At 47.1% G+C, this 113518-nt stretch overlaps 1 protein-coding gene across 4 annotated transcripts; it reads right to left on the minus strand.

Annotated features, from left to right (window-relative positions):
* Positions 1 to 205: 205 nt before the first annotated feature.
* Positions 206 to 104727, minus strand: PRICKLE2 (prickle planar cell polarity protein 2). Of its 4 annotated transcripts, XM_034065983.1 has the most exons (9): positions 104608 to 104727; positions 104245 to 104330; positions 30181 to 30364; positions 18631 to 18744; positions 16606 to 16743; positions 15533 to 15736; positions 13898 to 14084; positions 10538 to 11401; positions 206 to 1308 (listed from the first exon to the last, which is right to left on the minus strand). In XM_034065983.1, exons 1-9 carry the CDS (start codon positions 104647 to 104649, stop codon positions 440 to 442), a joined length of 2688 nt encoding a protein of 895 aa, XP_033921874.1. In that variant the 5' UTR covers positions 104650 to 104727; the 3' UTR covers positions 206 to 439. The 4 variants fall into 4 exon arrangements, with proteins under 4 accessions (XP_033921874.1, XP_033921877.1, XP_033921876.1 ...); XM_034065985.1 differs by lacking the exons at positions 104245 to 104330; positions 104608 to 104727 and adding an exon at positions 55678 to 55782 and having other exon boundaries at positions 440 to 1308; XM_034065984.1 differs by lacking the exons at positions 104245 to 104330; positions 104608 to 104727 and adding an exon at positions 40280 to 40710 and having other exon boundaries at positions 440 to 1308.
* Between the last annotated feature and the right edge of the window lie 8791 nt (positions 104728 to 113518).

The raw sequence follows: 113518 nt of genomic DNA on the forward strand, positions 1-113518 counted from the left end.
CATGGAAATAACTTAGGCTCCCACACTGTCCGAGAGACAAATCACCTACCAACATGGCTAATGGAAAACAAAATCGTGGTGGAAAGCAAAACCTACTGACAAACTGATGCTGAGAGTCAACAGTGGTAACCAAACACGTATGGACAAACAGAACTCAAACGGGTGGCAGTATCTGGGAGAAAGAGGAAAAACTACTGGGTAAGTATTACAGGCTAAAGTGAACTTTTCTGTGTTCTTTTATTTCTCCAAAGTAAGATGTGCAAAATATATTCACCGTGCCCAGGATTATGACTATTTCTAGAAGCCAGTCTACAACCTTCTCACAAATCCCTACTCTTTCAGTTCTTTTTTCATTACAATAAAAGCACTTACATGATCTAAGCCAGTGCAAGTTTGTGGGTTAATTTACATTCTCCCAAGGTGCCTGGCAAGGATGCCATTAGGATATAATACAGTTTTTGCTTTTCTGTCTTTTCCGGCTGTGTAACTGTCCCCTGCCACCCAGTGTGGAAGACTTGGGCATGCTGTATGAGCCATACTTGTGCAGGAGCTCATCACTGGTCACATACCGGAGGCGAGTGGGTTGGGGAATTGGCTCCCCAAGGAAATAGCCCTCGTTGTCAGACTCCGAAGAGGAGGAGCAGGTCGAGCACCAGTCGTATTCGGCAAAGTAGGGCCCCCACCTCTCACCCAAGTGGTTCTGCAAAGCGAGATCCGACACTGTCCGGGGACAGTGGCCATAGACGTCCCTACGGGGACCCTGCTCCACTGTCTCTCTGCAACTCCTCTGGTGCATGAACTGGTCATAGTCTTCCCTGGCTCGAAGCGAGGGTCTCTCCTTCAGCCGGTAGCTCTGCTCGCTGGCCAGGTGCAGGGCGTTATCCGAGCGGGAACGCCGTGACCGCCGGGGCCGGTGTGGACGGTAATGCCGGTCATCATCCTGCAGGTTAGTTCGGCGGCGCGTGCGCTCGCTCATGGGGGCATGCCTCAAACCTTCCTGTGCCCCCAGCTTGCCCCCGGCCACCCCACTGCCATAGTCAAAGCTCTGGTGCATCCGCCCGTGCGTCGCCCGCTCTCGGTACCCGAGGGGGCTGGCGAGGTTGTGCAGGTTGGGCTCCATGTCCTGGTACTGCGGCACCGAGAGCAGGCTGCGGACGGACTCGGCACTGCGAAACTGCATGGAGGAGTTCAGGGTGCCCATGTTGCTCATCTTCTCCGAGACGTTCATGCCCGAGTCTTTGCTTAGGTCAGGCATTGAGAACCTGGAGAGATGCTCCTGGCGCTTGGCTCCACCATCTGCTGAGAGGCCTTTCCAGGGAACAGGCAAAGGAAGGAGAAAAAAAGAGTTAAGAAGGAGATATTTCTATCAGTAGAGATGGGGGGCAGGAGGCTGGTTTTGGTCTAATACTTTTGCTTTAAATAATAACTCAATGGTTTAGATGCTGTCCTGAAGAGCCCTTTTAAGAGGATGATTTTATTTTTTCCTAAAGAGCAGGCAGTTCCTCCTTTGGAGAAATCACACCAATTTAAGGTGTTTTGAGTTGGACTCCGAGTTGCTTTTCACGACTTCCCTTCCCCATATGTCTACGCTGCCTGCAACTTGATAGGAATAACTAGCAATGGCAGTGAGAAATTCTGCATCAGAGGTAACCTGAGGCCTCCTGCATGCTGAGATAACTAGGGTGCCATGATCCAGCACCCACACCCTGTGCCACAATATGTTTTGGAGGACTGAATAACAACAGGAGCAGCTTAAAATGGGGCCGCTAATTCAGGCTTGTTACTATGCTGCACAGGTCCCCTTGAATGTGTTGCCCAGAGCTGTGGCTGCCCCATCCCTGGCAGTGTTCAGGGCCAGGCTGGACAGGGCTTGGAGCAAGCTGCTCTAGTGCAAGGTGTCCCTGCCCGTGGCAGGGGTTGGAACTGGATGAGCTTTAAGGTCTCTACAACCCAAACTATTCTCTGATTCTAAGACACCACTGGTTCTTTCCCATGTGCCAGCCATCTCTGAGCTCCTGCAAGATGCTTTCCTCCCACCAAGAAAGCCTTCACCCAACAGCAGAGAAGTGGGGCGTCTGCTCAGCAACCTGCCCATCAATGAGAAACTCAACACACCCCACACTGCCCTAGTCCTTGGCCTGTTTTAAGGGTGTTTCCTGCCTATTTTGTGACTATCCTCATGTTAGCTTGACAACTGGCAACAGTCAGCGCTTGCACTGCAAGCTCAGGACAACACGTTTCGCAAGCTATTTCAGAAGAGATCCATTTCACCCCAAATCAAATGCAGAGTGTTTGCTTTGGCACTCTTCTCCCCGTCCCTTTCCGACAGCCTCCCTATGCAGACCAAACACAGAGAGCTGTGCACCATCAGCAGGATCTTCCCCATGACGCACAGCCCTTATGCAATCACCAGGAATTTATGACTTTGTAAATTAATTAAATAAAACAACAACCCAGCCCACAATTCAAGAATAAACTTCTTTTTTCCCCCTCCACAAAAGCTGCTTACATTTCAGCAACAGCTCTGCTCCTTTGGCATTTGCTGCTCTTGCCAAACCTGAACAAGAACAAAGGCTGCTGTCACTAACCCCGCTCATGAGCTGCTTTAGGGTTTCTTTGGATTCAGCATTAAAAAGATCAACGGATCCTGCAAGGATGGGCAGAATGTTTCCAAATTCTCCCCTCAGTGGCACCAGGGAAAGCTTTAGCACTTGAGCCCAAGCCGCTGCTGGGTCTCACACGATTTGGCTTTGCTTCCTGAGTCCCAGCTGCCATGGCCATTTCTCTCTGCTCCTCCGCTTTTCTGCTGCTAATGGGGATGTTTCTGGAGTTTATGGAAGGTAAAGCAAAGGTGATCCCTGAAAGCTACAGGAAAAGGAGGAGGCTAGGTTAAAAACAAAACCAAGAAAAAGCCGTGTTTTGCTTCGAAAAGGGCACACTTTCCAAGCCAGCTTGACACCTTTTATCTTTTCCTAAGTCACACTGATTTTCAGTGACCCAACCCAACCCAACCTGCCTACTGCCCTTTGGAAACAGTCCTGCACAGGTTCTGTGCAGGTTCCCATCCCTGCTTTCCCTGTTCCCATTATGGGAGTGAGTGATTCCTGGCACTCCTCCCTGCCGGACCCCCAGTCTTCTGCCTCTGATTCCAGTGATGCTGTTCATCACATCAGGCACTGCTTCCCATGTCCTTCCTGTGCCACCATGGAGGAGCCCAGTAGCACCTCCAGGAGGGAAAAGCAACTCTGTAACATGCACAAAGACCTCCCTAAAAAGCTAGAATAACAGTGGGATTGATGGTGGAGCTAACCCGAATGTGAATCATGGCTGCTGACAGCCGAGTGTGGCCTTAATTGGATCTGTCAGACAATAGCTGACGCCAAGGAAAATGAGCCCTTGGTGACATTTATGCAACCCTTCGTTAAGAGAACTGCAATAAGAATGAGCAACAAGAGCACTGTGCAGGAATACAGCTCTAAACACCACAGGATGCTTCTGTGGTGTCAGCAGATGGATTTTGGCAGCACCATTTGAAAGCGACCAATCTTGTCCTGCCTCACAGGGGCACAGGTAAGCCAGTGCTTCACCCTGGTGCACAGCATCTGCACTGGATGGTACCTGCAGGTTTTGGCTCTCCCACCATGGCCATCTCTATCCAGCTCCTGGAAAGCCAGAGCCAAGGCTTCCACGGTTTTAATTTACACAGGATGAGGGTCTCCAGCCCCTTGCACACACTGTGAGTGCTTTTGTCTCTCTCCATTCGAAGTGCTGGTCAGCACAAGGGGCGGCAATTTCATATGAGGAGCCTGTAATATATTTACAGCTCGTGCTTGGAGAGCAAGGTTTAATCAGAGATTATTAAGTCCAGGGGATGTTTCTGGCTGTTCAACCAGGCAGCCTAATTATAATTAAGCACACGTATTTTAAGGTCTAGAATTGCTGGGGAAATGTTGATTATAAGAGGAATGGCAGCACAGAGCACACACAGCTCAGGGTGGGATGAAGCCCATGCTCCTGAGGCTGTACCCAAAGCCCGCTTCACTTCTCAAGGGTGCAACTTCTAACCCTTGTGAAACACAAGCCTTAACTTTACATTAACATCAATGCAATGTGTAAAGCATCACAACCGTGTGTTAGGCTCAGATTAATATTTCAAAGCTCTCTAAATGATCCTGCCCATCTCTGTGGGGCCACAGAGCCTCAGCAAGGCATGGTGGGAGCAAGCCAGGAGCCCTCCAGTCTGACTGCAGTGAGTTCAGAGGACAGCAATAACCATTTGTCTAAAAAGTTTCATCTAGAAAATATAACCTAGGAATAAAGTTTGAAAGAGCAGGGGTTGTTTAGTCTAGAGAAGAGAAGGCTGAAGGGGATATAATAACAGCCTTCAAACGCAGAAAAAAACGCTTGCAAAGAGGAGAGGAACACGTTATTCTCCAGGTCTGCTGAACTCCTGCAAGGAAAATTTCAGCTTGGAAAAGCATAAAACTTTCTGTGCAATCACAGCAGACAGCTGGGGCAGGCTCCAGCACCTGAGGGTCTCCTGGGCACCCAAAGGCAGCAGATGCCTGGGCACGTGTAGGGTGGCTCCAGGTCTCCCTGGACAGGGTGAAGGTGGCACTGACCCTCCTCTTATGCAGTCACTTGCCATTTCAGAGCTGCACCAGTGCACTGAGGTCTGATCTTCCTGAATTACCAGTTCTTATTTACAGGTGCTGCAGCTCCCTCTTAATGAGCTGTTTCATCTGGGAACACAGCTCATACCCCTACCCAAACTGGAAGAAAAGGCATGTGAGGGAGCCACCACACAGTGGTGACTATTTGCTAACAAAGAAACTTGAGAATCTTCTTTCAAAGGCCATCCAGGAGAGCAGGAGCCCTGATCTGGATGGTTCTTACCCCATCACCAAGCCCTTTCCATGGGTGCAAACCTTGGGGTGATGTGTTGACTCCACCAGAACTCCCTTGTGTAGAATGATGCTCTGAGTGCACCCACTGGCGGCTGCCCCAGAAGCTCTTGCACTGGAAGAGGAGAGATGGCACCTGCAGCACATCAGCTGGGAGCTGCCCCATGGCCAGATTGGAGCCAGCACCGTGGCACATGTGGACACAGCAGGTTATTTTGCTGCTGTTCTCCGCTGCGTGGGGCTGCCAGGCTCAATATTTCACTCCAGAGCCATGGAAACACACGCCTTTTGGATGAACACAAGCCAAAGCTGTAGCTTGTCTGCAGGCATTCAATATAAAACTGGTACAGAACCAGGAACGCAAACCAGGTTTCTGCTTAACATCAAGGTTTGATAAGAACACGCTGTATGATCCCCTCTGAAGTCTTTCCCCACCCCTATTAGAACTATGTTTATCCCATCTACACTGCCAAGGGAAATAACAAACAAATAAGGCACAGAGATAATCCTCGTAAGCATTACCTCTACAACTTTGCCACAACAAAGCACTCAAAGGCGCTGAAATCTCACTGGGTGCTTTGCTAAACCGGGGCTGCAAGTTGCAGTAATTATGAATTATTAAACCACTTGGCAAATGACAGCAGAGGGGCTGCAGGAAGCACGTACACTGGGTGGGAGGCTGGGAATGAAGCCCCCTGTGAGGGAAAGCAGCTTCCAGCCCTCATTATGTTCAACTCCCAGCGAAGCTGTGCTAACACAGGGTGAGGCTGTGCTGCAGCCAGACATCCACTGCACAGATAGCATCGTCTGCTTCACCCTGCCTGGGGAATGCAAAATGCCCTGACTTACAATATTGCAAACAAACCAGGCTATGCTGACGCTTGCTTCTTGCCTTTACATTTATCATCTTGTACACATACACCTGTGCATCGCAGCCCTCACCACCTGAGCCCCAGATGGGTGCCTGCCTGCACCAAAACACTGCACCCAACCCAGTGTTTAAATGCAGCTATAAAGATACAAGAGGGAACAGGATGGGATCTCTCTTGTCTAGCCACCCATGTCAGAGCCCTCTCTCTCTCATAGCACCAGGCAGGCCCATTCTCACCATCCCTGAAACAGGGTTTATTTCAAGTTCAACCCCAAGAACTAAAAAAAGGAACTGAAGGAGAAACAGCCTGCCCAAGGCTTTGTTTATAGCTCAGCCTTGTCTCACTTCTGAGTGACCTCAGGGCATGCAGAAATAAAGCAGAACCCTTATGAAACTGGAAATGAGGGAAACTAAACAATTCCAGGGAAAGCAGAGCACTCACCAAGTGGGTTGTGGTGCTGAGAGCCTCTATGGTGTGCCCCCATGTGCCATCCCGTGTGCATCCATGTGCCAAATGGGGTGAAGGCATTCTTATGGCTGGCTCGCACAGTAAGCATGCCAAACCTCCCACTGCTGAGTGGCAAAAGGTGGGTGAAGGGAAGAAGAAACATTCCTGGCGGCTTTATAATGTTTTGGCATTGGTCATTTGGGATGGAAGACCTCTGTCTTCATGTCTGGTTTCAAAATGACTCAGCTTGGATTAGGGAATGTTATACCTAGGTCTCAAAATCACAAGAAATCCCTGCAGGGATCCCATCTCCTGACTTGGAAGCAGTTTTACGCTGCCTGTGTCTAGAGAAAAGAGGATGGTGGGAGCGTGCTGGAGAACTGGGAGCCTCCTTTTTCTCAGAAAAAGTCAGGAACAGCCAATGTGTCATTTTCTGTCTTGCATAACTCGGCTGAAGTGCCTGGGGCAGCTCCCCTCTCCAGCCCAAGGGGAACAGCAGCACTGGTGGGATGCAGTGCCATGAGGGCACAGGGATGGGGACCAGCCACTGGATCCCTCACCTTGAGCCTCTTACTACCACCCGTGAGGGTGTCCCAAACCCTCAGTGCAGGATAGGCTGTGCCCTTGTTTCTTTGGAAAACACAGCCGTGGCCCTGAGAAATGGGACTTTTTCTTCCTCCCACACCAAACCTTTCAGCTCTTCCTCAAGCAAGAGGAAGCGGGAACTGGAGCCAGACGATGTTTTCAGGTCATTCTGCAATTCAGATGTACAGGGATCAGCACTAACTCGTGCATATAGATAGGGTTTTTTTGTCTGCTTTCTGGGTATATCCCAGTGGTTGTCTAGCCCTGGAAAAACAAGCTTTTGGGGCCTTTGGGCACCTCACAACACAAATGACTGGAGAAACATGCACCACACACGTGAAATCAGATTCCACCCTGTAATGGCACCAGTTTAACATGGCACCACTTTAACACCTTTTTTCCCCCTGGATTATGCCTGTGACAGATGAGACTGTTACCCTCACCCAGACTCATTTTCCCCAAGGAATGCACAAACTCTGTTTCTCCTTTCGCCGTTCCAGGTGTCACTGTTCCATGTGACTTCTTCCAAAGTACTCCTCCTCTCTCTGCAAGCTGCACACAGAGACTGTTCCCAGAGAGTAACATTTAGCATTACTGGGCTGTTTGACCAGCTGGGATTTTGTGGATTTGACTGTCTGGAATCAACAGAGATCTGGTCTGGGTTTCTAATTCAGCTGCCAGGCACATAAAGCATCTGCAAAACCTGTTTAGAGGGCAGTGCAAGCACAGGCGGAGCAAGGCAGAGCACAAGCACTGGGAGCACGGCTGTGATGGACCAAGTATCTTCTGGGAAGTGATTAACCTCTGGTAGGGTCCTCCTCATGAGAAAAGCTTCCTGGACAGACTCCATCTCAACATCGTCCTGATTGCTTCATGAAGGGAGCTATGGGGTAAACATTGCTACAGCATCCACTGTTTTGTATTGTTGCTAATGCCATAAAAAAAGCCCCAAAGCAGCCAAAGGAAATACAATATAAAAGGAAATATAAAATCAGCAAAAAAATGATCTCTCTCTTGGAGAATGTGCTGGGAAATAGTTTTTGCTCTTTGTCTCTCCAGCTAATGGCCATGCTGGGCAGGAGGACCACCCAATCTGAAAGAAGCTGTAGCAGATAAGTCTGCCACAACCTTCAGCTATGACAGAAAAGGGACTTTCAAACAGAAACATGGAAGGAAAGGAGAGATGCCCTCCACCAGCAAGAAACTGCCCTTTTTCACTGGATGTGTTTAAAACACATCAGCATTTGTGGCAATTACACAAGCAAAAACCTAGAGGATGGTAGAGATGCTACCATCTAATTTGAACCCTGAAACAGAGCACAAGGAGGGTCAAAGCTACCCCTGCAACTCCAGTGTCTGGTGAGACAGCAGAGCACAGTCCAGTGCTTTAAGGGCAATGTCCAGGATTAACACGGTGTCACACAGCTTTACTAATCCACAAGGAACTGGCTTTCAAATGATTAAGTAGAGCTTGGTTGATAAAGAGAAAAACTGGGGTCTTGCAGGTCACTTGGGATCACAAAGATCTTGACCTATCCAATGAGCGACCCAGAGTCTATCACTGAATGCATTAAAAATATTATAGGGACAACATCTGCTTGCAGGAGGCAGCCTTCTGGCAAGGGACACAGGGACTGATGCTGCATACCCTATGAGTTATCTGCTCTTACTGATATCTCTGGCTAGTTAGTTGTAATAGAAACATCTCAGCAAAATTTGCTGCCAGGGAGGGTCCAGCTTCTAACATGTGCTCTGCAGCTCAGAGACTGATTGCCCTTTAGCTCCCTATAAAGAAAAAAGGGGTTTCAGTGATGCCATAAAATGTTAGATGGATGCAGCGTTACTTCACTTTATAAGGTGGAGCAGCTGTAATGGAGGCATGAGCAGCTCAAAGGGACCTTGTGTGGAGTTTACGGGGGTAGCTTCATGGGGTGCTTGCTGGACTGCTTGCTCAGTGGCAGTGCGGATGGAAAAAGCATTGGGGTGCTGCACCCTGACATCCCCACCGTCAAAACACTGCCATTTAAATGGGATGATAATTGTGTCCTCCATAATTGCACACACAGCCCTGGTGGAGCTGCCTGTCAGTGCCCAGCGCCTCCCAGCTTGAGCTGAGCCAGGTCCCAGAGGAAGGCAAGTTATTAGAATCCTACACATCAATAAAAATGTTATCACCTCACTCTGCAGAGGAACTGCTTCAATTCACTGCAAGCCCCATCATGCTGAGCCTCTGCTCCAGAAAGCAGGAAAAAAGACAGTCATTACAACAGGCACTGCCTATAAAGAAAGTCATGCTTTGGGAACGTACAGGACAGGTCCCTGTGGAGGGTTCCTCCCAGCATTTTAAAAAGGGGTTTCTAAAATGAAAGACAATGATTTTCACTCTAATACCAAGGCTTTGCCATGTTTCCCATCTCTTGACCTGTATCCTCAAAAACTTGTTAACACTTTACCTCCAAAGCATGCAACAACCCATCTAATAGTCAGGGATTACTCATCTGAACTTGGTGTTGCTCAAGACTCTTTGTACTGATGGGGTTTACACAATAGGAGTTTTCAGGAACACAAGCAGCTTTGGAAATGTGGAGCTTTGCTAATGGAAACCTTGTTTTGGAGAGCAATTCCCAACTCCCTCACCATTTCACAACTCTTTTTCCGCTGTGCCTATCTGAGGCTGTTTGAGTAAAACCCTCTGCAGCTCATTAGCTTCTCCTCTTCCCCTCCACTTCTTTGCCACTTGCCAGTTAGGGAGATCCTGGCTGAACACAGGAATCATTTCACATCTTGGCACAGGGCTGGCAACTTCCCTAAACAAACACACCAAGGAGCAGGGTGAGGAGGAAGCACAGATGTAGCAGAGCAAACCTGTCTGTCCAGGCAGGGCAGAGCACGGAGCTCAGATTCAGCTCTCTGGGGACCCACTGCCAGCATCCCCATCTCTCTTTCCCAGGAAGTTTTCTGCTGAGGGACATGGAAGCAAGCAATAGCTCTACCAGATGAGCTCAGCCATCTGATAATGCAAATTACCTGCATGAAGGATGGAGCTTGCAGGGGACTGAGATTCCCCAGTGCTGAGCTGTGGACCAGAGCCTGCTGCAGACACGTCCGTGCACGCACAGCCAGCCCCGCGGCCGCAGAATGAAACCCAAACATGTTTGGGGTGAGAGGACTGAGAAATATTACCCTGGGATGTGCTCATGAGAAATGGGTTCAGCCTGATGGGACAAGCATCTCGCCTGGCTTTCCCCTGCAGTTTCTACCTGGGGACTGGGGAAGAGGAGAAACAGAGCCATGCGTATGGCAGGAGGAATTTCTTTTAACTAGTCATATGCTTGAGGACTGTGCAACATGCAAAAGGGGCTTATTTCAAAGCACTCTGAAATAGTTTTAGCCTGCAAGGGCAGCTGACAGCAGTCCTTCAAAGTGCTGAAGGCTGGAATCTGCCTCTGCGTTAGCAGCTGGCCTTGATTTCCCCTCCCTCTTCATAAAAGGGAGAATTAAAGAGCTTGGAAACATTTGTTTTGAGCTAACATGGAAAATCCAGAAGTCCATAAAGCCCTGTAAACCAGCAAGCAAACCAAGAGGGGGAGTACCAGGCACTGAGCAAGCAGTCCCCAAGCTGCCAGTCACCCCTGTAATGGGAAGACACCAGCCATGACACTGACCCCATCACATGGAGGAGATCTGGGATGGTCGCAGGGTGGTACCCTGGGAGCAGGGGTGATGTACCTGTTGCATTGGAGAGTGCAAGGGACTCCATGGAGCCACGGGGAGTCTGCTCAGTGGGTGTCAGGTCCTCTGTGAACTTGAGGGCATTGATGGGGTGCCGGGTGCGGCACTGAGGTGTTGGCATCTCACCTTCCTCTTCTTCTTCGTACTTAGGGACTTTGATGTTTCCTCTGGTCTCAGGGAAGCTCTGGCTGGACATGTCGCTGTAGCTCTCCTGTGAACGAAGCCTCCCCGAGTAGTAGTCCTCTCTGCACTCCTGGATGAAGCTGCCACTGTGGCTCTTCATGGCCAGCGAGGAGCTCCTCTTTTGATTGCTGAAATGTTTCGCCCATAAATCCTGCTGCGAGCCTGGGACCTGGCTGGGGTTATAGGATGTCCTTATGTTGCACTGGCTGAGAAGCTGCAAAGGGCTTTGAGACTGACTTTGCTCCATTTTGCTCCCATAGTGATAGAGCTCGTCCCTGCTCCTCCACAAGTGCTCTCTGTTGAGGCTCGGTGTCTGGCTGGCCAGGCTCAGCAAATCCATCTGCAGAGACAGCGGGTCCACGTCGGTGGAGAGGCGGTTGGAGGTGACCTGCAGCTGGTTGCAAGGGCTGCGTGCTCCCTCCTCACCTTTCCCCTTGTTCTTGCCAATCTTGGCGCTGCGGCGAGACTCCTTGGCTCGTGCGTTCTGGAAAGCTGAGTCGGAGGAGTCAGAGCCATTGGGGTCATCACCGACACTGCAGGCCCTGGAGCAGAAGATCTGCCCCTGCTTGGGCAAGAAGGGCCGTCCTAGCAGTGACTTCTTGCACTGTGCGCAGCAGAAGCAGGTCTCAGTGGCGTGCCAGTGCTGGCCGTCGTATGTCATCTGGCCCTGGTCGATACCTTGAAGGGGAAGAGTCACAGCATCAGTCAGCCTGTGCACATCACCTCACACTGCACTTAACATGTGCATCCCTATGAATACAGGCTGGGAGAGCTGGGTCTGTTCAGCCTGGAGAAGAGAAGGCTCTGGGAGGCCTTAGAGCAGCTTCAATGCCTAAAGGGGCTGACAAGAAACCTGGAGAGGGACTTTTGACAAGTGCCTGTAGGGACAGGACAAGGGAAATGGCTTTAACCTGCCAGAGAGGACATTTAGATTAGATATTGGGAAGAAATTCTTCAATATGAGAGTGCTGAGGCACTGGCACAGATTGCCAGAGAAGCTGTGGCTGCCACATTCCTGACAGTGTTTAAGGCCAGGCTGGATGGGGCTTGGAGCAACCTGCTCTAGTCAAAGGTGTCCCTGACCATGGCAGGGGATATGGCATTATATGACCTTTAGGTCCCTTCCAACCCAAGCCATTCCATGATTCTGTGCTCAACTACAAGCAACATGCAGCCTGGCTCACTATTGAAAGCCTTCAGCAGGGTTTCTCTGATGTGTGAAGTTAAGCCCGTTTCTAATTCCTTGCAGGCTGCAGGCCTTTGCTTGGGATTTACTCAGCTCTGGGAAAGGCAGCAGAACTGAGCCTCAAGCTATTTTGTATTAAATGGGGATATTTCCGTTCATAAAGCAAAGGAATGCAAGAAGTTCTCCATAAAGTCCTTGAAGTCAAAGCAATAATATGCTGCCTATTTAAAAAAAAAACAACAAAAAGCCTTCAACCGAACTGTAATGAGGAATTCCTGCTGCCCTGGTTAAGTATGTAACAAAGCAGATGACATCCCCATCCCTCGCTGCTACCACGACCCCATCCTAACTTTATTTTGCCTACTGGGGCCCCTTCTCTAAAAGGGAAAAGAAAGACCCAGCCCCACAGATTTGGGTGCACATCCCTGCCTTCCCCCTTTGGCTTAACTAAAGAAACTGATGCAGCAAGCTCGTTCCCCACCAGCCAAACCCTGGGGAGCACATGGCTGCTGCACGCACATCATTCTTGGTGAGAGCTGTGAGCAAAAGCTCCTGAGGTTTCAACTATAACGTTCTTTCACTGGTTTAAGCTGCTGTTCCTGGCAACAGCCCCTGTTACCTGAGAAACTGCCTCACACAGGGTGGGCTGGCCGGCACGGTGGGGTGCTGCACCACACGTGTGCAGCTCATGGGCTTGCACAGTTTGCAAATGAACACTACATTAACAGCCTGTTTTATTCCAAACTAGGTTTGGTTTGGTGCAATTGGGTTTTTTCTTTCCCATATAAAGAATAAAATGCTTTTATACAAACTGGAGTGCTACACTTGTGGACGGTGGGTGGGATTTTATCAGCTCCTTTTCCAGTGCGCCCAAGCCACCTTGCAGAGGAAGGACCTTACATCCTCAGCTACCCAACCCCAAGCTTTACAAGTCTTATCTCTGATTTATGTAGCTCTTAAGCACAACGCTCAGTGACTACTACAAGCAACTCGCAGCAAGATGGCTGCAGTCCTTCCTTTGCTAGAAATGTGCAGATATACACCAAAACAGGCATTTTGCCCCCAAAACCTGAGAGTCAGCAGGCTCCAGCTGGCTGGATGGAGGGGAGAATAGCAGATGGGGGAAGCAGGAGAGAAGGGAGCATGTGAGAAGCGTTAACAGCTGCTTCCTCACCGCTCCGCAGCTGAGCTTTGGGGAAGGATGTGCTGCAGGTCACAGCAAACGCGTCCTCCAAGTGCCTTGCTGAGCACTGAGTTCCCCCCACTATGCCATCTGGCTGCTGCACAGGAGCAAAATGGTTGTTTGGGGCTTTTTTCTTTCCCTTCAGCCTATGAAATACTGAACACGTGAGCTCACCTCTATGGACAAAGAAAGAGCTCCCCATGCACCCGCGAGCAAATGCTCAGCCAAGTGGCAAACAGGGCTAGGAGAGCAGCAAGGCAGCTTCCCAGTCTGCCCAGTTTACCACCCCTGAGTGCTGGGGTTCAACTAGCCCCCAGAATAAAGCATATTTCAAATTACTGTTTTAGAAACCAAAACTGACTCTGGTGCATTATTTCTTTCTGCGTGAGAACAACTATTTTTGGGTTGACTAGAAAAGGCTAACAGAAACAGTAACGATGCCTAATGAACAAGCATCTTTCCTGTCAGTAGCTTGTTAATTCATGTGATCCTTTGGCAAGCTTGGCTGGGAAATATCTGTGAGTTGAAGAGCCAGGCTCTTCACAGGAAAATGGGATTTAAAGGAAGCGAAGCATGCATTATATTAGATCAGAGAAAGCTTTCGGTGGCTGCAATAGCTCCTGAGGTTACTCTCTGATAGAGAAGAAACAAGAAGGGATAAGCAGTGGTTTAACCAAATAGATTACTGTGCTAACTCCCTGGTGGCATGCAGTCCTGCCTGCAGCCCCCGGTTGCTGTCAATACTTACTGCAACAGCTCTTCTTGCTAGAAACCACATCACAGGCTGCAGGACAGTGGCACTTACCAATGTGCTGGGCGCAGGTATCACAGTACTCGGCATAAAGGGACTCGAAGCAGCTGCAGCAGTAGGGCCTGCCGTCCTTCATGATATACCTCTGCCCCCCCAGCACCGTCTCGCATTCAAAGCAGCAGAAGTGCTTCATGTGCCAGTGCCGCCCTTCAGCCTCAGTGCATTCATCAGCAAAAATGATCTGGGGAGGGAAACACAAATATGGAGCAGAGTTGGTTAGAAATGGGATTTGGGATGTGGGCAGCAACCTTCCTGTCTCCTGCCTGTGCACAGCAGATGTGCCCTTTGCTCATACAGCCTCCCATTTTTACAGCTAACCCCCTCATGATGCATGGCAAACTCCTGTTCTTGCAGGGGCACCCCATCACTTCTTCAGGAAATCCATTAAAATGCAAATACCTCAGGACCACGTTAGTGCAGGGACTATGAAGTGTTAAGGCAGAGCTCACAGTAATGTGCTCCTAAGCACATCCATCAGCAGGAGGGGTCGATCAGGGTAATAAACACGCTTATATACAACCGATCGATCTGGTGGGCTTTTGAAGAACAGAGCAGCCACTTACTAAAACACATTTACCCATCTCTGAAACAGGGACTCGAGTACAAATGATGAACAAAACCACAAGAAGTAGCAGCTTTCTGGAGGAGAGACAAGACAGAGCTAAAAGGCTCCTCACTGTTGTCTCTTCCCTCAGCCTGTGTGCTAATAAAGATGATCACAGCCATTATACAAGCAGGAAAACTGAGGCACAGAGTGCTGTTAAGTGTGGGCTGGTGAAGCAGCCATCTCAGATGTTTTCAGCAGATGCTTTCTTGCTGTCTCTGCTTTACATCCCCACTCTCAAAGCCAAGCCAGGGGAGTAAGGAGTGGCCCAGCTCTGCTCCCTGGCTCTCTGCCCCAGCACAGGTCACACCAAAAGCTTTTCCTCTGCAGTTCCTCTTACTTCTGAGTTATTCTTTCTCACAGTTAGCACCAAGTGTTTCAGGGGAAGAAATGTGCATTAAAGAAGGAGCTGAATGAAAGACTTATATGAGAATTTGCAGGGATAAAAAATACACGAAAAAAATTACCAGCCTAAGCCACAGAGAACTAGGGCCAATTGAATGGTTAGGAGTTGTTTTTTTACTGGTAATGCTACAAATTTAATTGGATACATACGTCAATGCTCTTTATATTTGAAGTGCCTATAGCCTTGGATATTTACTATTACATGCTTGCATAGATGGGGACATGGTATTTTATAGTACATATGGTTTTCCACACTATGGCTTTCATAACTTTAAAAGCCAGAACAATTTCCTTCACCAGCTTTTTAAACAGAGATTGACACTTGAGAAATGCTTAGAGGCAACTCTGTACGGTTCTCTCTATTAGTTTTTTATTCCATTTGTTCAGCTTCCTTTAGCCCATTAATCACCTCACTCAAAGCCTACTTCAGCTCAGCGCTCACTCAGTCACTACCATCTTGTAGGAAACACAGCACTCATCCCACCAGAAGCTTCCTCTGGGAACAGAGGGGAGAGGGAGGACCACCACACACAGCTGGCTAGAATCAGCGGCACGAAGGCTCTGCAGTTACTGGAAGTACTCACGGCATGTGGCAGAAGCCAGGGTGAGCTGGCTCTTACCTCGTCGCATGCAGCGCAGCGGGGCTTTAGGCACTCGGCATGGTGCCTGCCACAGTAGATCTTCCCATCTTGGTAAAAGTAGATCAGGTCAACCAGCAGCTCATTGCAGATGCTGCAGATGAAGCAGGGAGGGTGCCAGCAAACACCATGTCCCGCTCGAGAGGCAAAGACAGCCATGTCCCCTCCATTGATCTGGCCACCACACTGTCAGAAAACCACAGAATCGTAGAATGGTTTCAGTTAGAAGGGACCTAAAGGTCATATAGTGCCATATCCCTTGCCATGGACAGGGACACCTTCGACTAGAGCAGGTTGCTCCAAGCCCCATCCAACCTGGCCTTGAACACTGCCAGGGATGGGGCAGCGACAGCTTCTCTGGGCACCCTGTGCAGTGCCTCACCACCCTCATAGGGAAGAACTTCTGCCTGTTATCTAATCTAAATCCACCCTCTTTCAGTTTAAAACCATTCCCCTTGTCCTGTCCCTTGCCAAAAGCCCCATCCAGCTTTCTTGTCAGCCCCTTTAAGCACTCGAATCTGCTCTAAGGTCTCTCCTGAGCCTTCTTCAGGCTGAACCAGCCCACTTCTCTCAGCCTGTCTCCATAGCAGAGCTGCTCCAGCTCTCGCAGCATCTTTGTGGCCTCCTCTGGACTCACCCTAACAGGTCCGTATCCTTCTTATGTTTGGGGCCCCAGAGCTGGATGCAGTACTCCAGGTGGGGTCTCAAAAACCTAGCGTTTACAAAGGAGCAGTTGAGCTCACTGCTGTCCATCACCAACAAGCCCCTTTCAACAACCACAGCAGCAGAAGGTGCTAATTCACAGCTCCTTTCTGGTATCTCTCAATCTCTTTCCACCCTCATGTTGTGGCCAGAATACAAACAGCTGCACAAGGCCAGGAGCTGAAATTACTCCTCCACGTGAAATATTGTGCGGTGCTCTTGGCATGCACGCCAGTGGAGCCCACTGCTCATAGCTGACGACGAGCATGGGATGGGTGCTACTCCTGAGAGCTTCACCTAAGTGATGATACAAAAGCTGCCCCACTTGCACCAGTTCATTAGTTACTACCCACCTGCTCACAGATGGCTCCCGTCATGGTTACAGGGAACGGCCGGACATTGCCTCTCCCTAAATTTTCTCTCTTCCTTTGGTTGCTGAAAAGTTTGAGCTCCCTCTTCTCCTCCTCATCCAATGAATTGCAATAGCGGACCTGAAAAAGACCAGTGATGCTCAGTGTTACGGGTGTCCCTGGCCAGTGATCCACAGGTCAGGGGCTCTGCAAACCTCTGCATGGGGGATACAGAAACAAACTCTGCCCTTGGCTTGGGGAAAGGCTGAAGTAACTCAGCTATCTGGGCTTCAGTCATTGCAGGGTTTGGTAAAACATATCAAGAGGCAGAGGTGAGAACAGGGGGCAGGAGGAAGGTTGCTCTTCAGGTGCTCAGCTTGTCGGAAAGTTGGGTTCTCAGCATCCCACCCAGATCAGCAATCAGACAGATGGCTTCCATGCTTTCTCCACCAGCCTCCTTATAACAAAGGTCTTACAGCTTCAAAATACTGAATTAGCATTTTAAGAGCACAGGCCCTTTTCCCAGTGCAAATGATGGAGCTATTTAGGAACTCCAGCTATTCTTCCAGCATAGGGTAAAGTCTGCACATTTGCCAAACCTCTACACTGGAAGGTAACAAGGAAATAAGTAAAATAAAATAATACAAACAATGAATGATGCAACGTTTCCAAAGCTTATAAAACTCTGAGCTGTTCCTGACTATTTTAATTCTGCTTAGCTCTTGGCTGGTTGCATCTCAACAGAGAATCACAGAATGGTTTGGGTTGGAAGGTACCTTAACATCATCCAGTTCCAACCCCCCTGCCATGGGCAGGGACACCTCACACTAGACCATGTCAGTGTGAGACAGATCTTAAGGCTCCATGCAACCTGGCCTTGAACACTGCCAGGGATGGAGCATTTACCACTCCCTTGGACAACCTATTCCAGTGTCTCATCACCCTCACAGTAAAGAACTTCTTCCTTATATCCAACCTGAACTTCCCCGTTTAAGTCTGAACCCATCACCCCTTGTCCTATCACACCTTGAATTTTCAAAGGAGCAAAACTGAGCATGAGGCGAAACTGGAAGCAAACCCTGCCGATGTGCACTAAACACATGGAGACTCGTGCCTCCAATGAGTCTCTGCTGCAGCAGCAGCGTTCATGTGTATCTGCTCTTACAATTTTCACCTGTTGGAGGCTATGGGTTCTCAGTGGCTGCCAAGGAAGGTGGGCAGGCAGGTTGGGGCTCGAGGCTGTGCAGGAAGAAGCCCCTGCCCAGTGCCTGGAGTTCCCCTGGTGCTAGCAGCGCCGCGCTGTGCCTGTGGCACCCAGCCACGCACAGGCAAACTCGTTAAAATCGGACCTAGATCAAACACGTTACCTCATGTACTTTCCAGAGCGGTTTCTTCAGAAAGCAGCATGAAAATAGGTTTTTTCTGTTGTTTACACAGGGAAATTTCATGGGCTACCAGAGGCCAACGTTATCACTGGTGAGAATGGGATGTCAAAGACTGGACCTTTTCTGCTGCCACACATCTGTCTTGTGAGATGTGTGAAGGTTTCTTTACTTTGGTCTTGGCTCAACACCCAGCTTGCCAGGGTCTCCCAGCTCATAAGGCTCAGCCCAAGTGAAACCCTTCCTCAGCACATATACTCCAATTCCCAAGGTGAATCGGAAGCAGCATTTGTGAGAAAGGCTTTGGCAGCTTTGGATCTGGCTCTAGCTGATCTCAACAGCATTTCAAGCCACTCACAGCACAGCTCTGGCCTCTGCAGGCTGAGAAAATGCTTTCAATTCAGAGAACTGAAGAAAGATGATTTAAAAAAAGCTAACTTTGGAAACAAACTACTCCCTCCCCACCTCCAACTCATTGAAGCAGGGAGTAAATACAGCATTTACATTGCAACATGACCAAACTCCAAGTAAATGTACCCAAAAAGCAGAAAGGGCTGAGAAGAGACAAATACTACAAACAACCCCAGGAGGTGCCTGTCCACCTGCAGCCCTGAGGGATGTCCAAGGACCCTTTCTGGCTACTAACCTCATTGTCGTGCGGTGGCAGCTGGTGCAAGAGCTGCTTTATGCGAGACTTTTCTCCTGGGCTGTTGACATAGGGCACCTTGTCCTCAGGCAGGCAGCTGTAGTACTGGTGCACCTATGGAGCAAGAGAAAGGACTGCAGTGGGGCTCCCTGGCCAAGCCTGAGCCCAGCCACCAGCCACCCCCGAAGCCAGCAGGCAGCAGGTCTTCCCCATGAAGAGCAGGAAAAACACATCCATGCTTTCCTTTGGTTCTATTGCCTTTTCCCCATGGAGAAAAGAAGCAGCAGAGCTTGTTACCGTTTGCTCGGTCAGCCTCCATAGCGTTAGCATGTTTTGCCGGCTGCGGGGATGTGTCGGCACCTGCCTCAGCAGGGGAGGTTAAAAAGGCTGTGCCCCAGCAGCCTCCGTGTTGCTGGCTATCTCAGCCTCCACCTCCATCAAAACCCTCCGGGCTTTCTTCTGTAGCAATTTGTGGAAATAAACAGCAGATAAAATCTGTTGGGAGGCTTCATTTTTTTTTCTCTTTTGTCTCGAAGGGTGTAATTAAATCCTGCTATTATAAAGGCAGTGTGGTGGGGCACGGCACTGGAGGAGCCTGGTGGCAGCACAGAGAGGAAGCACACCCCGAACCCCAGCGCGTTCTCTCCTCTGACTGCCACACCTGGGATGTGCACCCGAAGGCCGGACCAGGCACCAGGATGGGACTCACTGGCCAAGGATAAGTTCTGAAATGGCAATGGTGATGTTGATGGCTTGGGAAGAACCAGGAGAAGGTAAGGGACAGCTTGGCAGACCTGGATGCCTCTCGATGCTCAGGCAGCAGCAGAGGGCTGGATGACTTCCTTAAATCTGCACTTGGCTAAAGAGATGCAAACTGTTTTCCTGGTGCACACAGCTTTCTGCCTTTGCTGTGGTGAGATTAACCCCCCGAGATGCTCCCTTGGTTCTGAGACACTGCAGCAATTCATCTCAGACCGGCTGCACTGCCTGCAGCTTTCGCAGGTCTTCTCCCAAATGATGTTTTGCAGTGGCTTCTGATCAGCTTTTCCTCCCCCTGTGTAGAAAGCAGCACTTGAGCTGGCTTTCCCTAGAGAAGCTCTCTGTCCACACAACCCTAGCAGCATCTGCAGGATGACAGGCCACCACAGGTGCCTGTAAGGGTAGGAGATATGGGGACACAGGGGCAGGGCTGGCAGGCAGGGGAGCTCAGCCATGGGCTTGCAGGCTGCTGTAACCTTCAACGAGACATTATTTTTTATTCCAGAATAAATATCCAAACTTGGCACTATTCAGGAATAGTTTCTCTGCATTCAGCTCACTCCCTGGTCTCACTCAGAGCTGTTCCACTGCTTGCAGTTGCTTTTCTCAATTCCCAGTTACCCCAAACTAACTAACATTCACCTTTCCCCATCATTAGGTTTTGCAGAAAGGGTGATTTTTAGCATATTTCTGCCAGTAACTCTGGAGGGTTGAGGACAAAGGAACTGCTCGTGTCACGAAGCTGAGGAACACGCTGAACATACACCACTTCAAACCCCTAAGTTTGTTTTGCTAAGGCACAGCAGAAACAGACCCACCAGCTATTGAAACTGCCAAAGAAAGGCTGCTAAGTACTTTGTTATGTTAAAAAAAAACCCAACAAGCTACGTACATTAGACTACTTACTTTGCATTTATAGAGCATCCTTCATCCAAGGACATCAAAGTACAATAAATACACTTAAATTCTTATGACACACTACATGAGGTAGCAAATATAGATGCTGGAAAGGACTATTTGCAGCATAATGGTGTTAAATCAGCTCCATGAGTTCATGCAGCTAGTCCATAACAGAGCTTGAAGCTGATAGTCTCTTGGTGATGCCCTGGCTGCCGTACCTCTTACCACGCTGCCATGCTGAGCCTTCCAAGCTGGTATGGACACCTCCTGACTTCTCCTGCCAAATTCCTCACAGGCTGCTCACCTTCCCCTGCACTCAGGTTGGTTAGTTTGTGTTTTTATTCCTTTCAATGGCATTTTTTTGCCCACTGAGTCCTTGAAGTTGGCGAAGACCAGAAATGACTTTTCTTTGTTTTGAAGAGCTGCCAAATTCCATCACGCTGCTCTGGTCCCTAAAGCAACGAGCTGCAAGACGCTCAACCCTGGGCGAAAAGCAGGGATGTGAGTTCTTCCCCAGAGCCCAACGCAGCGGGATGTACGTGCCTAGCTCTGCTCTCCTGCTTCCGCTGGGAAGTTTTCCATTTAGTCTCAGCAGGTCCGCGGGCACTGGCTTCCATCACACCAGCAACGTGGCTCAGCAGGGATTGGCAATTTGGTTTGAAAAGCAAAACAAAATAAATATTACAGGCTCCGACCTGTGTTCTGTTGCCTGAAATAACCTGAAAGGGTTTGCTTTGGATCTGCATCAGCCAAAGGGAACTTCTGCAGGGGTGCTCATGGAGGGGATGGAGTGGAGGCTGCTGCCAGTCCTCAACCAGCATCCACAGGAGAGATTATGGGGAGAAAACCCTTTTGTCATGCCTCTCAATGGCTTCCTCTGCTGTTGCCTCTACATATGTGTCCTACCTGGGGACAAACCTGAACCAGGGGGATGCACCAGGAGAATCACTCCTGTCCTGAGAGGTCCAGCCACAGTGCAGATAAAGAGCAGAAAGACACCACTTCCCTGGGCTGACATTAATCCAGACTTGTGCAGATATGCTCTCTCATCCATCACCTATTCCTGATGCAATGCACCCAAGTCTGTGGATGGGAGAACCAAGCCTTTGAGGGTTGGGGTCTTAGGCTGCCATAGTCCCTTGCCTCTGTGCTCAGCCAGCTGCTGACAGCATTCCCAACTCCACGGGTAAGCAGCTGGCAGCTGGGTTGGCACAGCCCAGTTGGGATGCTCAAGAACTAGTTAACATAACGAAGGAAAGGGGGATTCTCAGATCAATCTGGCTTTGCAGGGAAAAGGCCTACAGAAAATTTTAATTTCCTGGAAAACTAAAACTGCTCAGTCTGCACTTTGCTTTTGTACAAAAGGTCAGTGTTTTCTGCTAAAACAACTCTTCCTCCATCCAGCTCTGGTCCAGAGCACGCACAAGCCTTTGTAACTAGCGAGCCATGCAGGGCCAAAGGGCCTGATCCAGACCCCCCAAGCACCAGCAGATGGCTCCTCACTGACCTTACAGGCTATGCAACATGAGCTGCACGCAGATAAGGCAAACAGTGCGGGGCAATGACCCAGGATGGATAACATTTCCCTTCTAAATTGTGCAGTATCTTTAACTGTTTTATTATTAAATAGTTCTGTCTTACACCACAGCAGCTCCACATCCTGCTGCTTCCCCTCACAACAGATCTGCTCCGCCCATGCTTATCCTAGCAAGCATCATTAACACACAGGAGACACTTGTGAGGCCAGGCTTTCATCCTCAACTTCCCTGCATTGCCCCTCTTCTCTCTGACCTCTGCTAACATCTGGATGGGAGAAACCCCGGAGGAATCTGGAAAACATCAGGCTGGGTTAAAATAAGGCTTCAAACAACATCATGAGGCCCCAGATGCCATGGGGACGGGCTGGCTGTGGGTGCTGTGGACAGCCAGGCAAGCCCCATCCTGCCCTGGGGAGATCTCCCAGGCACTCGGACAGGCTCTGCACCACGAGAACTGACAAAGCAGATATCCATCTTCCCAGGGTGTTATTCTCACCTTCAAAAGGAAAGTGTCCAAACACCAAGTTTTGCTAACAAAAACCAATACACATTTTGGAAGTTAACAGCTGCTTGGAGCTAAACGGGGAGGGCAGAGGGAGGGGAAAGGCAGAAATTAAAGAAAGAAAGAAACCAGGAGAAAGGAAAGAACGTAATGTAAAATGAGGGTAGGAAAAAGTCTTTAAAGTGGAGCCAACTTTATTCAAAGGCACTGCGGAAAGTAATTACATTAAGTTTACAAATGCCTTTATGTTCTGCAGTCTTCCTAGGTTTGGGGTGTGTTTTCAGTTTAACTTTGACAGTTAACAAACCTACCCCTGCTCCATAAAGGTAGGACTGCAGCTTCTGCTGGCAGCCCCACGGGTGACAAAGACAAAACCCACCTGAGCATATTTGTGAGTGAAGTCTTACACCCTGTCCCAGAAGGAAAAGTTTGCAACCAACCTTTGAGTTTAAGCCATTGATGAAGGATCTCTTTGATCAATGAATTAAAGGAGATGGGAGAAATATGTTTCTCATGCCACAAATTACTGTTGGGATGTAGCATTCGGCTGTACTCACCCCTAGTACAACACTGACCAAAAGCACCCACCAAACCTGGCTGTTTGGGATGACTGTACCACTGGGATGGGCTACAAAGGAGCACATGGTGTCCTGGCGTGGCTCAGCTGATGGGTGCTGACTTGCTCAGCTATAACATCTCCAGCACATCCAGCTGGGCAATCCCATCTGGCTTTCATGAAAACAAACTGCAAAACCAGCTCTAAAATGCCCACTGAGAGCAGTATGTGCTGACCTGTGTGCAGCAGAGTGCCTGAACACGGGCGTCACCAGAAAGGGGACCATGGTGGGTCAGCCGCTGCTTAGGCACAGCAAACTATCACACCCAGTGGAGTTGGTTCACAACCCACGCATGCCAGCATTCCCCAATGCCCAGGACAGCATTGCTTCTCCTGGGACCATGCGCAGCAGCCCAGCGCATCCCATCCCACCCAGGGATGTACCACAGTGGTACAGCACCATGAGCTTGTGCTCACTCATGGCTCCATCCCTGTCTCGCTGCTTGTGAGCTCCCATGAGCTTTGTCTGCAGGAGGAGGAAGGCGGCCAGCGGCTTGACAAGCCTGTGCTGGCCCGGGTGAGCAAGGCTTCTCCTGCAGCTCGCCTGCTCCTCCCCAGTGTTGGCTTTTGAATGACACATCAGGCATTAAATGATCTTTTACACCAAGTGCTTAGAATTGACAGAGAAACAGTGTGTTTGGTATGTCTCTCACTCCTGCTGGCCGCCCTTGGAAAAGCAGACAGGAAAATACCTGAATGAGCCACATGCAAATAACCCTCTCTATGCTGCACGTGGTTGTACACGTAGGCTCATACATGAGCTCCACAGATGACAGCACATGTAAAATTGGAAAATGGGTTTAGTGTGCTTTGGCCCCAGTCTGGCACGTCTTCCTTGTCTGTGGCTATTGGCATACAAAGCCCTTACTTATTTCTTGAAGCAAAACAATCCTTGCAGCAAGGCCAGATGGTCTGAAACAGAGAAGAGAATGGGAACTGCTGGCTGGGGTTGCTAAGCGCAGGGTCACAGCCAGGCATGCATCCTGAGAGGGACCAGGGTCCCCTCCAGACCCCGCAGCCCTGGTTGGGAGCAGACTCTTAGCACCCCCAGATCCATGAACATTCCCATGTGCCAGCATGCAGCAGTGGGAGGTGGATGCACCCCCGGTGCTAGGCGGTCCAGTGCCCCACAGTGCTGGGTTTGTTCTTGGAAACCCGCTCCTGAGTTGCAGGGACAAAGGCAGGGAACAAATGAAAAACCATTTTCCTAAGCGCTATTTGTTCTGGCATGCTCTTGCAGCTCTCCTCGCACTTCTCTCCCACGGCTAATGGCAGCTGCGTTGTTTGAGCGTTGCTGCTCACCAGTTGACATCCATTTGTGCCAAGCCTTTGGAGCAGTTCTGGGTCTGTAAGAGATCCCACAGAAACACTGCTTCCTGCTGGCATCAAAGAACAGTATTTGAATGAAGGCCGTACATCCACAAGTTTTAGACTTGTCAAAGCGCACGCCATCATTTTTCTTTTTTAGGCAGAAATTGAATTTGGATTAAAAGGAGCCAGAAACAAGTGTCTTCAAAAGCATCTGAGAGTGGCCTTTGTGCTGTGAGGTACTGATTGGCAGTCGCACCCCTCACAGTCCCCTGGAGAATGAGCAATTATAATGATCATCTGCTGTATTGACCAGAGCTGATAATTCCCCTGGGTTTGCCACTTGAACTGTTCTTGCGCTGGTAAGGCCAGGGGTAGCATACTAGAATAACAGCACAACCAGGAAAAGCTGTATCTATACACTGGAATAAAGCTCCAGGACAAGTTCACCTGCATCACAGACTGGTTTGGGTTGTAAATGGCCTTAAAGCTCATTCAGTTCCAGCTCCCTGCCATGGGCAGGGACACCTTTCACTAGCCCAGGTTGCTCCAAGTCCTGTCCAACCTGGCCTTGAACATTTATATGGTGTAGTCCAGGGTTTATCTGTTTTCCACTCCCTGCTCATTCCCTGCCTCTTACCTCTGCTGATCACCAACACAGCTACTTCAGAACTGAACAAACCACATCGGGTGAGTGGTTTTGTTTCCATGTCCCACCAACTGAAGCTGATTCTCTCTCCAATAATTAATTGTTCAAGGATTAAATAATTTTTACATTGGCTCACCATGACTAGGAAAACACCCAGGATACAGACACACAGTTTTGCCACGGGGGTTATTTTGCAGCATGGGATGCACTCACACCTCCTCCATCTGCTCTGCTCCAGGGCAGAGAAAATAGCTCTAGGATCTTCAAACCCACCCTGGCTGCCCCCAAGTAAAGCAGCACTGGGACTGCACATTGAAAAAGCATTTCATGTGCGGGATTGCTGCTCCATCCAGCTGGGAAGCATTCCACACAGTCCTGTGCCTGGAGGCTGGATTAGAAAGCTCCAGCCTTGAAATAAGAGTCGCTAACTGCCGGGCTATTTAGATACTCAAAGAGTTCACCCGGGAGGTGATGGACTCACCCCTACCTCAAGGTGAAATTGGAGAGCTTTGAAAAATGTGCTGAAACGCAGGGTTTGGGTAAAATACCACAGCTTGTATGGGTGTATGTGTGCAAGGGGGCAGAGTGAGAGGCAGCTGCAGCTTCTGGCACCGGTGTACATGAGCTACAGCTCCTTTTCAGTACCCTCAGCTTCGTACCCACTGTGCTCTCCAAATCAGGATCTATCAAGGAAGATTTTCATGAAGCCATAAATTAGCTTATCTGCTTCCCATTTACTACGCAGGCTTGGAGCACAGGGTTACTTCCTTGCTTTAATCTCTGGTGGAGTGAAACAGTTTGTTGAACTTAAAGGGCTCAAGAAAGGAAGAGAAGGTAAAATGCACTTGACCTTGACAAATAGGCATAACTGAGGTACACATCCCCCAGAGATGACTGGCCCAGATACTGTACTTTCTACCACACCAAGGTGGTGAAAATGGGTATCTTTAGGTAAGGTGCTAATGCATGTTCCATGTAGATTCACCTCCTCTCTCCCTTCCCCACTTTGTGACCTGAACAGCAACTGATGAAGCCTGCAGGTTTTATAACTCAACCCCTTGCTAAAGGTTTTGCAAAAGATCCAGGACAGGAATCAACATGTACGTTAGACCCTGAATAAATTCCCTACGACAGCTACGAGCTTCACACCATTCTGCAAAGTTCTTGAGGTCCAAGCTCTAATGTTTGCCTTAGAGAAAAATAGTCCCTGAGCCTTCATGCTACTAATTTTAGCTCAGATGAGACTTTCATAACTTTTTAAGGGACTTGATCAGAGCAACTGTGCTGACAACCAGAGCAAATGAAGTTCTTACAGCACATACAAGGGTCTTGAATGTTGGCATGACAGAGCTATACAGAAAGCCACACCACAGCTGAAGTGGAGCCCCATCTTTTGTTTCATTGGAAATCTGTGGCTATAACCAGCTGCTCCTATTATTGAGACGCAATAAAGACAGAAATCCTCAAAAATCCCTTGTATTCTGAAATTCAAGCTGGCATGTTCTAACCCCGTTGGATTTCTCCAAGCCACAGGCCCCAGGATTCCAAGGCTACACATTCACATGTATTTACATATGCCTTGCCTAAGAATGTGAAAAACACATCTTAAAGGTACTTATTTTTAAGCATCTGCACTCAAACTTATGTCTGTGGAAGGAGGATCAGCTGTTGGGCTGCCAGCCCCAGCAGACAAACTGGCTCCTGAAGTTGCCTTCCCCTGCATTTGCAGCCAGGTCTGGGATTTTGCTTTGCTAAGGATATGTTTCTCCTGGTGTCTGCCCAGTGCAAGACTTTCACACTTATTTCTTCATCTGGCCATCAAATAGCAGGCAGGAAAAAAGAGCATTTGTCAAAGCCCACGTCCTGAATGTCTGCTTCCTCTCCCATACAGCCATCTCTCCCATTCCCATCTGCATCCGTACCTTCCAGAAGAGAAGTCCCTCTTCTGCATGAGACAACTTCTCATTGAGGTCCAATCCAAGTGGGAATAGAGCCCACAGGAGCCTCTTGGCCATCCCATGTAGTGACTGCTATTACAAGAAACCACATTTTCTAATCATGTTGTAATTTATGGAGCTCAGTGCTGGGTTTTTACCCGTCGCTCTCCCTGTTGGCAGGTTGCCGCTGAGCCTTACACCTCTGATGGTTTGAAACCTCTTCCAATTTCCTGCCTGAATGCATTTGGAGCCAGTTTATATCTATGTTCTTGTGCCAAAGTTGGAGCTTGAATAACTGCTGTTCCTACTCTAACGCACAGGGATTGATCATAACCCTTCGATTTGCTAGGCTGAACAAACAAAGCTCTTCTAGGCTCCACAATGAAACATTTCCAGCCTCCTTCCAGTTTATACCCCTCTTTATCGACCAGAGATGTCATAAATTTGAGCCACTTCTCCAGATGAATTTTTACCATACCTCATGCAGTGACATTACATTTTTTTATATTACAATCTCTATCCCTGTGTTATAAACATATTTAGAAATATATAATATTTATGGCTGTTGTGTAAAGCATTTTGTAGTTTTGCACATTGATGAGCCATAAGGGATAACTTCTGGCTCTGTTCGTCAATGCTGTGTTTGAACACTGAACCAATGCTTTGTTTTCTCTTCAGGAGTGGACATTAAGTAACCAACATGATTTTCAAAGAGTTGACATGTACCACAGACCAGATGATGCCTGAATTAGTCTCCAGGAATCCACTGAGACCTTGTAGGTTTGAGCTGATTCCCCTTTAGATTATACTTAATAATTTAAGCTCTGGATTGGAGGGACTCTCCGAATTCTGAAATCACCAATTGACACAGCCAAAAACTAATGTCACGTTTGCTGGCCAGCTTCTCCCCGATACTCTGTAAATTGCTGCTTTGAGTGACACATGAACACTGTCTCCCAAGAACAGTGAAGTCGGAATGCTGTTGTCCAAACATAATAAGAAAACTGCGTTAGGCTTTCTGGGGACCACTTCCGTCCCCAGCTCATATGCTGTGTAGAGATTTTAATAAACTAGAATATTGCAGAAAAAAAAAGTTGTTTCATTTCATCTGTTTCATGTCAAAGAAATGCAACAGCAAAACAGTGGAAGGCAGAGAAAAAAAAATAAAAATCAGTGGCAGCAAATCTGTATTTCCAGCCCAGGCCGACAGCAGTGTCGTCAGCCAGAGCAGAGCCCAACACCTGCTCCACAGCACACATCAGCCTTTCAGAGGCTCCACATCCTATATGCACACCGGGCTCATCCACTAGAAAGCCCCTCATCTATCTGGAGCCTTGCTCCAGTAAGTCACTGCAGAAGTACCTCATACTCCTGCAGGAGGCAAAGGACATCCTCCCGCATCCCAGGGCACCTCCCAGCCGTGCATGGGGTAACTCCCATAGAAATTCATGGTGGTCTTCACCAGGGAACACCCCTGAGCCCTGCATCATGGCTCTTTCACAGCCCAGAGAAGTCACACCTCGCTTTTGTCTCCTTAGTGGCTCATCTGATGCCTGAAAGGTCCCAAAAAGGCTGTTGGATGAGCTATGCTTGAAGGATCCGAGTGCCTGTCTTCGGCTCTGCTTATGGCTCTTCTTCATCTCCATAGTGATTAGAAACAGCTCTGAAGTGGCAAATCTGCTAAAAGGCTCAGCAAGGCAGACAGAGGAGTGTAATTAGAAAGCAGGTAACTGAGGAGCACCATGACCTCTGCAAGGAACAGATGCTGGAAGAACCTAAAAATACATTAACCTGAGTAATGCATGAGACATGAGTACCGACTGCTGGAGCTAATGGACTTTTATTTGCTCCTGAGCATCCCAAACTCCCTCACAGCATGCTATTTCTTAAAAGGCACCAGAGGGATCAAAGAAGCGTCCACATCTTCTGGAATTTGTCATCACCATGCTAGAATTGGGTTTAAATTGCTGTCCATGTCATGCTGGACTCAACAGCAACCATGTCTACCTGGTCAGGTGCCACCTGGCACTAAATGCCAGTATGTCCGCCCAAAGCTACAGAGGCATGGGCCAACTTGGGCTCCAGAAGCCACCGACATGCCTGGACAGAAGGTGATGCTCAGCGCAGGTGGCACCAGCATGGGTATGGTCCTCCTACCAGACTCCTGAAAACCAACTGGTTCATCCCCCACAGCATGAAGGACCAGCAGAGCTACTTCAGCACCATCTGCATCTCTCCATACACCATGTCTTGTACCTACCTCCTGGGAGGCACAAAGGGAGCCTCTGACATAAGGAATGTGACAGAAAACAAGGCTGCTGCCTGATTTGCATGGTTGGATGGCACCAAATGAAACACATAGTGCTGTGCAGTTTTAAACAAACACTGAGGAAGGCTTGTAAAGACAAGCAGAGAAAAACCAAACCACCAAACAACTGGATTTTCTCTAATCAGACAGATAGTATTTACAGCCTACGGGTGGTGCCAAAATATTTCAGGAAATGCCTAAACCCTTCTGAATAAAAGCTCAGGAAAACACAATATTTAAGGACAGCAACTACACCAGTAAGAATGAAAGCATTCCACCCTCTCCCAGCCTCCTTACACAGTTTAAAATGATTGCCATAGCAATTATCAAGACTAAGCTCATTTTGCAATCTCCTCTGCAAATTAAGTTCTGAGACGAACACATAAAAAAATCAGCATAAAAAGCAAGCGAATCATGTAAACTGCAAAGAGCAGAAATCAATGCGCGCTCTGCACAGACAGCATGCTGAGGTCTAATCCATCCTGCTCAATTCCTGTTCTGAGAGACCTGAATGATTTGAGCAATTCCTTCCAGTAAGGCACAAACACTATGCTTGAAAAAGCCAATCCCAAAGATTTTGGTTTGTTGTGTCTTTTACCAGCTTTGACTGTCTGCCCAGCACTGATTGCAGAACGGAGTGGTCAGGAGAGCAGAACACAAGCACCGAGTCCGTGGGGAACACTGGAGTCCCACCACATTTTTCTCCAGTGAAGCAGTAGTAGGTACACCTGTCCTCATTCCCTTGCACAGCCGCAACAAATGTCACCCTGGAATTATTTTGTTTCCCCACTCTCAAGTACCAATTACATCTACACACGCAGAAAACCACAAGTCCTGCAAGGATTGCATCCCTATTTTGTTCCATTTGTGCATTCAGACCAAACCTGTCTCTGTGAGTCTCCATAGTGCACCCAGAAAGAGCCAGATGAAACGAGCGTTTGCCCCCTTAGAGAAAAATCAGGGCACCTATTTCCAAAAAGCATATTAAACCAGTTTATTTCTGGTTGTTACAGCTGGGTGGTGTCAGCTTTACCTGCTCTGGCTTCAGGCCAGGGGGGACCCATGCATACTCTTCCAAGGCACAGCCCGAGTCGTCATCAGAAGTCGAGTTCCTCTGGAAGTCAAACATGAGCTTTGTGACGGTCTTCTCCATCTCCAGAGGCATAACTGTTACAATGTGCTCTTCCTGGGAGCACTTACAGTGAAGGCAAATCTTCCTGCAAGGTGAGGAGAGAGGAAAATAAGAGATGCCCCAGTGAGTTGCGCTTGAAATAAGACAGCAAAGCAATTCCTGCTTTAGTAGCCAGCAGCTGGCTTGCAGATCCTAAACTCAACCCTTTTTTATGCTCAGGCACTTTCTAATGCAGGATTTGTCTCTCTTACAAGGAGGAAATAAAAGTCCATATTTGCTGTAACAACACTTGGCAATCAAGCTGAGTCAGGCTGCCCAATGTTTAGGGATATGTAATTGCTCTTCCCTTCACTGCACCATGATGAGCATTTCCAGGGGCCAGTATGGGCAAGGGCCACATGCCCTCCTGGTGCAGATCACCATGTCAGCCAATAATTGCTGAGCATTTCCCAGATTTAGGACAGCTGAGCATTTCTCTAATACAGAAAATGGTGGTTTGACTGAGAAACCGTGAATGGCAAGTCCCTTTAGCATGCTGATAGCATAAATTTGCTTATTAAAGTAGCATAAAAATTGATTATAGTCTGAACATATAAAGCTAAATTAAATTAAGGGAGGCTACAAAAACCACAGTCACACTACAACAGCATCTTAACCGCCTGGCTCAGCAGCACACCAGGTTGAATGCTGCCTGAGAGCTGGGTGGGGAGGGGGAAAGCACAAAAAACTGAAAGAACAGGCCACAGGTTGCAATTTAACAGCCGTTAACCTAATTCACTGCAAATATCACTTTTCAGCACTTCCTTTAAGGGTCCCCTCTTGCAGCTGATGCTTCATAGGGGTTTTCTTCATGGGCTTGAACCTGAGCATGTATCTGAAGGGCTGCAAGGACGTTGCACCCCTTCACCTTCCTTCACAGCAAATGACTAACCAGGCTAAAAACATTACCCAGCCCCACAAAAAAGAGGTTAAAGAGAACACTGATAAATTGGTTTCTATTATAAAACACAATGCTCTCCCACAATATGGGTCAATGGTATCTATTTTAAAGTAACCACACAGGATTCTGAATTAATTTGCGCTAATGAAACACCACCGACTTATGAGGAACGAGATACGGTTTCACTTGGGTAGCAGAAAAGAGACATCTCAGAAATCAAAAGGTACCACACAAAAATCAAGGGACAAATTACCATTGTCATTGCAGATATAAGGTAAAGTGAAGAAATGTATAAGGCAGCAACAGTTAAACAACCAGGGGCTGTGATTTTCAAATACCTTCCCTTCTTTTTCACCACTGCATCCAAGCCAGCTAAGCATACCAGTGCTCAGACCCAGATTCAAGTCTAACTTTCCATTTGGCCACTGCAGCACAAAAAATGCACTCTAGCAAAAGTCAAGAGGCTCCGTTAAGTCAAGCCAGGGAGATTTGCCAGATTTTCCCATTTCCTGCCTTTCATCAGATCTAAACCACACTGCGACCCCCACGCACCCCTCGTGTCTGGTTTGTGTCCAGTCAGAGTCTCAGCATCGCCTCTGGCTGTTACCTTAAGAAATAACCAAGGCACCATTTCATGTGAATACTTTAATTAATCAGCTACCGTGCAAGGGCTCTCTGCCTCACCAAAGCTGCTCGCTCCTTTGCTGTTTCCATCTCATTTAGCAATACGATGCGAAGCAGGCTCAATATGCAACAAGATGCTAAGAATAATTAATAGCTCCAGAGCTCCAGGTTCATTGGAGATAGTTACTCTAAGAAGATTTAGGCCTTCTTAGTTAAATTTTAGTTTTCAGGATATCAGTCACAAGCTTCAAAGAGAAACAAACCCAACAATCAATACTCAGATAGCCAGGAGCACAAGCAAGGTTGATGGGGAAAAAGCCAGACCACACCTTTCTCCCTCCTCCCCACTCCAGACACATCTGCCTCCAAGAGATGGAAGATGGCAGGAGAGCATTGGAGGTCTTGGCTTTTAATCTCATGAGACCTCACCTGGAGTGCTGTGTGCAGCTCTGGTGTCCTCAACATAAAAAGGACATGGAACTGTTGGAACAAGTCCAGAGGAGGCCACGAGGATGATCAGGGACTGAAGCACCTCCCATATGAAGACAGGCTGAGAAAGCTGGGGCTGTTCAGCCTGGAGAAGAGAAGCCTTCCAGTATCTGAAGGGGGCCAATAGGGATGCTGGGGAGGGACTATTCATTGGGGACTGTAGTGACAGGACAAGGGGTAACGGGTTAAAACAGCAGAGGTTTAGACCGTATATAAGGAAGAAATTCTTTACTGTTAGGGTGGTGAGGCACTGGAATGGGTTGCCCAGGGAGGTGGTGAATGCTCCATCCCTGGCAGTGTTCAAGACCAGGTTGGATGAAGCCTTGGGTGCCATGGTCTAGTGTGAGGTGTCCCTGCCCATGGCAGGGGGGCTGGAACTAGATGATCTTAAGGTCCTTTCCAACCCTAACTATTCTATGATTCTATGATATAAATCAACTATCTCAAGGACTTAAGCAATGGAGTTAAACAAAAAGAATTAATAGGTGAGGTGTATGATCAATCAGAACCCACACAACCACCATCCTACAGCTCACACCACATACAGCCAGGAGTGCAAGAACTGGATCAGGAAGCTGATTTACCCCTGCCCCATCCAAGCAAGTGGGTACCACCAGCGGATAGCTTCTCCTGGTCAGAAGAGCAAAGGATGAAAAGGACACACATAGCCTGTCTACTCATCAGCGATGTTCCCATGCAGGGCCACAGGCTCTGTAAAAACTCTGCACCATTAAACACCGAGCATCTCCAGGCACGGGGTTTTGCCACCTCCCTGGGCAAACTTCACAAACATCAAGATCTTGCCCCTGAGACATTCAGTTCTCTTCCTTTCCCCTCATTAAATGCAGAAGATTAACAGCTTTAATTATAACTATTTTCTTTACATTAGGATATATAATTTCATGGGAACAATACTCAGTGTCCTAAGAGTGTCTTTCCACTTCTGTCATATGGTTTCCATGACTTCTTCACATAGGTCTCACTTACTCAACTTTATTTTATCATCTTCCAGCTCGCTATAATTAAAAATAATTCCCTGCAGTAAAAACTTAATATAAAAATATACATTTCAAACGTGAGATGAAATTGAAAAAGCAGCATCCCCCCAATGCACTTAGAACAGAGCGGGATAAAGTGAGATGATGCACATGCCAGCGCTTGGCCATGCACACAGATGCTGCAAGCGACCATGTGCTGTAGGTGCTGGTGCTATGATGGAGAGCTGGTGGGTTGGAGGAAGCAAAGGTGGGTTGGAGAGGAAACAGGGCCATGGTCAGCAGCATGTCCGGCTGCTCCTGCCAGCAACGTCTCATTACTTATTCCCTTGTTACTTGTGGGAAGAGCGCTGGAGCCTGGTGACGCTCAGTGTGCTGCATTCCTTACCATATAAAGGGAGCCACAGCCCAGGTAGAGTGGCATGTCCTGTGAAGTGAAACCTGCTAGCTTGGCTCTGGACAGACACAGCCTCGCCTAACCAACACCAAACTTCATCAACAATGACTTCAGCTGCTGGTGGGGCCTAGGAGCCCCATACAACTTGAGAAGAGTGTGGGCAGCTTTGCTGTTTGTTTTTTTTAGGCAAGAAAAAACCAACACAAACCACTCTCTGGAAATCCCGTCTTCATTCTTGAGCCTTTCTCTCATTACAGAGAATGCCCGCCTGGTTTGGGATGGGAGGGACCTCAAAGCTCACCCAGTTCTGGCCCCCTGCCATGGGCAGGGACACCTTCCACTAGAGCAGGTTGCTCCAAGCCCCTGTGTCCAACCTGGCCTTGAACACTGCCAGGGATGGGGCAGCCACAGCTTCTCTGGGCACCCTGTGCCAGCACCTCAGCACCCTCACAGGGAAGAGCTGCCTAAGAGCTCATCTCAGTCTCCCCTGTTCTGGCAGGTTAAAGCCGTTACCCTTGTCCTGTCACTCGAGGCCCTTCTCCAAAGCCCAGATCTCATAGCCCCTTTAGGCACTGGGAGATGCTCTAAAGTCTCCCCAAAGCCTTCTCCAGGCTGAACAACCCCAACTCTTTCAGCCCATGTCCAGAGCAGAGCTGCTCCAGCCCTTGGAGCATCTTTGTGGCCTCCTCTGGACATGCTCTAACAGGCCCATGTCCTTCTTATGTTGAAGAAGGGTTTGCAAGCTCATTCCAGGGAAGTACTTCCCCTGGTGATTAGGAGAGGTCTCCAGCACTGGGGAGGACACAAAGCTGGAGATACTTTGGTGCTGTTGCTAAAAGCAACATCCTAGAGCATCACTTGAGGAACTGAGGGCTGTCGAGGAGAAACCCATTGATGTTGCATTTCCCAATGAAGCAATGATTGCTGCCAGCATTATCACCTTCAGGCATGCAGGGTAAAAAAAAAGAGGTGTGGAGCAGCTTATGGAAAGAAGTGAGGGAACCAGCCATCAGCCATGCTGCTGCAGGAGGCACAGGATGGGGACCACTGCATGGAGCTGCCCTGCAGCGGGGCCAGGATGGCAGGAAGCAAATGAGGAGAACAAGAACATTTCCTGGTGTCAGATTTAGCTGGAAAGGAGCCTGCCTTGAATTGACTTCACATGGTACAAAGCAGTAACTGGCTCAGGAACAGATTGAAAAGTCTGTTCTCCTCAAGGCCAGTGCCTCGCGTGAGGAAGTTACAAGATGGATGTATTTTACTTTGCTCTTGGCAACTCTCCTTAGAGGAAGCTCTAATCCCCACCTCCAGTTATATCCCCACCCATCCACTGGTGCGGGGGGATGGTGCAAACTGGATCCAACACCCCACACATCATCTATGGATGAAAACCAGCACACGAGGGGAACCTGAAGCAAACAGGGCCCCACACAGCAAGTGGAGAACCTGGCTTCAGAGTCTCTCTTGTTTAGGATTCAGAAGCACGTTTCCAGCCCAGCTCCAGCTACACACAGCTCAACACAAGCCCAATTGACCTGTGAGGTCTCTGGGATGAGGCAGTCTCTTGTACACCATGGTTACTGAAGCACAGCCTCTGCCATCTCTGGAGCCTCCCACAGCCCTTTCATCATTGCAGTGGCACCAACAATAAGTTAACCCACACTGAAAACACGAGTGCTGTGCAAGAGGCTCTGGAGAGAGCTGTGAGTGTGCCCCCAGCTTTCTGAAGAGAGCTGGGGTCTCTCTGCTGTGACAATAAACAGGAAAAGCACTAGCAGAGCTAAAAAAAGAAGGAAGAAGGACCAGGGCAGCCTGAAGCCAAGGTGAAGTGTGTCCTTGCAAATCCTCTGTAGCCCCAACAGAGGAGCATCTCCCAGCAAAGTCTGTGTGGGTTGGGGTCTGGGTGGCACAGGCAGGACCAGACTCCCTTGGGGCTCTGAGGGCAGCAGAATCCTGCCTGCAGGAAGAGCTCCTGGCCATAGAGCTCTTCCAGCCACAGATGCTGGCCTGGCTGGCTGGGCATGCGAGAGGTAAATGCCATCAAAGCCAAGCCTCCTCAGTCTGGGTGCCAAAGCCATGTTAAACAAGGGCAGCAGAAGAGCCCATCACCTCTTGGCAACAGCAAGATTGAAAGCAGAGTTTGGAACAGTGGCAGAAATGTTAAAATTCCTCTCAGACAAAGAAGGAACTCAGCAAACAGCCCTTATCACCTCCTCCCCCCTCTCCAAGGGCTGCTTATCTCTGCTTCTCAGTTATTTCTTCTGGGATGGAAATAAATGGACTGTATCAGGGAGCAGCTCCATCTCCAGACAATGCAAGGAGCATGAATGCCACAGCCCACGACAGGGCAAGCGATGCCTCTGCTGAGTCTGTAGTAAAGGATTTGCATGTATTTGTGCACATATTAACATGCAAGATTTGGAATCCCTCAAAAAAGCAATAGTCTGCTCAGCTCGGATGGGGTGCATAACTCAAAGGGGCAATTCCCCTTCTGCTGGCTTAAGACGTACAGAGCAGCTTGATTTTTTTCCATCGTTCTGACTGCTGTGAGGCTTTTGGGTCAGTCACCAGCCAGTAAATCACAAGACATCTCAGAAACAGGAGACTCTGAGGATTTGGGGCAGCTCATGTGACCCCTGAGTTTCTTAACAAGGGTGTCTTATTATCTCTGCCTGTTATCTCCTCCCCTCATTTGAGAGCTAATGAGGCATCTTTCCACCCTGAGTGAGCTCCAGCTATGCAGAACCATTTCTCCACACCCCACAGGCATGGCAAACATTTATCTCACTGAAAAATTAACACAGTGCTTCACTGCCATAGGGAGAGCACAGCAGCATGGGCACCACTCTCCTATTTCACAAATGGGAAGCTGAGGTTTGGGGGTACCCACAGGCAGCACCCAACCATGGCTTCACCTGAGCATCATCAGAGCCCCAAGCTTTTCTGCTCAAAACAGGCAGTGTGAGCTGAAGCTCTGCCTCCTTCTCCAACTTCTCTAATACTGTATTTTGAACCAAAAGCTCCCAGTAGCCCCAGACAGCCATGAGCAGCACGAGTAGCTACTCATCTCTGGAAAGCTGTGCAACAAGCAGGGAAACACAGAAAGGATGGAAGAGTTGCAAGTCAGACTCTCATCCATCTTCCCTACCCACTTGATTTGTTTGAGACACGTTAGATTTCCACTGCTGCTTTGTTTTAAATCCCCTCTGACCTCCACAGTACCAATAGCAGCAATTGCGAATGTATCCAGGGTGGCACTGAAGCTTTTATTACAAACCCCATTTCCACTCCTGGAAAAATCCTCCCCTCCGACTGAAGTTGCTCATGCTCATGCTCAGCCTCAGACTGAAGTCTAATTTTATTTTTAAGACTTTTTAAAAATCCTTTACCATTCCAAAAGTTATTCTTGCTTAATTAAGAAAGGGAAAAATAGAACTATCTACAGTATTGCCAGTGGTAGCCATGTATGAACAAAAGCTGTCTCCAAGTTGGTCTGACTTCATAGTGAATCAGGACCATCAATTCAACAAGCAGATGGAACATCTGTCTGGGGGCCTCCACTGCCCTGTCCCCAAGCCATGCTTCCATGTGGCATGGCTCTGGGCAGCTTCCAGGCTGCTTCCAGTTTTGCTGTCTGAGGTCCTAGGCATGACATTGCAGGCAACAATCATCAGCACACAAGGCTGTGCTCCTCCCAGATGAGACCAAGAAAGTGGGAGAAAACACAATCCTTCATGTAGGCTGCCTTGGTGCCCTCTTGGGCAAAAAAGGAACCAGGACCATAGCTCGAAACCATGGCCAGACGTTTCAACACTACTCCAACATGAATTCAACCCCAACCAACATTTCCAGTCTGTGGTTAAATTAAACTGTGGGAGCTGGGAAGCATCACAAGTCATTCTGGAGAGCCCAGGAGCACCCCAGTGCTCTGAAGTGAACAGAGGTCCCTGCTTGAGCTCCAGTTTCTCCTCATCAGCTGGTAAGACCCCCAGGGTGCTTAAACACCCTTTTGACCTGAACCACATTGCCAGGCTGCTCCTGTGAGCTGCAACCCTTAACATGAACCGTGAAAACTTTGTATAAAGACGAGATGGTTAAATTAAGGGATGTTAATAACTCAGCAGATCTCAACTCTGTATTTGGAGCCATCAATGTACTTTGCAGTATAAAGTTAGACAGAGGGGGGAAAAGTGCTACACCCATGTGAGCTGCAGATCAAGCAAGGGGAATAGAGAGAAGAGGAAAAACAAGGTGCTGTGAGCCCCAGCCTGTTTCCCATCCATGCTACCAGGAGAAAACATGTCCAACAGGCTGCTCTGTCACATCTGAGATGATGGCGGCAGCCTGCCAGCTCACAGGCTTACCACTCTTCTCAACATATTTATGTTAGGTTGCGTTGGTTGGTTCCCCCACACCTCAAAGGCCTCTTAGCACACAGAAACAATAACAAACATGTATTTTATTCTGTTCATGGAGAAGAAATCAAACCCCTTGTTTTCAGGCTGAAGAGAACAACAGGCTCAATAACAGCAATAACAACCCCAAAGCTGGTGGGTAAACAATGCTGAAGCCAACCTCATGATTTTGGAGGGCAGGGAGAACCACAGGATGGGCAGGCATAGGAGCTGTAGACACCAGAAACGGGGTTGAGGTCCCCCATAACAGGACAAACCCAACCCCACTGCACTGAGAGCCAGTGAGCAGGGATGGGGCAGGTCCCTCATCAAACCCTCCCTTTGGGCTGAGGTCAGCAGCACTCCCTTCCATGAGCAAAGCCCCTGTCCTACCTTGTGGGTTAGATGGTCAGATGTTATTTATACTATTTGGTGGCATCTCAGCCTAACAAGATGCAGAGCTGCATCACAGGGTGGTTTCTTTCTGCTGCTTAACTGAAGGAACTTAATCACCTCCAAGCCTCGGGTTCCAGCAAGATTTAGGCTCTCCTGGATCCCAAACCAGCTCTTCATGAAGAACCCTGTCTCTGTTCAGCATGTCCTCTCAAGTTTGCAGAACCCTGGTCTTTTCAAGGAAGCATTTAACTTCCTGCCCCTCTCTTTCCCCATGCTGTGTCAGACTTTCAGTCCATCTCACTGATCTCAGCCTAAGCTAAGCAGGTTCCCAGTTATCTGCCCTGGGGCTGTAAGTTCTATTTTGAGGGACTCCACCAGTTTGCATTTGCAGCATGACAAGCAGAAACCATGGGAAGCAGTAAACAAGCTGCAAGTCGAGCACCTCCCAGGCCATACATCCTAAAGGAAAAAGCCTGACTAACAGGCAAAATGCTCAGAAGCAGGATGAGCAGGACTGAAAATTGAAATGATTTCAAAACTTAAGGCTTAGACACATCTCCTGAGACAGGCAATACCAACCCGCTTGTGAAAGCAATCACTGCCAGCCTCATCTGTGTACGTGATGGCTTAGCCTGAGCAAGTCTGCCAGCAGCAAGTGCGCAAGGCTGGGTCATTTTGTTAAGCTGAATGTGGCTGGTAGAACACACGCAACGGGGGAAGATTAAAATACGCAGCAAAATATAATCTTGTTAGCAGCAGATAGTTTTACTTTACAAATCTTTATCGCAGGCTCTAGCTGGCACCCTTATAAACACAATGCAGTGATGTGAGACATGTAAGTGCTCCCTCAGTAGGAGAAATAATTGCTGAATAAAAATAAGTGAGATAAGTTACAAGATAAGAGAGCTAAAACTAAAAAGATGACACTGCATCTGGTGTGAGTAATTATTTTGGCATCATTCTATCCAGCGCTAATCCTCAACGGCTTGAAAAGATTCAATCAGTGTTTAGCACTGCCACGGAATCAGGGCTACAAAACAAAGAGTAACTGGATTAAAATCTTGCTATGGTCACAGGTCATGTCTGTGTCACATCTGCTTAAAATGTTCCTTCAAGGAACAAGAGAAAAAGGAAATTTGACTTGGAAAGATTGCATTGAAAAACATACCCCCAGGTTGCAGTTCAAGGTTGGTTTATAGTGAGGCATTCTGGCATGAAAAAAGAAGGACATAGAAAGATTATTACTTTAAAACTCTCTACCCTCAGGAAGCAAAACCACCACAATAAACATCTGAACAGTAATGTCCTCAGCCACAACACCAGCCTGCACGCAGCCTGCTTAGAAAACACGCAGAGAACCCAGGCTTCCAGAAGCTGCGTTTACCAGAGCAAAGAAATTAACACTGAGAGATGAGGATTTTTTATAATACTTATTCCTATTTGGAGCCAGCTGAGCCTTCCTGATTATCTCTTAAATGAAAAATCCATTACGGTGGCATCAATGTTTCTCCCCGACTTCCTGCAGCTGCAGAAAAGCAATTTAACAATTAACCTTTTCCAGTTGTAAACAACAAGAACAGCAAAGGCTGCAGGATGAAAAGCGCAGCCCCCTCGGAGCTCACCACCAACAGTACATTGAGCAAAGTTAGCACGCAGCTACGTGCATCCACAGAATGCTCCTTATTCCTCCTCCTCTTTCCTACTTTCTATCCCTCCTGAAAATCCACGACAACTTTGAAGTTGCTGCCAAAAAGCACTTTCTTACCTGTTCGTACCGACGGCGACAGCACAAGAGGAGAGAATCCAGCGGGTTGCTCGGCTGTCCTAGTTGTACCAGTCGCCGTTCGGCTGGTGGGCAGCTCCCAGGACCAGCCCAAGTATCACAGTGCCATAAAGCATCCCACCGCCCCGACACACGCTGCCTGCCACCAGACGAGCTTTCGTCAGAGCCCTTCAGACCACGGTGTGTCTCCGAAGGAAACCTGCCATGGAATAACGTGCCATTCCTGCCCGCGTCCTGAGCTCTTGCTTCGACTGCCCTGCTCTGAAACGTGGCTCCGGAGGGTGCCCTCTGTCTCTGCTCCCAGTTCAACTGAATTCAGCAGCTCCCCCTTCCAGCCTGCCTCTTGCTAAATGACCCTTCGAGGTGGCAAGAGGATGTCCGATTAGCTCTCCCAGCGCAAAGAATTAACGAGGACAGATGCAGCCCATGGAGAATAATTGCCGGCGCGGGGCTCTGCTGTTGCATTGCTCTCCTCTCCTGCATGCTAATGAGCAATGATGTCAGCAAGCCAAAGTCACCGCATCCGGACCACGCCACGGCCCGGCCACCCTCCCATTTATTTACATGGAAATCAGCTGCTCTTCAGAATCAGTAAATCCTGTAGGCTGCTTAGGGAAAGGGAATGACAACCCCCCCTAGCCCCCCCATCCTTCTCACTGGCTTGCATGTTTTCAAAGACTTGGCTCTGCACCAGCAGCCCAAAAAATGAATGGTGTGAAGACACTAATTATCCTTTCCCAAACTATCATCTTTATTTGATGCTGACCGAATCTCAACTGGCTGTCAAACTTCAGGCACCATTTCTTAGGTATGCTGGCTATTAGAGCAACCATCTCTGAGCAACGTATCATTTTTCTCCTGGCTTTCAATGCCCTCTTAATTATTTTCTGTAGTTGTTTGCTGTTGATTCCCCACTGGTTTTTAGATGCAGTGTGTTTGTGTACCAGCAGGGTTAAATATTCTGGGAAATATAAGTTATTAGCATGGCATTTTGGTTATCACATATTTTAACACATTTTCTTTCATACAGCCCTGAGAGATGCAAGATTTGCACCTTTTGTATGTATCTCAGGTACTGTGAGCCACAGGAATATACCATCCCAACAGGGATGAGGAAGACTCCTACCCCCAGCCTCCCATCCCCTCGGAAAAGAAAAAGCAGAGAGGGAGCTACGCTGCCAAATCTCTTCTGCTGCTCTTAAAGCCCGTTGCTTGGGAATTAGGTGGTCACAAATGAATCTCTAATTCAAGCCAACTGGAGGAGAACGTACATCTTAGCTTTTGCATTTGCAAAAAGTGAGTGAAATTATAAACCCTAGTTTCTGTGGACTCAGAAACACACAGAAAGCAAATAAAACTTGCCCAACATGTAGTGCTTTTCTAGCATGCTCCTGACTTTTGGGGTCTGGCTCCAGATTTCGGAGCCCTTGATATTTGGCAACGTTAACTGTGTTTACAGAACACAGAAGGATGCAGAAACTACAGCTGTGAGTCTCCCTGCAGTCTCAAATGCCTTAAATTATTATTATTATTAAGGCTCATAAATTAGGTTTCATTATATGGAATTACACTCAAAATCTCAAGGTCAGACTTTCCTTTCACTGAGGACAGTGCAGTGTCACCTCCACTTCTACTGGGGATGGCTGAAATGCAAAGAAGAGTCCTTTCAACTACACAGAGCAGTAGAACTTGTAGGAAAAAAACTCCCTTGAGCCTTCAGCTTGTTAAAGTGGTGCATTTTGCCCCTTCCAGCTTGCACTGGGGCTGTGCACAGGCTGCCAGCTGCCTCTTTATGGTTAACATGCCAAGGCCTCAAGATGATGCATTTTTCCTCTTAAATTCCGAGCATATTAATTAAAATACAAAGGAAATGAGACAAAACTGACTTGGGTAAAAGCAAATGAAGAAACCTACTTATAAAATGGTAATGTTGAGCAGAAGGGCTGTGGAGCAGAAATTACCCGTGTTTACTGTAACAATCTTCCCTGCAAACCTACTGCTAAAACCACACAGCAGTGACTCAGGGCTACAACTGGCACAAAGAATACGTGTCCCTCCACACAGCAAGTCCTGTAGCTGCTAATTTTCAACAAACACAAGTAAAATGCCTGACTTTATCTGCATTAACTTCCAAGGAGCAAAGGACCTTTAGCTATAAGGGGTCTTTTAATGCTCCAAGTGCCACTTGAGCAGGACCAACCAGCCCACCCCGTGCTCAGAGGGAAGGTTGACAGGGCTGTTTTGGCCACGTGGATCACCCAAGAATGGGATCACACCAGAAACTGCAAACTTTTAAGTATAAATTGATCCACAAAGACAACACGGGAGTTAGAATCATGAGCAGATGTAATCTTATGGTCTCACTAAGACCAACACTTACAACATCTCAGCTATGAGCAGAAGAGCTTTATATCTCCAAACAGCATGTATAATTGTCATCACTCCTGGCAGACTTCTTGTTCCAATACTTGCAAAGCTAAACAGCCACTAAATCCAACAAACTGTCTCTTCTGAGATGCGAAATCAGATTAGAAGCTGCCCCATTTGGACACACAGCTGTCTTAGGAAAGTGGAAATAAGCCTGCCTGCTATGAAAGCTGCTGGTTCATTGGCAATTGCTTCATACTGCCATTACCTACTGCAAGGCTTGTGAAAAGGTCATGGGTTGGAATAACTCCAGAAGGCACACAAGATTTTTTGATGGATTCTGCACATTATGCAGGTGAAATGGGTGTCTCATTAAGCAGCAAGTAAAATACCAAACCAGTGGAGGACATTATCAAAGGTCACATGAAGGACTTGCACTGCTATGAGGATGGACACTAACAACTGCCAGCAACAAAGCAAATGACCAGAAGTAAAACCTTAGCTACTGAAATAAAGAAAGGTCAAGAGCAGTAAGCCTCTGCTTAGGTGCAAAGGTGAGAGATGGATAACTCTGCCTGTAAAGGTAGACACATCCTTCTGCCCTTTGCTGCTAGTTTTAAAGACAAAGATCCAAACCCAGCAAACTTCAAACTTTCTTCCATTTGCATAAACACATCCCTTTGGCTAATTTAAGAAATCACAAATTTAACTATTTTAACAAAAAAAAGCCCATGTTTCATAAACACTGTATTTTATCACCTTGGGATATCGATCGTCCATCAATCAATAGAGCTCCATGTGACATTGTTGACTCTCCCAATGACAATGAGCTACATGGCATGGCCATGTGCAGTGACAGCAGACTGCTGCCCTCAAGGTCCCTGGGCTATTAACCTGATGAATGTCAGATCAAGTTGCCTTTCTGAATTATTTAGTGAGCATCCTCTGCTGCAGCGTGCCATGGCACTGCACAACACTGCTACCTTGGGAAGTCACAGAGGCTCCAGCCTCAGCTGCCCTGAAATGCTGCCTGTGGAGGGACAAAGGCTGTTCCCTGTGCTGCATGAAACATGGGATCAGTGGGATGGCAGGTCTCCCACCAGCACTGAGCCCGTTCTGGCTCACAGTGACAGCCACAATAACAGATTGCTTTCCCATTGCTCTTTCTACCCACAGAAATGCAGAATTGAATACTCACAGTGGCTTTTCCCCTCCGTTCCCATGCTCGCCCCTGTAATTTGCAGAGAAACCTCTGCTCACAGAGCCAGCGCTCCCGCCTGGGTGCCAGGATGGGTCAGCATGGTCTCAGTCAGAGCTGTGCTCCCATGGCCATGAGAAAGGCTTAAGCAGGAGAACAAGAGGCTGGAGAGGGTACAGCTTAGTAAACACTGGAGGGGAAAGGCAAAGGTATTGCAAAAAGCTGTTAGCAGTGAGCAGAGAAGGGAGGCAGGGTCCAGCCCACTCCTCCTGGCAAAATGCCTGGCTCTTTGGAAGGCACATAGGGATGTGCCCAAGGTATGGCGAAAGATCCTCGGAAAACTAAAGTAATGAAATACAGGTCAGGACTTTCAATGAGGTTGAGCTCTCTTTTTAATTCTTATGTTTTTAAGCAAGGCAGCAGATCCTCCCCACACCTCTCAATGCCAGAAGTAGGGATGTCTTACCTCAAAGAAAAATGAGATGGAGGGAGGGGCAGAGAGATCAACATCAGCTCATTAATCCCCAAAACCTTGGCCTCCTCTTTTCCTTAGGGCTGCTCTTTGTGGCTGCTGCCTGAGACAGACCCTCTCCTACTGTCACCATTGCTGCACTCCTTTTTGTCAGAGCCATGGGTAAGGATCTGTGCTAGCAGTCTGCAAGGAGGGATTTAGTTTCTAAAACACCATGGAGCCCAGCAGCAGCTGGCACAGACGGAGAGGTACAGTCCAACCTGTGGCTGATATTCGAGGCTATTTTCTGTATTTCCTAAGGATTCACCCAGAGAGACAGGGCTGACCCTTGCAGCATCCTCTGGTGCACAGGCAGAGCACAGTGACAAGCCTGTGCCCTCCGTGTCCTCTGGCAGCACCGAACCACCCAAAGGCAAGGGTGATGCTGCAGCACACTGCGCTGCTGCTCATGAGAACCACTGCCTTGCACCCCCAATGAGAAGACACCCCAAAATGACTGTCACCTATTGACTGTCCCCACCCCACCATGCACTCCCAGATCACAGACAGGCACTACACACTCTGATGCAACACATGGAGCATGCCATGGATGGCATTTCGGTCCATCACTGTACCTCTATTTTTTTTAATCAACTTAATGCAAGAAGCTTTGGAGAGCTTAATGATAATAAGGCCTCCAGCTTTAACTCAGCAATACCATGTTTTCTACTTTTGTAAGCTGAAATCAAATTTATAACTGAATGCGAATAACAATCTGGATACGTGTGTGGTTTTCTCCCTTTTGCCAGCCCTGATCATATTCTCATCTGAACATTTTTTAATCGTGTCCTTTAATGATGTCTACAAAAGCCTCATTAAAGCTCTGTATTGTAATTTAAGTTAAATAAACTCAACGCAGCTATATATTTAATGACATTTTTCTTGGTGCCCTTCCACGAACAATAAAGTGTTCGCTGAAAATATGTTGTGAAGGAAGAGCATAGATCTTCAGCTTATCTGGTGGTATGTTCTCCAAAGATCTAAACCTCTGATCAGCAACAAATTAACTTTCCATTTACACAAAATAGAAGATGTATTTTCAGGATAACCAACCAACCCTGCAAGTCTGCATTAACGTGTGCTTTGGCAGCAGCTCAGGACTCCCTTGCTGTCGCCCTTCTTGCTGCCTGCCTCTGTCAGTTGCTGTCATATTAGATGGTTTTTATTCTATCTTTTGGTTTCAGACCTGTCTAAGAGAGTGTTTTGGGTCACTGGTTATGCCCTGAGGATTTCTTGCCTTTGCTTACCGAGCTCCCTTCTGCTTTAGCTATGCACAACCTGCTCCTTCACTCAAAAGCTGTGAATCCACCCCGAGGACTGGGATATGACGCTTAACCATCTCTGCGCTCAGAGGTGAGTCCCAAGTGCTGGCCAAGCAACACAAGTCTGATTTTTACCTCCCTAAACCAGACTGTTTATTGGGTCATGAACAGAAATGGGCTTTCATGATCCCTTTTGAGTCTGAAATTTCCCAGTGTATTTGCAAACACAGGGAGATTGGCCATGGTCAGGAAAGCACCCAGCTCCTTACCTCCTAACTGCTCAGTGGGGAGAAAGGTGACAAAATAGGTGTTTATGTCATAACTGAGAGCATGACGTAGACCTGGATGATATAAAACCAGCCAGGGCAAGCAGATGGACTGGAATGTGTTATTTTGGTCTACCCCAAGCTCCATCCATTACAAGACTTCTACAATCCAGCTAACCTCAATTTTAAATACATTTTAAACCTTCAACAATAAAATGACGAAAATTGGCATCTTGATTTAAACCTGAATGTTGCCCAGCTTAAGACCATGGCTCTGTATCCTGCCTGAGCACACAGAGGTCAACGTGTCTTGGGCTCTGTAGAGGTTTACAGCCTGGCTACCCCACTGCCTGAAGCTGGATGGAGCTCCAGCATCCCTGAGATAGGCTGGCACTGCACATAAATGGCAAGAGATGTTTGCTGTTCTTCCCTTTGTTTTAATTAGTAATAACAATTTGTTATCGTGGCTTGACATTTGTTCATACTTAGGAATAAATTGCTTCCTTGAATGATATGCTGAGATTACCACGGGCTTTCTGTGTTTGTGTTGGTTTTAGTAGCTCATAACAAACCATGAAATTCATTACTCTTGCCACAAGCACCCAAGAGATGTGCCAACCAGGGTGTGATTTACACAGAGCTCGACTCATGGAAATTAAAAGGTTTTAATGTTGCCTGAAAGAAGTCAAGAGTTTGAAATTTTATACAAATAAATTACCAAAAAAACCCACCCCATAATAATCCTGGACATGAGCTACTGCATTGCTTTATCTGCCTAAGGATAAATATTAAAGTCAGGATAAAATTAGCTTACTAAATATTAATTAAGTGTCTAATTTGAACAGCTCTTTAAGAGATAAGCCTTCTGGCCTGCAAATTACTTCACTCTCAGCTTTTTTTCTTAACTGCTTGGAACCTATATATAAAAGAAGATATTTAACAGCAAAACTTCTCTGCTACAGTATCATGGGCAAAACATTCCCACTGAAAGAAACCACTGGAAAATAGTCTCGTGCCTTACCACCCTTAATGAGAAAGGGCTGTCAGTCATACCCCAGCCCCATTTCTCCATGCTGCGTCAAGCCTCGTACATCAAACTCAATATACAAATCGCCAGCCCCATCAAGATCATTAGAGCTGCTCGGCCCGTCAAGGAAAGGTCAGCACGTCGCTGGCTGATGGCTGCCTGCTTCCAAACGCAGCATCAATCACAGCCCTCATCAAAGGCAGCCACAGCAGTGAGAATGTAGCTGGAAACCTGAATCCCTTCTTTGTATAACCTGCCATCCTCTAAACCTGCTCCCCTGGTTGTAAAACATGGCTATGCTTTTATCTTATCATGATCTATACGGAAAGGCAACTAAATCATCTACTAGAGGAACAGGGGGGAACAGGACCCACGGGGAGGAATTAAGACTATATCAGGAGAGGGTGAATTAGAAGCATAGTCCCTGACTCCAGCGCTGGCTCCCTACTATGTCAGCTCCCAGCCAGTTCACACTTTCCCTGATGGGTCCCATGCAGGCAGCATCACAGGAGCATCCCTCTATGCCACACAAGCCCCAGCACCTAGAAACCACCTCTAGTGAAGGGTCAAAGCTGCCCTGCTAGGAGATGCTGATTGCTGTCATCACAGCCACACTGAGGCATGGTTCACAGATGTCCCCAGCCAGGGGAGTTCAGGAGTGCCCCACACTCATGGGGACATCAGCATCGCTGTGCCAGGCTGCTGCTGCCCTCCAGGCATGCTGCTCCTAGCTTGTTTGAGCCCATGAGGGCATCCTGCCCACAGCTCAAGCAGCATGAGGGGTGGAGAAACCCAATCGCTAGCCATTAATAGGGGGGACACCAGCATTAGGGAATGCTATTGCTCCCTGTCAGCCATTGCTCATTAAACATGCTGAAAACCACAGGCCATTTCTTCCCCTTTTTTCCCTACAATGCTGTGCTGCACACAGCATTATCTTCAAAGGCAAAGCAAACATGTTTGCTAAACATGAGCAGGCTAAACACATCAGCCTTCTAGAAGCAATTATTGCTGCTAGAGATGTACTGAGTCCCATTGTTTTGTGGTTCAGAAAGCATTTTCTGGCTGCTTTGGAATGGGGCTGTTCCTCAAAGCAATTATGACAAGCAATAACCCCTCCCCAGTGAAATAAAAAACAGGTGGGCATCCAAGGGAATGGAGCTTTCTTTTTGTTGAGCATTTAACTCACAGTGTATCCTTGCAATAAAAGAACAGCAATTTGGGGGTCAGGCTCCCATGGCAGAGCGGTGAGGACATTTCTGGAGAATAGTGGATTGGGTTAGAGCTGGAAACCTTCCTGCATCATACCCAGACTGGTGGGGATTGTTCTGACCGGTATTTAGACTGATTGCACTGGCACAGGGCAGAAAACTGCAAAATATGGAGGAAAAAAAGCAATGAAGCCAGTGCTGGACATTATCTTCTTCCCTTCATCCTAAACAGGTTGGGATGCTCTGGACCAGGGTAGCTCACCTGGCTGAGAACCTTGTAAATGTGGAGTTGGGGCAACATCTCACCTTTCCATGGCCTTATTTCAGGGCAAACAGCTCAATCCCCCAAACTCCTTCTCTGTGCAAACTGTAATCATTCCCTTTTATCAGAGCAGGGTAGCAGAGGGGGGAGTGCAGCTGGGCTCCCTGCGGTACCAAGTACTTCAAGCATGTATGTCAAAAAGATGGACAACCATGGATGACCAGAGAGACAGCTGGGGGAAGGAGAAGGGAAGCTCACAATACTGGCGAGACTATTGTAATTAGTGTAATAAGCAGTGATCACAGCTTGGCAGCTGCCTTCCTGTCCTGAGCGGCTGCTACGTGCATAAAGCCGTGGCTAAGAAGGATTTTGACACTTGCTGTAACATCTCTGCTTTGACAGAAGTTTTGACTTGGTGAAGTTTCCATTCCATGTAAGACACAGAGGAAATAACTTCACGGCATTCCCAGGCTCTCCACCTTCACCTGAGCAAGCAGCACCCTGTGCTAACGGAAGGGACATGAAACTGGGTTTAGTTTTGGTGTAACTATGATTTCGCAAATGGCTTTGAACAAAACCTTGTCACCTCTGTGTCAAGGCAAACCTGCCATACTCAACTTTCTGAAGTCCCTGGAGCCTCAGAAATGAGCTCTTCTACAGAAAATGGCAAAATATGACAAAAATCATTTACACAGAGAATATATATCCATCCTCCTTGGATGGGCTCATGTACAACATCCTTCTCCAAAGCATCCGTAAGATACATACCTTTGAAACACACCTGTCCCCATCCCCACTGGGTTTGCTCAAAGTTGGCGTTGAGTATATAGTACAGAAGAGTTGCTCTGCAGCTCACCAAAAGCTGAAGCAGCCATGGTTTAACAAATGAGATGTCTCGATAGGAGACTATTTTAAAGGATTGGAAAGCAGATACCGTGTACTGGAGTGCAATGATTATTTGTACTACCAAGAGTTAATTGGTTTAGAAACATTTAAAATGGTGGAGAAGTTATGGGGTAGGATGCTCATTTAAAATCAGTTGGGGATTTAGGTGAAAATGCTACTTGCTGGCAGCTCACCAGCACAAGAACCAGGCACCAGGCATCCCTAACCACCAGATTTAGGGGATGGATCATCATCCACAGCCAACACGGGTGGCAAAGTTGCTTATGTGACAGGCTATGGGTCCTAAGCTGCAAAATATGCTATGGCTTAGACCCAGACTAATTCTGACTCATTCCTGGTGCTTGTGCTTCAGGAGGGATTGCTCTTCTCACTTTTTTCCTGCTACCCCCTGTTCTAACAGAAGTGGTCAAGGAAAGCAGTCAGATGCTCAGAGTATCTGGATATTTTGGCAGTAGTCAAGGATTCAGCTCCCACTGTTTTTTAGTGGGTGTTAGACACTGAGAAAGTACTTACTGGAAAGATGTTTGGAGGTGTGAGATCTAAGCTCTTCATGCAAGGGAGTTTCCTACAGTGCTTAAGAAATTAAGAACATGGAGACAACAAGTAACATGCTTGGAAAGCAGGAAATGTTTACGTTGAGGAGATTTAACCCCTTGTGAAAGAATGAAGCCCCAGCCAGGCTGGGCAGGGGAGCTCAGGAGTAACTGCAAACAGGCAGTGACCAGGATGTCAACAAACACTGCACCAACTGGTTAAAAACACAGCACATGATGCCAGAACAAAGATTTCTTTAATTTCCTAGTCAAAGAAACATATTTGCATGTCCTGGACAAGCAGCATGAGAAAGCAGCAGAGGAGCATGAGCCATTTGCTGTGACACTGATCATCCCCAGCTCCTGGCTGAGACACAGCTCACCAGAGAGCTTGAGAAGGCTCCTTTTAAGGGGAGACCTTGGAGCAGCTGCCAGTACCTAAAGGGGCTGACAAGAGATCTGAAGAGGGGCTTTTTACAAGGGCCTGTAGGGACAGGACAAGGGGAATGGCTTTAACCTGACAGAGGGGAGACTGAGATGAGCTCTTAGGCAGAAGCTCTTCCCTGTGAGGGTGCGGAGGAGCTGGCACAGGGTGCCCAGAGAAGCTGTGGCTGCCCCATCCCTGGCAGTGTTCAAGGCCAGGCTGGACACAGGGGCTTGGAGCAACCTGCTCTAGTGTGAGGTGTCCCTGTTCGTGGCAGGGGGGCTGGAACTGGACGAGGTTTAAGGCCCTTCCAACCCAAACCATTCTATGGCAAATGGATTGCAGAGACATCTGCAGTGAGTCTATTCGTTAATTGGTCAAGACTGGGTTTTATTTTATCCAATAGGCATTCAGGTTAAGGAGGCGATTCTCTTACAGCTGTATAAGTCCCTTCTACACTTGTTAAGAAGTAGAACAAAGCTGTCTCCCAGTGACAAGTAATACCATGTTGAACTATCTCTCACCCAAGGAAGGTGCCTGAGGGTGCAGCTGGAGCTGAGCATGTCACTTGCTGTGGCTAACGCATGGGACAGGATCAGCATCACAGACTTTCGACCCCAAATCAATCAGACCTGTGCCACCAGTACAGCCTGTGGCACGAGCCTCGGGCTGGCATCAGGCTCAACATCCTTATCCAAAACAAGGTGTCCTAAAATGTGACATAAGACCCTATCTCATCTCAAACAAATATTTAACTCATCTGGCTGCTACTGCTTTGATCTTCCATTTACGCCGTGGGAAGTTTAACATCCTTTGTCATGATCCTCTATCTGAGGATGCAATGGCCAGTAAAATAAACCTATTGCAACCATTCAAATAGTTTCACTGAAACATAAGAAACACTTCACATTTACAGCACCAGAGTAATTTGATAACTTGTGTTGTTAATGAAACAAGCATTAATAGCATTTTATCAGCAGTTTTAATCTTCCTGGCATCATTTCATGTCCACAGACAACTTCATTCCATAACTTGATACCTGCAGCATATGCTGGACAAGACCCCCCGTGGCAGCCAATTTCCAGTGCCCTGAAAATCTCTACTAATCCCAGCCCTTTACAGAACTCAGCAATCTAAAAAGGAGACACATGAAGTCACTTAGGCTTATCTCTCTAATTGTCTGCCTGCGAACCAGGGGTTCAGTGTCAGTCACTTGCACTCACCTAAAGACATGAAAGAAAAACCAGACCTAAAATATCTACTCTGAGCATTTTCACTAAGTGAAACTATTGAAATCCTGCTTACTACTGCAGGTCCAAATGCAGTGCTAGCTGTGAGGAACACATCGGGGTAACAAAGCAAGTGTTCATGCCTTTCCTCTGCAGCAGCGCTTTCCAGGACTAGGGCTGTGTAACAGACTCCAACTCTCCTGACAGCTTTCCTGCACTGCCCAGTGCCAACACAGTAAAAATGTTAATGAATGCCATCTTATAAATATTTAATGCACATTTTCCTGCGAGCCCCGCTGTGATTAAATAGCCACTTCCTTCCCCAGGCCCATCTTTCATTTTTATTTTTGCACAAAATACCAACAGTTGGAACTATACCCATGTGACTGAGCTGCTGGAAACACCACTGCCTAAACCAACAGCAAGAGGGCAAAATCCAAACGCAAACTTCCAAGGAATGTAAAGAGAAATCTAACCCAGTCAGAGCAAATATTTCATCTCAGGTACCTCCTCCCAGGATTTGCAGGGAAAGAAAAGCAGAGGGGACAAGCCAGCAATATAATTTCTTTTAGAGTACAGTTATTAGCCTGGTTTTATTGTCTTATTCCATTGCATCTAGAGGTACTGGCCACAACAGAGGTGCACTGCACACACCACTGTGATACTGACATCCCTGGACTCTGCTTCTACACCAACCTCTGAGCTGCAACTCTTCCATCTAAAACCTGGACGATGCCCATGATTGTCCAAGCTTACACAAGCAAACCAGGACAGACATGGAAGAGAACATGGATCATCCAAAGGTGTCACCGTTGCTGCTCTGGTATTGCTACATCTGTGATGCTCACCTATGGTGTCCAAAGCACAGCTGAACACAAGATCTGCCTTGCATTCATGACGTCATGGTAATCATGATATAGAAATACTCAGATATTGTTTTCTAAGCCATCAGAACTGATATATTCAAGCCTTTCCCACCAGCCCTCATCTCAGAAGCTATTTTGCAAATCAAACCAAACCGAAAGCTACAACTCTCCTTGGATCTCCTTGCAATCACCCAAGACCACAAAAGGACTGCCAAGTGTCCAGCAGTAGCCAACACAGGCAGCACTGGTTACAGAGTCTGTGCATGCTGCCAAACATGACACATGAGATTGAGTGCTGCCATCCAAGCACATCCCAGCTGGATCAAGCATGGTGCTGGAGACATGTTCGTGTGGCTCCCCACAGCTCTGCATCATGGGGTGATGCTCTGGCTTTTACAGGGGCCATGGGAAAAGTTTCATATGAGAAAGGAAGGCTGTACAGCTCAAATTCATGCCAAATTGCTAAAAATATAAGACTCAAAGGAATAAGGCTTGCATGTGTCAGAACTTTTGGTAATTCCTCCCAAATACATAATTTTTTGGCACAAATACTAAAATGTAACTGGAGGGCAAGCATTTAGTTCTATTTTAGCTGGGAGAGTCCCAACTTCTGTCTCTCCAATTTATATATGGAAGCAGGCTCATCACGCAGTAAGTGTTTCAGCGAGTTCTGCATCAGGGAATGGTGTGAAGCTAAGGCTAACAAGGGGAATATCATTAAGAATAATAAACAGTACAAAAGCATGAACAAATAGGCTTGTCTGAAGCACAGGCTGCTGTTACATGTGTCACAAGGAGCCTCCAAAGTGAAAAATCTGAGTCTTTCTACTCTGAGATATGGGAGAGAAAGCAACAAATGATGGTGCGTGGGCAAATACTGGTGAAGAACTGGTGCCAACTGGTGAGGCAGCTTCTGCAGTGCTGTACAGAGACACTGTTGCAGTGCTGTACACTAATGCATGGGAAATTTAAAGGCCACTTGAGATTAAAAGCTGCATTTTATCCTCTAGAACTGGCTTTGAAACACCACTCCATCCCCAGCCCAGTTAACACACACAAATAGCGCATTCAGAAGGCTCTGGGGGAGACCTTAGAGCAGCTTCCAAGGCATCCAGAGAGGGGTTTTTTACAAGGGCCTGTAGGGACACAAGAAGGGGAATGGCTTTAACCTGCCAGAGGGGAGATTGAGATCAGATATAAGGAAGTTCTTCCCTGTGGAGGTGCTGAGGTGCTGGCACAGAGTGCCCAGAGAAGCTGTGGCTGCCCCATCCCTGGCAGTGTTCAAGGCCAGGTTGAACACAGGGGCTTGGAACAAGCTGCTCTAGTGGAAAGTGTCCCTGCCTGTGGCAGGAGGTTGGAACTGGATGAGCTTTGAGGTCCCTTCCAACACAAACCACTCTCTGATTCTATATTTTGTTTGTGTAACACCGATGCCAGGAATAAACGTACAACTACACTGTCTCATTTAAAATCCACTGCATCCAGGAGAGCCAGCCCATGGAAAGCACCAACACCCAACTTGGCATCACATCTGCAAATGCTGCCGCATTTCTGTGGCCAGTCTGAAATGGCTGGTTGGATTTATAGGTCAGCAGATCCACATATAAAGTAATGGTGCCAGTTTGCTCAGCCTCTGGAAACGGCTCACTTCCATCCCACCCCCCAAGGCATCTGTGCTGGTGAAGGACCTGCAGTGGCCAGCAGGATGCTCCAGTCTCCCAGCATGGTCCCTAGTCACCACTAACACTGCGACTGTCTCACAGGCCCCTGATGTGGCACCACCAGGGAAGCAGCTTATCTAAGCTCCCTTATTGACCTACGGTGACAGCTGCCTTCTGGAGAGGAAAAAACCCATTTAAAAGTGAAAAAAGGGACATTTTTCTCTCTCCCCCCCCCTCCTCTGTCCTCTGGGTGCACAAATTCACTCATTTAAGGTGTAAGTAGATCAAGTAGCTAATTAAGGAAATAACCGATAACTTAATCAAGATCATTAGAGGAACCAGCATGTTGCTGCCATTATTTAAATGGTAGCAGAGCAAAAAACATGCTCCTGCAACCGGAGCCTTCAAGACCTCTGGGTGGCCCAGTCTTTGCAAGGGGAAGGCTCTCATGTCACCTCATCCCCTGTGCCAAAGCCACTGAGGAATACACTCAGATCTGGCAACTTCCCACACAGACAGATCATTTAATCATGCCCCAGTCACCACCACAAAAATCCTAAGGGAATGGTTCTCACATTGAGAGGAATTCACTGTGAGAAGCACCATGGAGTTCTGCTTCGGGACACAGCCCCTGCCTGGTGTTGGTGCAAGGGTAGCACAACCCCTTTGCAGAAACGAAGTCAAATACATTGGGACCAGATGTGTTTTGCTTTTGGCATCTTGTGTTGACTTTGCTCCTGGGATGGACTCTGTGATTTCCCTACCCACCCCCACAAAAGGGGGGTTTGCATCCCAGCGCCACATCCCTCTTTCTAATTTCTCCACCAGTTGCACTGATAAAACATCTGCTGGAAGAGAGAAGGGCTCTTAAAGCACACAAATAAAGGCAAACAGAGGATGCTGTTAAACACCCCCACTCCGTAAACAGCTCCAGGACCTCTGACCGGCACAGGCATCCTCTGCCTTCTCCAGCAGGAATGAATCCTTGTTTCCAGCCAAGCACATAGTTTGTCACTAACACAGCCTCCTATCTGCTTAATTTCTAACATATCCAAAAGCAATGGGATTCACCAAGTTTGATTCAGTACTTATAAGTCTTTGTTTCACTTAAAAGAAGCCTTTGCTTTGCCTCAAAGAAAACCGGACATTTTCTCCTGAACTTGAGTTAACAAAGATAAAAACAATCCAACATCCAAACTTAATGCAGGATAAAGGGTTATTTCTAAACACAGGTGCCAAAGGTCCAAAATTCACATTTTGTCATTCCACACAAATCCCTGCAACAGCTGAGAAGACACAGTTTGGGAACTCAGGGCTGAAGGTTATCTCCAGCCTCCTGCAGAGTTTTAGTCTCCAGGGGTTTTCAGAGTGAAAAAAGCAGGAACAGCTCAAGGGCTGGTGAGAAAAGTCATGTCTGCATCAAGGAAAAGTTTTACTATGCCCATAGGGTCGGATATTAGGAGGGGATATGGCAATTCCTAGCATTGGGGGTGGCCCCTGGGCTCTGCCTGCAGTGAGAACCAGCGCTTGCAAAGGCAGGCAGGAATCAGAGCCGGAAAGGAAACTCATTTCCCAATGCAAACATTTGTGCAGTATTAAAGCAGCTTAAACTTTCCTATGCTATAAATCGGGAACCACTAAGTAAGCGGTTACTTACCCAGGCTAAACAGGCACACTGGAAAACCCTCATGGGGTGGGCAAGGGCAGAGGGGCAGCATGGGGAGCGGTGAAGAGAGTGCCTTTGGTGCTGTGGCCCATGGTGCATCCTCCGGCAGCGGTGCCCATGCCGGATTGCTGCCTGCACCCCGCCGGTGCTGCCGTCATATGGGAAGGGAAGGAAGGCTCCGGCTGCTGCCCAGCTGCCGAGTGACGCCCACCACAGTTACAGCTTATTGGTGAAAGGCGTAAACCCTAATCCAATCCTGTCCCTTTACCCAAATTTAGCTCTCCATGGAGTCAACATCCCTTCCAGTTTTGACTAGCAGGATGAAAGCAAAGTTACCTTGCCAATATATAAATCACACAGAGAGAAGCAATAAAAAACATCCCCCCACGCTCAATTTGTTTCCCCTCTTTCTCCCAAAAGAGCTTCTTATCTACCCACTTCGAGGGGACCACAGCCTTGTGAGTGTAGCAAAGAAAACCAGCAACCCTCAGGACGTACCACTGGATCCAAAGTCAGCAAGGTAAGTATCAAGATGCCAATAACCCCAGTGTTCGTCAGAGTGCCTAATGGTACCACTGACACATCTGGGTCAGGACTGCATCACATACAGAGGTTTATAGAACTGGTTAGCACATGGTTCCTAAATTTATACTGAATTTCACAAAGGTAACTACTGAATCATAAAGTGCTGTTGGCAAACAGCCTGCCCAGCTGACACATATGGTTTTCCTTGCTTTTTTTCCGCAGCCTGGTGCAGCCATTAGCTGTAGAGACACATCTTTCTCTGCTGCACTCAGATGCAGATGCTCGACCACAGCACCCAATTTTGACACTGAGGATTCACTGGGGCTATTGACAGCAGTTTGGGAAGCACAGAGCTACAAAACAGGAAGCTCCCGACTGCAGACCCAGAGACCCTGCCTTCATCTGCAAACCACAGGGATAAAAGCCCCTGATGCAACTCCACATTTCTGCACTCAAGTCACAGATGTGCAACCCTGGAGTAGCTCCAGAACCAAGGCCTGGGTGAGCCTTGAATGCAAGCATGCAGCTAGCAGTATGTGATCCAGGTGTCCCGGTGAACAGGCAGCAGGATCCAGATGTGGGCAAGCTGCTCCATCCAGCCTTTGCAGAGGCCAGTGATTGAATGAGGTCTATTCATACAGGAGTGAGGAGGGCTTCCACGAATGCAGGAAAAGTGCTTCTGAGGGGTATTCCCATTGCAAATCCAATAAGCCACTTCACATTTCAACCCCCCACTGTTGCAAGCTTTAAATACAGAAATAATCAAAACATACATTAAAAGAAGAATTTATTCTGAGCTTGGCAGTGTTCATCTAAGAACCTTCCAACTCGGGAGCGGGACTGGAAGAGCGCAGGCAGCCTCAGAGATGGCTGAGCTTGACTCTCCTAGAACAAAAGCAGCTTACAAACCAGGTTTGCCACGTGAGAGCCTAATTAAAGACCGAAGCCCACACAGCAAACAGACAGACTACAGAGGAAATTGGAGTCTAATTTACATGGAGAACGATTACTTACTGCAACCAATTAGTGTCAAGCTGACTGACAGGCTACCCAAAATATGTTCTCCCCACCCTCCCCTGCAAGTCTGAGCTTCCCTCACTGCTGTATTCTCCCTGGGTTGTTTGGTAGGTGAGCTGTAGCACCTTACCACTAGACAATGGATGGCAAATGGAGACCTTTTGAGCTTCCCCATAACAAACATGCAGTTAGAGCAACCTACATGCCACCCAGAGCAAGCCTCAGCCAAGCAACAGCAGAGAGCAGTGCCATGTACTCATTTTCCTGGTTTAAATCCTTAAATGACATCCTGAGGGTCCCAACAAGAAATTAATCACTTATGAGAGGTTCTCTCCTGTCCTGGACAGATATGCTGTGTGGAGGCTTTCACCCTATGGTTTACACTCATGTAGGAGACCTGCAGGCAAGGGTTTGTGTCAGCATAGCAATAGCATTTGCAATGTGCTCAGGCAGCAGGTTTTGGGTCCCAACCCATGCTGCTGATCTGTGACACCGAAGGGAAACACCACCCCGCAGCATCGCTGCTGCCAGACAAGATGCCCTGCTCCAGGCACCTGCTCAGCTGCTCACAAAATAGCCTTTTCTTTGCACACCAGTTCCCCTCCTCTGACTGAGCTGTTCCCCACAGTGGGACCATCACTGCTCAATGGGGAAATGCAGAATCCAGAGGGATTCTCACTGACAGAGGGAGCTGACATGGACAAAAAACCTCCCCTTGTCTGTCACTGCACAGGAGTGCCCATGGTACCAGTGTCTGTGCTGGGGAAGAACACTGCCTTCACTGAGGGCTTTCTTCTCCAGATGCCCTGGAAAATGACGACTTTGTCATGCTTCCCAAAGTACAGACTGGTTGCTAATTCTGCAGAAAACCTTTGTATCAGATCAGTCCCAAACCTTAAAAACATGGAACTGACCAAATGCCACTTCCTTTTATTGCTGAAGAAGAAATGACTCGATTTTATCATTGTTCTTCTCTTACCAGAAAAACGCTTCTTATTAACAGGACTGTTCAACAGTTGTGGTCCTTCCCTTCAAACTCTGGACTGCACATGCATTTTGAATGCAGAAACAGCATTTCAGTGCAACTTGCTGTGTTATTCTTCCTAAACTCGTAAGGACAGTCCCTCTGAGCCGCCTCTGCTCTTCACAGAGCTCTTGTGTATGCGTGTACAGGCACGCAGGGACTCCATTTGGGATATTTAAGACCACGCAATAATCCCTTCCTTTGAGAAGCACCAGTATAAAGCATACTTAAGGACTTTTTGGGTCTTCTGTACGGATGAGATAAGCTATTCTTTTCATCTCTGCAAGTCTACATGGATATATGGCATTTTAAAGGAAACTTATCCTAAAAAGAAAACCCAGAGGAAATGCTTTATAAAGTATCTAGTAGCTGTTTGGTAGTATCTGGAGGCAAGACAGGTCCTCAGTTTGTGTAAAGCATCAGCAGGGATTCTTTAATTTCGATTTGTTTCAAGTCAATGGTGCTAAACCAATGTACACCACAGGAGCACCATCAAGACAGGTAACACATGACCATTTCACACGGGTTTTCTTTGGGTACAGCCACCATGAAGGCTGCAAATCTTGGTGGCCCTGGTCTCTCTCTTCTCCCTCCTGGTTAAATTAAAAGCCTCCATTGATTACCAAGTGGATGCAATGAAAATGCACATGTGCTCACACTCCTCAGAATTAGGCTGTTAATCTGGTGTTTATACTCCTGGAGTTAATCTCCTCCACACCCCCCTTCTTCCCTGGGGACTGACTCTGCCACTTTATCTGCAGCTCCAAGGACAACACATGCTGTTTCCTTTTTAAACTCCCCTCCAGTGCTATGGCCTGAACCAGCTCTTCAGAGAGGGAGCCTCCACCAGCTGCAATTCCCATTAATTCCTCTTATGATTAACAGGTCAGCTCACACCACCCTGATGCCAGTGGGCTTTGGAAGTGCAACTCTATCCATATTATCTATGCATAAAAGACAATCATTACAGGAGCAAATGCCTCACTGAGACTTATCAGCTGCGTGCTTGCTGCTCACTTCTGTGCCACTAATGACTATACAGAAAGCTTCAGCCTCATCGCCCTGCGGTGTCTCCAGGCAGAAGAACCTCTCCTCTGCGGTGATGTTGATTATAAAGGCAATCACTCCTGGAGGGGGGTAGGGGCAGGCAGGAGCATGGGGAAATGAAGAGGAACCTTCTTCTGAGTGCATCCCATTAGGGCTGGTGGCAACTCCACTTGCTGATCAAGTAGGTGGGCTTCCCAGAGCCCCCTCTGGAATTAGGGAGGGAAGGTGAGAAGAACGAAAAAAGAGAAAAAAACAAAGAAAAAACAAAATAACCTTCAGTAACAGCAGCAGACACCACCCTGCCTGGGAGCAGGGCACAGAAGAGCAGCCTCCTCCCTGCAGGCATCGCAGTGCTGGTGGTCACTCAGGGGAGACCCACGGAGATAAAAGGCAGTAAGGCCAGTTGTAAAGTACTTGTAAAACAGCTAATGGTCTCAGGTCCTTTTAAACCATCATGAGCACTGCTAACTCACTTATTTTACTTGCATTCTGGCCAGATTTGCTTAGATTTGAGCTCACCGTGTTTACGCTGATACTCTGCGCATCCTAATGCACAGGTCAAAGCTGGTTGTGGACCCACGAGCCAACCCACACCACAGCCATGTCTGCAAACAATCCTTCCCCTCACCTTTCCAGTTTTAAATCTACTTGCATGGGAAGAAAAGAAGAAACCAACTTAACATCTTCCCTTCAATATGCACTAACTGGAGCTGTTGTAATAACAAAAACCAGAAGGAAAGGTAAGATCTGCTGTCACAAGCACCGTGCAGCCCTGCAGTCCTGACTCTCAAACTCCTGACAAGGTGACACGTTATTAAGAAATACCCATATTAATCCCAACTATAAAGTGCTACATTCAGGCAATTAAACCACTGGAGCGGCTGAGCACTCCCGGGGACCTTTGTACCCTCCTTTCCTATAATCTTTTAAAATGCCCTCTTAGGGAAAGGAATGGTTTCTGCAGAGAGGAACCGCCCAGCTCCTTCCAGCCTTGCCGTGTGTGTGTGTGTGTGTGTGTATAAAATGTTCTTGGCCGCTTCCAAACACTGCACATTAATCTGCGCAATGGAGCCTTGTTTCCTTCGGTGTTCAGATTTCTCTTAGAAAGAGAAGACAGAGCTGTTCCACTTGGCATCACATCCGTTCCCTGCCCCCTTCCCAGCCTTTATTTCTTGGTTTTCTTCAGCATTGCCAGAGTAGCTCACAAGCCATCACCCCAGACATACGTGAACCCGGAGGAGAATATATTGTAGGAGTACACAGATCTATGAGACAGCCAGGATGCACAGAAATAGAACTGGAGGGTTTTGGTTTTAATGCATCAAATTATGAAAAATACCACCACTCCTTTCCTGCAGCTTAGGACACATCAGTTAGTTCTCCCTCAGCCATTTCTTTGCCTGAATCCGTAGTGACAGGAACTGTTCCCTGAATTAAAGGCTGCTGGAAATGAAACCCAAGAGAGGTCCCACCTAGACAAGCCTGTGCACCAATAAATCAGAGCATCCCCACCACGCAAAGGGCTCTCTGGTACAAAGCCAGGCATCTTTATTAACACCACTCTCTGGGCTAGGATTTTTGTGCCTGTCTGCCCAACATTTACACATGTAAGAATCCCCATTGCGCAGGCTGCTGCCAGCCAGGCACCTTGCTGGCTGCTTTTCTGCAGCAGCTGGAGCACGCTCTAAACTACCCACGTGCCACTGAGACCCAGATGGGTGGATCATGATGTCTCCTCAAGTCTTCATTAAACATTAAAATCGTCTGTAGTTGCAGTCAACAGGCTTCCCACAGCTGAAACTTCAGCTGCAGCTTTGCCTGCTGGGAAGTGTAATCTCAGCTGTACTGCAGGCAGAGGGGAGATGCTCATTGCTGGACCATGTGGTCCCTTGCCATGCGTTATGGTGGACATTTCCCTTCTTCACCCCACTATCATGACCTCGGGCATTGCAGTCCACAGAAATTACCAGAGCTTGAGGAATGCACCAGGAGCAGAGCCGAGAGGCACCTCAGACCTCCACCATCAACTGCTTAATCACACCCAGGCTCACCATGGGAGGGATGAGCACCTCTCTTTGCTGTGGATGGGCTTCTCAGGAGGGTGGATGGAAAAGACGGGTAAAAGCTGTATGTGGATCATCATACAATGATAGAATCATGTAATGGTTTAGGTTGGGAGGGACCTTGAAGATCATCCAGCTCCAACCCCCTGCCACAGGCAGGGACAACCTTCCACTAGGCAGGCTGCTCCAAGCCCCGTCCAACCTGACCTTGAACACTGCCAGGGATGGGGCAGCCACAGCTTCTCTGGGCACCCTGTGCCAGTGTCTCACCACTCTCCACCCACTTTAGTTTAAAGCCATTCCTCCTTGCTCTGTCACTGCATGCCCTTGTAAAAAGTCCCTCCTCCTGTATGAGCAGCCCAAACCCTGCCAGTCCCTGGCAGCTCAAGCAACCTCAGGCTTCTGTAGCACATCTGGCATTTTGAAAGCTGCAACAGAACACTGCACTTTCCCTTACTTCCAAGCATCCCCAAAGCCCCAGTTCCTGGCATTTTTACAACAATTAAACATGCAGTTCTCAACACTGAAACCCCATAAACCAAAAAAATCCATATGGTAGTGCCCCCACAGACCAGCAGCCATAATCTTGGTGCATTAGATCTGCCCATTAAGCGAGTCTATTTTATCAGGGCAGGGTTTTTCTACAACTAAAATGGAAACAATTGTGAAGATGAACAATGCCTGTGATAGTTTTTTTGCTGCACTCGATTAAATACAGGACACACCAAATCCATTTCCCCCCCCCTTGAACAACAAACTCCACAGTCTGAAATTAAGCCCAGCAGGGTCTGTAAGATCCTGTATAGATTTCAAGAGATAGCATGACTTTTTGGGAAGCCTGCCTGCTATGTATACACACTTTGCAAAATCACCCAAGTACCTCTGGCACCCAATATAAACACGAGGAAAGCTAAAAATCATGTAGTGTTTTTATCTCAACACAGTCAACACTGCAGAGCAAGCCACTGATCTGCCATCTCATGATAAACCAGCTCCTTGCTTTTGATCATTCTAGTGTGTAACCGTGGATGTGAATGTACAATAATATCATAAGAAGAAAATGGGAGGAGAAAGCCCAACCAAAGCAGCACACCAGCTGAACCAGGCGCTTCCCAACCAAAGGGCATTTGTAGATACCAAAATTACCATTTCTCTTCAAGACAACTGATCCTTTTCATAAAAATATAAGAAGCCCTAGAGATATTCTGGTTGATAGCTATTAAATGAACAGGCCTCATACTTTTTTTCCTCCCAGGAAAATGACTGAAGCTTGGCTTTAGCATAATCCTGAAGATTATTTACATCTTCTGCAGTTTTTTCCACTGCTGCTGAATAATCACAGATCCTTAGAAAACCACTGCCAGTGAAACATAAACCTTTCCCCCCCCCCTTCTTTTCCTCTCTCTTTTACTTGTTTTTATACATTCTTCCTTGCACAGGAGCAGTAAAAAGGGTAAAAATACTTGAGGCAAGCAGACATAAGAGAAATCCCTGGGAGCAGTGGGGAAGAGGCAGCATTCCCACCACCACAGCACTGCCCACTCAGTGGCAGAAAGAGAAATGTCTAAAAGAGGAAAGAATTGTGGCTGCTCAGAAGGCAATGGGAAGAGAAGCCACCTCTCCTCTTTGTAGGAAAGGGGTCCAAAAGCCTGTGCGTTCCTTGAGTAATGGGATGCTTTGGGAAAGGAAACTTATAGGGATGCTTCAAGACAAGCACTTTGGTTTCTGATTCAGCACCCTTATTATTTCCAGTTACACCAACTCCTTTCCTCTCCTGCTCTCTCCACTAAAACAGCTGTACACAGGGAATGAGAACAATTAAATACTCTTGAACATGCAACTGGCATGGCAGTGAGGTTGTTAGGCTCCTTAATATGCTTTCTAAAAGTAAAATGACATCCAGGTATACAGATCTCCCAGCTGCACTGTGCCCAGGGAATGTCTTAATGCAAACTCTCTAACACCCTGGTTTGGTTTTGTTGTTTCAAAGCAAACCTGGCCCCATCAGCACAACAGCAAGAGCTTGGCTGATGTGCAGGGTCCCAGATTTCAGTTCCTCTTAGGTCAAAGGGAGCTGAAGAGGCCTGGTGCTCTGCGTGGCCAGATCCTGTATTAGAGACAGGCTGAAGGGACAAATGCTTCACAGACAAGTGCTGTGAGAGGTCAGGACCATGGTGTTTATCCTGCTTTGTGTGACATGCTCCCTGTCACTGCCATGGGGACAGACATAGCCAAGGTCTAGTTTGGGAGGGATCCCATCTGGTGAGCAGGACCGGTTTGAATTACACACCAACCTCTGCTGCAGAAGGCTCATTTGCAGTAATTAGAAGCATCATGTGAGCACATGGGAGGACTTCAAAGAACACCGGTAGTCTCGACGGTCTTTTTTTTAGTGGTCAAGAAGCAAAAATTCCCTTGTGCCCTTGAGCATCGCTTAATAAACCAAAATTATATAGAATTCTTATGTTTTTTGGCAAGAACCAGGCAGGTCACTGCAAAACCCACCCCAGGGAGAATTAAAGGTCATATTTTTTATATCAAATATATCTTTTAACACACACACACACACACACACACACACACACACACACACACTTCACATACACGGCCATTCCCCACCCAGAGGCACAGACATATGTGCTGCTTCGCTTCCGCCAGCCTTCCAAACTGAATACAAACAAGGATTCATGTATACTGAAATCTGTAGGAAGCTTAACATTTACTTGGCTTTTGTGTAAACACTTACATGAATTACACAAGTTTCAGCCAAGAGGCTCGGCACCCTGCCGTGCAGAGCCATATAATTTATTACAATTAAAAGCAGAGAGTGAGCAATCAGGCTCACCCGACACTGTGCTGGTATGGATTTGTTCTTCCAAATAGTTTCCAATTTGCCTTTGCAGCAGCTCAACCTCTCCGGGAGAAATCCTGCTGGCATTAGCCCCACAGTGCATGGGGATGCTGCTGACCTGCACCCAGCACTGCTAAGAAACCTGCATCCAGCTATGGTACTCCCAACATAAGAAGGACGTGGAGCTGTTGGAGTGAGCCCAGAGGAGGCCATGGAGATGCTGTGAGGGCTGGAGCAGCTCTGCTCTGGAGCCAGGCTGAGAGAGCTGGGCTGGGGCAGCCTGGAGAAGAGAAGGCTCCTGAAGGGCAGACCTCAGAGCAGCTTCAGTGCCTGAAGGGGCTACAAAAAGCCTGGAGAGGGGGTTCAGAAAAGGGCCTGTAGGGATAGGACAAGGGGGAACTGAAAAAGGGGAGATTGAGGCGAGATATAAAGAAGTTCTCTACTGTGAGGGTGCTGAGGCGCTGGCACAGGGTGCCCAGAGAAGCTATGACTGCCCCATCCCTGGCAGTGCTCAAGGGCAGGCTGGACATGGCTTGGAGCAACCTGCTCTAGTGGAAGGTGCCTCTGCCAGTGACAGAGGGGTTAGAAGTGGATGCACTTTAAAGCCTTCCAACCCAAACCATTCCATGATTCTACATATCATCATCATCATCACCACCAAAAGAACCCCCCCATAGTACATACATCACCCCAAACTACAAGACAGGGTCTATTTCCCAAGTCTCTGCCTTCCTTACTCAGTATTCATAATATGCTAAGCTATTAAAACTATCCTGCAGACAGTGCTGCGGCTTACAGTGCTGCAGACAAGTAGTGTTATCACTTGGTATTTCTTCTTTTGTTATTACAGTGAATCTTCCTACATCTATGAAAATAATCCAATTATTGCTTACCACTGTTAAGGTCACTGTTGCTTTGAACAGAGATTTGGGTAATACTCTGATTACTCTTAAGCAAATATTGCTGGGACTCAGGCAGAAATTTCAGAGGGATTGAAAATCCATTTTACTGGAAACTACAGATGGAAAAATATTCACACTCTGGAGGATATAAACAACAAAAAGAAGGTACCATTTCTCTGCTATATTAGAAAAATATTGGTTTATCTGAAATCAATAGCATAGATATATATATTCTGCTATTAAAACCATATACAATTTCTCCTATCCTGTAACCTCCAAAATATGGCAACCATCAAATCTTTATTAAATATTCCCATAAAGGCTCCAAAAGGTATTGAACTACTCCAGTGCACTGTATGGAAAACAGCAGAAGGCTTGTATCACTTGTGGGAATAGAATTGCTCCCAGAGAGAAGCAGATATCAAAGATCAATCTGTAATAAGGAAAAGGAAGTTAACATCCCTTCCAGCAGCCTCAGAGATAATTTTTTCTGCATTGAGCCACAAGATAACAGCAAAATCACACAAAATACAGATGATGCCAAGAAAAGGTGTCTATTATATTTCTTTTGGTGCAATTAATCACTGGTTCTTTACTGTCAGACCATCCTTGGTAATGGCAAAAAAAAGGGGGGGGGGGAATACTCAAACCTTTTTATTTTTCCCTTAAAAAGGAATTAATCATATTGTCACTGAAAGAGGGTTTCTCTGACATCACTTCTCTTGTACTGGCCAAGTGATATAAAAACAAAGCACTGCTAGGGCTTGCTGTCCTTCTGCTGAGCAAAGGGATGCTCAGAATTAACCCCTCAGTGTCCTGCCAGCTGGGAACAGACACCCAATCTGGTGTCTCTGGACCAGGGGAAAGATGACAAACTCTAACAGCTCTGGGGGCAGAGTTGGCCACAGTGACATCCCTATGCCCTTTACAGAGCTGCATCTTTATTTTGCCCCTACACTCAGGCTGGTGAGGTTTCCAGCACTGTAGATGGATAACACCAGGGTGGATGTCATGGTGCTAAGAGACTCAGCCCTGCCATGGAGAAGAGATAGCGTTTGACACGCCACCAGGGACAGCAATGGGTGAGTAGGCACAGCGCTGCAGTCTCTCTCCTAGGAAACCTGCTCCGCCTGCCTCACACACCAAAATCCCAAAGGGAAAGGATAGAGTGGAAAGCACATCAAGAAAACCTATTTAAAGCAATACCCTGCTATCAAAAAGCAAAGGCAAAATGTGAACATGCCTCAGCCCTCCCGATAACTTTACTGATGCCAGTGAGCTGCCTGCCAGTGCAGGGCATGTTGCAGGGCTGGGGGGATGCCCAGCAGCAGCAGCATGGCAGTGCCATCACATGGCCTTAGCATTTGCCTCCTGCCTTCCTATCTCAGACCCAGGTTTGGAGAAGAGGGGATCACTGCTGGGGCAGCCTTTGCCTAGAAAGGGTGCCCAAGGAATGAGGAGTGCCCAGGGGATGAGTGAGAGCCCACACAAGGCTTGTTCTCCACTGGCAGCCAACAAGGACCATGGATGCTCATACACCTCCCAGCACTGTCCTCACACCTCTCCCCCTGGTCAGAAGGCAGCAAGTGGCTTCAGGCATATTTGGCAGCAGGAGGTGATGCTCTTATCCATTAAGGTGTTATCTATTTTGAACAGTTCCAGTGCCTTTCTCCTGTTTGTTTCTTAATGCTTTACTCATTAATGCCCACAACCTACTCTGCAGCACAGACACCTGCATGCTTTTAATTGCTCCTAGATTGTCTTGATTAGATGGCTTTTAGGGACCTTTAGCTTTTCTCTCAAGAGGTATCCACAAGGAGAACACAAGCTAACAGTGCCAATCCAGGCTGCTATGAGTGATTCCTTCTGGTATGTACAACAGGCAGGGCTTAGGCTCTGCTCAGACCTTCCCTGGGCATCTGCAGTGCTAGGAAATCAGACAGCAAAGGGTACAAAACACCATCTAACACCAGCTGAACTTCCACTGGGATAGAGATTCATGCCCTGTGTGCCAACTCCTATAAAAACGTAATTTGACAACTAATCCTCTCTGTTCTAAGTAATAAGTGCATTTGCAGGGTTTTTGCAGCACAAGACCTGTTTTTATAGAGAAAAAAGCAGCAACCTGATAAATTGAAAACTGAGTATCTAACACAAATTGTATTAGTGCCTTAGCAAGCGCACTGGCCATTTTACAGACACTAGATTGTTAGGTTAAATAGCAGGGAACACGGGAAGAAAAATACACACAGTTTGTGCTCACTGTTAATGGTACTAAAACCCAGCAAACAGGAAAGCCCGCAGGACAGGGTTTTTAAAAGCATTCTGTGAGCTGCAGAATAACCTCCAGGTTAAAAGTGCATTAAGGTAATTATAAGTTATCCTGGCTGCCTTGCTGGGGCCAGCACAGGGACCCAGGATCCACTGCTGTGGGATGCAGGATGCAGGCACTACAGGGGGGCACAGCACAACAAAATGCCTAGATGGCTCCTTGTAGCATCCCCCTTCCAAAAGAGTGAGACAGGCTAAACAAGGGATGGATGTGTCTGAGATAAATGAACAGATGCACCACCCAAGGAGAGATGGGGCAAAATGCAGAGCCAGGTAGCTAGCAGTGCCCAGGATTATGCTGGCACAGCACAGCTTTGATGCTGGCAGCGTTTTCAAGGAAAAAATAGTAATAATAAAAACCCCCACGCAAACTCAGCTGGCAGTCCCCTTTCTAGAGAGGTCTGCACAGATTCTGTAGGAATATCAAAAGTATAGTTCTGTTTAATACTGTCAGTATACAAACAGCACCTGGTAATGCTGATGGGTACAACACTCATCAAATAAACTTTAGAATCAGGCGGACTAAGAGAAGATCATTACACTTGCATCTGCACTGCTGCTTTTAACCAGGACTGCTTGAATGAAAGGAGCCTGAAGCATGAAGAGAAAATAGTACAGGTGGATTTAATGCAGAAACCCAAGATGCCTCATTAGCACGGGAAGCGAGCGTTGTCAAAGAACTCGCATCTGCACCAAAGCACCAACCTGGTGTAATTGAGCCCAGCTATTTAACAAAGAATGAATGAGACTCACATGGTGGTGAGATGCAGTCTGATGCAAACCCTGTTCTGCAGGTACCACGGGGGGGGACGCAGCCCAGAGTCATGCTATGACACCATGCAGACTTTACGCAGCCTGAAATGGCCAAACAAACACTGCATAGGTTGTTTTCTCATAAATTTAGTCAAATAACCAGTTGCATATAGCAAATGCGTGTTGAAGTAATGCCACTCACACTACTGGGATTCTCATCAGGGATGGGTATGTCATGAATCACTGCTGAAGCCAACATTAAAATGATATTGATGTTAAGAATCCCAGGAGTCCCATTCGGTGCTCATATAACATATGGCGCATGTGAATTATATAGCTTTTGTATTCATCTGCCCAGAATGCCATCACTTTGCAAAAGTTTCATAAAATATTAAAATTAATGAAGATAATTTATTTTACAGCTCTAGGCAAAGGCCCTGGAAACGATGAGAACCTCCCCATTAAATTCACGCAGGTCTGCGACTCGCAGCCCTAATATCTCGCATCTGTTTGCCAAGTGAAAGACGCAATGTCTTTCAACTCTGTTACTCGATGGATCAGTCTGAATTTGCTTATTAAGATTTCTACAATCCATTATCACTGCAGGAAACAGAGAGGGAAGGCTGATAGACTAAGCGTATTTATCAAACCATGTGAAATCCAGAGAGACACGCAAAACAAATCTTTACAGCCACTGCAGGAAAGTTCTGGGCATCTTTATTGACAGCCCAACTGTGAATTGCACAGTTGGCTTTTAAGAACTCAACAGAAGGCTATGACATATAAGGACAGCATAGTAAAAGCCTTAATTTTCATGCCTTATGATAAATATAGCACTGCTAGAAGCATTTCAAAAGGACTGTGCTCACTGTATGCAAAACGGTATTTGAGGTATCAGCAGGTGGCTGAAACACTCCTGCACCAAAGCACAAACCCAAGCAATAATGTATGGTGTTAGAAAGCAGCCAGGGCCAAGATATTCCCTGCTATAATGATTACTATAGAAGAGAGTGATTTCTGCAATATATATCAGGAAGATTCAAAGCGAACAGCTGCTGGGAACTTTGAACAACCACAGAATTCAATAGCAAACCTCTGATGAATGGTTAACACCTTGCAGATCTCTTTTCAAGAGCAAAGAATAGTATAAAACTAGTAGCCTGTAGCAAAACTATGCACGCACCAGATACAAAGTCAGTATTTCAACCAACTGATCAGACTGGTTTGGGTTGGAAGGGACTTAAAGCTCATCCAGTCCCACCCCCCTGCCATGGTCAGGGACAACTCACACTAGAGCAGGTTGCTCCAAGCCCCTGTGTCCAACGCAGCCTTGGGCACTGCCAGGGATGGGGCAGCCACAGCTTCTCTGGGCATCCTGTGCCAGCACCACAGCACCCTCACAGGGAAGAGCTTCTGCCTAAGAGCTCATCTCAATCTCCCCTCTGTCAGGTTAAAGCCATTCCCCTTGTCCTGTCCCTACAGGCCCTTGTCCAAAGCCCCTCTCCAGGTTTCCTGCAGCCCCTTTAGGCACTGGAGCTGCTCTAAGGTTTCCCCTTCAGGAGCCTTCTCTTCTCCAGGCTGCCCCAGCCCAGCTCTCTCAGCCTGGCTCCAGAGCAGAGCTGCTCCAGCCCTTGCAGCATCTCCATGGCCTCTTCTGGCCTCCCTCCAACAGCTCCATGTCCCTCCTGTGCTGCTGCCCCAGAGCTGAATGCAGGACTCCAGGTAGGGTCTCATGAGATCAGAATAGCCCAAAAAGAGGGTTCATGCAAGGTGCCCTAGTCCACCCTTCTGCCCCAAGGGGTAAGTGCATTGACATAACTGCACACATCTCAGACTTCGGCTATATCCATGCACGCAGGAAGAGGCAGCATATGAACTGCCTCATCACAGAGTCATGCACCTGGGTTGTGCTGGTGTCTGAAAAAGCAGTTAGTAATTCCTGTACCTTAAACACAGCACACACAAACTTCTGCAACATTTATTATTCCCTTATTTTAACCTAAGTTCTCCATGCCTCACATTCAAACAAATCATCCTACTGAACACAAAGTGAAGGGAATGGGTGGGGATGCATCTGCCTAAATGAGCACGCAATTGGTAGTTACTGAGCATGCAATTATGAAAACTTGAGTCTACCTAGAGATGTTTCCCATTAAAAAACATCTTGGTAATACCAAATACTCTTGGACCACTTCTCCACAATGTAAAAAATCATGTGCAAAAGTGCCTTCTACTTCCAAGTTGCCATAAACATGAACAGCAGAAAAACAGTATTATGAAAAAGGAATTTCAAAGTTCATGTCATTGCCCCAAACAGCTGCACTGCAGCCAAGTACACAAACAGTACCAACCACAGAGCAGCCATCCTTTGCCCAACAGCAGCCCACAGGAAAAATCACAAATGATAAGGGCAATGATGATGATAAATGATGCTGGACCAACAATGCTGTATTCTGAATTACACTTTGATTCCATTATTTCCAGCTCCCTCAGCACATACGCTAAATATATTGAGAACGTGTCATGATGACATGTGGATTTGTGCATTGATTTCAAAGGTATGTGGAATCACATAAACAGAGTGTGTGCTCACACCAGCCAAGACACTCTTTTATTCTTCATATGCATTTACTGGTGCGAACAGGCTTGTCAGCATCACTGCTTGGTTCATCCATAATCAACATCCTGATGCCAAAAGAGAACAAAAGCTGACACAAGGACCAAGTTTTCCAAAACTGAGAGCTCTCTGTATCCTTAAAAACTAAACACTGAATTAAATAATGTACCTCTTGACCTGAAAACGAAAATGTTCATCTCCAGTTTAAACATATGCTAAATTGTACAGATGCGCTAGTCCAGGGAGTTGACCCAACGCCTCAGCTGATGAAGGATGATCTAGCAGATGGAATGACCAGCTTAAGGGGAGCTGGAGAACAACAGACAGATTTCATGCACCATCAAAACATGACAAGGATGCAGGTGGCCACTGCAGCTCAGGTTCCCTTGCTCCCACTGATGCTCCCACATGGGATGCTCTTCAGAGAAACAAGCACCCCAAGGGATAAATCAAGCCCCTGTTCATCACACTCCAGGCTGGGGCCCTGCTCTCTCACCAGTGCTCAGCTGGCTGGGATACAAAATGTTAACCAGAACCAAAGAATCCTGAATTGGCTTCACAATTTTGTTCCCAGACACCTCAGACCAGCTTTATCCTTCCTCGTTAGACAGTCCCATGCTGCTTGTATATGGTTTCATTGAGTCTTCTTGCTTTTACAGGTCCATCAGACATAAGCAGGAAATGGACAGACACACCTGGGAAAAGTCATTAAAATACTTGTAATGTTCCCTTAAACATTCATTGTTATGCTTTACTGGAGGATATCACATGCTCTCTGCATGCTGTGTTTTCTGACAAAGGATATAATCCTGGTTCTTCCATGCTTTACCCCACAGAAAATTGACCTGGATCACCATGTTGTACTTGTCCTGAGAAATAAGGAGGCACTTCTCCAGGGCACTACCTTCTCCTCAGTTCAATTCCTCTGGGAAGCCCCTCAGCAGGGCTGGCTTGTCCCCAGACACAAGCAAAACACTACTGCCCATCCTTTCCAGAGGCTTTCTTCAAGCCTTTAAGCACCCAAGGTCTAGTCATTGTGATTTACTTCAGACAGGGCTCTTTACAGCACTGCTTGTTCACTGCACCTCACCAGCAGTGTCTCATACCACTATGACTATACTTATGATGCTCAAAAATTATAGTTTCTTTCACAGTTCCTGGCTATTGTTTAAAGGTTTACTGACCTAACATTAAAGCCTCAGCCATCACCTTTGCAGTGCAAGGGCTCTCTCACACCAGTGAAGTGTGATTATCCATTGATGTAACCAACACATGAGCAGACATGATCCCTGCTAACACCTTCAGGAGATGCGAAGTTGAAGCTGGAGGACAGTTTGCTTTCGAGCAGCTGTTGGAGAAACTGTTACTTCTATGACAAGCAAAAAGGGATGGACTCTATCCACCACAAACACCCTTTTCATCTGCAAACTAAACTAATGCCACGGCAGAATCCGTTTTCACTGATGCTTCTTAAAAGCAAGGCAGGAAAAGCATTTCAGTTTTTATGTTTTCTCCACTACACAGAAAGTCAACACAGGTCTTTGAGATACGTTTTTTCCTCCTCCCAAAAACCATAGTACTTTTGGCAACTTACATTTTAATTAGTAAGTCTACTACCCTATAAGTAAACCAAATCATCACCTACCAAAATCCAGTTTCCTACAAGGGGAGTTTCAGCAAATGAGGAAAAGAAAGCCTCATCTGCTGATAGCAGAAGGATGCACCATCTTTACCTTCTCTGCTCTGGCTATTTGACATCACAATCACAATGAAGTAAATCAATACACATATGATACATACTACATATTTTATGCATTTTTATACATATATATATATATTATATGCGCTCTGGGTCTCTGAAGGTCTAGGACCATACACCTCATTGACAGCAAAGCTTATGCATGCTATTTTCCATGCAATTCATGCTTCCAATCTGCCTAGCATAACTCTCTCGGGTGATTTAAATAAGAACTGAAAATCTTCCCACAAGACTGAAGCAGTGCCATCGAATTGGTAAATACCTCAGGCTCCATGGAAGTCTGTTAATGTTAATACAGGGAATCTGGTTGATGCAAATGAAAAAGAAAAAAAAATAAAAATACTCATTACACAGTTTCTTGTAATGACAGCACTCAAATAGAACCACAACAATCTGCTTTTGATTAGGGCAAGACATTTAGTGCTGCTGCTATTATTTGTTGTTTCTATGGTTCCTCGGGCACACATCATTCTTCCCAGACAAACATGGAGAATGGCTCAAACACTTCTTCACTGCAGTAACAAATCCTGCTGGATTTCAGCAAGGTTGAGCCCATGCACCCCTCTGCCCTCCTCCCAGCTCCAATACACTTTATATATGGGTTTCTCTTTTCCTTTTTGGAGTAGGAGTGGGGTTCCCTCACACTTCCATCCACACTGCAAACTTCCCATGTTCTCTTATCTGCTTCCAGCAGAAAATGTTCCCATTTTTATTACCCGGGGAAAAGTCATTCCCACCTTAAGGAAAATCAGTGTAGTGCCATGGATGCCAAGAGAGGGCCCAGATGAACATCTCATATTAAGCACAGGATCCCCATTCAGCTGCCTCCAAACTATATCTACACAGACAGCACAGAGCTACCTTACAGGCTGGCAAAGCTGTCTTCATCTATCCCGGAAGGATGCTGCCCTTCAGACTTCTCAACCTGAAGCTTATTTTGATTTTCTCTGAAGATGAAAACCCCAACAAAACAAAAACCTCCAGCAATCTGTCAGGTCAGAAGGTTACAAAATAGAAGTCCAACTTTAATTAGCTGATGGTGGTTAACGGACTCATAAGCATGTTCCAAGACCAGATTTACAACTTTAGCTCCTTGGCACACTCTTTTGTTTGGTTGCAGGAGATGACACCAACCACACAAAAGCGTCTGCACATCTACCAGGTCACTTTGTGCAGAATTAATAAAGCAATATAGATGATAAGAAACACATCCAGTGCCTGGATATACTGTATGCTCGGGGGAACTGGACTCATTAAACACCAAAATAGTGATCTATTGTGTAGGACGCATGTCTGAAAGAATGGTTTCCAGATGGGACCACGTCACTCATAAAAAGAGATTGCAAAAAGCTCTCTTTGTAAATAAAACAGAATAAAAAGACTAGTATGTATACATATACCCATAGCACAAGCACACATATATATTGCTTACATTTTTCCAAGCAGACTTTACACAGCTGGCTAGTGTTTAATTTGTGCCTCTTTTGTACCTAGATTCCTTTTTTTGACCATAAAGTATTTTATAAACCCAGAACCGGGCTTTCTACCTTAGAAGAGGATTTAAATGACAATTACCACACCTTACTTTTGCTCCACTGAATTCTTCTCCCACCTCTGCAAGGCTGGGACAGACTGTGAGGCTGGAGCTCACACAGCAAGGAAAACAAATGTCAAGTTACTTTAATTTTTACAGTACTTCCATGCGCAGTACATAAACCCCTATTCAGAGTAAACAAATCTATTGCAGAGCTGGGGAGTGATAATCAGAGTACACACATCTCAATAAATATGTCAAACTCAAATCGTCAGACTTGGCTCTTTCCTTTGCTATTCGAAAGGGACCAAACAAACATTTGGAATTCATAAAAAAATCATTTAGAAAGGCCATATAGTAACAAGGCCAGTAATAAATCATGTTAGTGAAGCATCACAGTACAAACTGGCACTTGTGTGTTGGAGGAACAGATCTTAGGAGAAAAAGGCTGTTCTCCGCCCTAACGTTATTAGACACTTGTTTAGTTGCCATTGACATGTTGCTCCCAAAGCTGTTGAAATATTTCCTGCTTGTCAGTGATTTACTGTTCACCATGGGTTGAAATTCTCACCAGAAACTCCCATACAGCAGGTCATCACATCCCTCACCTCCCATCCCTGGATACTGGACCAAATGCAGACAGTAACCAGGACACCAAATAGCCTGAACACTATTTTACTTACTATTACTACTCCATTTCTCACATCTGTTTGCCAAACACAGCTATTTGCTTATCCATTTCATTTAAACATTATTTTCCTCTTCAGTATAAACAGCTTATCGCTGGAGAGCTACTCTACACCCAACAAGGGCTGTAAGCAATATTCCACCCTCTTACTTATGTAAATACTGTTTATTAACAGGCAGGCACAAAGTGCAGTGCCTGAACGGAGGCCTGCGAAGCTTTGCACCCACATTTTGGCAGAAAAGCTGAGAAATGTGGGAAGGTTTGATGGGGTATAACTCAGAGGGAAGCCCAGCCTGCTACCAGGATGCTGCTGGAGTTCTGAGCACCTTGTTGCACCAGTCAAGGCTCGCCGTGCACCATGAGCCACCCAAAAATGCAAAGTCATCTTCTGTAAGTCCCAAACATGCCCAGAGGCCCATTTTCCTGACTGGAAACGTTAGACTGCAGTTAAGTTGGAACAGCTTTTTGCTTTGTGTCGCCCTTTCATTCCAGAGTCAAAAAAGAGCCTTACAAGAGGGGGGAAGTGGAATTATAGCTTGAAAATATTATGGCAACCCATTTGTAATATGGATCAGCTGCTGAGGTGATGATAAAGAATATTCCCAGTAAAATGGTATTCCCTGAATGACTGACTGGGCAACTGATACATGTTTGGTACCAAACAACAACAACAACAAAAATCCATAAGAAAAATTATTTCAAATCCAATCTAATCCCTATTTACTTCACTAATGACTCAACTCTTTCATTATTCATCTGTGGTACCACTTGTGCGTATCAAGTATTTCAAAGAGCTTCTTTCTTCCCTCCCCCTATTTATTTCTTCTTCCTATTTAGAGATTCCAGGCTCTCAGGCTTCACCTTTGAACATCAGCTCCACTCTGCTGCTTTTCATTTTCTACACAAGCAGACTTGCAGGCGATGGAGATAAGGTAAACTCTCCTCTACCTGCCCGAGGGCAGAACCCAAAGTAAGGTGCAGCTCCCTAGATAAACACCCTGTGAGTCACTTCGCTGGATGCAAGCTAATGAATTGGATGTATCTGTTCCTCTGTACTGCATTTATTCAATGTAGGCTCCCCAGAAAGGCTGGCTGCCTCGCAGTTACAACATTCAGATGTTGTGAGTTCACGAGCCAGAATCAGTAAACATGATGCAATTATTAAAATAACTTGATGTGGAAAATCAACTTTAAAGGGTCCTCAAGAGAAAAGGCACTTCTAGATAAAATGCCTCATAAAAATGCATGTAACAGCATCCTGGCTGCAGCACAGCTAACAACCTGGGATCACATTTTATCTTGCACTGGGTGAATTACATCCTGAGACATCTCCTCCTTGCTTTCCCCATCTGGAGGTTCAGAGCTCTGGAGCTCTCACTTCCCAAGCTGCTTTGACTAGACCAGATCACCCATCAGCATGCAGCCATTAGGAAGATGGACAGGATGGGTCTTCTCCTCTTGTGCTTCTTATAGCTTCCCAGGATTTCTTAATGATTTTACTGCATGTTAATTCTCCTAAAATCCTATGATAATCACCCTTAATTCAGCTGCCAGGATCCCAGCATTTGTTACTTTACCATTTACTCTAAGGAAGGTATGAAGCTGCTGTATTCCATTGGAGTCACAGACAGATGAGTTTCTAGTTGCAGAACTCTTCCCAGGTTCTTTGTTTCTACTTGCAAACCAATTTCCACATGGGAGACAAGAAAACCTTTGCACAAACCCTGTGCTTTCACACGGTCAGCACACGGCTCTCCTGGCAGCTCACAAAACCACTGACCACCAGGTTTACTGCAGGACGGGACAAGAGAGGACAGGTCTGCTCAACAGTGGATTCTTCAAGTTTCAGAAGCCTTAAGAAATCTGAGGGGTAAATCTAATCTCAGCAGAAGGCTCCTGTGAATCGCAGCCTCCCACTCAGAGTCTGAGGTCACCAAGATATGGTTTTGGTTGCAAGACCATCACTTCAGGATGTTCTGCCTGTCATCTCCAACAGAAGAGAGGGCATCTACACTATAGGCAAAGCCCAGCTGCAATGCTCGCACCACACAAACATGTGTCAACAGTGGTATCTCTACCCTTAAGACCTTGTAATCCTCTTTAGGAGAGAACAAGTTTATCATAGGATTATTTAGGTTGGAAAAGACCTTTAAGGTCATTGAGTCCAACTGTAAGCCTAACACTGCCAAGCTCTGCACTAAACCGTGTCCTTACATGCCACATCTAGACATCTTTGAAATACCTGCAGGGATGGTGACTCCATTACTTCTCTGGGCAGTCTGTTCCAGTGCATGAAAGCCCTTTCAGTGAAGAAATTATTCCTAATATCCAATCTAAACCTCCACTGGCACAACGTGAGGCCATTTCCTCTTGTCCTATTGCTTCTTACTTGGGAGAAGAGACAAACCCCCATCTGGCTACATCATCCTTTCAGGTAGTTGTAGAGAGTGATAAGGTCTCCCTGAGACTCCTTTTCTCCAAGCTGAACACCTCAGCCCCTCATAAGACTTGTGCTCCAGACCCTTCCCCGGCATAAACCCAAAAAGCAAAAGCAGTTAGGAGTGCTCCCCCCTTTCACTTCTACCAGTATCTTCTAAGAGAGTCCTGCAAACACCATGAGGAGCCTTACTCTCTGGAGCTAGTATTACACCCTCCTTGCCCACACTTCACCCCCAGAAAGAACTAGTAGAGGGCTGATGCCATGATTATCTGAGTACTGGCATGGCCACATAGGTCGGAATGGAGTGTGAATCCAGGGAGGGTCCTGAGGAAGGTGCTGCAGCTGAGCACAAGGCTGGGTGGTCTCTTGGTGGAGAATCACCCCTGTGTCCCCTCCCTGGGCTCCTCAAATCCCAGCACTCCCCTCCTCCTTGTGCTGAGGAGCCACAACCTCTTTAGAATCAGGACTGGGGACATCTCCTTTCTCCTGTCTCCAAGCAATGAAACAAGCTGGCTGATCATTTGGGAAGGGAGCTAACCTGACACTGATGCCAACACGTGCCAGATGCCATGGCAAATGCTGTGCTGAGCTAATTACGTCCAGCCACAATGCTTAATAACCAGGCATTACATTGCCTCATTAGAAAGCCTTTGCCTGGCTCCATCCCTGATACCTGCACTGCCTGCAGGGCGAAGGGACCGCTGCAGTCTCGCTCTATGGGGCCTTTCCCACACCCTCCTGCCAGCTAAAAGGGCTTTTTCAGTGACAGGCACCCCATGGAAGTGATGGAGCCAGGACTGGCAAACTGACACAAGAAAAAGAAGAGATGGGCAAGCTGGAGGGGTGATGCTGCCCCTTGCATCCAGCACAGCCCCTCTGCCTTGCCAGCAAAGTGTCAGCTCCCACCACCAGTATCCACACAAGACCTGCTTGGCCAGCACCAGTGATGCAGGTCTCCGTGTGTGGTCCCTGTTTAAGCACCATCTGTCTTGAGTTTAGCACAACAACGCTGCAGCCTCACCAATTAAAACAGTCTGACAGAGTTAAACCCTGAATAAATGCAAAGTTAAGTAAATGATCAGCAGTGAAGATAAACAGCACAGTGATGGGAGCCAGAGGGACCATGGCACCATAGGAGGTGAGGACAGTCACCCCAGTCTAACCCCACACAGAGTCAATCCCTTTCCTGGCCCTTAGACTGGTGACAGTGACACCAGGGCATCATTCACTGTCTAATCCAGACATAGCTGTTCAGCAGCTGCTGCACTGCACCTCACTACATCAGTATCACAACAGGGAGAGAGCAGCAGAACACTACAGGTAAAAATGCAATTTACTGCAGATCCTCTAGTTAGGACAAAAACACTGTCAAAATGCAAACCCCTGTTTATTCAAGGGTAGAAATGCTGAAGCACCAGATCCAAGGGATATGCACATTCTCCTCACCTTACCACTTGCTGAAAAAGCCAGCAGCAGCACAAGACAATTCAGAAACATCAGAATCAGGCACGGACACAGCATGGAAGTGCAGCCTTGGCCCTCACTGTGTTTGCAGAAGTGACCAGACCAATACAACATGAAGCAATGCCCTCAAAATGTAAATTGTGAGTGAACCATCTGTATCGGATTGGGAGATGAACTTCCCAGCATTCATCATCAAACTGGTGTTACCATTTGATGTGGTTTCCAGAAACCCTTCATAAAACCCAATGTGCAGCTGTCCCCTGTTATTTTCTCCTGCCTAAAAATATGTGTATATGTGTATATATATCCAGAAACAAGTTTCATCCACAGCTCTCTGAAGTCTTGAACAGAAAAGTTAGAGGATATGAAAACGAATAGAAGGTGGCTCAGGCTTATGAAACCAAAGACAGAGTGCATAAAGCAGCAATCACAAAGCGCTGGGCACCAGTCTGACCTGCCAGCGCCCCATCACCACCCAATTCCTCGAAATTAAGTGTTACCTGAAAAATAAACTGCCATGTACAGAAGAGCACACTGAAGTCCCTGTACCACAGAGGCTTAAGGCTGCTGGCTCCCTGGATAACTCTCCATGGTAAACATATACATCCAGGCCCTGAGCCACTCAGTGCTTGGAAACCTGTTTGTGTTAACAGGAATGATGTCCATGAGGAACAAGGAATGGTGAAACTGCACCAGGAAACACCTAATCTGCCAGAGAACCATGGGACCTATTTCCAGCTGATCTAATCGAAGAAAGCAGAGGATGAACCTGACAATCTTTACTCAGGCGAGGCTCCTCCAGGAGCCAGCAAGACATCCCTGTGCTGCAAAGCCAGGATGGTGGTGAACTCTGAGCCAGCCCTTCTCATGCCCTCAGGCGTTACAGCAGATTTGGGATGTTTGACTGAGGAGGAACTGAATCTGGAGTTTGTTTGCAGAGCGTGAAGGCTCAGTTAGCTCTCATCGTTCTTGTCCTGTCATTACTGCTCCACCACCTGCTGACAGGTTCTGGCACATAAAGCTCCTGTCGTCCCCACCATCCCCACCACAAGGCTGTGTGTGTGCAGATGGGAACGCTTCTCTTGGCTGTCCCCACCAGTACTGGCTCCGGATGCAGTGCCAGTGGAAAAAAGCCTAAAGGACCCAGCCTGCCCATCATTCTCACCATTCAAATGCTGGGCCATGTCACACTGGAGAACAGGGTCAGATGCTCCTAGTGCCTTCATCCAGCCCTGGCTGCATGACAGCCTGTTTCACGCACCTAGCTCTGCCTTGCTCTCTCATAACCACGTCTATCAAGGATTTTAGGAGATGCAGGAGCTCTACAGATACTCTCAGAGCAGCCCCATACCATGCTCCCAGTGCACCAGCTCACCCCATGGTCCATCTATGCCACAGGCAGGATAGGACATGCACCCTTGCAGCAGCACAGCCCATTGACCCTACTGGAGATATCCCACTGGCACCAGTGGGAATGGGACCACATCCTAACACAAGGGATGCAGGTGGGAGCTGCTCAGTGGGGATGGTTTAGATAAACATCATACAAAATAGCTGAATCCCAATTCCTCTGCAGAAATGCATCTGCTTGTATTTACCACCCACATACTATTTTATTAAGATATAATCTCAAACAAGAATTGTTGCCATTGCTAAAGTTTATTTTAACATATGGCTCTAACTGTGCCTAAGAAAAACATGTAAAATAAATTTCAATGTGCTATTCTTGCCTATTGGCTTTTATAATTTTTTTAAATGCACGATATATATTTACACATTCCAAACGTGAGGGGGGGTACATGTAAGTTAAAAAGTTATATCAGTCACATGGTGACTGTGAAGTGTAAAAAGCACTGTGGTTCCTTTGTGTCAGTCCACAACCATGAGTGCTGTTTTAATTTTCAATAGGCAAAAGGTAATTTGTGGTTTCATAAATTCTGTTCAAGACATTGTAATTCCTACCTGGTCACAGCTGTCAGACATGGATATGCTATCCCCTGGTGATGGAGTTTTAAAACCAGAGATGGATGTAAAAATACTGAGGTATTTAAAACGCAGGAACATTCTTTCAGTCCACAAAGAGCACAGCTGAAGTCCTGGCAGGGGTTAGCTGCTTTTGCTACAGTTCAACCAGCTACCTAAACACACACTTAATATCAAGCACAGGAGCAGACTCTGCTGTCTTTGATATACCACCCATGTACACATCTTTAAGCACTTGATTTGCATCATGATCACGGGTATCACACCATAACTGGAAACCGCCTGCAGAACAAGCATCCCCAGGGTGTCCAGTTCCCTCATCCTACTGGCACACACACAGGATGTGGGCACTCATCCTGCTCCTACAAATGGGAACACAATTTGCTTCCCAAATTTTTCCCCCAGGCCTTAGATGTATGGCTGATGGCTCTGTTCACCCCTGCAAAAGTGAAATGCAATGACACATCAGAATGATAACCCTTGGACTGGCACAGAGTGGCATTCCCACATGGAAGCAGCCCCTCTGCCCAGGTTGTTCAGAACTGCTTGTTCCAGTGGAGGAGTATCCTGATGAGGGACTGGTGTGTCCCACCCAGCAAGAAGGATGCTTATACCTCAGTGGGATGCAGCCCATGGGAAGATGCCAGTGAACAGCCCAGGCTTTCCCTGGGCTGCACTGCTGTGATCCCCCAACCCTTCACAGCTTGGTTTCTCATCCATACAATGCAAACACTGATGCAACCAAGGTTAGCTATCATAGAATCATTTAGGTTGGAAAAGACCCTTAAGGTCATCAAGTCCAACCATAAACCCAGTGAGTCTTGCTCTGTTCATGAAGCCATACAACAAGAACACGCCAGCCATTTCCAGGTGGAAAATGAACTCCCAACTCATGAGCAAGAACATCCAGAGCTGGAAAAAGCTCATGTCACAAACATGGATGAAGTTACACCAAAACACCCTTTCAACAGTCCCTGCTTTTCAAGCTTAGAGGGACACAGCTCTAAATGTATTTATCCTGATGTGAAAGAGGAACCTAACTGGATATATTCTAAAGTATCAGCTTTGTTTCTTCACCAATAAAGCAGAAAGCCACTCTCCCACATGTTTATTTTAAATAGGGATTTAGCAAGTATTAAATGCTCTCCTGTTAACTACGGTTCCAGACCAGGATTTAAGTATCTCTGTTACAAGACAAATTTGAGCTTTAAAACACAGTAAGCACATTCTAAAAATGGAATAAAATAATCAATTCCATGTGCAAATCTCTGTCCCCCTCCCTGGTAACCCTCCTGACCCAAATACAACGGATGCTCTGACCTGCATGGGATGGTTCCCTTGCCTTGCTTAAAGAAAAAGAACCCAGAAAGCCAAGGCAGAAAATACTCCCAAATATTTGCAGTTTTCAGCTGATTTCCCTCAAAGGACAGCATGAGGAGGAGGATGAACCCTGAGACCACTTGCAAAGGCCACTTTGCAAAGACACAGCATTCTTTATACAGTATTTATATATCTATCCGCATCCTGTTTTGATGTAAACCATAAAGCTGCTTCACCACTGTCTGCTAAAGGAGCAAATTCCAGCAGATCTGGCAGAGCACTTAAACCACTGCTTAACTTCCAGCCCAGCAGTTGCTCAATGGGGCTATTCATGGGCCCTGCGTAGACTTTAGTCCTTCCCGCACCAAGTGGAGCTGAGCTCCTTTTGTGGCTGCAATTTGGAGTTCCCAGCAGGAGATATTTTCACCTCTGCCCTCTGGCTTTATCTCCTCTCTTCATGCTTCACGTGATGCAACGGCAGGGGGAAAAAAGGGGAAATCATACAGAATGCAATGACTTTCATTTGTTTTCAGTGTTGTTGGCCTGAAGGCAGCACAAGTAATGGGCAGCAAAGGGTGGTATTGCTGATCCCAGCCTGGCTCACCATTACAGACACAGTAGTACCAGCATTCTGTTTATTCCTGAGACACCATTCAGGCAGAAGACACTCAAGATTAACCTTACGTCAGGTGTGGGGTTATCATTTTATGATAGGTGTGTCTTTTTTGTCTGTTTTTTACAGAAGAAAAAGAAGAATTATATCTTTCTACATCCAGTGAATCAAACTCCTTATAATTAGGGCTGCTGGTTTCCATGGTAACAAGGATCCAACTCTGTTTTATGTGAAATAAGAAAGAAAGAATAGCTCCACTCCAGCTGTTGGTGTGGTCTGGGCACTGCAAGCCAGAGACAGGATGGTGCTGATGGTGCTGCAGACGTGGTGGAGCTTGGGGCAGATCCATTCTGCTCCCAGTGCCACTGCACCAAAGGAGGGATGCACACTGCAATACTGCATCTCCATCTGGCCAAAGTGATGGATGTGGCCAAAAGGCAGATGGGAACTTCTCCAGTCTCCCCACTGGCACCCATGTCCCCTTGTCCTGGGACACACCACCACCATCACCATCACTCTTTCTGCAAGAGCAGCATTGCCCACACCCTTTCCCAAGGGTTACAGCCTCCTCTATGATGACTTCACCTCTAATAACAACTTCCAGGGCCCCACGGGCTACAGAGGAAAATAAACTCAAGTTATTTTTTCCCTTTTACAGAGCTCTTTCTTATTTTAAGCATTTGCTGTGGGTGTAAAAGAGAGAAAAAAGACACACCTATGGTAGCTGGAATAAAGCACTGTGGGTATGATGTGATTCTGGCAAGCACTAAAGTGAATCACAGGAGTATCTGTGCTGACTTTTTAAAGCAGCAATTTGCCTGGGCCAGGCTTCTGTAACAGATGTTGCTGTTTATATAGATGTTTTTGTGTTGCTTTTTCAAATACATGAGAAGACAAACAAATGCCAGCAATATAATAATCCCCATCATCATGCCAACACTGCTCTGCATGTACAGGTCTGTAACACGGAAGATGAACACAGGCAAAAAACCAAATGCACAATGAATGCCTGCTGGTGTGGAGAGGCAGGGCTTAGCAGCATCACTGCCCATCTGCCAATATGCAGGTCCCCACAGACCACAGTCTGGGGAAAAGAAGGAGGATTTTACCAAAAGTGGGTGATAAGACACCATGCAGACACATTTTTAGTGCCACACCATGTGCAGTCTGCCATGAACTCCACATGCAACAGGAAATCAATGTCGGCATCAACTGTCTCCATCAGCTGGTAACGACGTTGCCTGAGCCCGATTTGATTTCTCAAATCAATAGTGAGTGCTTAAGGAGGTTGTTGGCTGGAAAAGGGTTTGTGTGCAGATTTCCATGGGGAAAAATGGGGCATTTTCTATTATAATTTCAACACTGACATTTTGAACAAACAAGCCCTTTTCTTCTGCCCTCTTTTCTCGGAGACACTGTGACATGCAAATGAGATGCAGGGCCCAAGGTTTCCCTGGGTGGACGTGGGGGAAAGCAGCATCTCCTGCAGAGCTGCTCTGTGTCCCCAGGAACCCAGTCCCTTGCAGAGAAACTGAGGAGAAGAATAAAAACAGAAGCTAATTACACACTCCTGAACCAAGACCTGGGCACCCGGAAAGCCAAGAAGACTAAAAGCCCACAGGTCACTTCTAGAAACATGGACCTGGTTATTTTCTAGGTGGCTTTTCCATCTCCTCCTGCATCTGGGAACCCAGGCCAATGCCTGTCTACATGGCAGCTCATGGGACACTGGCTGATGGGACAGCCCCTCTCACCCACAGCTAGACTTTGTGCACCCCGCATAGTCTGGAGGAACCTCCTGGCCTCCATTTGTCACCAAAGTTTTGGAAGTTATTTCCAATCAAAGCACCACAGACTCATGCAGTCCTCTTTATATCGTACTCCAGGGCCAGAGTTATTCATACAGTCAAAAAGGCTGGTTACATTCACAAATTATCTATGCTAACAAATGACTCAGGAAAGAAACAAAAATGTTAGGAACAGGGGTGTTCACTTCTGCTGAAGAATGCCTGTGATTTTTAAATCTTTTCCAAGAAAACATTTTTTACTTTACCTTCAACTAAAAAACCTTTTCCTTATCCCTAAGGAATCTTAATTACAGATAAACTCAGAGAACCAGTTTGGCTGTAGCAAATCTGCTATCGCTACTATACTATAAGTCAAAATGGAAACAGACAGGACTTGATTGAGCTTCCACATGCTGCTTTGAGGAGAACCTTGGCCATCATTGTGGCCCCAGTGCTGGCACACACTCCTCAGTCTTCCAATCTGCAGGCTGAGGATGGTGTGACCTTGCTGAAGGAAGATAACCTGGTTCAGAGCAATCCAAGGTGGTCTCTCGTGCAGGGGCACTGACCCGGTACAAATGATACTGCAGATGCAGAAAGATGCCTGGGGACACCAAATACCTAGAAATCACACCTGGCTTATAACGTGTATAACTTTGGGTGTGAGGGAACTCCAGAGAGACATTCACATTATTCCCGTCTTCCCAGCACTACTGCAAACTGTCCTGTTTACCTGACTCACCTCCTCTGTGCTGTGTTGCAGGAACCAGAGCACCTCATAAACCACCAAATTAATGTCTGCTTGTCTGTGTTTTATTTAGTTGAAAGAACAGAAATGCTGCATTTGAGGAGTCATCCCTTTTGCTTCCAGACACTCATCAGACCTGTTTTTTTCCCCCCACAAGCTTTAGCAGATTATGAGCACTAAGGAAGCTTTACCAAGGAAGTTTTTCAACCCAAGTCTAACATTAAATACAGCTCAAGGTCATGGGACACTCAAACTCAGCAGGGACATAACGTGGCACGAGGCATTTGTGAAATTCACTTTGGAAATGCACAGAGGTGCTCACAGAGGTATCTAACCCGATCAAAGCGACTTGTATTTTTCATGAGTGAGCAATTCACTTTACCAGGAAAGAGACAAATTTAATTTTCAATCTGATCTCCAACAAAGCAATATTTTCTCGTTGCTATGACACCTGAAAGGAAAACCTCTTGCCTCGGTGACAGCCAGCTAACGGCACTGCCGCACGTCCCCCAGCAGCTGTAACTTGGGGAGGGAACGCAGCCACGTGCATCATTTTTGGCTCATGGTGTCCTTGATTTGATGGGGACTTTTAACAGGATGTGCTGAAGCCAAGGACTAGAAAACCTCTTTGGAGAGGTTGAGGGAAAAACATGGGAGCCTCCTAATGCCTGTGGGACCAGGGACCCACCAAAGCCCTGCAAATACATACAGGGACCCCCTGGGTTTCACGTCAAGCCCTGGGGATCAGCTGCCCTGCACCATAACCCAAGCTGCACCTCTAATCCAAGATGCGTAACACTCGAAGGGGAGAAAAAGACATCTGCTGACCATCAGTAGATATGGAAAGAATCCAACAAGAGAAAAGGCTTAAATACATAACCATTTCTTTTCCTTACACCCCTCCTCCATGGCTACCAGCCTTGCAGTGCTGAAGAAGTGCCCTGATGAATAAATATCTCCTTTCCCTTAGCAACAGTTAGCAACAGAGTCAAGTTTTTTCCCTCCTTGCTCAAATGAAACACATCCCAAGCTAACACAAATGATTTAAACGGCAATAAATATAGGATGTGGGTGTAAGCAAAAATCGCTGAAACGCAAATCACACTTTTTAGCCTGGGTTATTTTAAAGCCCGAGCAGGTCTGCCAATGACCTGTAGAAAGAGGGCTAGAGGGGAAAGGAGAACTGCAGGAAGATTCTGAAGCAGGACAGAGAGATACTGCCCATTCCTCCTGAGCAAAGTGCAGGAACAGTGATGATATCCCAATGTTTGCCTTCAGCCTTTGGTACAACTTGAGTTTCTGCAGCAGATTGCCCTGTCTGCAAACTGCAAAGGTCACATCTAGTGAAAAATCTGTTAAATGCATAACCCCAGTGCACAGCAAACGTATTCTTTTCACGGCTCTATTCCTTTAACAGTTCATTTAAGACGTCTGCCTTGCCTTTTTCCATTTGGTGTTGGGAAAATGTTTTCTTTCACCTGGCATAGAGCCCGATTCAACAGAAAGAGAGAGATCTCCCTGTTTCCATGGGGCCCTGCAGTATAAGACACAGGATTAATTCTACCCTTAAGCTGGACACCCTTTGGCTCTGTCACTGGGTATTTTGTCCACTTCCCTTTTGCTCAAGCTCTTTTCCTCCACTTTCATTTAGAGAATGAGTTGATCTTTTGCTGGTTTGCTGATGGTACCACCAAGGGTGATCCCCCAGCACCATGTCTGCTTCTCCAAGCATTGTCATCAACACCACCAGCCCTTCCCCATCCCACCTCTCCAAGCCTCGGTCCCAAAGAACACAAACCTCTGCTGCCACCATCCCAGCAAAGCACTGTGAGATGCAGGTCCAGTTGGGCTCTTTGGTGATACCTCACTGCTCTTCCTCCACCAAGAGAAATATTCCCAGTGTCAATGAATCATAGGATGGTTTGGGTTGGAAGGGACCTTAAAGCTCATCCAGTTCCAACCCCGTGCCACAGGCAGGGACAACTTCCACTAGAGCAGGTTGCTCCAAGGCCTGTCCAACCCAGACTCGAACACTGCCAGGGATGGGGCAGCCACAATTTCCATACCAATCACAATACTTTAAACAAGCAAGACCAGAAAAGGCAGCCTGGTTCCTACCCAAATCCAAACAAAGCCTAATATCACTAACTGCAAAACAAAACCATGGTGAGGTTCTGCTGATAATGCGTTGCTAGAGGGCATACAGAGGGCTCGGTGGTTCAAGGGGGGAAACCAGCTCTTCAGAATGCCTAGGGATACAGGGACAACAGTGAGGAGATGGTGATGGAGCCAGGCAGCTCCAGCATGCCCAGATTTTATTTCTCTGGAGACCCCAAGAGCTAACAGCATTTGGTTCCTGCTGTCCGAGGCTTTCAGGATAAAAGGTTGTTTCACTTTTATTCATTTCATTTTTGAAATTGAAGCTGGAGCAGGCAGAAGGCAGCTCCACAGCGGAGGAAGCCCAGCTCCTCACTGACACTGTGTAACACCACATCCCCTTCTTCACCCTGTTCTCTTCCAATAATAGAAACCTATCAGGTGCTTTTCTCTAAATAGCTTCCAAGAAGGAGAAGTCCTCTACCTGATGATGAGCCTAGGGCTGATTCCCATCTCTTCCATCATCAGGACAAGATCTCACACTGTAATGCATGTCACAAGGCCATGCTGCATGGATTTGTAGCTAAAATGACTCGGTAGAATGATGCCAGCTGTGCTGGCTGAGAATTGGGCTGCTTCATGTTTATCTTTAACATGTAGATATTTAAATCCCTAAGCTTGAAGTAAAATAATTTAGAAGCTCCAGCTATAAAAGATCTGCTCCCAAATCCTCATTGCTTTTCAATCCTAGTCTCCAACACATTATATTCTTTCTGCATTTAATGTGCCCTTAAGGTGGGGATTAGGTAGGCATTTGATTATGTCTTTTATGTTTATAGCAATTCATTTCCAAACCTTTACAAACTTTAATTAAATGCTACATTTTCACTGCCTCATCCTGAATTGAGAGAGAAAAATCTGTCCTCAAACAAAATTTACATTTCTAAAGCGCTTTTTTTTTTCCTGTGCAAGCACCTTGGGGCTACTGTATAAAATCATTCTGAGCTGCCTTAAGATGTATCAGTGCAGACATCAAAGCAGCTCTAATACTGAGCCTCATGCAGCCCTGCAGACAGCTGAGATCACTACATTTGCAAGCAAGAAATAAAACAGCTCCTGCCAAAGCCAACCATTGATCCCTTCTAAAGGTGGCCATGGAGAAAGTGAGATCGGCAGCTGAGCTCCAAGGTGAAGGCTGGTTTCTACTGGAAGAAAGCTCATAGGAAGGGCCTCAGTAGCCACAAGCATGACACTTCATCCAGCCCCACAGCATCATTACCCACGAGAGCAGACACCATCACATTCCCATGTAGCCAAAGGGATGCTGAGCATCCCAAGTGAGGAGCGGAGGTCAGCACATCCAGCTTCCCTGAGCTGGCAATGATCAAGCCATCTTCAAAGGTAACCCCCCCCCCCCCCCTTAACCATAAAGATTTCCAGTCACTGGGAAATGTAATGCCATTGCTTTAAAACTTGGACCCTCCTCTTAGAGTCAGTAGCAGTCAGGGTCACCCCATCCCTGGCTCTGTGAAAGGCCACACACCAACATGCATCCTTTCTGTGATCATTTTGTTGAGGGGACAGTACAAAATGTATCTTCCTTCAGTATTCAGGAGCTGAGAGACTGGATTTAGAGCCAATTTTTAATTACAGGTTGAAAATCAGGAATTTGATCCACTTTTAAAGTCTGGGTGCAGCAGAAACCATCCTCAGAACTGTCAGCTCAAAAAAAGACACGGATTTCATAAGATTAGCTGAGCTCTGCAGCTTTGCCCTTTGGGGCCAAGATAGAAGAATGATATCAAATTTTTATCAGCTAAGAAATTCAAGCCTAGCTTGAACACCACCACATCTCTGCAGTCCATCAGAACAAATCCAAACTGCACATGGAGAATACTAAAGAGATTTAGTTCAAAATCTCGGAGGTTGGGCAGCATCAAGGTCAAAGCTGCACATACTCCTGTGCACAGATACACAAAATGTTGACTCAGTAGCAAAATACCTGTTTTCTGCTTTTGTGCAACTCCCTGCCCGTGCATTCAACGATATGAAGGGGTTCAGCCTCCAAGGATGCGGTGCCTCCCCATCCTACAGGCTTCACGGCAGCACAGGGAGATGTGCAGCTATGGATGGTGCATAAAACCCACTCAAGCTTGCATGGCACCCAAGCTCATGTGCCCACTTAAGTGAGTCCTTTAAACAGCTTGGGAGGGGGGATTTAAATCATTGGTCAGCCTTGTGCTTGCCCTCTGTGCTTGGCTGAAATGTCACTTGTGGGGTTAGAAATACCGGGTGTGCACGCACCATCCCGCTACTGCAAATTCAAACATTGCTCATATTCAAACGGCTTAACTTTTCCTGGATCACACAAAGGCATTTCCCAGCGAGAACCACAGTCAGGCGAAATTCTGGCCTCCTAGCTGCAGTTGTTGCCATCACAGAGCATTAAGAACACGTAAAGCTGTATTTTTACCTTGCCTAAAACATCCTGCACAAAGGCCAGACGGCTTTTATTCGACGGCTGTCATCAAAGGTCTTGCACTGAGCATTGCTTTCCAGTTCCCTCGGAAATTCATGGCATGTCTCCCAGTAACTTCCCCAGGGCCAGGATAGAGCTTGGAAGAGCTCAGGCCAAAAAGAAAGTTTAGATAGTCACTGTGTGTGCTTGCAGCAAGTGGCTGGAGTAGAAGCCCAGTGTTTAACAGCACCAGCAGCCCTGCAAAGTTTTACAAGACACAACCCTCACATTAGAGGATCCATTTTCTTTCTTTATAAAATATACTGGGCCTTTCCACAAGCTCCTTTTATTGGTCCATTTGGCTACTTGCTCCTTTTACGAACTACTTAAGTTCCTGGATCATCTGGAAAAGCCCACAAGGACATGAACCACGATGTGCTAGCCATTGGTAACAACCTTCTGTGCTACCACAGCTTGGGCACCCTGCATGACAGCATGGAAGAGAAAAGCCAGCAGGCAGGGCAGCTGGATTTCATCACCTGAAAGGAAGTACACAGCATCTTTTTAACCACTTACTGCCTATAAGGTTTTGGAGGTGCAAAGTTGATAGAAATATCCCAAGCCCAGGTGCCTTTCACCTCAGCCCCAAATCCATTTGGCAGCAAACAAGCAGTTAAGAGTGGAAAATATTTTTACCAGCCTCCTAAATCTCTTCCGTAGGGGTCCTTTAATGGCTACAGTTAAAGAACAGTCTTGCATGGAGGTCCACATGCTAACATAACAACATATTTTAACTGTGTATTTAAGTAGTTTCATTTCTATTGACATTGGCTAAGGTGAGTCCTAAGGCTCACCAGCCTCTAGCAGAAGGCTGGGCTGCCCACGAGCGCAGCCTTTTGAGTTACACATTGCCAAATCTCTTGTAATGATGACAAGCTCCTGCAAAACATCTCATAACCATTATTTCCCAAGGAGACGGGTGCCTGAGGCACTTGGTGTGCTCAGTCTGGTACTTTGTGGCATGGTCAGCACTGAAAAAAAGGCCAATAAAGCCTTACAAGAGAAGAAAAGCCAAGCAGCAGGAGCAGAAACGTGTCTGGCTCCTGCCCAAAAACCTGGAGCCAGTGGGGCAGAACCAGGATCCTGCAGTGGTATCTTGCTTTCCGTCCCAATCCCAAAGCTGCAAGAGGTCATCCCCAGTAGCATCTTCCCAGTACCTCCTAGCTCAACAGCCCAGGCAGGAGCACCTGGTAGTGGCAGGACCAGGCTGCTCTTATAGCTCCAAAACAGGCCATGAGGAATCATTGTAATGGGACAAATCCTTCCCAGAGCCCAGCTCCAGAAAAGCAATTATCCAGGCACATCAAGACAACAGCATTTCTATCCCAGTGAAGTGTTTAGCAGCACACCAGCTAGCCTCTAGCCTTGAAATTACTCATGTATTTCATGTCTTAGCTGTCCCACGCTCTTGTGAAATAACAAGGCAAGGGTGAATGCTGCTTGCCACAATCCCATGTAACAAGGAGCTCTGCTGCCCTCCCAAATAGCAGGGCCTATTTAAGAAAAAGCCTTACTACTGTAATCTTGGATTACTCCCTACCACCCAAATCCATTTCATTTTAATTAGTGCCCATTATTATAAAGCCCCTCCAACATTTCCATATTTCTCTGATCATTACAGTCCACAAATATTCAGCAGCAAAATCCACCCAGCTGTGTATTTTGCATAAACTGGTTATCTTGAACCACATGCCCTCTCACTCTTCTTACCACCCCCATATTTTACACAACAGTGTTGACACTTTCAGCCTCTTGCAGGAACACTGCTTTGAGAGATTTAGATTAAGTCCAATCCAAGCAGCTCAATGGGGGAGACAAGAGGAAATCCAAATTCCTCTTGAATTAATGACTGAAGTATGAAAATTCAGCATGGTACCTTATGGTTTCACCAGGAAAACAGCACAAAATCCAGCTGCCCTAAGTCTTTTAACAGCACCACAGTGACGCCAAAAGCTGAGCGCTTAAAAAAACACAAGGTGCATGGAGAGTTCAATGAGAAACACATCTCAGTAGTGTCTGTGCAGTTATCTAGAGGAGGGGAGAAAGAAAGAAAAAAATAAGTCTATTTCTATTACTAAACTCTTACTACACAAGAAGAGACTCCAGCTGTAATGACTGTCTTTGGATAATTAAGGACATCTCTGTACCTACAGGAATGGGTCCCTCATTAGCAAACAAGTGTTTCATCTTCCAAGTAATGATGCTGCAGGCAGCACACAGCCCTGCTTCCTTGCCCCTGGGGCCAGGGCTGCTTCCTGCTCCAGCCACCAAACTCAGTATTTTAAGTGTCCTTAAACAGCAGATAACTTCTAGAGGGAGGGTAAGAACCAACCCGCAGACTTTCACAAGAACCCTGCAATTCCACCAGATTGGTTCTGCCAGGAACCAGACCACAGCACTTCAAACTCCAGCACAGAATCCCCCAGCCCCCAGATGTGCTGCTGCTTTCCTAGGAGGAACAACTCATAATTTCTCACACCCCAAATTTATCCATCTTTCAAGATAGTTCTTGCCTTGGGATAGTTCCCCATGTCATGTCTCCAGATTCTGTCTTTGCAAGGAAGATGAAGCCTGCAACCATTCACTAGCTGGGGCCTCTTTGTTTTCCCCTCTCAGCATGCCTCAATCCCCTCTGAAGCTTAACGTAACACCAGGCTGAGCATTAATCAACACAACATGCGCTCCATCCAACTTCAGCAACCACTACAAATATTATATTTTATATTATGTGCTGGGATTATTTTTATATATATGCCACCCTGTGTCTTTTTATAGACACACACACATATATAAGCAAATATACACACACAGTGTTTTATTTCTGCAAAATTAAAGCGCAGTGATTTTTTTCCTCCCTTCAGACAGCCCCAAGCAGCAGTGATGCCGAGTGCCCTCTGCTGTACACAGAGACAAATGCTTCTTTGTTTAAAAAAATTATTAATTTTTTATTTAATACTTCTAACTTTACTTCAGACAAAATATTTATTCAACTTCTATTTGATCACTTGGAGTGCGATGTGCAGGGCTAATGCCACCAGATTTCTCCTGTCAGACTGAAAGATTCCTATCTCCTACAGGCTGCGGCAGCAGAAAGTAAATAGTCTGGGCTGGAACTGCACAGGGCACAGTGTGAAAATGTTTTATTTATACGTTTCAAAATAGCAAAGGGAAATCAGAACAAACAATATAGCTTTATTATGCAGGCATTTATCAGATAGCCTTCACACTTCAGCACATCGCTCCTCTATTAGAGGTACAAGCTGAAACTGTCACGTGGCAACATAAAATCATTTTTCTTTTGTAAAGCAGCATTGTTCCTGCTACTGGAAGGAAAGATAATATTAAAACATATTCAAATGTATGTATTTGAAACTGCTACATCTTGTAATAAATTATGCACTCGATATTGAAAATCCAAGCTACGCTGCACAATCCCGACTTAAGAATATTAACTTTTATTGTCTTCTCACGTCCCAGCTCTTCTCAAATCTGACATTTAAAGGGGCTGCATTTCCAGCACATGGTCTTTATGGCACCAAACACAGGCTTAATACGGCATGGGCACAGCTCCATCATGAGCATTTCCATTTGTTTGGCAGGCAAGAAGAAGGGAATACAGGAATCAGCCTTGTCCCTGCCCCACTGCCACTTCTTCAAATGCTGCATCATCTTAAGCAAAAGTCTGACCTCTGTAGGGTTGTGGGTTTGCCAGGGATCAAATAATCTGCAAAGAGCCAGGGCAGGTTACAAGATAACAAACCCATCAGCATCCCTGCAAAGAGGTCCACATCCATCCAAGGCAGATGGGTCAAAGACCATCCAGGTCTTCCCACAAGGGCCAGTCCCTGACACGACAACCTGGAGAGGATGAAGCAGCACCATGCAGTATGCAAACATGGAATCATAGAACAGTTAGGGCTGGAAAGGACCTTAAGATCATCCAGTTCCAACCCCCCTGCCATGGGCAGGGACACCTCACACTCAACTGTGCCTCCCCAAGGCTTTGTCCAACCTGGCCTTGAACACCACCAGGGATGGAGCATTCACAACTTCCCTGGGCAACCCATTCCAGTGCCTCACCACCCTCACAGTAAAGAATTTCTTCCTTATATCCAGTCTAAACTTCCCCTGTTTTAACCTGTTGCCCCTTGTCCTGTCACTACAGTCCCTAATGAATAGTCCATTCCCAGCATCCCTATAACCCCCCTTCAGATACTGTTATTGGCATCATGATGTATTTCCCCCCCCCTCTGCCTCTTGCAGGAGATGTCTTTTTTTAACCTGTCTCTGTGCAACACCTTGGCTCTGCAAGAAGGGCCCATCTGCTCTGCAAAGCTGTGGGCATCTCCACACTGCCCTGGGAGAGAGGCCCTGGGGCCAGAGCACCCATGGGTGCAGTCTTCTGTGATGCTTAAGCCCCAGGTGCTTCCACACAGCCACCCTGTCCTGTTGGTGGATGAGCTGGTTGCCAACCAGTGCAGCCACACCAGCACAACTGGTTCCACATCCCTTCCAGTGACTCACTTCAAAACCTCTTGATTTCCAGCATTTGTATTCATTTCACAGCTTGGATTTCCTAGAGGAGGCAATACCCAGGAAAACAAGCCTCCTCTTATGCCCTCCTGTAAATGTGCTCACATGAAGCTGACCAAAAATATCCCAGTCTATTTTTCTAAATGAAATCTTTTACCAGCACTTTTTCCTCAACAAAATGTTGGGGGTTTTTTATAACTTTTCATCTTGCTTTTCTCAGGGATTCTTGTCCTAGATTCCCCATCTTGGTTGAAGGCCAAGCATCATGAGCTGAGCCAGAGGGAATATAAAAGCATCTTTCTGAGACACTATAGAAAGGAAGAAGAATTGGACCCTGGGAGCCAATTCACTTTCATGGCTTGGGTATTTAAGGATCAAACATGCATTTGTGAGCTGACACAAGGTAAAAAGGTAGTTTTGAGACTTTAAAGCGTCTAAAGAAGCCTCTGAAAGCATCCTTTTACCAACTAGAGTGCAAGAGAAATCCAGGAGCTGTGATGCACGCTGGAGGACGGCTGCTGAGCCCCTGGGGACAGCCTGTGATGGGGACAGCCGGGCTCACCCACCACTCCTGGTGTCACCACAGCACAGAGCACTGGTCACCACTGCTCACTGGCAAAGCAAACAGCCAAAGGCAAGGAAACAGTAACCACCTGAGACACACTAGGGAGGTTTCCTATGGTTACTGCTGCCATGGAAATACTTTTTTGTTAGCTTGATTTAAATAATATCCGGCTCCTTGGCTGCAGGCGGCTTCCTGCAAGCTTGGGTTGGGTCCTTAGACCTGCACCCTGCTATCAGGGTGCGACCGCATCAAGCACCGGCTGCCTATAAGAATCTCAAACTCAAACTGGGGGTTTCCTCCCAGCTCTCCCAGCCCATGGCTTGGCTTCAAGGAGAAGAGGAGGAGGAAAGTGGAAAGAAGGGGGGGAAATAGACATCTTTTACTAATTGCTCACAGATGTGGCAGCTCCCATTTCAACTGCCAGCAGCTCCTGCTCTTCCTGACTGGCTTTGGAGCAAGAGAAACCCCTCACAGGGAGACAGACTCTCCTCCATCCATCCATCCATCCACAGGCTCTGCACAGGGATTTCAGTAATTATATTTATATACTCCCCTTATCGGAGAAAGCAGCCATTATGTCTGTTATCACCACAGCAGCAGCATCTGCACGACGGCAATTGATAGGGGATGAAATATTTGTTGTGATGGCTGAGTACGAAGTGCCTCCCTCCATGGTAATAATAGTTGTAATACTTAGCTCTCCAAGCTTTAGGCTCTAGCATAAGGCCCTGTGGGGAGCAAAGAGTCACAGGCAGGAAGAAATGGTCCCTCCAGCATCAGAGAGGAACACCCCGAGTTTTGTATTCACCTCTTGGCCCCAGCACTGGTGAACCTCAGAAAGGCTCTGCACCAAGGCCTATGAGGACACAACAGCCCACCAGCAGTCTCTTTACAGCCATGCTCAGGCTTGCCTGAAATAAGTTTTCCTCCCATCAGACAGTTCTGCTAATGTTACAAATTCTTCAGACATTAGATAGTGACCACAGAGATGCTGCGTGCACAGGGAAGAGTCCCCAGCCCGGCTTGGCTGGGAGATTATTCATCAGAGGGGGAAAAAAAAGGCAAATATCCAAATGAGCATCATGAATTGCAAAACCATCTGTCAAAGGTCTCCGCTGATACTATCGGCCAAACTTAAGCTTGCTGATAGACTTACAACCCAGACAATGAAAAGGCAATTGATTATTTGAAGAGTGACTCACTGATGTAATAAGGATGGATTACTGGGCAGGGTGGGGAAATAGTGGGGAGAATGTCTTTGGAAAATAAAAGGCTGCAGATTGACTTTTTAAAGACAAACAGGATGGGAACAAAACCAAAGAAACACTCTTAAAAGCACTGAAGAGACCTCTACAGTGGAGAGCAACAAAGAGGAGAGGCACTCGGGAGTCCTCCAGCTGAGGACTGGGGATACCACCCTTTATCCACCCAGTTTGGCTTTCTTTCCAAATTGGTGGTCAAGAGCTTTTTCTTTCATGCCATCAGTGCTCGTGACAAAGGCCTGTTGCAAACCCTCTATTAAAGGAGCAGGAGTTTTTCCTCCCCATTGAACACACTGCATGCCCTCATTAGTAGGATGCATCCTGCAGGGAGAGCAGACTGTGCACTCCTGTGGAGCCAGCAAGAGGGACCAAGAGGAGTGAGGCTTGTGGCAGGACAGCAAAACTCAGTAAGCAGATGGGGATGCCAAAGGCAAGGAAGACAGCTAAGCCTGGTGTGCCATGGGACCAATGAGATCCTTCACCCCCAACCTCCTCCAGCCTCCTCTCATCAGAGGCTTCAAAAACTGATTACTCTGGGCTCAGGGTGATGCATAAGCTCAGGACTTTACACATCCATCAGCACTGAGCTGTTAAATCAGTTCACCACATTCTACTAAATCACACGCTATGCAGCACCCAAATCCATAACCACAGCCTCCAGCACCAATGGGTACCACTGCAAGCCAACCCATCCCACTTCCAAGCTTTGCAGGTCTGTCATGGGGAATTCCATCCCAAAAGTCTCAGTGAAGAAGCTGTTCTTTGCCAGTGTCCAGCAGCAGAGCTCCATGGCTGAGGCACCGGGAAAGCACTTCCCAGCTACCATTCTATTCTATTCCCAGCTACCATTCTATTCTATTCCCAGCTACCATTCTATTCCCAGCTATCATTCCTCCTCACCAGGTAACATTTTAGTCTTTGCATACTGTAGTTATTTACAGCTGTAGTCATTGTCCCAAAAATTTAGTGCACAACAACCCCACAAACTTTTAAAAAGATTCATTTAGGTGTAAAATGGTGAATTTTTGGCATTTGCCTGCTCTGCCCCCTCCCCCATCAGTGTCATTCACATCACTCCAGAAACAGACTAAACCCCCAAAACCCACAACAGCTTATTAGTGGTTTTTCACCCCATTCACAAAACTAGAATTGTACAAAGCTGCTTCAAAACAGACAGAAAACCTACCCGCACTGCTCTTTCTCTAGGGGAAAGTCTGCTTTCCCAGCTTCTGCCTGCGATGGAGCAGGGCAGAGCCCAGCAGCAGAGCAACCCCGCTTACAGCAGCTGCAGACTAGGGCTCTGTGTTCAGCTGAAATTTAATCAAGAAGCGTCTCAAACTCCTTTGAGTTCTTGCAATACAATCCCGAGTGGCTTGTAAAGGACTTCAAACAGGCTCTGCGGGCTTGCCCGGAAACAAGCACATACCTCACCTGCTCTTTTGTACATCGCATACAAAAAATTAAAGCATTCATTTTAGGCTTTTTGCCAGAGACAGCACTGCCTCCAATATTGTAATGCTCTGTTAATGTGCATATCGTGTCTCCCAGCCAACACAAACAGGATACCTTATCAGTCTCGGCTGTTCTAAGTGCTGTTTCAGCAGCAGGACATGAAGACGTGGAAGAGGCAGGCCAAAAATTGGGTTGGGAGTTCCTTAAATTCAACTGTGTGCTCGACATTTATTAAAACATAAATAGTCCCTGGGCAAGACAAAGCTGATCCTGACACTACAATCACCCAAACTCCAATCCCGCAGGCTTGGCCGCTCCTTGCTAGAGATGCTGTGGGAATGTTGACAGCAGCACAGGCTGTCACTAGTTACCCTGCTTCCTCCTTACTGCCACAGGAGTTGGAAATGCAAAGAAAAAGTAGACCCTGATTTTTCAAACACTTATACAAGTGCTTAATCATGCAGGAGTGAGCAGACAGGTCAGCTGAAGCCACTGATGCCAAGCAAAGTCCATGCCCTGCATCCTCCAGAGCCAAGATTCAGTAGCCACCCAAACTCCCCCGGGCACTGAGGCTGAAGGACACTGACTTTGTCAATGAGTAACCTGAGGGAATGACTTCTCCTTTCTGAGCTGCTTATGACAAACAAAACCTAAACCTAAGCTAACAACACCAACTCTTTTGTGAAAGGCTTGAAAAATCAGCAGACAAGACCACCATTATGTTTTGCATCCCCTACAGAGGGTGAAAGTATCCTTGGATACAGGCGACTCCTTACCACCCCTGGGGACACGAGCAGGTCCCCTGGGGACAGCAGCCTGCTGTCCTTAGGGATTCACCTCTGGAGCAGACCACACCAGCTGAATTTTACCTATTTCAGCAGTTTCCCCACTGCAAAATTAAGAACTAGCTAAAACCTACCAGGCCCAGCACAGATCTCTGCAAAAGCGATGCAACCATGAATCAATTCAAGGTAAGGTATCGCTATTCTCACACCACCAAGGCCTTTCAAATAAACCATGCAGGGCAGTGTGGAATATCTGAACCTTAAAGGAGACAGAGACACAAAGCAAGTTATTCATGAAAGGCAAAAACTAGGAGCGTGTGTGTGAAAGATACATAACCTACAAAAAATGCTGAAAACATATGGAAGCAATAATCTGTACTCTTTTTTTTCGTGTTTTGAAAGTAGAAACAAATGCGTCAGAATTCAGTGTTATTTGTCCACGTGCTTTGTTACAAATATCATTGTTTCTGCCCTCTGGTTAAGGCACTGTGCATCGAACCAGAGACTCAAATGCGCCTGGGATGTGCACTGAGCCCCCTGGAATGTCCCTGTGCTGGCAGGGCCAGCGCCAGGTAATGCAGATCCAGGCTGCAAACACAGGGAGTTTCTCACTGCTCGCCACACATGAACAGATATATCCAGAGCAATGGGCACAGGACAAACATGAAAAGAAAACAAACATCCACTGCCTAACAATGCTTGCCTGCCTGCGTGACTGTTGGCAACTCCCTGCCTACAGTCAACAAGGCAGAGAAAGAAGTAAAGCAACCTACTCACCATCACCCAGCAGCCCCAAACATCTCTGGGTTCTGGTCAACCACCTAATTTACCAAGTCACCATCTCATGACACACATCTGTTTTCTTGTCCATCAGATGCGCCTTGCCCATAGGTTTTTGTGGTGAGTCTCAAGCCGTTGAGTGACCTTGTACCATCTGGGTTCCCCAGGTGGTCCCTCCTAAAAAGCTTGTCCTTGCTAATGGTCCAAGATCCAACAACGCTGAATGAGGTCAAACTTTTGCAGCACTGGCCACAGTACATCATAGCGGGATGCCAAGTTATGGGAACACATAAATGCTCAAAACAGTTGTAGGCACCAAAACTTCACTTGTTAATATGGAGCATTAAGTCAACAGTCACATAAATTTGCCTTGGAAGGTAAGGGCCAGGCACTAAGTGCTGTATAAACACACATCACTGATATTAGGACCATGATGTGTGACAGCAATGCATGAAGAGAAGCAGATCTCTTCCCACCAAAACGTGATTTCAAGGGACAGATTACACGGCATACGCAAGAAAAAAAGAGAGACTCCAAGAAGAGATGTAAAACATCACACACAGAAACTAAAACCCCAGTAAACCAGTCTTTATGTCATGTTTATTACTGTTATTTAAATGCTTCTGCAAACCAGAAGAATAACTATGGCAACAAAGACTTCTCCAAAGGTTTTCAGACACTATTTTTAAAGTTATCTGCTACAGCATCTGAATGCCTTCCCTCTGAAATCAGCCACATGCCACTGCCTCTGCAGGCTTTGCAAACCAGGTGGTACATCCTCCTTCCTCAAACCGGAGCGCAAATACCATCTTGAGATCTAGGTCTCCTCCATCTACAGTTTTAGCTGGTGCTTTTGGATAGAGAACAGGGAACAGCAAGGTCTGTTGAATTGCAAGAGTATCATTCTTTTTTGCATGGCTTTCTCAAGGAGAAAACAAGCCATGCCTCTGTGTGTTAAACACATGCCAATCTCCCAACACGAAGAATCCGCTATTTTAAATACAGTACTAAGGCTGTAATTTTTCTTCGCCCAGAGTAAATCCGAAATTAGTTCTTCACAGTAGGCTTAACAGCAGCAAAAGCCACTCGCTCCCTTCCAGGAGCTGCCAACCATTTGTCACCTTTAAGGTTTGCATATTCACACTAATTGCACCAGGACTAGGTTATAAATTCCCTGCCACCTCCCAGACCACCTCCCTCGAAGGCTTTTCTCTGCAAGACATTATGCAAAAGACACTCTTAATGGCTATTCATTCACCGAACTCCAGTGACAGCTTTATTTAACGCCAAAGCTTGTTAACAAGCTGAATGGCACACAGTTTAATGTAATGCAGATCTGATTAGAAAACAGCAACTGGGCTCCTAAGGAGCTGGAAGATTTTTATTGAATTTGATTTCACTTTTTCCACACAAAAGCCACCTTTCAAGTATTGATCTGTTATTAATGAGGCTTTGGTTATGTACACCCAGTTTCCATCCTTCACACCGCAGCCTACACAGATGAACTTTGCAGTCCTTATGTACTTCACTAACAACCTACCACAAAATAAAGAGATGAGATTAGAGGAAGGAGTCACTTTGCTGTTCAGGCCATGAGAAACTGGGGGTTTATACCGGTTATAGTTCAATAGCCACATCCTTGCAGACTACACACCCAAGGATGGTGGAACTCGGTCTTTTCACTCATTTTCACACATTCAGAAGCCATTTACCTTCTCCTCTTTGGGGCTAAATGATTTTAAACTGAAAATTGAATTTCTGCTTTACTACGGGGGCAGGAGTCAGTGGCACACAGGAGGTACGAGAGCTCCAGCTTAACTGTGCCTGTAACACAGGGTGTTTCCAGTTCCTTGCTTCCACCAAAGTAGTATTAAATATGCCAACACTTTTACAGGATAATTCACTCAAATTTGAGATTATAATTTCAGAGCATAATTAAGAAGACTCAAAAAACAAACTCTAAAACCAGGGACATTTTTAGTCACTTGGCAATACGCTTTCATTATCTTTTTGCACATCACCTACAGCAGAAAGAGAAGTTTTATTCTGAAAACAGGTCTGCAGAACACAATTCATTTTTGAGTGGTTTCCCTGGCTCAGGAAGCATCAGTGTGCTTCCAGGAACGATCAATTCAACCAGTGCTTAAAGTCAGCTCTCAAATCTGAGAAAAGTGGCTTTTAAGGGAACGTATGGGCACAGAAACCTTTGGTATCTAATGAAGCCATTTGCCTGCTTGACAGAGTAACTGCACAGCTCACACCTGAAATCACAGGTAACTATAAACTGCACAGTCCTGCAGAATTATGTACATGACACTGCTATATCAGCAATGGTTTCAGTGCCTGCGAGCTTATAAATCCTTTTTCTTCTCCCTAAAGCATATCACCAGCTCCCATCTTTGAAGCAGAAAGGTTCCATTTACATTTATCAGCAAAACTCTACTATTAAAGGATTATAAAAAGACTTACAGATCCCTAATGGTTAATTGATCAGGGTTTGTGTCCTTAATCTGTGGATCTCCTCATAAACCCTTGTTTTCTTCCAAACCCATTCTGCATGTTAAGGAGCTGGTGAGCACCCCCATTGAGAGCTGGTTATACCACAGAGGGCACAGCCTCCCGAGCACGTTTTCAACCTTCAAAACTACTATTAATAATTGCCCTTCTTATATGTCCCTGGCGTTAATAGACCAGTAGTTAGTAAAAAATGAATGTGCTTCCTCTCATTTGTGTTCTGGCAAATAGGCTGTCTTTATTTAATTGCCTAATTATTCTTATATCAAGGCAATTAAATGTGTGTGTGCAGGAGACCTCCCAGCCTGTCCAGTCCCAGTGTAAGGTAACTTGGTGTAAAGTCTAACTTGGCTCAGTGGGGTGCAAACCTGGAGCACACAAGCTGCAATGCCTCTGGGTGCTGACTCCCACAGGTACCCAATGGGCTCCCATCCTTCTGCTCCAGGGGAGGTAACCCTTCTTTCCTCAGAGAAGGCTGCTCCTAGATTCCGTGCAGTTTTATCCAAAATCATAGAATAGTTAGGGTTGGAAAGGACCTTAAGATCATCCAGTTCCAACCCCCCTGCCATGGGCAGGGACAGCTCACACTAAACCATATCACCCAAGGCTTTGTCAGACCTGGCCCTGAACACCACCAGGGATGGAGCATTCACAACTTCCCTGGGCAACCCATTCCAGTGCCTCACCACCATAACAGTGAAGAATTTCTTCCTTATATCTAATCTAACTTCCATTGTTTAAGTTTTAACCCGCTACCCCTTGTCCTGTCACTACAGTCCCTAATGAACAGTCCATCCCCAGCATCCCTATAGCCTCCCTTCAGATATCAAGGAGGGTTTCTAAGGGTCAGGGGTCCCTCACAGAAAGGTAGCCAGAAGACAGCTACGAGTGGTCCCAACAGGCTGGAGCCTCCTGCTCCACCTCCTCCTGCACTTAGGGCTTTGCAGGATGTGGCCCAGTGTGCCAGTGTGGAGGGCACAACCTGGAAAGAGCCAGGACACCACTCTCACCTGAACCACCCCAAGTAGCTGGGTGCCTCTTCTGCTGAGCCACTTCGCCATTGATGGGATGCAATCAAAATTCACTTCATTCATCAAAAGCCACAGGACAGTTGCACCCTCTGATACAGCGAAACACAAACCACAGCACCTCGTAAGCAGAGGAGAGAGTTTTGGTGACCATGGATTTTCTTACCCTATATTTGAAAGTTCTCCTTGACACTTTTAAGCACTATAAAACTGCTCTGAGACAACTCCAGGTAACCTGGGACAGTTCAGGAAACCATTTATAAGCCCTGGAAAGAAGACAACTCAGGGGTGACCTTATAAATCTATTAACACACTTGTGGCAGGCTCACCCTTGGGAGGGTGTCAGGACACCACAGCTCCCACAGCCCAGGATGAAGGGGACACATTTACACCTTCATCTTCTCAAGGTCTGTATTGGGACACAGTGAACCTGGATGTGCCACCAGCACCTGCAGGGCTGGGGACCACAGTGAAGCTCCACATGCCACAGTGCATCCCTTGGGGCAGATCTCAACACACAGGCCCTGTCCTACCACCCCTCAGAGTAAACACATCAGGAAATGATGATTTGCAAGGCTGAAGCTTAAGATACAACTGAAAGGGAATAAATCAATCCCCATCATTGCCTTGAACCCACGCTTTAATCTGCTAGGATGCAGCTCCGAGAGTAGGGTAGAAGCCTGGAGGAGTACCAAGTACAGCAGATACTGGAGGAAAGGGTATAAATCAGGTTAAAGGGTCACCAAGGGCTCCATGGCCTACTAAGTTTGTGCACCAGCTCCCAGAGCCCACAGCCCAGATTTAACATCACCCTGTCCCAGATCACCCACAAGCAGGAACTCATTTCTAGGCAGCACAACTCAGGGAGGGGAGAAGGGACAGATCTAGCATGAGGTCAGGACTCGCTGTGCCTCATAGGCACTGGCACTGTTGGGCTTGTAAAGAGACAACAGAAACAGACAAGAATTCTTGTTCATCCTACACACCCCTGGTCCATTTCAACAGCTGCATCTCTGCTTGGCATCACAGAGGGGATAAATCCCACCACAGGGAGAGACGAGAGTTCCACGTGCTGATCTGGTGCAAACCATACAGAACCCTTTCAGCCCAAATGCCTCCTTCCCACCCCACCCTGCACAGGTTGTCCCCACCAGGTGCTGGCGGTGTTGGCCCTCAGCATAACCCGGGGCAGCAGGATGAGCCCCTGACCGCAGCGGGGAGCAGACAGGCTGCAAGGTGGTAATTAGCAAACCAGTTACCCCAGTCCTGGTCCGGATCCTGCTGCGCCCCGCACCAGCGGCAGGCACGGGCAGACCTGCATGCTGCATGGCAGGGCTGGCAAACCCACCAACCCAGAGCACCGGCCAGCGTGGGGAACACGATTAAGATTAACACGAGTGCTCCTCAAAGAGCCACATTCACACCTCGGATGCGCACAGAGTTGGGAGCGAGCCACAAATCCCTGCGAAGGGAGAGGCGGAGCGAGATCCATCGGGATCCCGCTGCCCTCTGGGGGGGGAACGGTACGAGGGGACACGGGAGTCTCTCCGGGCCTTACCTCCACTTGTGCAGGGCGAAGCCGGGACACTGGTCCCCACAGGTGTTGCAGGGCTGGCCCCGCTCCGGCTCCCCCGACGCCGTCAGCTGCAACGGACAGAGAAAGTCAGCCCCGGCCCCTCCGCTGCGGGTCGGGGGACACGCACCCGGGAGAAAGGGGATCGATGGGGAAAACGGGTGAGAGAAGGGGCAGGGGAGGGAGCGAGGGGGACGCACCCATCAGAAGGGGGCACTGGAGGGCGGCGAGGAGGGGGATCCACACGCACCACACCGGGGGCGCAGCCCGAGCGGGCGGCGGGACAGATCCACAGGTTGGAGTGGGGCAGGGAGAGGACGCACGCAGAACCCCGCTTCCGGTACTCACCGACCGGCTGGAGAGCCGCTTGCGAGAACCGCGGCCGAACATGGCACCGCCACGCTCCGCGGAGCCGAGCGCAGCCCAACCCAACTGCACGGCAGCGGCCGCCCCGTCCCGTCCCTCCGCCCGCAGCGCTCCCGCCCCTTCACCCGCCCCTCGGCACGGCAGGCACCGCCCCGGGAGGGCCCGGCCGCGCCCCCACCCCCGGCCGGCGGTTCCTGAGTCCCGCTGGAGCTGTCATCGTTCCGCTCCAGAGTTAACGACTCTCCCTTGTCCCGCCGCCCTCGGACAGCTCGTTACGCTCCGGAGCACGGGTGTTAATGAAACAGGGATGAAGAGCGCACGGATGGGTTCTGCAGCGCTGAAGTTACTGCTCTGAGCACGTCAGAAGGGTTTCTTTTGTTATGGGCAAAGGCTGGGAGCAAACAGCCCTGGTTCCTGCTGTGCTTCTGTTCCCTCTCCTCATGGAGAACAGTTCTAGTCCACAAACAGGATGCAGGAGAAACACTGTTGTGTGAAATGTGTTTGCGGCCTGGGATGTTGGATCAGGGCACAAAGCACCTGTAAGAACCTCAGAGCTCCTTCCTGAGCTACACGTGGGGCTAGGAGCTGTGAAGCATGTGGAACCATTGGGCAACCTCGACACCACACATCAGCATGCTCTTGTTAGGTCCACAGTGTGCTGCAAAGGGATGCCCACAGCCAACAACCAGCCAGTACCCCTGGGCATTTGCAATCAAACAGCACATCTGGCACAAGGCAGTGCAGAAGGAAACAGGGAGAGAAGGGGGAAAAGCAAACATGCTTCACACAGCACAGGGGGCCTCAGAACTTGTTCCCAGTGTGGATGGAGCAGCTTTGCCATTAGCATTTCACAGCTTCACCCCCTGGTTGTGGTTGTTCACAGACCTTGATTCTCCCTCCCCTGCTCCCCTGCTTCACTGTCTCTTTGTTCTTTTGCCTTGCTACCTCACAGCTGGTTAAATACATACCGACTTGATTCCCCCCCCCCCCCCCCCCCCCATCAGTTCCCATTTTTGCCGATTTTCCACTTGTATCTTCCTCTCTTGGAGTCAGAAATGAGGCTGGGAGCTGCGTGGTTTGAAGAGTCTCAGGCAAAAAGTTTCAGGGAGATTTTCAGCCTTTCTTCCCATAAATGTTGGGGGGAAAAGGGAAAAAAAACAGGGAATTTTATCATGGAGAAAATGTTCTTTTTCCCAGGCTTTCTTCATGGCATTTGGAAAATATTGACATCCCTCCTGGCTCTGTTTTTCTGCCATTGCTATTTTTACCCTTCCAAAACCCTCCAGCTTCCCTCCATTGCTCCCATCTGCTAAATTTCCTCATAATTTTCCTTCTCAGTTTCTCTCCCAGTTCTCAGCTCATACAGTGGTGCATGAATATGTTACAAGCTCTTGAGGGAGGAGGGGATCTCTTAAATACACACACATTTTATCACATAGTGGCAACTGGTTGCAGATTTGACCTCATATTAAAATATCCCTACCTATAAGCTGTATCTAATGTCAGATCCAGTAGTATCAGGGTGATGAGTTACTGTTAACTCCACTGAAGGTCAATGGGATTTCAGGGAACAAGCATCATGCAAGAGAGAGCCTGAAAACCTGCAGCATTTTGGGTGTCTTGCATAAGAGTCAGAATATTTATAACTCCAATTAAAACTGCCGAAATAAAAGCACTATTGGATACAGGACTTATAACAAGATTCAGCGTGCTGTGGGAAAGGCTTTAAAGGTGACCCGCAAATCCTTTTTAATTGCTTTGCTGTTGCAAGAGATGCTGTGCGCCCTCAATAACAGGGCTGGTGAGGACATCTGCTATAAGTTTAAAACAGCAAAAGTAAGTCGAAGTTGGAGGGTAAATTCCTTGGAGGTGTGTCTGTGCTGAATCACTGCTCCAGTCTTCTGATGAAGAGGCAGGTCCTAAATTGCTTCTTAAAACAAGGCAGGTTGGTCCACTCCCTCCATCCCAAGCTCTTCATGGAACTTCCCTGCTACCCTGCATGGCTTGTATCCTCCAGCATTGCTTCAGCAGATACTGCAGATGCTGGTGGGTGACTCCTCAATATGCAGGCAAGAGGCAAGGAAGGCTCTGAGCATCACAGCTTGCACCAGTGTGTCAGTGGGAAGTGTTCCTCTCCGTGGCAGGGAGTTGGAACTGGGTGAGCTTAAAGGTACCTTCCAACCAAACCATTCTATGATTCTGTGAAAGAAGAGGGTAGATAAGGGCTCAACCTGGGAGTGCAGAAGATGCAGATAAGGGGAGTGCTCACTGCTCCCATCCTGGTATGTCTGGGAGGTGTCTGGGGAAACCATGTACCACCCAGAGCCATAAAATATGTATCTATGAAAGACTCCAATGGAATCAGGTCCTTAGTGACTTCTAGGTTTCTAAATGTCTCATGGAAACAGCAGGTTTCCTCTGGCCCAAGATATCCAGGACAAATGAAGGGCTAATCAGGAGGTGTTACTCCACATTTAGGGATATTCAGATGCTACATTTACATAAGGAAAGAGCCAGGCCAGAACATCATCTTTGGGATGTATTTGGGAAAAGGAGGGGAAACATTATCTCACTGGCCTGAACACTTTTCTTCTCTTTCCTCCCCCAGAAAAGCTGCCAAGAGTAAAGATCTCTCAGGAAATAAACTCCCACTCCCTTGTTGTCACCATGTTCAAAGGAGATGATGCACACATTCTGGCATGTTCCCCTGGGCAGGGGACAGCAACACAGCTCCAGCCCTACTTGTGCCACCACAAAAGGTCCTTTCAAAAGTGGTTCTTGTAGCTTTGCTTTTAGAAACATGTAGATCTTGCTGTTAAAAAAGACAGACTCAGCTTGGAGGTAGGGGGTGTCAGATACTGCTGTCACATAGGCTCAGAAACAGACACACATGGGTAATATATGCCAGACACTTTGTCTGACAAATTATTGTTTCTGCTGTCACTTAAATTGTTCTGTACATCATCTTCCCCTCCCATCTCTCTTTCAACCAAACCTGCCTAGAGATGACACTTTCCCCAGCCCTTCCCATGACTAAATCCATCTAAAACCCAGTTGGCTCCATTCATGTACTGTGAGATGGGCCCCGTTCCTTTTTGAAGTTATGGATAGGTGAGAGGAGGGAAATGACAGAGATGCTCTTCTTTTCCTGTTTGCCATTGTAGCTGGTGCTGCATAAATAATTATGATTAAAAGCAAAGAGCTCAAGGAAAGGTAAAATGCAGATCCTGTGTTAGTTTTCCATCATGGCCAGCTATGCAGGGACTGACATGAGCTCAGTCTTCCTGGTCAGATAAATACACTTCTTCAAGCAAATTCAGCCTCTCACAGCAGAAGATGGAAAGAGCAAGCCCATGTTGCTGCAGAGCTGTTCTGCTTGCTTGGTCTCAGGGTTTGTCCCCAGTCTCACAGCTTTGCCGAGTCTCATTTGTAGTGTTGCCTCACTGCTGTATGTGGAGGAAAGGAGATGCTATTAGGACACTGCTCTCCCAGTGACCTCCACCCCCTCTGGGACATCATCTTGAACAATAGGAGCACTAAGTCACTTGTGTCCAAGCCCAGTGGGCAGTTCTTACCACCCACGAAGAGGAGCTGCATGTCCACAGTAGTAGCTGCAACCAGGGGTTGGGAAACACAAGGACAACTCATCCCACCAGAAACTATGGAGTCTGCCTGCAGCTCTGGCCCAGCACTTCTGGAAGGGAGTTAGCTGGCAGACACAACACTTCCGTGTAGGGAGCCAGGAAACTTTGCCAATCTTTCCAGGAAAGTGCCCCCAGCTCTTCTATCCTGCAATCTGTGCTTCATGTTAAGAAATCACCTCCAAAATACCTGTGGAATGCTCTTAGCATCAGCTCTGATACCCCTGTGCCTCCTACAGCCTAGCCCTGACTGTCAGCACTGGGGCAGCAATACCACCAACAGAAAACCCTGGAGTAAGGCAGAAAACAGCTCCTATTTTGTCTGCTGGACCCATACATTGCTTCCCTCCTCGATGTCAAGGTGAATTTGGCTGTTCCTCATGTTTCCTCCTGCTAGCAGCCTGCACAGCTGAATTACAACTCAACACGAAGCCTGTCGCCATCCAGTACCCTGTAATAAATGTCTGACTGTTATTAGGCAGTTACTGTCTGAAGCCCTTCAACAACAAAAGAAGAGCTTAAAGATGCTTCTAAGTGCCACAGCTGATGAAGGGGCATGCTAGGGACCAGGCATCTATTTTACTTCATAGATCTTCCACCAAGCCTCCTTCTTCCCCGCTAAATGTGCCCCCAGGAGGGTCTTTTAGGAGGAAAACAATTCAGTGTTTCTGCTCATTCCATCTTTGAGATTTGTAGTTACTGCAGGCAGAAAAGGCTGTGCCTAAACCCCTGTTTGAGGTGGGGATATGGAATTTCAATCTGTGCTGTGCATAACAGGAACCCAGGCCGGTATGAATCATGCTATGTTACTTTGGTTTTGAATGTTTTTTGCACTGCGTAGGTTTTTCTAGGGCATATTCCATCAGGCACATACCGGTCAAATTCCCTTTGAACGTTTATTACACTGTTAGCTTACAGTACACACACTTCAGATGTCAGAAACAGCAACAAAGTGGGCTTAGCAACTTAACAAAACCCTTCCATCATTTCTGCAGATCACCATACATTTTCCAAGTGCTCTTTATCACAGCCATTTGACTACTGGGTTTTTTTTTGCTGTATTTGTCAGTTCTGAGGCATTTTGATTAAAGCCCTGCTGAGTAATTTCACATTTTTTCCTTCATCAATACACTGATTTGTAAATATCCCAGGAAATTCTTTTTTGTCCTCCCACCAAGGAATGCAAATTGCCATTAGGTACTCCCCAAGGTATCTCCAAACAACCCTTCTCCTTTTAACCTTAGGATTTTATTGTGTTAGTTGCTAGGTAACTGAGTAAGATTTACAGCCATCTATTGTTAATTTTGAAGGTGGGTTTCAATTTCCTTGTAAATAGCATTTGAGAGTTGGAGTCCACACCAATATAAACTTGCAGCCCAGTCCCACTCCATGCACTTGTTATGGAATGTGGAGCCAAGGGGATACATAAAGCTTATTCCTCCAAAAAAAGGGCTCTGCCCCTCACGAACTGGATACTGGAGGGACCCCCAGTGAAATGTTGGTGCTGGGGCATGGGCTATGCCATGTACAAAGCACATCCCTGCTGCCCTGTTCCCATCCTTCCCACTTTTCCAGCCCCTTCCACATCCTCACTGTAACTCCCCAAAATGACAGTGCTGCAGCTTTCCCCACAGCGGGGTTTCCTTGCTGTCAAGCTCCAGAGCCCTCAAGCACAACTCTACCTCACCTCCCTCTGAGGAGAGGTGGGTGGTAGTTCATGCGGTTCCTTAATGCTTCTCAATTTGAAGCTAAACAAAGCAATCAGCTGGGGCTCTGACAATTTGCACTAAACCTCCTTACGCTATAGCAACAAGTAATTTTCTGCTATCCCCAGCCCTCACTCCATCGTGCGCTGTGGTTCAACAGGATTATTCACTTTACAATGTAAATTCACACTCCTTCCATGATACCTCTACTTTCCAGGACCATTCCTGAAGATGAGAAAAACCAAACCTATTTAGGGGAACCCAGAGAGGCAAGTGCCAGGAGCCAAGACAGGAGGTGAGTTGCTGGGAACAAAGCCAACCTGCCCTTTGATTGCTGGAAGAATCACAGGTGCTGCTCAGTCCCTCGCATTAATCATGTATTTGCCATCCCACAGATGGAAAGATCCTTTTATTCATTTTGGTTTAAAACTGCTTTGTTGTCTTTTCTCATTGAGGGAAAAGAGCCTTTTTCTTAGTGTTTGATAAGCTTGAAACCTGCAGATAAATAGGGGAGTGAAATACCTGACAAAACCAGACTGACAGTGGTTATGGCACTCAAATCAGGCAGAACTTGGCTATGGAAAGGAAAATTCAGAATACTGTGCCTGAGGTCCCCAGGATGCTATAAATGGTTCCTCTTCTGGCCATGAATGTTGTCAGGTTTTACACTTGTGCTATTTTTACCTGCTGAAGATACCAGTTCTTTGGCCAAGGCAAACACCCCAGGCTTTACCTTCTGTCTAAAGCTTTCAATACTCCCACGTCAAATGCTTCTGTACATTTAGGCTCTTGAAATGCTCAGACCATTAGGAACAATCGAATGGGAAAAACTAATGAAATCTGAAAGCAAGTCATACCTGGAAAGCTTCACACACCACCTGCACAATGGGGAGGAAGGCTGATGAAGAGGAGGATATTATGAGTTTATCTCAGGTACATGAAGAAGACAGCTCTGCCCAGGGCGGGCATGCAGCATTCCAGGGTTATTCCAGGTAAGCTATACACCAGCACAAGGCACACCTGCTGCGTTTCACATACAGAGCACAATGAAGCTGTGGATGTTCAAGAGCCGGTGGAAGGACTTGAAGACATCCCACTTTGTGTAGTTCTGTCAGCAGAATCCAGGAATAATTCCAAAAAAGGACATAATCTCTCCATTTGCCCCACCTGGATAGGGACAGCAGCTCAAGATAGAGGCAGCAGAGCAATCTATTGCCCTTGTCTGAGATTTCCTTAGATTATCTGCTGCGGATCCTGGTGGATTGTTCCCTGAGACATTTGAACAGACCTGATATACTTGGGGATCCCCCGAGAAGAGAGCAGGGAAGGAAAAAGGAAGACAGCTGAGCTCCAGCACAGATGAGGAGAAGGGCCAATGGCTCCTGCTCTGATGAGGCAAGGCTCAGACTCATCATGTTATTCCCTGCATGGAGCAAACCTCCGTGGCTGAACGACACCTCCTTTCATCAGCTTTGCCCGAGCCATATGTGGTTTATTATTTCAGAGCTCAGTAATTTGCTGGTTCAGCTAAATGTGGGTATGTTTTATCTGAAGCTCTCTTCTCTCAAGCGGGGCTTGGTTGCCACTGGTGGATACATGTTTCTTCTAGCTAAGCTGCGGTAAGACACCAGCCTCAGGGGCAAGTGCACAGTGGTGTGCTCTCAGCACCAGCAATCTGGCCCCTGCTCCAACGGGCTGTTCAAACCTCAGACCTGAAGTTAAAACAACTTCATCCAGGGAACACAAGCCATGCGTGAGACCAGAGCTCCAGCCCCTGGCAGCATCTGGTACCTGCTCTCATCCTTTGCTGCAGGCATCTTCGCTCACGCCTGCCAGGGCAGGGAAGGGGATTATAGAGGCACCGGAGCAAATAAGCCCCCACTTGTGTTTGCCGGCAGCTAACTTGGACACGTTTGTTCTTGCCACTCATTTTCCAGGGAGCCATCCCTGGTACGTTGAGCTATTAAAGCATTTCACAGCAAATACTCCTTTCTGCGTGGAGGTGGATGGGCAGGCAGTGGGCAGTGAACAGCTTCAAAGTGGAAGGTCACCAAGGTGGCCAGGATGGATTAGTAAAGGACAATATAGCAAAGACCTGATTAATTTAATTGCTCATCTGAAGTGTGGCTGCAGATTAAAGAAGGATGAAGAAATTCGAAGCATATAAATGGAGCCGAGTAATAACATTAAAGGAGAAAATACATAGAGCCCTGCCTCCCCTTGCCCCCTCAGCCCAGCATACAAAGGAGTTTGCATTCAGAGATTACTCGAGAATTTTGGTTCTTTTCACACTGTCATCTCAGAGATGGAGACACTGACTACTGACAAATGCTTGAGTAACCACAGCTTGATATCTCTGCTGATGGCTCAGATTGAGCAGGAGCATTAAATCCAAGCATACGCCTAAACCTGTGTGTAGATGCAATGTGGAAACCATTTGGGCTCTTATGTTCCCAGCAGAATTGAGGTTTTCCTGGTGGAAATGGATTGATGTGCATGGCCTCAGCCTCTGCATTTCATATCAAGCTGCTGCCTTGGAGGACCTAAATCAGCTTCATAATAGAGAAATGTATTTCTACCTTCCCTTGGCCTAAAATGGTTCCTGTATGAACAGTCAACAGATCATGTCTCTAAACACTTTGGAAGTAATAGTTATAGCTAGAGGAGGCAGAACTCATTTAACAGAAAATTTCACAGGTTTGTGTATTGGTCTTTTTTAATTGGAACAAGCAAACAAAAAACTCCATGAAATAAAATATAAAAAGCACATGGATTAGGTCAAAACACTATTCTCTTCTCATTTTGCTTTTTCAAAATTTGTGCCTTATGTTTGGTAATATAAAATAGCTGAGAAATTAAACCAACTTTGATGCGGAAACTCAGGCTTTTCCATGAAGGTCAAAAATAACTTCTCAACATTCTTCATCTTGCTATTGCAAAGAGAGGTCAGAAACTTGTCAACTAAGCCTACTTCTGGAAAGCTACAACACTGATTGCCTGGATTACTCCAGCACAGGCAAAAATACTTGGAAAATAAGGGAGTGAGACTGACAAGCACCAGTTTTGGCCATTGGCTCCTTCCTCCTGCATGATGCAAACTGGAGAGCTGCTGCCAGGAATTTGTTCCTCAAAGGGGACTCATCCCCTCCCACTAAATGACCATCAGCTAGGGTTAGTGGCTGCTGGATGAACTCAAGGGTATTTCTTAAAAAGACTTGATTTGAAGAGTGCTTCATTTGAAGAGCTCAAGTGATGGGAGAACTTACCACATGGGTTGAGTCGCTTCAACTGGTAAAGACTCCTGGGCTGGGTGGAATTTCTGCCTCACCTCAATGCTGCTCCCCCAGCAGAAATGCTTTCTCCAACTAAGCCCTCAATCATCTGTTTGGGAAGAGGAGTTGTGTTGGAAAGACTCACTAGTCCAGGGCTGGAAGTGCCTCAATGGAAAATCGTCTTTCAAGCCCAGACTGCCCTCTTCGGTCTTTTCTGCCTCTCCCCATGTTTCAAAGCATGTCTATGAAGGTGAAGAAGGTTTTCTACCAACTG

Source organism: Melopsittacus undulatus, chromosome 9, assembly GCF_012275295.1.
Source record: "Melopsittacus undulatus isolate bMelUnd1 chromosome 9, bMelUnd1.mat.Z, whole genome shotgun sequence".
In the NCBI taxonomy this organism is placed as follows: domain Eukaryota; kingdom Metazoa; phylum Chordata; class Aves; order Psittaciformes; family Psittaculidae; genus Melopsittacus; species Melopsittacus undulatus.

Coding starts and splice junctions, on each gene's coding strand:
- PRICKLE2 (XM_034065983.1), bottom strand. CDS start 104,649: ATGTTCGGCCGCGGTTCTCGCAAGCGGCTCTCCAGCCGGTCG. Junction 18,745..30,180: donor CTGGCCTGAAGCCAGAGCAG/GTAAAGCTGACA, acceptor CTTGCTCCATAG/GTGCACCAGTACTACAGCTG. Junction 1,309..10,537: donor TGCACTCTCCAATGCAACAG/GTACATCACCCC, acceptor TTCCCTGGAAAG/GCCTCTCAGCAGATGGTGGA.